The sequence below is a fragment of the Carcharodon carcharias genome, chromosome 13 (genome assembly GCF_017639515.1).
Source record: "Carcharodon carcharias isolate sCarCar2 chromosome 13, sCarCar2.pri, whole genome shotgun sequence".
NCBI lineage: Eukaryota > Metazoa > Chordata > Chondrichthyes > Lamniformes > Lamnidae > Carcharodon > Carcharodon carcharias.
In genome coordinates, this window is record NC_054479.1 from 97,551,260 (window position 1) to 97,673,155 (window position 121,896).

General features: G+C 41.0%; 1 protein-coding gene across 1 annotated transcript; it reads left to right on the forward strand.

The window, feature by feature from the left end:
• Positions 1–3,014: 3,014 nt before the first annotated feature.
• On the forward strand, positions 3,015–120,978 carry vwf (von Willebrand factor). Its single transcript, XM_041202224.1, has 52 exons — positions 3,015–3,139; positions 3,377–3,428; positions 3,699–3,872; positions 4,001–4,103; positions 4,684–4,892; positions 8,494–8,618; positions 9,345–9,558; positions 10,266–10,388; positions 10,483–10,594; positions 12,853–12,899; positions 17,630–17,766; positions 17,855–17,993; positions 22,526–22,626; positions 22,706–22,901; positions 34,018–34,233; positions 35,590–35,830; positions 37,841–37,935; positions 46,805–46,965; positions 47,046–47,149; positions 54,484–54,622; positions 55,295–55,429; positions 55,607–55,750; positions 56,910–57,050; positions 57,145–57,243; positions 60,010–60,166; positions 60,936–61,097; positions 63,075–63,207; positions 64,217–65,607; positions 68,597–68,716; positions 69,928–70,071; positions 70,191–70,334; positions 71,616–71,777; positions 71,917–71,963; positions 73,414–73,591; positions 79,543–79,763; positions 80,006–80,198; positions 81,318–81,665; positions 83,510–83,721; positions 85,731–85,833; positions 87,827–87,901; positions 89,678–89,782; positions 92,478–92,680; positions 93,203–93,352; positions 95,824–95,937; positions 98,357–98,540; positions 101,038–101,078; positions 107,264–107,383; positions 109,686–109,784; positions 111,660–111,788; positions 113,809–113,848; positions 115,073–115,176; positions 120,497–120,978. Exons 2-52 carry the CDS (start codon positions 3,377–3,379, stop codon positions 120,680–120,682), a joined length of 8,472 nt encoding a protein of 2,823 aa, XP_041058158.1. The 5' UTR covers positions 3,015–3,139; the 3' UTR covers positions 120,683–120,978.
• Positions 120,979–121,896: the final 918 nt, after the last annotated feature.

A 121,896-nucleotide genomic window follows, 5' to 3' on the forward strand; every position in this document is an offset into this window, starting at 1 on the left:
TCTACCTGGTTATGTGCAAAATTGCCCAGGTATGTCCTGTACACAAAAAGCAGGACAAATCTAACCCGGCCAACTATCGCCCCATCAGTCTATTCTCCATCATCAGTAAAGTAATGGAAGGTGTCATCAACAGTGCTATCAATGGCACTTGCTTAGCAATAACCTGCTCACTGATGCCCCGTTTGGGTTCCGCCAGGGCCACTCAGTTCCTGACCTCATTACAGCCTTGGTTCAAACATGGACAAAAGAGCTGAACTCCAGAGGTGAGGTGAGAGTGACTGCCCTTGAATCGAGGCTGCATTTGACCAAATGTGTCATCAAAGAGCCCGGGCAAAATGGAGTCAATGGGAATCAGGGGGAAAACTCTCCGCTGGTTGGGGTCATACCTAGCACAAAGGAAGATGGCTGTGGTTGTTGGAGATCAATCATTTCAGCTCCAGGACGTCACTGCAGGAGTTCCTCAGGGTAGTATCCTCGGCCCAACTATCTTCAGCTGCTTCATCAATGACGTTCCTTACATCATAAGGTCAGAAGTGGGTATGTTACCTGATGATTGCACAATGTTCAGCAGCATTTACGACTCCTCAGATACTAAAGCAGTCCATGTGCAAATGTAGCAATACCTGTACAATATCCAGGCTTGGACTGACAAGTGGCAAGTAACATTTTCACCACACAAGTGCCAGGCAATGACAACCTCCAACATGAGAGAATCTAACCATCACCCCTTGATGTTCAATGGCATTACCATCACTGCATCCCCCACTGTCAACACCCTGGGAGTTACCATTGGCCAGAAATTGAGCTGGACTAGCCATACAAATACTGTGGCTATAAGACCAGGTCAGAGGCTATTGATCCTGCATTGAGTAACTCACTTCCTGACTCTCCAAAGCCTGTCCACAATCTACAAGGCATAAGTCAGGAGTGTGATGGAGTACTCCTCACTTGCCTGGATGAGTGCAGCTCCCACAACACTCAAGAAGCTTGAAACCATCCAGGACAAAGCAGCCCGCTTGATTGACACCACATCCATAAACATTCACTCCCTCCATCGCCAACACTCATTAGCAGCAGTGTGTGCCATCTGCAAGATGCTCTGTAGAAATTCACCAAGGATCCTTAGATGCACCTTCCAAACCCATGACCACTACCATCTAGAAAGACAAGGGCAGCAGATACATGGGAAAACCACCACCTGGAAGTTCCCCTCCAAGTTACGCACCATCCTGACTTGAAAATATAATGCCGCTCCTACACTATCACTGGGTCAAAATCCTGGAACTCCCTCCATAACAGCACTGTGGGTGTACGCCACAGGGACTGCAGCAGTTCAAGAAGGCAGCTCACCACCACCTTCTCAAGGGCAACTAGGGATTGGCAATAAATGCTGGCCCAGCCAGCGAAGCCCACGTCCAGTGAATGAATAAAAAAATAGTTTTGATATTACTTGCCCTCTCGATAACAGTATTTTTATTTCTCACCATCTCTTCGTTTCTTTCTCCTCTGTTACTATTTGTTCCTTCAGCCAAGCTTTCAGCTTCTATTCCCCTTTTATTAATCGTCCACTCCCCCTCCTCGAGCTCAAATCTAGACTTTCCCCATTCCTAGTGATATTAGTTTAATTTCTCCACCCCTGATCTATTTACCTTCTCTGTAAGGACAAAGGGCTGGATTTTACAGTCCCCCCACTTCCGTATTTGAAGTTGCAGTGGCTCATTAAATGCAGCACATGGCCTACCGGCCGCCTTCCCATCCGCTCCCGACCTGTCCCCATTTTACAGGGAGTAGTGCAGGCATCAGATGGCTATCCCACCCTTGGGTCTATTGAGGCCAATTAATGGTCACTTAAAGGCCTCAGCTCACCCCTCCTGCTATTTTACCATGGTAGGAGGAGGCCCATGTCAAATGGGTAGCCTGGCAGCTTTTACTGGGTGACCTGGTATCTGGCAAGGGGGAGAACATTCTTTGAAGATTCCCTGCATCCATCAGGGGCACCCCCCACCAAGGTCATAACCCTGTCCTCTTTAACCCTCCTCCCTTGGTCTCCCAAAAGCAGTGTCCAACCCCCTTGCAGGGGTCTGCCAGCCAGACTCTGTCGATACACTAGATTTAAGTGAAGGCTGGCCTCCATTAGCTAGTCTTCTTTGGAGATTGCCTGTAGTCCCAGCAGTGGCCACTGCTTGAACTTGGAGCTGGTGGGAATCACAGAGCTGCCGGCCAACCGGATTGGCCAGCAGCTCTTTAAGGTGGGATGTCCTCCCCAGATGGGGGCAGTAGTCTCTCTCTGAGCCAATTAATGTCCCTCTGAGCCTAAAGCAGCTGTGGGGCAGCCGACATTTTGGTAGGTGGGCTCCTGACCAATTTTTTAGTTGAGATGAGGGGCAGGGGATGCAGCGTTCCATAAAATCCAGCTCAATTTTCCTTTGGGGAAACCTTCCCTTGCTTCCCTGCTCGTTCCAGTACCCAAAATCCCTGTTCTTCGGAGGTTCATTCCAATCTTGCAGATATGATCAAATTTATAAAGAATGATATATCTTCTCAATATTGTAGCCCTGTGAAGGGATCAGAGGATTATTTGTTGCACATTCTTTCTGTCCACATTATAATAAGCTCTATAAAAATTATGCTTCAAACAATAAAAAGTCAGACCCTCTGCGGAAGGCCAAAAGAAAGCCTCTCACAGGTAAAGGATCAAAGCACTTACCACAGTCCCTGACAAAAGTTATTCAGAGTGTGAAATACCTCACAGCTTCATTACAGAGTTTACGAGAAAAAAAACCTAGGCTTTAGAAGCTCGCTGATTCTTTAAATTCTGGTAAATCTGTCAGCATGTTTTATCCCATTTCCTTCCACTGTTTCCTTTTGGGCAATTAACACTGCACAGATTCTATTGAGTCTGAAACTGTGATCCTACTAACGGATGTAACGTGCAAAGATTTTTTCGCCCCCCCCTTCGATGTTGATTATTCCACAGTTCCTGCCTTGTATAAATTGGACTGTTTTTCTAAGAAGGCACTTAACAGGTCTTGGAGCTCGTCCTCCTGAAGTTCAGAGCATGTTGATTTAACATTGTTTTGAAGTCAGTATCGTTTTGGACCTTGTCTGTCTCCCCAAATAGTGCTCAGCAGGAGCCAAGGTAACTACTTCTTGTCTCTCAGTCCTGTGCAGGGCAGCAGGCAGCGTTCAATGAGGGGATATTTAAACATGACTCAAGGCAGCAACATTGAAGAAATAGAACAGACGAGCAAGTCAAAAAGGAAATGAATGAGATTACTTGTTAGAGTACTTTATTTTTGTAGGCTGGGAGAGAAATGGAAATCACAATGATTTTAACCGGAGCTTTGTTAATTGTCTTTCTCTGTGGTTCATACAGATGGTGTCTCTGTCTCTGCTTCTTGTCTTCACTTTGATGTCCCATTCTCAAGGTACTGAGAGCCGTTCAGCTTTGAATGTTGCAGATTATTGATCTTAAGAAATGTAAATCATCATATTGATACTAATTGCCTAATTCTTTAAATCAGGCCTTTACCATCGCAGCGCTGAACTAAGTGATTCTATTTTATTTTCAATTCCTTGGGTGCATTGGGCTAAGAATTTTTTATGTCTAACAATGAAAATCCTGAGTAGTTAATAGGTCACCAGTTTGCTAAGGTGAAACTGAATAACGAGTTGCTTTTATTGTGTCTGTGGTACAGGACAGGGAAAATCATCACCCACCGAGGTCAAGAACAAATCGAGCAAAGATGCCCGCTGCAGCTTTTTTGGTGAATATCGCATCCAGACTTTCGATGGGAACTTTTATGAGTTTCCAGGAAGTTGCAGCTACAAACTGGCCGGCGACTGCTTCAAAAATTCGTTCTCTCTTTTAGGTACCCTATCACAGTGTTCGCTTGAAAACATTAGATTTCAATTTATTCAAATTTGGTACGCGATTGACATTCAAATCAAACTTCCTGTGGTAATGTTTGATAAACGACAATGCTCCTGTACTTTTCAGGTAACTACCAGGCTGGAAAACGGAAAAGCATTTCTTTGTATCTGGGAGAATACTTTGAAGTCACTGTAACTTTAAAAGGAGAAGTGTCAGTGAGGAAAAAAAGGTAACACCTACAGAAAATCTGAAAACTGGTATAGTGCCTGCTTTGGATGTAGTGCTGTTGCTCTGGGTACTTTGTCCCAGCTCTGGGTACATTGACTTTGCTCTGGGTACAGTGCTCAGAACAGGGGAGTTTTCCTTGTCCTGGCCAATATTTATCCTTCAACCAACATCACGTAAACAGATTATCTGGCCAATATCACATCACAGTCTGTGGGAGCTTGCTGTGTGTAAATTGGCTGCAGCATTTTCTACTTTACAACAGGCACTACACTTCAAAAAGTACATCATTGGCTGTAAAGTATTTTGAGACATCTGATGGTCGTACAAGACAATATATAAACTTAAGTCTTCCTTGGACTTCAACAGAGAGTAAAACTGGGCTGTGTGTAAACCCAGTATTTCACCCATTCTAATTAGCTTCTGCGATGGGTGGGTTAAGTTAAAATTCCTCCCTTTGAGTATATGCTGACTGCATACCAATACAGGAGTTGTGCACTCCAGAGACCACTTCAAGTACAACTATAATGTTCATGCAATTCATGCAGCGTGTAGACTTAAGTCCATTTTTGCTGTTTTGCTAGGATCTTGCTGCCGTTTGCATCCCACGGGGTGTTTATAGGGACAGAAGCAGGTTTCTATATCATATCAAGCGATGAACATGGGTTCACAGTTAGGATCGACACAAGTGGAAATGTGGTCATCATGCTGTCGCAAAAATATTTTAGTCGAACATGCGGACTTTGTGGCAATTACAATAACTTTCCTCAAGATGATTACATAACTCAAGAAGGTAAAGTAGTTATCATTAATTGTTATGACTGATGCAGTTGGTAAAGCAGAGTTATTTAAAAATCCCAGAGGGAAACTTTAAACAACCATCATAACCTATAATTTAAGTGTATGTTTGAGATGTGACTCTAAATGCAGGAATCAGACCATCAGTTCTCGAGGCTTTACATTAAACTAAAGGAAACATTTTATTAATTTGCACAGGTTAAAATAGATATACAAAAGGCTACAAATTACTACTATCTTAACTTTTAACAAATTCCCAAACTAATCTCCATTAAGGCAACAGCAGCCCATAGACTTAACCAAACACCAGGCAAAGCATTTTCACATTAAGAATTCAAAATGAGGTTCTTTCACTTGGTTCCTGTGGAGCCAGTTGGATGCTTGCAGCTACCTTTTGATCTCATATTTCTTATGCTCTACACACCCAGAATGGTTGTCTTGTTATACCTACCACTGTCCATTGAATGTTAATTCTCATTGTATCAACAACCTCTGAACCAAACCTCTGTAACAATAAAACCCCTTTCACAGTACTAATTTTATTAGTAATATAAACATATTGCTTGGTAGCTGCTAGATAGGCGTCAAGTTTTCACCCTACTTCTCGAATGCTCTATTTAAAAAATGCAAATGTCCGCTACCTCTGTTACATATCAAAACTAGTACACATCAAAGCACCCAGACTAACTCATTTTAAACCAACCAAGACACACCTGCAGGCTAAACCTCTATTCTAAAAGAAAAATATTTTCCAAAATATCATATACATTAATAGCTTTATGATTTGTAAGTAGAAACCCATTGGAAGTAATAGCATTATCCTAGGGACCTGCTGTAAATTTTTATATTATGTGCATGCCTTGTAAATATTGACACACTCCTCAGTCACTCATTAAAGGTATTAGCATGCTTACAGCTTTCCCGTGTAAATATTGGAACATTCCCAGAGATTCTTGCAAGTATTGACAGATTCCCAGGATTTCCCCCAGATATTCACACGATCCTGGGGATCCCTTGAAAACATTGACGCTGCTCTCAGGTTCCCTGCAAATATTGATACACTTCTGGGGACCCTCGCCCACTGCAAATACTGGCATTCTATTGAGGCAATCATATTCCAGCTTGCAAAAGATAATGGCAGTCATCCAAAGTAAAACACAGTTTTTGTAACAGAAGACATATTTAATTTTTCAGTGAGTACCCAGGTACATGTGCAGCTACAGAAGCAATGTTAGTAAATCTACCAATACACAAATGTGGTGACTGGGAAAACAGTGGTGTAGTGGGAATATCAATAGGCTAGTAATCCAGAGACCCATGCTACTACTCTGGGTACTTGGGTTCAAATCTTGTCATGGCAGTTGGTGGAATTTAAATTCAGTTAATAAAGCTGCAATATAAAGCTAGTCTCAGTCATTAAAAACCCATCTGGTTTAGTAATGGCCTGATTTGGATTACATGTGACTCCAGACCCACAGCAATGTGGCTGACTCTTAACTGCCCTCAGTGGGCAAAGCCCACATCCTGTTTTTTTTAATTCATTCATGGGATGTGGGCTTCTCTGGCTGGTTCAGCATTTATTGTCCACTCCCATCCCTAGTTGCCCTCAAGAAGGTGATGGTGAGCTGCCTTCTTGAACCGCTGCAGTCCATGTCATGTAGGTACACCTGCAAGGGAGCCGTAGGAAGGGAATTCCAGGATTTTGACCCAGCGAGAGTGAAGGAACGGCGATATATTTCCAAGCCAGGATGGTGAGTGACTTGGAGGGAAACTTCCAGGTGGTGGTGTTCGCATCTATCTGCTGTCCTTGTCCTTCTAGGTGGTACTGTGAATTAATTTAAAAAAATTGTCTAGCAAGCCACTCAGTTCAAGGGCAATTAGGGATGGGTAACAAATTCTGGAGTGATCCCCAAATCCCACGAAAAAATAAAGGAAAAATAAATAGTCAGATAATGTTAGGGAGCAAGAGGAGAACCCTCAAAAAGCCTAGGAGCTCCTATTTTGAAAACCTGTGCTCTTAATAGCCTGCAGAATTAATTTGAAATAAGTGTAGTGCTTAAAACAAACTTGCAATCAATAGGTGTCACAGTGCTAAGCACTCACTAATTAGAGAACCAATTATCAGTAATTTGAAACCTACAGGGAAATGAGCATTATAAAGCTCATCTGCTCCCTGCTTTTCTTTCTATTTCTTCAGCATTATTAGCACTAACTGTAATTTGTCTCTAAACATACTCACATTTTCTGGTGGTAGTATTATAATAAAAAATGGCTTTTAACAACACTTGTAGTGTTTGTTTCCTTAAATTTGCATGTGCTATGTGCAAATGTGGCAATTGCAAGTTTTCCTTTACTTTGTTCTATGACTCTTGCTCATTACATTGGTTTTTATTTAATGTACAACTCAGCTAAAGTTGTAAATTTGACCTGTAATAAAACAAGCATCCCCGAATCAGACTGAGCTCCGGTACTGGGTGGATTAAATTTAAATGGAGAGTATTTGTAAAGTATCGTGGAAGTTGAAACTACTTTCTCAATGATGTTATCAGGGTGTGTCAATGAATTATAATAATACAGGCTAGAGTTGCAGTTACGGTTGGAGCCAGTATTAATGATACTGTAAAAGGAAGAAATTACATTTGTATAGCACCTTATCACACCTCAGAGCACTTAATTTAATAATGGGCAAAATTTTACGGCCCCGTTTCGGCGGGGACAGGGCTGTAAAATGCTGCGGGCCATTATAAATGTCATTGACCACAGCGGGAACGTAAAACCCCGCTGTTGTAAAATTCTGCACAATAAGTTGCTTTGAAATTGTTATGTGGCTAATTTAGACTCAAAGATCATCAAATAATAAATGAGATAGTGACCTGTTAATCTGAAATAAAAACAGATAATGCCATTAAACCAGTTAATCTGTTATTTGGTAGTGTTGACTGAATAGGAGTTGTTGGCCAAAACCTGAAGAAGCTCCTTGCGTTCCTTTGTATAATACCATGGTGTCACTTACATTCACATAAACTTACATTCACATTAATGTCCCATCCGTAAGATGGCAACATTAATGGTGTACCTTCTTTCAACATTGCACTGGCGTATAAACCAAATATATTTTCAAGTCTTTGATTGGAGTTTAAACCCACAATCTTCAGATCAGCAGGAAAGAATGCTGCAAATGAGCAAAGTTAAAATAATGTTGGACAAGGTTACATCACTTTGTTGCCAAAAGACAGTTTCAGAAAGAATGCACAGTTAGGACTTGCAATAACAATAGAGAAACTTAAACTGAGTGGAAATGAATCATTAAGAGATTAATGAAGACCATATTCACTTTGTAATTAGCTTTATTTGTGTGGATTGCCCAGGGTAAATTGTCTCATTTGCACTGTTCAAGAATTAAAGTGAGATGACTTTTTTTGGAAGAGTCAAACATTGAATGGGTGACATGTTTGACCAGAAATAGTAATCAGATTCTTAGGTTTAACTCTTTAATAGAAAGGTTCAATTGCCTATGTGTCATAACAGGACTGAAGTGATAAACCTCAGGAAGTTCTTTTTCAAATTATGATAAAAACCATTGCATTTTCTTACAGGTTTTCAGGTGGAGAACAGTTATGATTTTGCCAACTCTTGGGCAATGCATGATGCTGAGGAACTATGCAACAGAGTGTCTCCTCCGAGCAAAACCTGCAACATGTCTTCTGAGGCAATACAGAATGTGAGTTCAGCATTTCAATAAAGATATAGAATTTCCAAACCTTTCAAGCACAAAAGGAGACCATTCGGTCCATTGTGCCAGTGCCAGCTCTTTGAAAGGATGATCTGATGATACCCACTCCCCTGCTCTCTCCTGTCCTTTACCTGTTCTGTGCAAACAAGACTGGGAAGTGACAGAGACCATAATGCAAGAGTCAGCTTGATTATTAATTGCCAGTAAAGGATTATATCTTCTTAGATATATATTAATTTACACATATACATTTTTTACATTTTGAACAGAACTTACTTTAATTAGCTGTTTTTTCATTAGTTAATATACCCATGATTCTATAGAAGGCTGTTTTCTAATCTAAGTCTAATTCCCCTAAAATTGACTTTTTCAGCCTATGGAATTATTACTACTGAAAAAGTTAATGCGACGCTCAGAAATACTGACCTAAACACACTGATGTAAAAACATTACAGGGTTCCTTCTGATCCAGAAAATTTGTCCCTAATATTTATAATTTTCACAGTATTTTGGAAGTATACAGTTAAAATGACAGTGATAAAGCTTCTAACTTAATAGAGTGTTAGTTTATGTCACAGTATTGCAGTGTCTGCATTCAAAATTGGTTAATTGCTGAGGAAAAGGAAGAGAAAGAATCAGTGTGTGTGGGTGTGTTCTTGAGAGAGAATGAGAAAGTAGAATTTTCTAATAAAATTAACTTTTATTTGGACATAGAACATTATGGAAAAGTGCAGAATGCTCAAAACAAGCCAAATATTTGGAAAATGTAATGATCACGTGGATCCAGATCCATTCATCGCTAGTTGTGAGGATGATACATGCCACTGTGAAGGAAGGAATTGTCACTGTCAAGCATTTCTGGAATATGCAAGGTCCTGTGCTCAGAAAGGTTTAATCCTCAATGACTGGTTTACAGCAAGTGATTGTGGTAAGTACAGAATTAATATTTTCTTTGTAAATGTCTTATGATTTTATCAAATTATTGTGATGCCATTATTAAATATTCTCCTTTTATTATTAAATATTCCCCTTTTGAGATGTGAAATGCTTTAGATTTCACATTGCTATCCCTATTTGCCTTTACTTGGTTCCATTCAATTAAGTTAGTTTCTAGGGCCAATATACAGGCACACATTGTCACTATTACTAATAAATTGGAAAACTAAATCAGCCTTGAAATAGATCTGAAAACTGAAGCCATTCTAATTCAGCCACTCAAATCAAATACAGGTTAGATTGTTAGTTTATGTGAGTCTCTATAATGATGGTATTTCTGCTAAAAAATACATAAGTGCACCAAGGAACACCGTTTTCCAACAGTTAGTTTTAGTCCCAAATGGCAGATTTTACAAGCAAATATCCTATCCAAATAGAAACGGTCGCAGTGGCGGTGGGGCCGTAAAATGCAACGAGCCGTTCAAAAGTACTTTGTCTCTGATGGGACTGTAAAATCCCACTGGCATAATATCCCTCCTGAGATCTTTAGCCTTAATTCTAATGATCTCATGGAAACTTAGTAAAATACGCTAATGTATCAGCTCACCATACTTCATTTAGTTGAGTAGCGGTGGTGATTTTCCAAAATTTTTTAAAAACTTATTTTGTCTGATGTAAATGCACCTTTTGTTTTAAAAGTCCTGAAATGTCCGACTAGGATGGAATATCAAGCGTGTGTGCCAGCCTGTGAACAAACATGCAGGAGTTTGAATATTAATCAGTTATGTCACGAACAATGCATGGATGGCTGCACTTGTGAAGGTGATTGTTTTTACCTATTACATTTCAGACATTTATCAGGAGTGCTGTATTCCATGAGTATTCTATGCATTATGATACAATGTTTGGATTTCAGATGGGAAAATACTGGATGGGGACACTTGCGTAGCTTCTTCAGAATGTTCCTGCATGCACATGGGTAAACAGTACCCTCCAGGTTCAAGTATCTCCCAGGACTGCCATGCATGGTTAGTATTGAAACTAAAGTCTGTAATGATATCTAATGAAAAGTTAGCTGTGGGAAGCATCAAACGAGCTGTTATGAGTACCAAACAAGCATTGCTCACTATTCACTGAGTGAAGCTTGGAAAAGTACCCCAAGCTTTGAAAAACACCCCCCCACCTTCTTCTCCCACCCACTATACATTTTTTGCTTTGCTACCAGTCATTATATGCCTTTTTTGAACCAGATTGCAAAGGGGTGATGAATTAGGGATTTCTTCCATGCACAGGATTTGGAAGAGAATTAAATTTAAATGATGCATTTTTAAAAAGGTGTAAAAAAAAATCACACTGAGATGAAAAGTGGTCATACTGCTAATGTGTTGGGCATTGAAGATATTTTACCAAAACTGAGATAATGTACAATACCAGTAGTTAGTCTGTCTTGGCAGTCAATAAATAGCTCACACCCAATGAGCAGAAATTTGCGCTAAGCAGGCAGGCACTGCCTGACGAGGGGAAAATCCTGCCCATTGAGTTGGAAGGTCCCTGGCCCCAGGTGTTCAACAGGGTTAGCTTTTTTACTGGTTGTGAACACCGAACAATAAAGTAAGGACAAACATTCACATTTACAGGTAGGTTTTTAAAACAGAAAGCTGCTAGGACAGGATTTTATCTAGCCTGAGAAGATCAGGATGCAGGAAAGGTTTGTAAAAGCTTTTCTAGTCAAGTAAGATGAGCCACTGAAGTGGGGAAGCATAGCATGTTTGTTATCTCGTGTTATTGCATCAATACAAGATGTAGTGATTGAATTAAAACAGAAAATGCTAGATAAACTCAGCAGGTCTGGGAGCATCTGTGGAGAGAGAAACAGAGTTGAGCCCGTTTGACCCTTCTTCAGAGCAATTGAATGTTTACATGTTGGCTAGTCTTGTCTTGCCAACACATGCATAGATAATCTACTGAATGTTTAGATGAGCATACAACAGCACACGTGAAGCCACGATATCCAATTTGTATGTCAAGGGAGCTACATTGTTAAATCTGCTGAGTTACTCTATTGTATCAATAGATGTTGGGCAGTGTAAGTCACCTCCATTTTGTAAGGGATATGGGAGCTGCTTTTTCAGGGAGCAATTGACCCCACTGAACTTGAGAAGGTACCTATAGCAAAATTTCATTTGGAGCAGGTAGTTTTGCACTGTAAGGCCTTGTTCACTAAAGGCTGGATTGAGACTGTACAAGTCAATTTCATAAAGGACATTTGCAGAATAAAGAAAATAGATTTTTCACTCAATCGGGATTGAATGTAAATGCAGAAACCCAGAATTAGGGATTTCTTCCATGCACAGAATGACTGGTAGGGAAGCAAAAATGCAGAAATGCAATATATAAGGTGAGTGTCCAACTCAATCCATTCCCCCTGCCGTTTCCTATCCCAGCCTCTGCCCTAGACTGTTGCAATGTATGACTAGCTATAGATCCACATGTTATATTGTTTCGTACCTATCCTCCCTATATCAATGCCTATATGCCAAGTACTATGCTTACAATAATTTAGGTACCCATGTTCTCTTTTGTAATCAGCTAGTTATAACTGGACAATAGTGATTACGAAGAAACCAGGTATAATACAAACCTGTGCAAAGATAACTTATTTTAGAGATGGACGGCAGATTTAAGAACAGTCTAATTGGTCTTAGTGCCTCAGAGTTATGGAGTGGAAAGATCAGCCAGATTTCCCATTCCTGATATGTGAAACTATGCCCCAGATAGGAAAGAAGGATGGGAGAAAATTGGCAAAGAAAAGGAAAAAGCCCCACCTAATTGATTTAGAATTGTTGGGATTGCAAGAAAGATAATTTAAAAAGAAATACTGTAGATACTAATTTATTATATCATCCTAATGACTCACACTGGATTTTAGTGCTTTGATTATTAAAGCAGCGTGCGTGAATATTTCTGTCAGACGTATTTTGCTATTGGACACCTCCTATGCTTTAATTCTTTGTAAGATGCATGAAGTTTTAGGTCCCAAAATTCCTCTATTTTTATGTTCAATGTTTGGATGTAAATGAGGGCAAATGGGTGCAGAGACACAAGGCCCATCTTGAGGCTATATTGCGTTACCCGATTATTTTTCTTTGATCTCCAAGTTGCACCATGCCTGAATCAGACTTTTCAATTCAACTTTATTGGAAATTCCAATTTTATAATGTTATCATCAACTTTCATCCCCTTACACCAATTCTGTATTTTCCTAAGGTCATACTTCTTTTTACAGCATTTGCAGCCACGGAAAATGGGAGTGCACCAATGAGGAGTGTCCAGGTGTGTACCTTATTATACAATGAAAACAGTAACAATAAGAATCAGATCAATTTACAAGGGTCAGATTTTCTTGAAAATTCCCTGTAACCTAGGTCCCAAATAGGAAAGAAGGATGGGAAGAAATTGGTAAAGTAAAGGAAAAATCCATACTTAATTGTTTTAGAATTGTTAGAATTGCTAGAAAGGTCATTTAAAAAGAAACACTACATTAGGTGTGGCTAATAACCTGAAGTTTGAACACAGTTAGTTTGTTCATTTGATCCTCTCCCACCACCACCACTGCACCCCCCACCCACCCTCACCTCCAGATTCCAGTTGAAGATGTCTCAATGTCTCATTTGTAGGCACCAATATATGTGCTGAATTCTGTTGTCTGAACAGCATTAAAAACACACATCAGTGGTTGGGAATGTTCTTAATCCCTTCATCTGACTTCTTCCTAATTGTGGTGCTAAAATAGATTTTCACAAAATTACATACTTTGCATAGATCTACCTACACCTGTATTATGACAAGCACATGTACAAACATAAACTGAAAAGCTATCTGAAGAGCGAAAGCCTTAATGTAAGGCATCACCAAGAAATTAGTTCCGTGCCTTAACTGCGCCCAAGATTACCTCAATCAACATCACTGCAACAGATTATGTTTGTAGGAATTTGCTGTGTGCAAATTGGCAGCCACACTTTCCTATGTTACAACAGTGACCTCACTTCAAAAGCACCTCACTGACTCTAAAGTATTTTAGTTTTTCCTGAGGCTGGGAAAGGCACTATATAAATGCAGATCTGTCTCTTCCTTTCTTCTCTCTCTCTCTCTGTCTATCTCTTTCTCTATCTCTCTCTCTCTCTCTGTGTCTCTCCCTCTGTTATAGAGTTTATCTTCCAGGCAACTTTCCTTGGTGGACACATTTAACTTTTATTTACAAGACAGCAGCAGCAGCTATATGCGTTCATCAAACTCCATAACTAAAAAAGAACTCTCCTGTAGAGGTTCCCCGTACTGCTAACACACTGGTTCACACAGGACATGTGATCTTACAGCACATGATTATTCTTAAAGCTACAGTCCTACCTTTCCCAAAACTATAATTACTACACTCTTCCCCTCTAAGTTTTCTGTACATTTTGTATTTACAAGGATATTTATCTCATGACATTACAATATTTACACAGGTCATGAAATTACAAGTTCAGTCTTTCAGGTGGTTTCCTGATCCATGTGGAACGTTGTAGCTCCATGTCTTCCGATTCTTTGTAGGAAATACATTCTCTGGAACTGCATTAACATCAGGTACCTCATTAGGTACAGGCAGTTCAGTGTCTTCCACTCTGACAGAGACATCGGGCATGTCTGTCCTTGGCTGAGCAACTTCAACTGGAACCATTGGTTCAGTAATGGTTACAGGTAGAAACTCATTTTGTTGGGGTATCTCTCTTTTTCTTAAATAATCCGTATGCTTACGGGTGATCCAGACACGACAATGGTCTGGTCATAGAACTTACTTTACCAGGTAACTACTTCAGTCCGCCACCAAAATTCTTTACATGGACTGCTTCACCAACAGTAAACTGTCGCTCACGACTATGCAAATCACGAGTCACTTTTTGGTTCTCTTGACTTTTCTCCACCTTCCCCTCCAAATTGGGAAGTATGAGGCTTAGTCTTGTCCAAAGATGGTGCCTTGGTAAAAAGATAGAAGCATTTTTGGAACTCCTGGGTAAGCAAATGGTGCAAACTGGTACTTGTATCACTGGATTGACTTGTGTTTGACTAGTGTTCATGTATGGTAATTCCGGTGGTGCAAGTGAACGAATGGCACAGTCATGGGTCACCTCTGATCCAGAGTTCTCGAATGATTACAAAATCAGGATGTTGAGCAATGCTGAATCCCACACTTTCTTTTAAAGTTGGTGCCTTATCAATAATTCCGCATCCTCTTTCTATGGGTCTTCTTCTTTCTACCACAGAATTAAGTCTCGGCCTTCTTTTTGACTTCACTGTCGGCCAGACGTCTCTCAGTCACAATCTCAACTTGTCTTAGTTCAGTAGTTGAGCTACCTATGACTTGCATCTTGGAAAGTTCTATGACTTTTGCTTTTAAAGCCTTTTTAGCTTCACTTAGCTAATTCTTCAGCTCTTCTGTCTCCTTCTTGTATCTCTTGGCTTCCTCCTGGAAACTTGAACATCGCTGCATCTTCTCTGCCAACTGGTTCTTCAGTTTGTTCAGACCGGCGTTCAATTCTTCTTGTTTCTCTTTATAATTTTTCAGATGCACAAACTTTGACCTGAGGGAATCTTGTAGTGTGTGAAGATCTTTCAACAGGTTTCCTTTTCTTTACGAAGCTCATTCGCTTCATCTTGAACTCTGTCATTCAGCAGTCTCTTTGGGTTTCTTTTGCTGTTCTTCCATGCTGTTGTTGAAGACAGTCTTCATTTCTTCAGGTTGCTGGATCCTTACACACTCGTTTTTTACGCTGTTGCGGTCCTTGGACTCTCCAAGCTCTTTTAGAAGTACATTGCCTTGTTCCTTTGTCAAGACAGGAACTCTTCCAGATTCCTTTTGAAATCTTACTGGCCAATCAAGGTTAATTTCCATCAAATAATTTCCACATAGAAGGCTTGGTCCTCTACCTTCTAATACCATAACGGGCAGATGTGCTGTTTGGTTTCTTTGATGAACCATTACTCTGGTGAGACCTTTTACTTGGAGTTCTTCGCCTGTGTACATTTTCAACTTGGCAGATGTTTGTCACAAATTTAATTGTTGATCAATTATTACAGTGGTAGAAGCACCTGTGTCTACTTCCATTTTTAATGGTTTACCATTCGTTTGCACTGTAACAAATATTGGCTCTGTCTTCCCAACTCTCACCTTGAATAATGAATAAGTGTCAGAATTGGTTGTTTCTGGCTCTTCTACACTATAGACTTCATTGGACTTGGTTTGTTGTTTGGAGGCTTGTTTAAATCTCACTTTGCACTGTCCCATTATGTGTCTATTTCTGCGACAAAAGTAATGTTCTACTTTTTAAAATTGCCAGTTGCTAGAAGACTAATTGTTTTCACATTGATGAAAATTATTTTTCGATTTAGTTGCTAGGCTGTTTCCTCTCATTTTCGGTTAGTGGGGGCTGTTGCCCATTTCATGGTGGAGTCCCGGCTTTTCACTCCACTTTTGGCTCACTGTTCCCACCCAACAAGGAGAATGGCGCCATTTTGCGCCCCTTGAATTTCTTGGGAATCCCTTGCAGTGGTTTCCATCACTGTAGCTATTTCTAATGATTTCTTAAAATCGAGAATCACTTCAGCCAGTAATCTTCACTGAATAGTGTCTTCCTACACATCACATAATAAATGATCTCTGAGCATGTCATTCAGAGTTTCACTGAAATCACAATATTCCATTAGTTGTTTTAATTTCACCACATAGGTAGCAATTGTCTCCCTTGGGGCTCTATTCTGTGAATCGAACCCGAACCTCTGCATTGTGACTGAGGGCTTGGGTTGAAAATGTCCCTTAACGAGGTTTACCAATTCACTGAAAGTCTTCAAATTTGGGTCACTGGGGACCTTCAAGCTTTGAATTAAACTGTAGGCCTTGCTCCCACAAATGCTCAGGAGAATCACTCTCCTTTTTTCCTCCCCCAAAATTTTGTTTGCTTGAAAGAAGAACTCAAGGCGTTCTATATATTGAGACCAATCATCTGTGGCTGGCTCAAAGGGATTGATTCTGACAAATTGTGGCATTTCAGATGAGTATCTTCTTTTATTTTTAACGAATGTAGATACTCACAGTCGCTGGGCGAGGTACAGCACCAAATCTAATTTATCCTCATTTCCAGTTTACTATAGAGTTTATCTTCCAGGCAACTTTTCTTGCTGGACACATTTAACTTCTGTTTATGTGACAGCAGCAGCATGCGTGCATCAAACTCCATAACTAAAGAAGAACTTTTCTGTAGATGTTCCCCACACTGTTAACACATTGGTTTGCACAAATCATTTGCTCGTACAACACAGGATTATTCTTAAAGCTACAGTCCTACAAATCCCAAAACTATAATTACTATACAATCTTTCTCTCTCTCTCTCTCTCTCTCCCCCTCCCTCACACTTGGACAAATACGCAATGGCTCACTTTTAAGTACAATCACTGATGTCAGGCAGGAAAATAATTTGTTCACAACAAAGCCCTATGCAGCAAATTAGATGAATGATCAGTGAATCTATTTTTGGTGGTGTGGGTTGAGGAAGAAAGGTTGACTAAGTCACTGGAAGAACACATGCTCATGGTGTCATGGGATCTTTTACACCCAATGAAACAGATAAAACATTGATTTAATCTCTCATCTAAAAGGAGAGCCCTTCTGGCATTGCAGCATTGTACCCGAATGCATGTTTAACTTATGCTTCTAAATCTTGGACTTGACTGTGAAATCACAATCTTCTGATTCAGAAGAGCCAGGCTGATGCACAGATGAAAAATTTGCCCAGGTAGATGAGATAAACCAAGAAGTCATGGTCAGGTAATGCCAATTTTGGACTATAGGAACCTACCAATTGTAGGAGGTGAATAAAAAGCTCCACCACTTTCAAATCATGAGTAACAATGCACTTGAGATAAATTAAGTAAATAAAATATAAACATTAATTTCAAATGAAACACAATCTGTATTATGTTGGTAAGCCAAACCAATGTTGTATAACATCTAATGTTTTTGCAATAGGGGAATGTTTTGTCATTGGACAATCACACTTTAAGAGTTTTGATGATAAGTATTTCACCTTCAGTGGGACATGCCAGTACTTACTAGCTAAGGACTGTGAAGAAAATACATTTTCAGTCTTCATTGAGAAAGTGCAGGTACCGAAGGCAGACATTTTACTCTATTTAATGTTAAACAATGCTCATGGTTAGCAACAATATTCAGTACTTTAACCTCTCTTTCCAGTGTGCAGATGACCCAGATGCAATTTGTGTAAGATCAGCTACACTGAAGTTCCAAGAGCTGGGCAACATGACTATAAAACTTAAACATGGCGGTAGAGTTTCAGTGAATGGCATGGATGTACAGCCACCGCTAATTCAAGGTTTACACTTAATTATTACCTATATTAATTATGCATTATAAGAGGTTACGTGTTCTGTATAATGAAGGATCCTTTTCAGTTACTATTCAAGTTTGTTAACTGGTTGAAAGAAAAATGAAGTAGTTAAAACAAAGAACAGACTTCTTCCTGCTTTACTCCCCTCTGCCTGTCTTGTTTTCTTTTGTCGTTTGAATCCTGAGAAATTCAGTTTTCATCTTCCAATAATAAGGGTTCCAACATCTATATGGGGTGTTCCTACTCCAATTCCCTTCACAGACCCTGCTCCATTATAGCCATCCATTGGATTCCCTAATCACTTCCAGCCCCACTCTCCTCTAGCCCCTCCCACTCCTTTACAGGCTGTAGCTTTAGGATAGGAGACGTGAGGGCCAATTAAAACTCCTGGCGGGAGTTTTGTGTACAGGGATGGAGGCTAACAGCTAATCCTCATATGCTCTGCAATGTGAGGCCAGGGAGAGTTTTACTCCGTGGTCTGATCTGTATCAGCTGCAGTCAGGTACCTGCCCAAGCCTGGTGTGATGCAATAGCTGGCCACCAGGCAGGCATGGGGGTTTCAAGTGGCTAGCACCAGCGACTCAAAGGAACAGCCACTTGGTTAAGAGGTTGGAAAGGGGGCACCAGGAAGGCCTGTGGTTGAAGAGGAAAGCTGGGAGCAGGGAATGCCCATGGTCTCCTTGTGGGATTCAGAGGAACACTCCTATTTTTCCTAACGCACCAAAGAAACTAAAAAGAAAAATCAGCTTAATTTATGAATCACACCTACTATCTGGCAGAAAACAACAACAGTTGCTCTGCGTAGGCCTTGGGTTAAAATTGCAGTCACGTCCCACTGATGTCATCAAACCCCGATCTGTATATCGGCTGGGTTCCCACTCACCTGCTCAAAGAAACTGGTTGAGACTGCAACCTGCAAAAAGGCACTGGAATCAAAGCCGGTAAATTGGGCTGATTACTTCAGGTTCGTTCCTGATTCCTGGTTGGATGGACAGAGTTAAAATTAGCCCCATTACGCGATTTCTGAGTTAGCAAGTTTACATGGGAAGGAATTACTGATATTTCAATATAGAGATGCCTTGAATGCTTTTCTTGTGGAGGTTGATACATATGAGATTGTCGATGAATCTAATAAGTAACAGAAACAGTCAAGTCATTGAGAGACAAATGAATCCAAGCTGTAATTGGTTTATTAACTGCACTGGTGCTGGCTGCAAATCCAAATGCCGAATAGTAGCAGTTATAAAGAACCTCTATTTGTACCTTCAACTGAAGTTCTGGGTTCTGCATCAGACCCAGGAGGCTCTTGCTGTGGCCACTTGGCTTCAGTGATTCCTGAGATGGCACTGACCAGCACCTACACAGAGAAGTTTCCAATATGAGTGCCAATTTCCTTCTATTGTGCTCTAGGCATGGTCACTGCTCACTGATTGGTATGAGAGTAGAACAATGTGCAGCTGTGAGATTTTGAAATGCTTCTGTCATTGTTGTCTGTAATTATTCCCCAGGTGAGATAAAGCCCCCATAGTAACAGTGGCACAATTCAAGAAAGGTACCATTGTTATGCGTGTAGCTTGAGTAAGCCTGCACATGGGAAACCATCGTAGTTGCTCCATAACCAACTGCAGTGTAGAATAATATTTCCCCATGATCTCACTTGCATATAACTGGGTTTCAAACTCTTCCAGATTTCCCCAATCACTTTCCAGTTTTATCTGTAGAGAGGCAATTTACTGCTGAGTACAATGCCTCTATATTAACCTCATTTCAAAGCAAGGGCTCTAATCTGTACCTAGAGCTCTATTTAAGTGAAGTCTCTTCAACCTATCACAGTTACCCATTGCCCACCCATGCTCAGTCTGTACCCTGTATGTGCACCAGTGCCTGCTTCAATTGCGGGGAGTATGTTTATTCTCGGATGCTTTCAATTCAGCTAGTATTCAATTCAATTTTCTTTGCCCTGTAACGATAGAAGATGGCATAACATGGATGTATAAGTGCATTCAGTTTGGGTTTCACCAGGCCACTCAGCTCTGACTTCATTACAGCTTTGATCCAAACATGGATAAACATGAACTCAAGATGTGAGGTGAGAGTGACTGCTCTTGACATCAAGGCAGCTTTTGGCCGAGTGTGGCATCAAGGATCCCAGGCAAAACTGGAGTCAAGGGAATCAGGAGGAGAACTCTCCACTGGTTGGATTCATACCTAATGTAAAAGTAGATGGTTGTGGTTGTTGGAAGGCAAGCATCTCAGTCCCAGGATATCACTGCAGGAGTTCCTCAGGGCAATGACCTATGCCAAACCATCTTCAGCTGCTTCATCAGTGACCTTCCCTCCATCATAAAGTCAGAAGTATGGAATTTTGCAGGTGATTGCACAATGTTCAGCACCCCTAGACACTGAAGCAGTCCATGTCCATATGCAGCTGGACCTGGTCAATATTCAGGTTTGGGCTCATAAGTGGCAAGTAACATTCACACAATACAAGTGCCAGGTAATGACCATCTCCAACAAGAGAGATTCTTACCATTGCCCCTTGACATTTAATAGCATTACCATCATTGAATCCCCCAATATCAACATCCTAGGGATTACCATTGACTAGAAGCTGAACTGGACTAGCCATGTAAATACCATGGCTACAAGAGCAGGTTAGAGGCTAGGAATTCTGTGGAGAGTAACTCACCTCCTGACTCCCCAAAGCCTGTCCACCGTTTACAAGGCACAAGTCAGGAGTGCAATGGAATACTCTCCACTTACCTGGATAAGTGCAGCTCCAACAACAATCAAGAATCTCATCACCATCCAGGACAAAGCAGCCCACTTGATTGGCACCACATCCACCACCTTCAACATTCACTCCCTCCACCATTGATGTACACTGGCAGCAGTGTGTACCATCTATAAGATGCATAACTCACCAAGGCTCTTTAGATAGCAACTTCCAAACCTGCAAACTCTATCACTTAGAAGGACAAGGGCAGCGGATGCATGGGAACATCATGACTTGCAAGTTACCCTCCAAGCCACATACCATCCTGACTTGGAACTATATTGTTATTCCTTCCCTGTTGCTGGGTCAAAATCTTGGAACACTCTCCCTAACAGCACATGGGTGTACCTACACCACATGGACTGCTGCAATTCAAGAAGGTGGCTCACCACCACCTTCTCAAAGGGATGGGCAATAAATAAATGCTGACATCCCATGAATAAATAAATAAATCAATAATTCACTCATTCATTTTAATACTATATTCAATTAATACAGTATTATGCTCTTTCATACATTTGCTGTACATCAAAACATTGATGTATCAACATGCTAAGCATATGTATATAAAGTCACAGAATGATACAACAGAGAGGAAAACCATTCAGCCATCATACCTGCACTGGCTCTTTGAAAGATCTATCCAATTAGTCCCCTCTCCTGCCCTTTCCTCATAACTCTGCAAATTTCACCCTTCAAGCTTTTATCTAATTTTCTTTGGTAAGTTATTATGAATTTACTTCCACCACTCTTTCAGGCTGCATACCCAGATCATAACAATTCATGTCATTTTCTTTTCTCATGTTGCCTCTGGTTAATTTTACCAATTACCTTAAAAATGCTTCCTTTAGTTGCTGACCCTTTCACCACTGGAAAGAGTTTATCCTTATTTATCCCATTGAAGCCATTCATGATTTTGAACATCTCTATCAAATCTCCCTTCAATCTTCTCAGTTCGGGATGAACCTCAACAAAGACCAAGCATTATCGTTGCCTTTTTATCAGCCTTCTCAACTTGTCTGGCCACTGTTACAGATGTCTGTATGCACATCCTGAAGGCTGTTTGTTGCTACACCCTTTTAAAATGTACACACAACATACATTATTAGTTCCATCTGCTCATTCAATTTTCACTGGGGTAAATTTTCTTCTTCAAAAGCATGAGAAGTAATCTGTTGGAATAGATCATGCACCCTTTGTAGAAGTTACCTGATTCTCATTCCAGTGATGTCAATGGAATGAAATTCCTCCGGGTTCTCTAATGGGCGACTGGGTGATCGGCTCTGCTAAGTCTTTCTGAAGTAGTAGCAAAATTGTAGAGGTCGCGACTGTGCAGCTGTGAGCATATAATTTTGTTAATAGCAGTGCAAAGGTGTCAGCAAATCACACACAATTGTGACGGTGCTCACGAGTCGTTCAGTTTATAAATATTGCAATATTTGGTAAACCGGCAATGAGACTGACATTAGATGTGTGGAAGGGGAAGAATTCTGTTTTCCTGCCATAATCTCTCTCATAAAAAATGACACAAAACATGGAAATAAAACAGTTAACCCCATTTGAAAACGCTAACTCGAATATAGGAACAGAGGGCTAAATGGCTATGTGAAATTTCTATGGCTATAATTCTCACTTAGAGACAAAAGGAAAGATGGTTGTTTTTCCACAGCAATACTTTGTTTAGAATTACATTGTTGCTTATCTAATTACATTCATTCTGATTTCTATGAATTTATTGTAGGTGTTCTTCGTATTCAGCACACTGTTCTGTTGTCGATTCGGGTGACCTATGATCAAGACTTTCAGTTTGACTGGGATGGATACGGAAAGGTTTATCTGAAGGTACACCCTGAAACCTGCAGATGTATATTAGATTTTGCGTTACTTTAGCACTGAATTAACTTTTGTCTTCTTTCTTTAGCTGGGAGTCATATACACAGGTACAACCTGTGGTTTGTGTGGAAATTTCAATGGAAATCAAGGTGACGACTTCCTCACGCCATCTGGACTTGTTGAAACTGAAACGGTCAATTTTGGGAACTCTTGGAAGGTGAATGGAGGCTGTGCTGACCTGAAGCGGATACATGCTGACCCATGCAATTTAAATCCCAAGAGAGGTAATTGGGTTTCAATACATTTTGGAAGTCTTGAATGCACCTTATTTAATTCAACACGGCTAGTTAACTATTCTCTGGGCTATTTTGGTTAAGTGCAGAATGAAAAATATGGATATGAAACCAATCTAAAAGATGAATTTAAAGATCCTGTGCCTTCAGTGGGGACTCATACTTGAAGGAGAAATTGGTGACCTCTGTTGTGCGCTCTCTTCAAATGTGGCTTCTTGCTCAGAGCACTGGCTGTACGCTTAGATTAGATATTTAATGTATTTAGCATGGGAAATCATGCAATCCATCCTGTATCACAATTTCTTATGTGGAAAACCTAAGAAGAACATTAGAAGCCTTCATTTTGGTTACCACACTAATAGCGTTACTTGAAGTATTACCAAACAATTATGGGGTTTCTAATACTTTTAACTCTTGGCATCTACTGGGATATTTAAGGTTCTTTCATTTCCAGTGGAGGTGTTTTCTAGCAAGGCAGAATTGTTAAAATTGGGTTTTCCTTCAATTTTTTTTAGTTGAGATATCCAACATTATAAATAAAACACTCCAAAATGTTACTGCAATAGACTATCTCTTCCCTCTAAGAATAAAAAAGTCAGAAAAATAACGTTAAAGGAAGAGCTCAGTCAAGCAGCACTCCCCTTGATCTGCTGCCAGTTGGGAGCTTGGCCAGTGGCTAATCTATGAGGAGATATGTAAACAAAGCCACATGATTTCCTGAAACAAGTGCTCTGTGAAAATAATGACGGTACTGTCACCATGACCAAGTGAAGGAAGAAGGAGTTAGAGATTCCAGATTTTAAACACCCCTAGCCCTCATTATTCAGATATAAGGTATCCAATCCACTTTATTCTCTTTAAGGAAATATTTTGCTTCACTTATCATTGTGAAGTTCATAATAATAGTAAGTGAAGTAGCAGTAATATTTTCATCCTGCTTGAGTGATGTAATGCTTGACTCATTTGATTAGCGTGGCAAGTATGTTAAGATATCAGCAAATGTCAAACTGCAGCCTCTGGTGCGACAGATAGTTGGATTGTCACATGCCTTGGTCATGTAAGCAAGGCACCAACTTGGATTTTGTCTTTTATCTTAAATATTGTTGCAGTGCGGCATAATAGATCTTGCATTATAATCTCATGGACAGCATAAGTATATTTAAATGTAGATAAATAAGTAGAGTTGATAGAATCAGATACTATTCTGGATTTAACTCCTTGCTTATTACGTCCTTTCTACCAGACAGACATTTGACTCAAAGAAGGGAAAATTAGAATCAGTAAACAGGAGCTCCAATTGGAGGGCCAAGAAATAAACTCTGAATATTACAGCTAGTGAAGCTGAGTATTTACTTCTTTCTCTTTCCTTGCTGGGCACAGTCCCCAACTAAAAGGCAGACAGCTCACCTGCTTCTAGGTCTCCACTCAAGGAGCACAAGGGCATCCTCATTCTGAAGTAACTTTGCTTCCAATTCCCTCCCCCAACAACCACCTTCCCCCCTCCTACTCTTCACACACACACACCCCGCACCATCCCCACTGGGTGCTTTGCCACTGCAATGTAGCTGAGTTTGGTAATTTAGCACATGGGATAATCATACACAAGACTATACACTATCACCTAACTGCACTGTGCCACGTAACTCATGTATTACCATTTACCAAACTGTGACAGTGCACCATGGTGCTCAAGGATTACATAGAATATATATATATCTTACAATTCTGGAGGACTATGCCATGAACTTGTAACTTGAGGTAGTTTTCTTTTTTGAATGCTTTAGCTAAGCACTAGATTTACATTAGCAAATAGTCTTCTATTGCATAAATTAAGAGGCCTAAGTTTGAAGTTATCACTTTTGAAGTTATATTGAGGTAAATGGTTTCTCCATTTGTAATCACATCCCTATAGCTTTGTTCCCCAAGTTCACTAGTTGTTCTCTATGTCAAATGAACACCACTTACTTTACTTTGTATATAAGAGACACAGGTCTCTACTTCTAGGGACACCTCTGTTACATTATCTTTAAACCCATCTGGTGCAGCAGTGTCATTTTGATTTAAAAGGAAACCAAGAGTTTCTTCATTTTCAAAAGATATCTGGAAGCAATTAGGAAGATTAGTCAGATCAGAATAAGCTGTGTATCCCGAAGTTGGTTAGTTCATCTCCTATTATCATGGCTTATCCACCTGAATGCAGATCAGAAAGTTCTTCCTGTTACCTTATACCCTAATTAATATCATATCTACTGGCAAGCTACTTCATTCTCCTACAATATGCACTGATGATCTATTTCACCCAAACAATAGCCTTATAGATATGCAGATAGTAGAAGCTACATTATCTTTATAAGGGTACATTCAGTAAATCTGTACTCCCAACAAGGAAGCCTTGATCAATTGGGTGGAAGTCAAAGAACAAGAGCTATAACAGCCCAGCCTTCAAACTGTGTCACAGTTGAGCAAGGCTCCCTATTGCAGATTGTTGAATTAGCCTTTGCCTATTCTTGCTCTTTCAATATGCAGTTGAATTAAAAAGAAAAGTTTCAAAAATGATCCTAAATGTCTAAAATAATATTTCTTCCATGTGAGATCCTAGTAAAACTATTGTAGTTCTCTGTAACCCTAACATTTGTAATTACAAACAGGTATTGTCATTCGCTCCAGATCAACTATAGGAAGTAACATATGTTATGATGTGGCAGGTGATATGTGTCAGGTGGACAAAATCCACAAGGGAAACTTGGCCATACTATCACGACTGTTTTGCAATTTGTACTTATTATGAGAAGATTTGTGCTCTGAATTCATAAGTAGTGAGCCCACTAACAACTTTAGTGGGTTTAAAATTAAATTAAAACATTTATTAACAAAATAAAAGAATTCAAACACATCCATGAGATTAGAGTTACTTAATACTATAACAAATACCCAAATTCCTAATTAACCTGACTCCCAACTACGCCCCCAAGGCAACAGTCCAAATTAGATTTTAAATTTACATAAGCAATCCAGCAAGGTTACCACATGCACCCACTCGATAGTGGAATTCCAAAGGTTCTTTTAACATAACTTTAGTTATTGGACATAGCAGACTTCTACAATAGCGGATAGAGGCTTTTCCCAAGGCTGCTTCACATGATGTCCTTTCATAACTTACCGTAGCCATCCCACGCATAACATTCCATCCTCCTTTATATATGTTTCTCTCTCTTTAATGTGTAAAATCCCATAGTTCAACATTTCTTTGGAAATTTACTTTTCCCATAATATAAAAATCTTTCATGTTGCCAATATGGTCAGTACCTTTGAGAAAAATAAACATACTGCTTGGCCTTGCTTACCTTGTTAGTTGTAAACATCCTACCATCCCTTTGAAAATGAAACAACCCGTTCACTTATCTAAAAATGCAAATGTCATTCACACCTTATCTGGGGAACCCTCATCCTCGCTTGTCTATTTTAATTTTAAAAGGTCTGCTTTACACCTAACTCGTTTGATAATTTCAACTTTGCAGTCTATTTGACTCTAATTCAATTAAACCAGTCACATAGACAGAACCATCCACACTCATGCCAACAAGACTACGATAATACAATGAAAGATATTACAGTTTTGTGACTAATTGTTAAGTCCCTTTCTTCTCTATAACTCCACATTCCAGAGTTGTCAACAAGAATGTCACTCTAAGGTAAAAAAGAAAAAATTGGAAACACACAAGTTAGTCAGCATCTCTAGAAAGAACAACCAGGGAGGGAAAACCCAGAAGCTTGATTCTTTGTCCCCCAAATGCTCACCGATTGGATTTGAGCTCCCAGCATTTTCTGTTTTTTATTTCAGATTTACAGCATTTACAGCATATTTTACTTGTTAAGCTATGGTAATTAGCTTAGTTTACCATGGACCTGGTGAAGTTAGAAATTATGTTTCATAATTATACATACTGAAATTGATCCATCAAACATATAGTAATGCAGTGATAATGTTATTGGAACAGTAATCCAGAATTCTGGACAATTCAAAGCCAGGATGAAATTGTTTGGGCGCTACTGACACCATTTAGTGACCAAGTAGCATCTGATGTGCATGCACACATTTCTGCCTCATATTGCACCAGGCACTGTCTTGCTAAGGAACAAGCAAGAGACATCCTTTACCCACATCGGAAGTAGACATTAGTTCATTTCATAGACAAATAAGGGAACCCAACACCTTTTTCTGGTCCCTGTTGCAATGTTGGTTTGCACTGAGGGAGTGCTTAACACTATATAAGTGAAAAAAACTAAGTACTTACTATATTATTGCTGCTCCAGGTCCCCAGATTTTGGATGCCATGCACAGCTGCAACATCGAAGCCCTTCGATCCCCCTCCAGCTCCAACCTGCTAGCCTTCCCCCCACCTCCAAAAGTACACCCTGACCCCCAACAGCACTCTCAATGTGTGCAATGTTCCCCAAAAGTATTCCCAAGATCTATGATCTTCCTACCCTATGTCCTACACCCAAACAGTACTCCTGAGGTTTGCAAATTTCTTTTATTCGTTCATGGGATGCGGGCGTCGCTGGCTAGGCCAGCATTTATTGCCCATCCCTAATTGCCTTTGTTCAGAGGGCATTTAAGTGTCAGCCTCATTGCTGTGGGTCTGGAGTCACATGTAGGCCACACCACCAGATTTCCTTCCCTAAAGGACATTATTGAGCCAGATAGGTTTTTACAACAATCGGCAATAGTTTCATGGTCATCATCAGATTTTTAATTCCTGATTTTTATTGAATTCAAATTCCACCATCTGCCATGGTGGGATTTGAACCCTGGTTTCCAGAGCATTACCAGGGTCTCTGGAATATTAGTCTAATGACAATACCACTGTACCACCGCCTCCCCCATCAAGCCCTGATTGCAGACCCCAAGGCCCACCCATTCCTCCTACAGAACCCCAATGATTGTGGGGCCCCTAACACAGCACTCCATAAGGCCCAAGGCCCAAAGTCTGGGGCTCCTCAAACCTTCCCTTTTGAATGTGGGCAGTTAACACTGTGCAGGTAAGTTTCCCAAAATTTGGGCCCATTATTAGTAAATTGACCCTGAAACTGTTGAATTGCCATAACAACCCAATTGAGGAAAGATCCTGATCTGGCCAATGGTAGACTACAGCTCCCCAGCAATGAGGTTGGGTCATAACTGCCCTCTGAAGCTATGCTGTTGTGTCAAACCTTTGCAAAGAATAGGAAGAATATAACCAGGTGAACCACTCTGCTGTGATCTAAGCACTGAATTAGGATATGATGAAGCCCACTTAACTCCACAAAGTCTTTCTCATTAACATATGGGAACTGGATTCAAAGTTGGGAGAACAGTCCCACTGACAGGCCAAGTGACAGTCTGGCTAAGTCGTACTCTAGAAACCAAATCCTGATGTCAAGCTGAGGGCTTTCTCCATCATGTCATGTGGCACTACTACCATGGTTGAATGTGATACATTATGAAGAGCTCATAACTGAGTATCACGTGGCACTACTGATCATCAGCAACAGCAGAATTTTATTCCACCACAACCTGTATCTGATGGCCCAGTATCCATCACCAGCAAATCAGAAAACCACTCCAGATTCAGCGAGGATTGTAGAAGAGCATTCTGAGAGCAGCACCAGGCATATTTAAAAATGAAATATAACCTGGCAAGGTTACAACACAAGACTACGTGCTTTTGAAACAGTAGAAGCAGCACGCTATAGAAAGAGATAAGTGAGCTCACAATTATTGGATCAGGCCAAAACTCTCCAGGCCTGCCAGATCCAGTAATGAATAATGGTGGAGGATTAAGCGACCAACTAGAGGGGGCGGGTCCAAGAACACCCTATTCTCGATAATGGTGAAGCTTAACTCATCAGTGTAAAAGAAAAGGTTGAAGCATTTGTAACAACCTTCAGCCAGAAGGAGCAAATGGACCAACCTTCTTCACCTCCTCCTGAGGGTCCCAAAATCACAGATGCTATTCTTCAGCCAATTCAATTCATTCTGTGTTATATTAAAAGACTATTGGATCCTGACAAAACTCCGGTGTAATGCTGAAGACCAGTGCTCCAGAGTTCGCTGCACCTCTAGCCGAGCTGTTCCTCAACAGCCACAGTGCTGGCATCTATCCGACAAAATGGAAAACTGCCCGGGCCTGCCTGGTCCTCAAAAAAATGGGACAAATCTAATCTGGCCAGTTAGCACCCTATCAGCCTACTCACAATCATCAGCAAAGTGATAGAAGCAATTGTCAACAGGCTGTTCAAGCACCACTTACTCACCACTAACCTGCTCATCAGTGTTCAGTTTGGGTTCTGCCAGGACTTAGCTCCAAACTCCATTACATTATTTGTCTGCACATGGGCACCAGAGATGAATTCCTTGGATGACTGCTCTTGCCAACAAGGCAAAATCTGACCAAGCGTGAAAACAAGTAAATCCAACGTCAATGTGATTTAGGAAAAGCTTTCCAGGGGCTAGAATTATATGTGGCACCCGTGGAAGGTGATTGTGGTTTTTGGAGACCAATCATCTCAGCCCCAGGATATTGCTGCAGGAGTTCCTCAGGGGAAATATCCTGGGTCAAATTATCTTCACACGTTTCATCAATGACCTTAATTTGATCGTAAAGTCGCAAGTGGGCCTTTTCGCTGATAACTGCACAGTATTCAGATAATGAAGCATGCGTGCATGCAGCAAGCATTGGACAACATCCAGATTTAGGCTGATAAGTGACAATTAACATTAATGCTACACCCCTTCCAGGTAATGTTAATTTTCAACAAGAGAGAATCAAGTCACCTGCACTTCACATTTAGTGGCATTACCATCACTGAATCACCCGCCATCAGCATCTTAGGGTCACCATCGACTAGAAACTTAACTGCACCAGCCACATAAATACAGTGGCTAAAAGAGCAAGTCAGAGGCTGGGAATTCTCTGGTGAGTGACTTGCCTCCTTACTTCCCAAAATCTTTCCATCACCTGCAAGGCACAAGTCAGGGTGGATGGAATACTCTCCACTTTCCTAGATGAGCGCAGTTGCGATAACATTCAAGATGTTCAAAACCATCCAGGGTAAAGAAATCTGCTTGATCACCATCTCTCCCATGAGCTTAAATATCCACTCCCACCACCATTGGTGTATCAGGGCTGCAGTATTATCTATGCTGAACTCCTGAAAGCCATCGTGTCTTCTTCAGCAGCTATCCCCAACTGGCAATCTCCACCACTGAGATAGACAAGGAAAATTGGTGCTTGGAAACACAATCCTTACTTAGACATATATCAACATTTAGCTATCATTGCCAGATCAAAAGTCTGGAACTATTTACCTAACTATTTACCCCTCATCACACAGTGTTCAGACGTTCAAAAAGAAGGCCCACCTACCCACTCAGGGGAAATTAGAGATGAACAATAAGTACTGGTGTTGCCAGTGACTCCCATATCTCAAGAAGGAATTATTTTTTAAGAACAAAGTGGAATAAATACAAAGCATTTTCCCTGTATTTAAATCAAATGTTATCCAGTTGCAAGGGATTATGATTCTATCTCAAATTTTTGACCTTGTTGAATCATTATCATACACATCTACCTTCCAATTACAACTATAAAATATCTGAAGTAAGTTTATTAAAAGCTTTGTACCTATGAATTATGTTGAGTGAATTAACCAGTGGTTAAATTGACTTAACTTAAACTGACCCAAACTGATAATTCTCAATGAAGGTCTTAAACATTCCTCCCTCACCAAATAGTTTAGTGTCTCATTTTGTTCTCTACAGAGAAATGGAAACTAGCATCTTCATCTTTTCTGAGGTACAGGGACTTGAAAGCACAAGGTATGGCACTCTAGCCTTGGGGGAACTGATATGAAAGAAAGTTTAAACATTAAATTTCTTTCCACCCATCTCCCTGATCTAAGCGTCTTCCAAAACACGTTTCCTTGTATTCTATCAGCCTTTTAATGGTGCGCTGAAGCAAACTCATAGTTAGTATTTGATTTAACTTACTGATTTTAATGGTGCAATTTTTAATGAAGCTTTTCTTCCCTCCTATATCAGATTCCATTCCCGTGCTTGTACAGTCTCACAATCTTCTGAGCATTAACCCTGGGTTATCACCGACAATTGCCTTCATCTTGCAGTGTTTGTCTTGCTGTTTCCACTGGGTGTCTGTGTTTTAAGGATGTCTTTATTTGTAGGCAATATGTCTGATATAGACACTTTGCTGACACTAAATATTTGAACTGGAAACACATATCACAGACTGGGTGGGTGGTGGGGTAGGGGGGTTACTAGGGTGTGTCAGTGGAGGGTACAGTTTTAGTCCAAGTCAGCTCAAATTTCCAACTTCAGTCACATTGACAGAGATTGGGTAGTAGCTATGACACTTTCACACGTTGGGCAGTCTGATTGAATCAATCAATGAAGAGATGGGGGACTTCTGATGATCTCACGGATCATTGAATGGCCATAACATAGGCTAATTATAACAGGAAAATGAGTTGAATTTTTGAGAAAATCTGATGAAGCTGCTCTGTCATGTCACCTTGGCGACATCACAGTCAATGAAAAATACAGGCGAATTCACCAATCAATAAGAAACCACATTTAAAGGTAGTGCAAGTTGGAGAACTCTCATGCAGCCTTATAGTCCTATCTTTGTGCATTCCCTTTTAATGGGATTATTATGAGTATGCAGGTTGGATGAATTTATTTTTATTTCCAGCAGTGATATGAAATTTCAGGAAATATATATTAATTTAAGACGTTAATATTAATTTACAGTAATGTTCCACTTCCTAATTCTAAATAGTATACACAAACACTATAATCAATGTGATATGCTGACCAACCATGATCCAACTGAATGATGGAACAGGCTCAAGCAACAGAATGGCCTTTTCCTGTTCCAATGTTCCTATCATAATACTGTGATGCATGTCTCTCAGGACCTACACTGCTGCTGCATGCCGAATAATTGAATCCAGTCCCAGATATATTGGGGTAAACTTTTGTCTTCTTGGGTAGTAATAGAACCTAATTGAAATCAATGGAATGATGATCTGACCAGTTCTATAATGAGTCGATTATCCGCTCTGCCAGATTGCTGTCCATGTGGTGAAGACAAGAATTTTACCCCATTGTTTTCTCAGTAACACTATCTCATCTCGTCACATAGGAAGCCGGTATCTATTATTTGGCTGTTAAACTCTCCCTTTTTGTCAAATGATATGAAGCTAAATGGCAAAAAATTCAATAACTGCAACGACCACGACAACAAAAAAATGATTGGTGGTGGTAACACAAGCTATAACCCGCATGGCTAAACTTCAAATCTTTTTGCACCCTTGGCCACTCAAACTATCCTGTAGGATCTATATATCCATTACAACAGTCTCTTAACCACTTCATGGTGAGTAAAGCATTTGTGCTAATAATTAACCAAAATGGAGGGGAGACTAGGTGGCACAGTGCATTTACATTTCTGGGATTTCGATTCAAATCTGACCCAGACTGATGGAATGACATTTCCCCCTTCAATTTAAATTTCCTTTATGAAATGAATTTGTGCAGTCCCAACCTAGTTTTCATTGGGCATGGTTTGACATTAGTCGAACCACAACTATTAACCTCATTTAGGGCTGTATGGATTTCTAGTGGAGACAGTGGAAAAATCCACACTGGGGCGTAGCTTGAGCTAAGACATCAATTTGGAACAGAGTAAAGGGAGCTTTGCAGTGTAGCTAGCAGTGCTGTATCTGGCTTAGAGTATGCCTGATACTGAACGACCAAGTCGAATAATTTCCACACTGATATCTTTGACTGAAGTGTATAAATGCCACTCCTCAAATTTTTAAGCACATAAGTGATGGGGAATTAACATTAAAAAGGATAAATAAATTGTTTGTTCCTTTGTTTGTTAGTGTTTCCTGTGATTCAGGTATTTTCTTAATACTGAGCTATAAATAACTAGAATTATATTTCATGCTTACGGGATATTCAAAGAAGGTTTTGACCAAACAGCTCATCAATCAAGGCAGAGCTTGTAAACAAACCTTACAACGACTGCATAAACCTTGGCTTCCTGCAGGCTTCATGGATGCTTTCTCATTTCAAAATAATTGGAGGATATCTGTAGCCTTTAGTCATTGAATCCTTCCATGGTATGCAGAAAAGGAAAATGTTTGATGGACTAATGTCACATTGTGTTACGTTGGTTAATACACAAGTCCAGTTCTTAAAACAAGGGCATGCACATGTTTAGTATAATGCAGGCAAAAAAATCTGGCTAGGGGATGCTCCCTGGGATGTTTACACACGTTGTGAAGTTGTGGGAGAAACGTCCTCATTTGTGCCATAGATCCTTTTATTATGTTAAAGGTGGTATATAAATGTGGGTTGTTGTTTGTTTTTAGGCTATGCAATGTCCATCAGGCACATGTTAAACTTCTCCGAGTAAAGTAAGGAATCAAGTCACGGCTTGTGCTATGAAAGCAGTTGTAATCAGATGGTCCAAGATGGAATCAGGTTTATAGTTGTATACATTCTTAATGTTGAATAAAAATCTAAAATTCCAGTCTTCCCCTTGGATTTCAAAGTACTGAACACTTAACATTTAGCATTAGTGACTGATATGTGTGCATTAGTGAGAATTACTTCTGGACTGCAGCCAAATGTGAAGTTTTCTCTAAGAATTTGTGGCATCCAGAAAAACTCCCTAGGTCCCAAGCACAACATTCATTTCATTGTTGAAATAATTTGTATGCTTTTTGTCTCTTTTTTTTTATATCATAATTGCATCACCACCACATATTTTCCCCCCTCCATTTATAATGGGGATAGTTTTAAGCTAACTCCCCATAAAGGAAACTGATGATCAGGTACAAAATTGGCTTTACACATTGTCCAATGAACTGAGTGAAGTGTAATAGTGGGAAGGGTATGAAGCCAGCACCCCACCTGATCATGTCAGTTTCTCACTTGGAGTGAGATTAAAATCGGCCCCAAATTTGTTTTTGAGTTGTTGCTTTAGAAACAACCCTTATGGGAAATTATCACTACGGTATAACATTTGTGTTTCAGTGACATATGCTGAGGAGGTTTGCTCTGTTCTCCTGTTAACTGAATTTGAGCCTTGCCACCATGAAGTGAATCCTGCACCATTCCTCAAGATCTGTCACTATGATGTGTGTTCCTGCTCCAATGGCAATGAATGCATGTGTTCTGCTGTTGCCAGTTATGCTGCAATGTGTGCCAAGAAAGGGGTACTTATTAACTGGAGGTCCCCAAACTTCTGTGGTAAGTGATTTTTGCTCTTGCTTTTACTTTTTTTTAAGTGAAGAACCAAATATTATCTAACTATTCAGTGCAGTGCTGAATGGAGCATTGTATTGTCATAGGCACTGTTCACTTGCCTGTTCAGGTGGAAGTTACAAAGTCCTGTGGAGAAGTGAGAATTCTCCAGGTGTCCTGGTCAAAATTCTCCCCCTAACCAACACCATCAAAAACAGAAATAAAAACAGGAAGTGCTCAAAAACCTCAGCAGGTCTGGCAGCATCTGTGGAGAGAGAATCAGAGTTAACATGTTAGGTCAATGACCTTTCATCAAGGCCTCCTCATTGATGCGCTCTCCTCCCCCAGAAGGAAAGTCAGCCGGCAGCCGACGCACCTAGAAGAAGTTTGCCCCACACACTGCCGGTAGGCTAAACCAACCCACACTGGGACTTCCACCCCTTGGGAGAAAATCCTGCCCTTTACAGCTGCTGGCCAATCAGATTGGCTGGCATCAATAGCAGTCATGGCAGCACTAGAGCCCAGTATTGGGCGCTGCTGGGACTGCAGAGGAGCAAGAAGAATAGCAATGGCTGCTGGAGACAGGTAAGTCCTGGGCTTTTAGGGCAGAGAGGGATCCAAGAACCCGATGGGGAGAGGGGTGTTGGGGGGCCAGACTTTGGAGGCCAGGTAGTAAGGAACAAAGGGAAGGGGGCGACACCTTGTGGGGGGGCGGTTCCCCCCATGTGCACAGGGCACACCCGAATGATGTACCCTACTTCCTTCCTGCCTTTTTTCAACTTCACCTCAAAAAAGGGCCTGCCCAGGCCAACCATATAATGGCATGGGTAGCATAATATCCTGGTCAATTGGCTTGTAACTGAGTGGAGCACTGCATTGTCAAAGGCACTGTTCACTTGCCTGTTCAGGTGGAAGTTCCAAGGTCCTGTTGTAAATATAGTCTTTCTGCTGTGTTATGGGGGACAGCTTGAGGTGGGTGTGAAGGTTGTGTGCTGGGCACCCCTTGTATTTTAGATTCCCCCTTCACCAAAAACATGCCTGGCGGGGTCAGGGGTGAGGTGTAAAATCTTCTCTTCTCAGATGCTGCCAGACCTGCTGAGCATTTCCAGCATTTTCTGTTTTTATTTCAGAATTCTAGCAACAGCAATATTTTTGCTTTTATGTCAACTTCAGAAACAAATGAACCAACCTTTCAAATCATTGCTAGCTGTAGGATCATGTTGACTGTAATTTTAGCTGCTGCATTTGCTTAAGCAAAAGCAGTGACTGTGATTCAATAATTTGTGAGAAATAATTTGTGATAAGAATTCTATATAAACATACCTGTGTTTTTCTCTCTTTACTTAAACTTTACTTTGACAGAAATGACTTGTCCTGAAGGTAAGATTTATAAACAGTGTGGCACCCCTTGTAACCAGACGTGTAGATCGATCTCTAACCCAGACTCGGATTGCACTGAATTTTGTCTCGAAGGATGCTATTGCCCATCCAATCTTTATGTTAATGAAGATGGTCAATGCGTGCCCAAATCAGAATGCTCCTGCTACTTCAACGATGAAATCTACAAACCAAAAGAGGACATAACATTTGATTTCACTATGTGGTAAGTCAAATGGAGCGGGTAGTTGTCAAACTACTTTTAAAAATTCATAACGTTAGCTTGAATTTCAAACATAATTCTATCACCACTGCACTTGACAAAATTTTGGGACACATGCAACTTACGATACTTCAAGTATACAGCTGGATGGACATAGCCATATTCCTGGTGCTGATAAGGAGAGGGACTATTGGGCTGGGACGCAGTGGGAACAATATCCAACATGGCACTTGGGAGGCCTGAACCACTTTAGGTTTGGCCTTTATTTACAGTTTTGTCTGGGTACACTGCAAGTGGAACTGGCATGCGCCACACATACTTTATCCAATTTCTCCTTGATGGTTGTAAACAGGTGTGGTGACTGGATTTGCATATTTTAACAGCCTCCCATCTGCTTTAGTCCAGAGTGGTGTGCAGCCATTTCAAGGCCGGCCTGATTTTTACAAATCTATTTGTTCGTGGGATGCAGGCATTGCTGGCTAGACCAGCATTTATTGCCCATCCCTAATTGCCCTTGAGAAGGTGGTGATGAGCTGCCTTCTTGAACTACTGCAGTCCCTGTGATGTAGGTACACCCGCAGTGGTGTTAGGATTTTGACCCAACAACAGTGAAGGAGTGGTGATGTAGCTCCAAGTCAGGATGATGTTTGGCTTGGAGGGGATCTTGCAGGTCATGATGTTCCTAAGCATCTGCTGCCCTTGTCCTTGTCGTGGATTTGGAAGGTGCAGTCGAAGGAGCCCTGGAGAGTTGCATCTTCTGGATGGTACCACAGATGCCACTATGCATCGGTGGTGGAAGAAATGAATGTTGAAGAAGGTGGATGGGGTGCCAGTCAAGTAGGCTGCTTTGTCCTGGTGTCACGCTTCTGGAGTGTTATTGGAGCTGCACTCATCCAGGCAAGTGGGCAGTATTCCATCACACTCCTGACTTGTGCCTTGTAGATTGTGAACAGGTTATGGGTAGTCAGGTGAGTTACTCACCACAGAATTCCCATCCTCTGACCCACTCTTGTAGCCACAGATTTATATGGCTGGTGCACAAAGTCCTCACAGCATTTTCAAAGTCAGTCATCCATTTTTCAGAAATGGGTGGCCAGCAGTTGAAAGCCTTCCCCAATTTGTCTGTACAATGCACTGGTACAGCCAGTAGTGGTCAGGCATTGGAGGCAGTGCAGTTAAGGGCAACCTAATTGATAATTGGTTTAATGCACCTGAGCAATATGAGAGACTGAAGAGTGCGGGATTGTCATGCTGGAGAATGAAAAGTTCAGGAGACATATGTTGAAGTACAGTATTTAATATTTTGAAGGGAACAGCTAAATTGCACCCTCATGACATGTTCAAGACTGTCTCAAACTCTGGAAGAAGACATGGGCTGAAATGGCAGAAGGAAGATACACAAATTGCTTAGAACAAACTCTGCTGTTGGACAATCCAACCCAATCCAATCCAATAAAACCATTGGATCAGATTAGACTTGGGTGCTAATGTTTTTGCCTATTTCAAGCATAAATGTGCCAAGAACCACATACAGAGGAAGGATCCCTCACAGCTTTATTTGTAGCACATCGAAGATTAATAATTTTTGGAAATTATTTGTAAGTGGAACGAATGTTTGTGCCACATTAAATATTTTGTTAATCAGACTAGGATTGAGTCAGGTTTGAATGAGTCCAGGTGTATAGTGTTTCGAGTTTGTAGTCAAGTTTGAGTAAAAATTCCCTGTTTGTGAATAGTACAATGAAATGTAGGAAATGATGTGTGAAGCAATCATCTCACAGAATCTGCTCAGATGAACAAGATTTGTTTGGATATTAATGTTCAGTTAGTAGAATTTGTTGTTAAAGCTGAGAGACAGTCGATGTGAAACCATCTCTGTTGTTTATGTTTCTTGTTCTGCCTCTCTTGCTCTTTCTAGTCTCCTCTTTCAAATATGGTAGACCAGACTGATGACATACCTGTGCTGGCTTGAGGTTTTTTTCAAATTTCAAACAACCTGTATTTTTTTTACAGCTATTGTGAAAATGGTGTGATGCATTGCAGTGCAAGTGAATTCATCCACAGTTATCAACAAAGCATTTTCTTGAACACAGAAGAAAGTGTCAGAGGTGAGAATCTAAGGATTCAAAAGACAAAAGACAAACTGTTGGAGGGGAGGGTGTGGGGTGCATTGGGGGCAGGGGTGGGGAGGAGTTACGGTCCAGAACCCGGAAGGCTGGGTTCCCCAATTGGCACAGAGTTTTAGACCTATAGATTTTCCAGGGGTTTTTTGATTGTTGCATATAAAAGAGATGTTGAAGCTTTTTGTCTTGCACTCAATAATTCGCAAGAATACCAATACAAGGGGAAAACAACAATTTATACTATATGTGAAGAGAGTGCTGAATGGTTAGCAAGTGGATCCTGATTGGTAGAGGCATTGCCATGGAGAATGCACCAAAATTATTGTGGCTGGCAGTTAACTGCCAAGCATTTAAAAAAAATTAAACAGAAAGCTTGCCCCTGATTGGTTAAGGCATTCCCCTGGGGAATGCGTCAGTGAATGGCCGTCATTTATTTTGTTTAGCTGAAACAGCTGCAATGTGTGTGCATGTTCTTTATGTCTGCAAAGAACAGTGCCTTGTGTATTAATATATGTAGCTTCCAGAACACGCAAATTGTGAGCCCAACTGACAATCTTAAATTGTTTGTTAACGAAATTGTTATCACACTGATTGGTCAGTAATCTGGCATGCATGGAAACCCATCAGCATGTTTAATAGTCTCCAAACTAAATTATTGACAAAGCCATTTAAGTATTGCTTCAACTACACAATATGGTGTGCATGTTCCCTCCCTTTTGTCTTGTGCCACAATAGATAGCGTCCCTGCCTCTGAACCAAAAGCTCCAGGATCAATTCTCACTCCAGGACTTGATGGCCAAGGAAGGGGCTTTCACTACGTTCCAAAACAGGTTGAGTATCAACTTGTAAGTGGCAGGCACTAAGAGTGGGAGAGAGTCCTAGTCAGCCATGCATTGGAAAAAAAATTGGAGCCTCTACCGTCACTGTCCATAGTTCAAGGCTACAACACGCATGTAAAAGTGTATGTTGCCATTGGAATTTGGACTCCTTGGGAGTGGGGTGACAGTTAGCTCAGTTAACTGGATGGCCTATCTGGATCAGATTGGTGCCAACAACATGGGGTTTGATCCCATGGGCAGAGAACTGAAGAAGATGAGGAGGATGATTAGCTTAAAGGAAATGTGACTGTTGCTGATTGCCAGGTATGTACCTCCACGATCTTGTGCTGCTGATTGATGACATATATTAATGGAATAAAAAAGCTTGTGACTCATGAAAGTCATGGATCATTTTGCTTAAATGCTTCAGTGCCCCAGGGATGCTGTCACTGATGCTTTATATTTTACTCTTTACTCTGAACTTAAGCCTACAAGGGAGCATTTCTTCTGATGGTCCAAGGGAGCTACATCTGGATCTGTAAACATGTATCAGTGGATTATGACTGTGCAGGCAGAGCCCCCCTTGGGTAGATAAACCTCCCTGGAGCCTTCTCCAAAATTCTTAGAGCTAAATGGACACAGAATTCAGTAGCTATTTAGATCATTTCAGTTACAGCAACCAAAAATGAAAGTTTACCTTTAAGAAATGACTTCATGAGAAGCCAACCTTATACACTTGGAATAAAGTAGCAGCAAGATCTGCATGGGCAGAGGTTTTCACTCAGCTTGTGGGCGTGTGCCTGACCCGCTCAAGCATGGAATAGCGCATGATGACATTGGATGAGTGCCCCGACGCCATCACACATTTGAGCGATATTTTGGTCAGTGAGTGGGTGTACGAGACGGTAGCGTGCCAGCCAACAATTAAGAAACCTAATTAAGGCCATTAACGTGGTAATCAAGTGATTTTTTTTGTTGCCTGACCAATGTTATGGTTTGCGGATGGGCAAACTGGCCAGGCGGCCTTTGCCTTTTTGAGGGAACCTCATCCAGGGGTGGGCTGACATTTCCAATATTAATTTTTTAAAAAGATAAAAATGCTTGGACCGAATTTACACCAGCCATACATTCAGGTGACTGATCCTGATGTGTGGACATTTTTTTTCAGCATTTGAAAATCTTTATTTATGTCTTTTGAATTCTTCAGCTCCCTGAGGCAACTCCCTGCCTTCAAGGAGCTTTCTGTGAGCACTCACCCACACCCTCACCCACGCTGACTCCAGCGCTTGCCCACCTCCTGCCCCCACCCCAGCAGCGCTGAGCATTTCAGCGCTCCCTTCACACTGGCTGGCAGTTAATTTTGTAGCCAGCGTGAAATCACGGTTGGGGGCCAATTACAGACGGCGGCCTGTTTCCCGGCTGCTCCCAGACCCGCCGACCAAATGCTGAACTCAAAATCCTGCCTCATGAGACATGGAAAATTTCACAGAAGTGCACTCTGTGAAATTGATTCTGCTAGTTAAACTCTGGTAAATATTGTGGGACTGCAGATATTCTGAGTGTAAAAGATCAGCTGGGAAATGCACAAGGACAGCAGGAATTTGGTAATACAGATTAGCATGCCAATTTCCAACCCCCATGTGTTTCAATCACACTAGTGCTGACCACACAGTGTGGTTAATACAGTACCCTGTTCATTCATTCATGAATGTGTGCTCTGCCTGAAGGCAGGTGCTTGGCTCTTCCCTTGCTGATATTCACTCTGAGTTGTTTCCTTGGCAGTTTTTGTCAGTACCTTCCTTTCTCAGGAGCAGGGTCAGGAGACAGGTCCCAAGCCTCCCTCAGCCAGAACAGGAATTAAACCTGTGCTGTTGCTGTTTTTCTGAACCACACGCTAGTCATCCAGTCAACTGAGCTAACCAGCCCCTAGCCTCCTATAGCACCACTTGAGTGCAGAGAGATGTCTCAGAGTACCTTTCAGCACAGAACACAAGGATTCAAAACTGAACAGGAGAGGGAAAAAAAAAGTGTTTGGAAGTAAAAGCAAAGAGAAGGACTAGGAGAATTCTGAAGGCAAATGAAGGAGATGGAGGTACTGGAGGAGAGAGTTACGGAGAGATGGAAGGAATATTGTGGCTGATGGAACAGCCCCCTGTGATGGAGCAAAGCAAGGGGGAACAGCAAGCAGGATGGCATTGGAAAATTGAAGAGTGTGTGAAAGCACTGAGACCAGGATTTTACGGCCCCTAACACCCAGAGAAAGAATGAAGCCACAAGGTTCCTTGGTTAAATCAAAATAATTTTGCTACACAAAAATCAAAAAACATAAATACTAATAATAGCCAAGTGGTTATGGTACTGGGTTTGTAACCCCAAGATCAAGAGTTCAAATCTCACAATGGCAAACTATGAAACAATGTAACTTCATCTGAAACAGATGGAAACGGGTTTGTACTCGAATGAGTTAAATAGTCAGTCATGTTAAATATACTAAAAGTACAATGAACTCAGTTGCTTATAGTTTAAACCAAACTCTCTAAATCACATGTCCTTCTACACCCATTAGACTTAATACCCTCAAGAAACTGATTCAGGTTTTTATCAAAAATTGGAAAATTAACAGCTTGGCCTGAGTACTGCTTCAAAGATTCATATAAAGGTTGAGATTTCTTGAGCCTTCTGCTTACTTCCAGCAAGGTTTTCCCTTCAAATCTCCTCCAATCATCCTACAGTTGCAAACTCCTTGTTCAATACAAGTACCTCTAGCATGTTAAGCATAGCCGCCTTGGGTCAGAACTCTCCTGGTTCTAATTTTTTAACTTTGGTGTTTTGCATCTCTCTCTCTAACTCTCTCTCTCTCTCTCTCACTCTCACTCTCTCCAGGAGTCCAATGTAGTATTAATAGTCCCTCAGTTAACAAGATTTTAAACTCTAGCATCGCTGAAAAATGAGACATTTTTTGTCAAAGCTTTCGTCTTGCATTCCTCAGGACAATTCTTTGTTCTTTGCAGAGAAAGAACATGTACACACATTACACCTGTTTCAGTTAAACAAAAATAAGTGACAGCCATTCGCTGGTTCATTCCTCAGGGTAATGCCTTGACCAATCAAAGTCAAGCTGACTAATTTAAATTTCAAACAATGCTTGGAAGTTAACTGTCAGTCACCATTAACTGGTGTATTCTCCATGGCAATCCACTCTTGTGAGTTGTCCTGATGATTGCAAGAAGAAAAGCTTCAAAAAAAAACTTTACTCAGCAGTACTCAAGTTTTATACTACTAAATGACTATTTTGAAATCTTTTAGCCAAAACACAAAATTTCAACTGAATTCTGTTTGAGAGCGTTTTCTCACCTGTAGCCAGCTTGTTCTCAAGCCTAAAACCTAAACTGCAAAACTATAGAATCACACCCCTATAATTAACTTACGGTGACTTTTTTCCGCTATCGTTTATCTACCAGTCAACCTGGTCACATGCTCATTTACTGGACCCCAAGTGCTTTACCAGAAATCATATCTTAGAGAAACCTGGTTCTTAATGGGACAATCACCCCAACACAAAATACCACTTTTTCCTCCAAAAGCAGTTGGGCCATCACAAGGGCCTTAAAATCAATTTGCTGCGGCACAGAGAGATGAAAATAGGGGAGATAGGAGCACCAGTCTTGGCGATCTAGTCTGCAGCATTTTGGATGAATTTTAGATGGTGGTGGGATTTAGTCAAAAAGACCAACATGGAAGAAGTGGACGGATGGATTGAGGTTTCTACAACAGAGAGGGGGAGATAGGGATGGAAGTAAATGATTTTTTGGAGATGAGCAAAGTGGAAAAAAAGCAAACAGTGCAGTGAACAATTCACAATTCCAGTACTTTCTGGGATTAGTCCAGATGTGGCAGCTGGGGAAAATGACTTAGTCAAAGCAAGTGGTATGTGGAGGTTTGTAGAAGTCAAACAGGATAGTTTCAGATCTTTCTGACGTTTAGCTGAAGTATTGGCTCTCCCTGGCCTTAATGTTGGAGTAGCAGTTAGAAAGCCTAGTGTCAGCCTGGGCATTGTTGGAGCAGGACAAGAGGCAGCAAATTATTGTTTTGCATGGGCAAACTGTCCCTGATAATGTTGTCAAGGGAAAGTTTGTGAATGATGAAGTGGAGGAAATCAAAAAAGGAGCCTTTGGGTACATCGGAGATGGCAATGCATTTGGATTTACTTTCATCTGCCCCCATATTTTGCTCAGTCAAATTATACAGATACTTCCTCACACCCAGTCTCTGCTTAGAACGATGACTTGTAAGGACTATATTTATAGAAGTTTTAGAAATGATACCCTATGTTTTTGTATTATATGCTTGAACAGCTTTGTGATCACAACATATATGTGGCGGGGAATGGAATGCATTTATATTTTTGTTACCTTGTTTCAGCATCAAGCATTCCTAGGTTATGCATAGCAAGCTTCAATATCTCATCTGCACAGTCAGAAAAAAAACTCTTCCTCCCATTCTGTGAGATTACCAATTCCTTACATTATAACAATATCAATTTTCAAAAAGTATTTAATTTTCTGTAAAGTGTTTGGGGTATCCTCAGGTCATGAAAGACACCGTATAAATGTCACAAAATGCAATATAAATACATTCAGGCCTGGGCTGATAAGTGGCAAGTAACAATTGCAACACACAAGTGCCAGCTAATGACCATCTGTAGTAAGAGAGAATCTAACTACCTCCCCTTGACGTTCAACGGCATCACCATCACTGAATGCCTCACCATCAACATCCTGAAGGTTACCATTGACCAGAAATTTAACTGGACCAGCCATTTGGATACTGTGGCTCCTAGAGTGAGTCAGGATTGGAAATCCTGCATTGCATAGTTCACCTCCTGACTCCCCAAAGCCTATCCACCATCTACAAGGCACAAGTCAGGAGTGTGACAAAATACTCTGCACTTGCCTGGATGACTGCAGCTCCAACAACACTCAAGAAGCTCAACATCATCCAGGACAAAACAGCCTGTTTGATTGGCACCCCACCCACCACCTTAAACGTTCACTCCCACTATCACCACTGCACAGTGGCAGCAGTGTAAGACGCACTGCAACAGCTCACCAAGGCTCCTTCAACAGCACATACCAAACCAGCGACCTTTACCACCTAGAAGACAGGGATAGCAAACACGTGGGAACATCATCACCTGCAAGGACCCCTTCTATTCAAGATATCCAGATGGTGAAGGATAGAACTGGAGCCTAATCTTTACACACTTGCAAGCATTTATTTACAGAGATACACAGTGCAAACAAGCATATCCTAACTCAGTAACCATAGTTTCAATCTGCTGTTTTTTAGCGGTGCACAAGTGAATTCCCAATTTATGCCCATGATCTGAATAGAATTAAATTCTCAATTACTAAACAATTGACACCCTTCAAATCATACAACATACTGATTTAGAACTATATCACTGTCACTGAGTAAAACCTTAGAACTCTGTAACAGCGCTATGTGTGCACCTGCACCACAAGGACTGCAACAGTTCAAGAAGGCTGGTCATCATCGCCTTCTCAAGGGCAATTTGGGATGGGCAATAAATGCAGATGTTGCTAGAAATGCCCACAATAGATGAACAAACTAAAATGTTATTTTGTCTTTAGTCTCAGTTCTGAGCAGTTCTCTGTGAATCATTTGGGATCTTCAAACTAAGGTTTCTGAGATGAACTGCCTATTTATTAGCTAACCAATTATGCCCTCAATCCCTTATAAATTCATTCAAAAAATCTGTTTAAGACCCTAAGTAGTAATCCATCATGGTTTTTAGTCCATAAAGATCCACACAGCAAAGCTGAGAGGTGAGTTGGAGACAGTGGACTGGATACAGCTATTAGGAGGAAAAACTGTCAAGTTAGTGGGTGGCATTCAAATTTGAGATTCTGCAGGCACAATGTAGTGCCAAATCTAGAGCCCCTTGGTTATCCAGAAGCATACAAGCCAAGATAAAGCAGAAAAAGAAAGCTTAAAACAGTCATAAAAGACTTAATACAGTAGAAAGCCTAAAGGAGTATAGAAAGCACAGGGGTGAAGTAAAAATAGAAATTAAGAAAGCAAAGAGAGGATACGAAAAAATTTTGGCAAGTAAAATCAATGACAATCCTAAGATGTTTTACCAGTGTATTAAGAGCAAGAGAATAACTGAGGAAAGAGTTGGGATGATCAAAGATGTACATGGTAACTTGTGCTCTGATGCTGAAGGTACAGGCAGCGTTCTCAATGAGTACTTTGTCTCTATCTTCACTAAGGAGAGGGATGATGCAGACATTCTAGTTAAAGAGGAGGAATGTGAAATATTAGATACAATAAGCATAGTGAGAGAGGATGTGCTGGAGGGACTTGCATTCTTGAAGGTGGATAAATCACCAGAGCCAGATGGATTGCATCCTAGGCTGTTGAAGGAAGCCAGGGAAGAAATAGTGGATATCCTGAGAATCATTTTACAATCCTCACCAGATACAAGTGAGGTCCCAGAGGATTGGAGGTCTGTGAATGTTGTACCATTATTTAAAAAAGGTGCAAGAGATAGGCCAAAAAATGATAGGCCGGTCAGCTTGACTTCGGTGATGGGCAACATTTTGGAAACAATTCTGGGAGACAGGATAAGCTATCACTTAGAAAGGAACACATTGATCAGAGATAGTCAGTGTGGTTTTGTTAGGGGAAGATCATGCCTTACTAACAATAGAATTTTTTGAGGAAGTAACAAAGAGGATTGATGAGGCTGGATGTTTTCTGCATGGGTTTTAGTAAGGTATTTGACAAGGCCAGGAATGACAGACTGGCCAGGAAAGTGAGATCTCTTGGGATACAGGGGAAGGTGGCAGGTTGGATCCAAAACTGGCTCAGTGACAGGAAACAAAAGGTAATGGTTAATGGATGTCTTTGCAAATGGAAAACGGTTTCCAGTGGTGTTCCACAGGGCTCAGTGTTGGGGCCCTTGCTGTTTGTTGTATATATTAATGATTTATACTCAAATGTGGGAGGCATGATTGGGAAATTTGCAGATGACACAAAAATTGGTCATGTACTTGATAGTGAAGAGAATGGTTATCGGCTCAAGAATAATATCAATGGTTTGATTGAGTGGGCAGAGAAGTGTGAAGTGGAATTCAATATGGAAAAGTGTGATTTGGGGAGGGCAAACAAATCAATGGAATACTCAATAAATGAGAAGTTATTGAGAGGGGTTGAGGAAATAAGAGACCTTGGAGTGCATGCTCACATGTCCTTGAAGGTGGCAGGACAGGTGGACAATGTGGTAAAGAAAGCATATTGAATGCTTTCCTTTATTGAGTGAGCCATTGAATACAAAATCAGTGATGTAATGCTGGAACTGTATAAAACTCTGGTTAGGCCACAGCTGGAATTTTGTGTACAGCTCTAGTCACTACCTTACAGGAATAACATAATTGGTCTGGAGAGAGTGCAGATGAGATTTACAAGAATGTTGCCAGCGCTTGAAAATTACAGCTATGAGGAGAGATTGGATAGGCTAAGGTTGTTTTCCTCAGAACAGAGGAGGCTAAGTGGTGACCTACTGAGGTGTACAAAATTATGAGGGGCCTAGATAGGGTAGACAGGAAAGGCTTGTTTGAGGGGTAAATTACCAGGAGGCATAGATTTAAGGTGATTGGTGGGAGGATTGGAGGGGACATTGAGGAAAAACTTCCTAAACTGCCTAAGTTGGTGGTTGAGGCTGAAATGCTCAACTAATTTAAAAGGTGCCTGCATCTGCATCTGAAGTGTTGTAACCTGCAAGGCTATGGACCAGGTGCTGGAAAATGGGATTAAAATGAGCGGCTAGTTTCTTTTTTCTCTCTTTGGCCAGCACAGGCACGATGGGCTGAATGGTCTCTTTCTGCTCTGTGACTGTTCTATGGTTCAGAAATGCTGTACAATTGATGTTACAAAAATGACATATATCATCACAGCTTTATTTTTAAATGCACCCGATAGATACTGAATTCCAAACTCCTTTCTTTCAGCCAAACGAGAGATAAGCTGCAGCCCACCAATGAGAAGAGTTGTTTGCTCTGAAGATGATCCTACAGCACAAGGTATTGAGTGTATGCAGACATGTCAAAACTATGACTTGGATTGCGTGAGCTCAAAATGCACATCAGGCTGCATGTGTCCTCACGGGAAGGTAAGAACTCTGAACATACAATGAAATAAGGCACTGTATCGAACTCTTAATGCATACTTTATGTATGATCTGTGCTTTAGGTACAACTAGCGAACACATGCATTTCTCCAGAAATGTGTCCATGTCTACACAATGGCAAGGAATATGCTCCTGGTGAATCTATCGGGCAGGACTGCAATACCTGGTAATGTAACTTACTTGCTGTAATTAATACAGGCATGTTTGGAACTCACTAAAATTCATTGCAAATTTAGTATCAGAAAATCGTTGGATATAAAATTTGTTGGACATACTTATGTCACTGGTAGTTTTTTTTGATTTTGCATGCCTGGTGTGAAGTTTCACTCATGGAGAATACAGATAGTAAATCAGGTCACATACGCTGCTCACAGCTTTCTGACCATTGGAAATTTATGATCAATGCTTGCCCAAGTTTCCATTATTTAGTAAGGACCCTGGCCAGGCACCTGTCAGAACATCAACTCTCATAGCTAGTTTATGCGGAATGCAGCTAAACTGTACAAAGTAGGAAGATCCCAAGTTTGATCCTGGATTTGTGTTTTCAGCCAGATATGTGGAAGGGCTGTCAAATTAATACCTCAGGAGTAGGAGGGGGTTAGGTCTTGTACCATCCTGTTGGAAGTATTCCTAGTTTAACATTGGGTGAGAGCAGGATTAATCTCAGCCTTGATGGCCAGTTTGAGCACTGACACTCAGATCAGGGACAGGCATGGACTGTGTGCCCCCCTGGGCAGGTCTCCTAACTTTTCTTGCTGACCCATCAGCTTGCAGCCTCATGAACTGTCGGACATTCATGCGGGAGTGGGAATTCGGCAGGAGGCCACAGTCAGAGATCCAGTTGTAGGGGGTGTCTGATTGCACTTAGGGACAGTGAGGATGGATTTCCCAGGGTAAGGGAAGCTTGGGAGATGCTTGGACGAGCACTCCAGCCTCCCATGTCCCACAAAGATACCTAAAATTAAATGTAACTACTTAACTTTGCAGGCCTCTTCTGACCAATGATCCACCTCCCAATAGGCCTGGCTTCTCTGCTCAGATCTCCAGCTGATATCATAGTCAGGTCCCAGTTACTATATTGGGACCCAATTCTCTGATTTAAAGAAGGCCCATGCTCTTTCTCTACTAGTGCCCTACCCGCCTGCTCAGGTTAACATTGGGATACATAAGGAAGGCTCAGGGTCAGAGGGAGTAGGTGACTATCTTTATTTTAACTGTTCCTCTGCTTGGTTCCTACCAGGAGGCAGGAGTTAAAATTGAGGCCTTACTCTCAATGCTTCTCCTGATGGGTATAGGGACATGCATTCAAAAGGCCTTTGGCTAAACTATGTTCAAACTGAGGGGATCACAAATGCACACATCTACACACATGAAGTTCTATTATTTTTTAATGGGAAAAGGTGTGGCATCAATAAACAGAAACTATATCACAGAGAGCTAATGCAAACAATTGTAAAGGAAAAGGCATGCCATTATCTTGTGCACATTGACTGTCACCGTGTTTTGTAAATCTGTGAGATTGTTTTGTCACATTTAAAGGGCTCATTCTGATAGTTCCAGCCAATTGTTTGTTGCATTACAATGATTAAATGGTCAGACAATTGTAATGAACTTTATTTAACAAGTTGGCATTAAATACAATGTACAAACTAGAGATGGCCCTAAAGCAGTGTGTAGTTTTCATAAGATAATCAGATAACCTCAAAATGACAATAAATAGATGCATACTAGGTTGAATCAGCATGGAATTAAACCAACGTTCATGCATTTATTGTGCAAACTTCTCTGGAAAGTTAAGTCCACTCAGGGAGCCGTCTGCCAGATTAGTTCCTGTCTCCACATTACTTCTGTTTAATAAACACAGCATTCTTCCAGCACCACCTCCCTGACATAAATTCCTTTCTATTATTTAATCTACACTGTAAACACATGTTTCAATATGTATGCTTCCACTGACTGAGACCAACCACTGACTGCTTTTACTTGACTGCTAGTGCATTTTGTTGTCCGATAGAAATGACTCATGTCTAACAGCCTGTCAGAACAAGAACCTGGAAATCCCTTTCGAGTGGTTGTCAGTACACGAACATTTAACAGACTTGTTTTCAAATCTTGTCTCTGCTATTTTAATGCAGGCGTTAACCTACTTAACATAAATGGATTCATACTGTAATTCTATTAAAATGCCTGACATGGATCATTGCACATTTGGAAATAACATTGAGTGTGGTTATCATTGTGAACCCCAGAGGAGATTTTTTTAATTGGGAGTTTTCTAAAGCATGGAGCTCTGCTCATGATTTCATGTTTGTTCTTCTAGCAGAGAGAAAAAGAATTAATTCAAGAAACATTTTAACCAACGTAGTGAATATAAGGAATTGATTTGTTAGTTTACTTCTGCTATGTAGTCCAAGGATTAAAAAAATACTGATAAGAAACAGGACAGTAGAAAAATCTTCATTTGAAATCTTGTATTCTTGCCAAGAAAAGAAAATAATCTTCCCGGAAAATTTTATGAAATCACTCATGGGAAATGCTCTTCCCATAATTTCTTGTGCTAACAGATGGAAAATTGCAGAGATTCTGTGCCAGACTTCCTAATTTGTGTTCCCAATGGATGAGCTTCCCTTTGCCGAGAGTGCAATGTCGGAAAATTACCCTGTTATTATTTTCTGCTGCTTAGTTAATCACATAAGTTTGCAGTAAATGGTGCAACCTTCATACTTGCTCAGCTTGAACACACATGGTCATTTCTTCCCAGTACATTTTGTCTGTTGAGTGTGAGCATGAATGTTGGGCTGCCTGGTAGAATATTTGCATCTGAACTTGAATTAAAGATCTCAAATAGGCTGCAAACCTGCCTGGAACAATAGAGAATGTGTTTTCAAACTGCAAAATTCCTGGACATTATAGGAGGATTCTCAGCACCACAGGACACATTGATATTTAAGCAATTTATCCAATAAAATGTCTCTTGACAGATACTTGGTTGGGTGAATTATGTTGCAGTGTGTAAGGGGCTTTAATTCAAATGTGCAAAGGAGATAAGCCTGAAGAATTCTGCTCCTGAGACAACATTTCCGCCCCCCCCCTTCAAGGGGGGGTTGTGCGGATGTGGGCGCGGGTGGGCGGATTCCTGATCGGCACTCCCAGTCGGGGGCGCGCCACCATTTTATGTGGGTGGGCCAATTAAGGCCTAATCAGTTTGGGATGTTGTTTTTGATATCTGGTGAATTTGTGCCCAGAAACCCCTCTGCATTTCCATGTCACCTATCTTTCCATCATTCCACTTTCATTTATTTTTACTGAAGTGTGCCACCTCACCTTGACAGATATTGAATTCTATCTTTTTTAAGTTCATTTATAGAATGTGGCTTTCACTGGCTGGGCCAGCATTTTTATCCCTCTACTGTGTCCAGCCCATCTCCCGCGCATCCGCCCTCACGCCTTCTCCTCTCTCCCAGAAACATGATAGGGTCCCCCTTGTCCTCACTTATCACCCCACCAGCCTCCGCATTCAAAGGACCATCCTCCGCCATTTCCGCCAACTCCAGCATGATGCCACTACCAAACACATCTTCCCTTCACCCCCCCCCACCATTGGCATTCCATAGGGATCATTCCCTCCAGGGCACTCTGGTCCACACCTCCATCACCCCCTACTCCTCAACCCCCACCTATGGCACCTCCCCATGACCACTCAAAAGATGTAACACCTACCCCTTCACTTCCTCTCTCCTCACCGTCCAAGGGCCCAAGCACTCCTTTCAAGTGAAGCAGCATTTCACTTGCATTTCCCCCAACTTAGTCTGCTGTATTCGTTGCTCCCAATGCGGTCTCCTCTACACTGGAGAGACCAAACGTAAACTGAGCGGCCGCTTTGCAGAACACCTGCTGTCTGTCCACAAGAAAGACCCAAACCTCCCTGTTGCTTGCCATTTTAACACTCCACCCTGCTCTCTTGCCCACATGTCTGTCCTTGGCTTGCTGCATTGTTCCAGTAAAGCCCAACGCAAACTGGAGGAACAGCACCTCATCTTCCGACTAGGCACTTTACAGCCTTCCGGACTGAATATCGAATTCAACAACTTTAGGTCTTGAACTCTCTCCTCCATCCCCACCCCCTTTCTGTTTCCCCCTTCCTTTTGTTTTTTTCCAATAAATTATATAGATTTTTCTTTTCCCACCTATTTCCATTATTTTTAAATATTTTTAAATCTTTTATGCTCCCCCACCCCCACTAGAGCTATACCTTGAGTGCCCTATCATCCATTCTTAATTAGCACATTTGTTTAGATAATATCACCAACTTCAACACCTATGTGTTCTTTTGTTCTTTTGTCTGTGACATCTTTTGATGATCTGCTTCTATCACTGCTTGCTTGTCCCTACAACCACACCACCCCCCTCCACTTCTCTCCCCCCACCCAACCTCCCCCCCACTGAAAACACACACACACCTTAAACCAGCTTATATTTCACCCCTTCCTTGGATTCAACTAGTTCTGTTGAAGGGTCATGAGGACTCGAAACGTCAACTCTTTTCTTCTCCGCCAATGCTGCCAGACCTGCTGAGTTTTTCCAGGTAATTCTGTTTTTGTCCAGCATTTGTATTGCCCATCCCTAATTGCTCTTCAGAAGCTGGTGGTGAGCTGCCTTCTTGAACTGCTGCAGTCCATGTGATGTAGGTGCGCCACACATTCTATCTGGCACAAACCGTTTGAAAGTTGGGGCCGAGAAAAGCAGGAGCCCAGCCCCAGTGATTTGCAAAATAACCTGGGCTCTTCTGCTCACTAGCTTCCCGCCACTCTCCCAAGAACTGACCCCTACCATTTTGTGGGGCTGGCAGTCTCTCATGTTCTGCCTGCAGCATGCTGGCCTTCTGGTAATGAAGCCGAGTTCACTTCAATGGAAGGGCTGATCCTCCCATTGGGACTATTTAGCCATTGGCTAACTTGCTCTGACAAGAGGATGAACCAACATCTGCCATTCATCTTTTGGTGACATTATTCTGGAATATGTTCCTCTTGGGTTCCTGTAGGCTTGCCAGCATTACCATTGGTCTAGAGCAAGCAGCCAAAATCTCACTACACTCAGAAAACTTGTCACCAACTGTTGCACAAACCAGCGCGACTGCACACCATTTCAGCTTTAGATATAGCCATACAAAATGGGCAGGCAGGTAAAGATCATTCGTCTCATCAAGACTGTTCCACAGTCATGACTAAACAATTCATCCCTCCATCTCCTCAGCCTTGTAATCTCCGGGGAGATGCAAAAAAAATTGGGGGAAACTCCAGGGCCAATTAAGAGAAAAGTACACTTGAAAATTCCTCTCTATCCTCTGAAGGTATTTCAAACCAGTGCAAGACACCACATGGATAGTGAGCTTGAGGTGACAGTGCCAGGTGAATCACAGTGTACTGGTGAGAAGGAACAAGTGCTGGCAGAGCAAGAAGCTGCTGCCATGAGAGTCAATCTATTGGCACTAAGGGAAAATGGCACTAATGTCATGACATCTGACACAAAGTAGGTGAATAAATTATTTTTCTGGAACCCACTTCCAGATGGAGTGAAATACTTTTTTGTTCATGTCAGCTCATTACATTATCACAAGGGCCATATGGGTGCAATCAATATACTTTGGAAAAAGTGTTTTCTTCACTCTCTTCCATTAAATACAGTGAGCTCCAAGAACTGAAAACAAATTCCTGAGCTCCAAGAGCACAAGAGATAGGAGTAGGCATAGACCATATGGCCCACTGAGCCTGCTCCGCCAGTCAATATGTTCGTGGCTGATCTTAGGCTTCAACTCCACTTTCCTGCCCACTCCCCATATCCCTTAATTCCCTGAGAAACCAAAAATCTTTCTATCCCTGCCTTAAATGTATTCAATGATGGAGCATCCACAACCTTCTGGGGTAAGGAATTCCAAGGATTCACAATTAATTAATTAATTTCTCCTCATCTCAGTCCTAAATGGTCGGCCCCTTTTCCTGAGGCTGTGCACTCGTGTGTGGCATCAAAATGGGATCAAGAGTCTAAGGGATTGATTCCTAATCTATGGGTGTGATTAGTGCACTGCACGTGTTATGTGTGAAAGAGCGAAAATTACAGGCTTCACCATTAATCAGTATTGATAATGAGATTTTCATCATTACAGATAGTCTTGCAGATTCAGAATCACTACTGGCAGGGAAGCAGGACATGGATTTTATACACAGTGCCGGCCTGGCAGAAAGCAAATGGAGGAACTGCCCATTTTCTGACCCAAGCTCAATCAATTTCTAATGGCATAAACATTTACTCAGATTTTTCTGAAATTCGATAATTTGAATTCAGACCTTGTAGGAATCTGACATTTTACACTGGAAAATGTGCTTGTGCTGCATCAGAGATATATGGGCACATCTGGATCAAGCTGGAAAGTTACAACTGCATACTTTTTTAGATGGGAATCCTAGGCCTGAATTTTTCCTGCCTTGGGCGGGCTTGGCGGCAGTGGACGGGTCTAGTCGCGGAGCCGATGAGCTCCGCATCGCCCTTTTAAGCAGGTGGGCCAATTAAAGCCCACCCAGCATAATACATGAGCGCTCAGTGCTACCTGTGCGGGCAGTGGGGAGGAGAGAGAGTCAGGCCAGAGCTCTTTTGCGCATGCGCGTGTAAGAGTGCTTCAATCTCCCTGAGGCCTCAGGGAGTTTGAAGTGCTTTTGAAAGCAATAAATACAATCAATAAAAATTTAATGAAACATGTCCCCCATGCGACTGTCTCACATGAGATGGGCCATGTTTTTATTTTTCAGAAAAACTTTTTATTTAATCCATAAAAGCTTTAGGAAACCTCCCCTGCTTGTGGATGATCTTTCCTAAAAAAACGTAAAGGCCGCTTGGCCTTTTTGCCTGCCTACCAACCGTAAGGTTGGATGGGCAACATAAACTTGACATTAATTACTTCATTAATGGCCTTAATCGGCCTATCAATTATCGGCGGGCACGCAGCAAACTCCGGTACATGCCCGCCGAACGAAACATTGCGAGACAGCACGATGACATCGGGATGAACGCCCAACGCCATCATTTTATATGTCTCCGCATGCCGACTGTAAAATCCTGGCCCTAGCTTCGTTAAAAGGTTAAAAGATTCAATTGAGAATTACTTGTGCAAATGGCATTAGATCAAATTCAATATGTGAGAGTTTGCTGCTATTAGGAAAGTGTTTTCTTTACAACATTCCCATGATTGAGAGGATAAGTGGAACTGAGCCATGATAGGAAGGTCACCACTCATCTTTGGGGTGTGTTGAATTATTTGATACAACTGAGGCGGTGGTGGAACACAACAGATAACTTCAGCGATCCATGACTTGGGGGGGTTAGGAACATGTTTACTGACTCCTTTTGTCCCAGCCTCAAAATTGAGTGCAAATTGTTTATTCTGGACTGAATAGCTGACACTGTTCAGTGAAATTAGAAGCTAATTTTTGTTGTTTGTTTTTGCAGCAAATGCCTTAATCGCAAATGGCACTGCACTGACAAGGTCTGTGATGGCACCTGCATCGGGGTCGGTGAGGCCCACTACATAACTTTTGATGGTCTGAAGTATACATTTCCAGGCAAATGTCAGTATGTCCTGGTTCAGGTAAGAATTACATCCCCATGTTGTGGCTTTTTACATCATTTCACAATGGATAGATAATTATGGGGATTTCTCAACATGTGCTCCCGCAGGTAACACTCCACACTAGCAGTGTACCTTTATACAGTGTACCTGTATGTCCTTATCTTTGTAAAGTAGATAACTGAGATTTGAAATAACATAGTAGCATAGCAATGTTTTGGGCAAGAGAAACCATTGGTGCATCTAGCCATAAATAAGAACAGAAAATGCTGGAAATGGTCAGCAGGTCAGGTAGCAAGCATCTGTGGAGAGAAAGACAGATTTAAAGTTTCAGGTCCATGACCTCTCAATGAGCCTGCTCCAGGCTACTCAATTGATTATTTACTGTGATTCTAGAGTTAATGCCTCTGTATCCCTTTCCCTGACAGGAATTAAACCTTCCCATGAGTATTAGTCCATAATCCTACTGGTACTCTCTTTACTAAATCAATCCCTTATGTAAAGAAAAACATGCTAATTTTCTTATTTTCTTTCAATACTTTTAACTGTGCCACCTAATCCTTGAATCTTGTTCCTGACTAAAGAATCTTTCTCAACTCAACACTCCATACTTATGGGAACCTCAAAGAAGTATACTTATATACAGTTGACCAATTTATTTGCTTCCTTCACCTTTTGAATTTTTTTTTTTAGGATAGTTGTGATGGAACTGAAGGGACATTTCGCATAATAGTGGAACACACTGGCTGTGGCTTGCCAGGAGAAGAATGTTCAAAAGACATCACTGTGTTCTATGAAGGAGGAGAGTTGGAGCTGTTTGGAAATGAGGTATGTAATGGGAACACCAGATGGGAATGTTTGTCCATATCATTTTGATCCATGCTAGCTTTTGGAGTTGCGTAGTAAATCATTATTTGTGCATTTGTTAAAAGTGGCTTCCTAGCACAACGTTTTAAAATGTCACTTATTTGCATATGGTTTTAACTTATGTTCTTCTTTGGTCAGGTGACCATCAAAAATCCGGTTAAGAATGGAGATATTCAGATATTCACGTCTGGTCTTTACTACATAATTGTATTGGGTAAAAAGATTACTGTACTGTGGGACAAGGGCACTCGAATTTCTGTTCAACTTCAGGGCCAGTACAAGGTGAGTTGATTTTACTGATTTACTTCTTCCTGGCTTCTTCCTCCCTCCCTTTTTTCTTTCATCCCTCCCTTCCCTCCTTAAATCCATCCACCCATCCATCCATATTCTCGATCCTTTCTCCCTCCAATCCTTTCTGCCTTCTTTCTTTTCTGTAGATTTGTTATTGGAACCAGGCTGTGTCAAGCAGGAAAATATTTAAGTATTGAAAGAAAAAGGATTGTTTAATTATCTATGTACAATTGCCAACCATACAGTAAACTTTCAAATTGGACTGAAAAATCAGGAAACTCCTGATACTTTTTACGGATGCAGTTACATCAGTTACATCAAAAATGCTCTTTTCTCTAGAAAATAGAAGGCTAAGAGGTGGGCTGACTGAGGTCATGTAGGCTATGGAATGGTTTGATAGGGTAGACATGAAGAAAATATTTCCAATTGTGAGGGAGTCCAAAACCAGGAGCCGTAAATATAAGATAGTCGCTAATAAATCTAATAGGAAAATCAGAGATTGGTTACACATCACTGTTCTACACCATACCATGATTAGCATAGAAGTGCTGAAGGGGAAGCTAGATAAGTATATGAAGGAGAAAGGAATAGAAGGGGTAAAATGAAATAGGGTGGGTGAGGTTTGTGTGAAGCATAAACACCAGCATTGACCACTTGGGCCAAATGGCCTGTTTCTATATGGTATCAATTGCAATTCTGTGTAATAAAGTCAAAAGTAAGATGATATAAACAAGAATAAAATAGTACAATTCATTTTTTTGCAGCTCTTATTGTTTCAGCTCATTAAACCTGGTGGTTCTGAAGGAGTCACCTGCAAAATCTATGAAATGTTGAGTTATTTTAATCAGGTCCCATCTTTGACTATTACAATTTTTTTTCACTTTTTCAAATAATTCTAGAATTGGCATTGTCTTTACCTTTTGATGTTTCTTGTAAATGATCTACCAAGAAGCATTTAAGAATTAGAATGAGTTATCTTCATAACACTATGATATACAACAATGTATGAGTTGGAAGAAATATTTATGTACTGTTGTGTTTCAGCTGAAATGTTTATGCTAAGGCAGTTTCATTTAAAGAAATTGAATCTATAATTTGCCTTCTTCAAATCCACCCCCCTCCCCCCCACCCCCCACCTCCCATGATACAGGGTAAAGTCTGTGGATTGTGTGGTAATTTTGATGGAAATGAAAATAACGATTTAGTGGGCAGTGGCAATCAACTTGAGGTTGAGCCCATTGACTTTGGGAATTCATGGATGGTGAAACATCTGTGTGCAGATGCCTACCAGGTAACTTCTTGAGTTATGTTAGTCTGTTAACATTTTCTTCCAAAGACTGTTTGCTTGAGGTAAACATTTGTTCTGATTTTATTCCATTTCCCAGACACCTTCTCCATGCAGTGGAAACAGCTTGAAGCAAGCGTTGGTTGAAAATTCATGTGATATCATAAAAAGTGGCCTGTTCAGTGAATGTGCACAGTTGGTAAGTTTCCTTTCCAAAAAGCTATAATAGACTGAATTAGCATAATCAATTTCATATGTCCAGCCAAGATTAATCCTACAAGCAGGGGCTCCAGAATTGTTTCTTCATGAGGTTGTCTACTCCAAGCATGTGTCGCATTATTTGCCTATCCATGTTTTCCATGGGTATGGAAAGTGACAGTTTTATTGTACAGGTGTAATGCATTTACACTATGGTATCGATATTAAGCCATGTATTTACAGTTTCAGCTGGAGGTTGTCTTCCTCATCCAGTGGTAAATCCACCCATTGAAAGCTTATGTTAAAGGCAAGCAGCATTTTCACATATGCAGCAGGGAACATTTAAGTTAAGAAGAACCAGTTTTCATAAGGGCAATTTAAGGTTAAGTATTTTACATTAAAATAGGGCTTGTTTTTGTGGCACCCCTCCCACATGTTAGAAGAGGGTCAATACCTGGGTTGCTTGCACTCTTCATAATGCCACCAACCTTTTGTGACTTGGGGCACCTCAACTGGCAATGGCAAGGGAATCTGCCTCCCCAGGCTTTGGGTTAGCATAAGGGCAATTTGTAGAGCAAAGCCATCTACCATCTGCTTCAGGGAAATTGGCTACAGAGAGGAGCGCTGTCAATAGCCCCTCACTCAATGTTTATGCTTCCTGCTCTTTACCATGGCAAAATTACACAAATGTCCAATTTCATTGTGCTAATGGACTTCCCAAAGTCTGAGGAGCCATTCATGGCACCCCTGTGGCCAGCCAAACCCCTGGATGCAATGTCATGGCATACAAGATGTACAAACATAATCACTCTATTAATGTTTACCTGATTAGTGCGCAAAGCTCCAGCTTATACACACAAATACATATTACTTTTGAAGATTTTCACTTATGCTGTCAAGCATAATACAATGGCATACAGTATTTTGCCAAGTAGTGCTGTTTAAATGAAGAGTCATTTTTAAATGTCCTTCATTGAAATGCATTGTCCTTTCTCTGTTTTTATAAACTTGCTACAGGAGCAGCCTAACAGTACCAGTGTCACAGAACCCAGCAACATCTTACAATACCATGTATCACTTACATCACCCATTACATGCATGAGCACATCTCTGCATACTCTGAAAAGTGTAGATAATGAAGAAGAAAGATATAAACTATAGGGAGAGTCTGATCTTATGTGGAATGCTGTTAGAAAAATTAGAGTGTTCATGATTGATTCAATATTGACAGTAAGCAAGTTAGTCTGCTGGGGGAGCAGATAAAGCACACATAATCAGATAAGAAGTGTAAATTATATATGACAGATTTGATAAAACTGTAAAGAGGCCAAAATAAAAGCAAAAAACTGCGGATGCTGGAAATCCAAAACAAAAACAAAAATAGCTGGAAAAACTCAGCAGGTCTGACAGCATCTGCGGAGGGGAACACAGTTAACATTTTGAGTCCGTATGACTCTTCAACAAAACTAAGGAAAAAGAGAAAAGAGGTGAAATACAAGCTGGTTTAAGGGGGGTGGGACAGGTAGAGCTGGATAGAGGGCCAGTAATAGGTGAAAATAACCAAAAGATGTGAAAGACAAAAGGACAAAGAGGTGTTGAAGGTGGTGATATTATCTAAGGAATGTGATAATAGGTGACATTAAGGGTAGAAAGCAAGATGAGCAAGGTACAGATAGCCCTAGTGGGGGTGGGCTGGGGGTAAGGGCTCGAAATAGGCTAAAAGATAGAGATAAAACAATGGATAGAAATACATTTAAAAATAATGGAAATAGGTGGGAAAAGAAAAATCTATATAAATTATTGGAAAAAAGGGGGATCAGAAAGGGGGTGGGGATGGAGGAGAGAGTTCATAATCTAAAATTGTTGAACTCAATATTCAGTCCGGAAGGCTGGGTCGGTATGTCTGCAAGCATGACCCAGACCTCCCTGTCGCTTGCCATTTCAACACTCCACCATGCTCTCATGCCCACATGTCTGTCCTTGGCCTGCTGCATTGTTCCAGTGAAGCTCAACGCAAACTAGAGGAACAGCACCTCATCTTCCAACTAGGCACTCTACAGCTTTCCGGACTGAATATTGAGTTCAACAATTTGAGATCATGAACTCTCTCCTCCATCCCCACCCCCTTTCTGATCCCCCTTTTTTCCAATAACTTATACAGATTTTTCTTTTCCCACCTATTTCCATTATTTTTTTAATGTATTTCCATCCATTGTTTTATCTCTACCTTTTAGCCTATTTCGAGCCCTTCTCCCCTCCCCACCTAGGGCTATCTGTACCTTGCTTGTCATGCTTTCTACCCTTAATGTCACCTATTATCACATTCCTTAGATAATATCACCACCTTCAACACCTCTTTGTCCTTTCGTCTATCACAACTTTTGGTTATCTCCACCTATCACTGGCCCTCTATCCAGCTCTACCTGTCCCACCCTCCCCCCCCACCCCCCCTTAAACCAGCTTATAATTCACCTCTTTTCTATTTTTCCTTAGTTCTGTTGAAGAGTCATACGGACTCGAAACGTTAACTGTGTTTCTCCCACAGATGCTGTCAGACCTGCTGAGTTTTTCCAGGTATTTTTGTTTTTGTAAAGAGGCCAACTCTGTACACCAAAGATCAGAAACAGGTTGAGTGATATGTGTTCCCCTTGTTCTATATTACCCAATGTTTTCTTAGAGAGATTCATTCAATATATTTGAAACAGTAAATCGTGAAAGAAGAACAAAGGAAGTCGGATAAGGATAAATACGTGCCACTTTTTTTTAGATCAACCCTCAGCCTTTCTGGGAGATTTGTGTGTATGACACCTGCTCATGTGACTCCACTGGAGAGTGCCTTTGTCTCTGCAATGCTATTGCTGCCTATGCACATGAATGTGCACAACTTGGTATTCTTGTCCAGTGGAGGGCAGCCAATCTATGCCGTAAGTAAACTAGACAGGAATTAACTTTTGGCTTAGAAAAGTTCAGAAAATTAGAGTTGTTCATTATTCAAAAGTATGCTTTATGTTATTCTGCTGTGGGCTGATGTAAGCAGAGAAGAATAACTTCCAACTGTAAAGTTGTGGGTAAAACCAGTTGTAAAATGTGTTCTTGCTGAGCATTCTTAGAAGTGATTAAAAAAAAATAGTGGCTTATGATGCACCTGTAAAAGCGACCCTATGAATGGGAGCTAGTGAATTGTTCGAATTAATGTACATGTCAAATGATCGATTAATCCAGTTGTGGAGTGGGTAATTTTGTGATAAATGTTTCAATGCAACTTCTGTTAACTCTAATTTATCCAGAAAGTGTTAAAGGAGAATATTTTTGCCTCAGTCATATCCATCCGACCCAAACTGGGACTGCTGGATTACAAAGTCACGCATCTCAGAAGCAGAGTTTATTTAAAACAAATAAGATTTAATGTATGAGTCTGTGTTCTTGTAGTGAGTCTCCTTCATGAGGTATGCAGGCCAGGAATTCATGGACTCCCATGAACAGGAAGTCTCAAGGAATAATACTGTGATTTCTCTACACTCTGGGAATAGAGATTTACCAAATTTACCCTTGGTTGCAAATTGCGTTTATGTGGACACATATGACAGACGATACTTACTGTAAACTCTGACAACTGAGTGAAAATATTGGTATATTCTTGAGTTTCCCTACAACTCTTTGGACTAAAGTGTTCTTTTATTTTGCACACTGAAGCAATGAGCTGTGAAGAACTGAACAGTGGACAACCAGAATACGTGTGTGAGTGGAGGTACAATGTGTGTGCGCCTGCCTGCCCTAGGACTTGCCAACATCATCTTCAACAGGAAGACTGCCCTGTGAAGTGTGTGGAAGGATGTCATGCACATTGTCCTTCAGGTTAGTTTGAAAAAAAACTATGGCCCTGTTGGCGTCGGATGGAAGTGGGTGAGGGGGTGAGGTGGGATAATATGGCAAGAAGGCCAAAAATCAGTTTCACGCCATTGTGAACCTAGTTTGCGATCGTCTGCTCTACCCGTCAGTGATGGGCCGCATTTCCCACCGCCGCCCATCGGGAACCTAATTTCAATACTTTGGCATCTCATTATAAGCCCTGCTCACCGGAATCATCATCCCCTGGCCCCCAACGCTGGATACTCTGGGCAATCACGCCGACGTGTTTCACAACTGTACATAAGCAATGTGCTCCGGGAGAGCTGCACTTCACTCGGGACTCTGTGGTTTGTTTGCCTATCTTGCTTCGGGCAACACTCATGGTAATCAACCCCAGGCTTCACAGGCACCGCCCACATCCCTTTTAGGGGGTCTCACGGGCAGGTCTCTACCTGCCAGATCAGCCATAAGGCGGGGGAGGGGGGGTGGCTTTTCAACTGCTGCAGGGCTAGGGCTTGCTTGGGAAAGAGGAGAAGTGCCTTCAGGCAAGGGAAGAGGTGCAGGGCAAGAGCTGTACTGGGGAGTGGGGGTATCCCAGGGTGTGTGTGGGATCTGTGCAAGTGGCCTCAAGATGGTGAGGGCTGAGGAGGCAGTCTCCAGAGGAGATGAGGCCAAATGGAGATGTGAGGAATTGTGTGAGAGAGTGAGTGGTGATGTCCCTTGAGCTGGCAGTGAGTGAGATGCCAGTGAATGTGTGATGGCCTTGTGAGTGTGTAAGTTTAGAGTGATTTTTCTTTTAAAATAAAGGTTTAGTTTGTGGCTGTGTCTGAAGTGGATTAAAGCCAGCTAGTCTGGGTGCTTAGATGCATACTAGTTTTGAGATATGAGAGGTAGAGTTCATTTGCATTTTGTTGAATAGAGCATTCAAGAAGGGAAGTGAAATCTGGCATCTAGCTAGCAGAGACCAAGCAATGTTTATACTACGAATAAAATTGGTACTATGAAATGGGTTTTATTGTTAGAAGAGGTGGATTCAAAGGGCTGGTGATACAATAAGAATTTACATTCGGTGAGATGTGCTAGTATAACCGATGGCAGTTTTGTGTGTGCAGGGCAGAGGCCTGTAACATCAAAGCCTGTAAGCTTACTGTTGTGTCTGCACAGGAACTAAAGTGAAAGGAACCTTATTTTGAATTTGTAAGATGAAAATACTTTGCCTGGTGTCTCCTTAAAGTTTATGAGCTGCTGTTGCCTTAGTGGAGAATAGTTTGGGAATTTGTTAAAGGTTATGATAGTAATTTGTAACCATGTGTATATGTTTAACTTGTGTAAATTAATAAATGTCTCATGTAATTTGCTATAAAAACCTCTCAAGAACTGGTGGTTTGATTCCTGAATTTAGAACTGCATCTCAAACATACCACTTAAAAATATGGGTTATGACAGTTGTTTAAAGTTTCCCTCTGGGGTTTTTAAATAACTCCGCCTTTACCAACTGTTGTGTTATAACAATCACTGAACCGGTGGGGCTGCGCTCTACTTGGCTTTTGCGGCCATGTCTTCGCTGGAGCAGTCCTGGGCTGCAAGCATTAAGATGTTTGTTTGCGGCTGCAGTTTAAATATGACACCTGCATGAGGAAGCAGCGAGGTAATGGTATGGCGGGCAAATCGGAGGCCACCCGCCAGTGAGATGGTGTGCCTCCTGTGGCTGCATAATTAATGAGGTGCTGGCGGGTATAATGACTTTTTTCCTGCCCGCTACCACACTTTGTGCAAATCTGGGATGATTCTGCCCATAGTCTATTGAAGTTCTGAAATAAACAAAAGGATATTGAACTCAATAATAGCTTTTATAGCTGTTTAGTTATTGGGTAAACAGTACTGGCTTTGAGGATGCATCTTTAAGCCTTTAAAAGGAATAATTTCACAAGCCATTGGCAGCAAACTTTTTCATCACTTTTTTGTTGTTGCAATAACATATAGGAACCATACTGGATGAGAGTTCACAGAAATGCATTGATCCTGCATTGTGCCCTGTCTGTGTCCATGAGGATAAGCGTATTCCAGATGGACAGGCAATCACTATCAATGAAGGAACCGAAGAATGTCAGACCTGGTATGCTCTTATCCTTTGTAATACATCATACATTATGTTGCAATATCCCTTCCAGACTTCCACATGCATTTAAAAATGTGTTAGGGGTTAGGACTACTATCGCAGAATGAAAAGTAATTCTGTTAAACTAACTGCTTTAAGTCTTTGGGTCTTGCGAGTGCCAAGTAGCTGCTATTGCATCTAAATATTTGCTCTATGGTGATAGAAAATGGTTTAATCACTTTCAAACCTACTTTGCATCACATGGTAGTTTTGTAAAATGCGCTTTTCAGAAAAGATGTAAGTACAGTGAAGAATAACCTGCATTGTAAAATCTGTTCCATTTTGTGTACCCCCATGTGTATTTGTGTATGTGGAGCGTGGAAGGTACACACCTGCAAATTCCTGAGATATACTCCTTCAGAGTGTTGTTCACCGCTGGGATTGCAGAGTCTCACACCCTACCTTGTCCCCACGCCCTAATCCCTGCCAACCCACTAAGCCATTTACAATAATTCAACCTTTGCACGGTTGGTGTGGGTCACTACAGATCTGAGCTCTAGACAGGAGCAGAAATCAGCTGCAAATATTTAACAATTGAGATAGGTCTTTCTTAATAGTGACTGAAGCGTTTTTTTAAAGGTTTATGCCATACCAATAAAATAAAGGCATTGGAAAATATTTCTTCAGTCATCTATTTAGTGATTATCACTGAGGCACATACTCACCTGAAAATGACCTGAGCCCCTCAAAAAGAGAAGGTATTTGATATTGTGTTCCATGCGGGGATATTAAATAAGATGGAAGAAAGTCACTGACACTAGAAAGAAGCTGTGTGATTCTGATGAATAATCCTCAACCTGTACGCATCATAGCCCTGTATTTAGTGTTGTACAATGGTGCAGTTGACTGCGTGCTAATGTTCAAAGGTATGAGATGTTGATGAATTTTTATTCAAGTCTATGTGATGAAGCACACTAATAATGATAGGATCTATTATTTACTCTCTTTTTCATGGATGCTCCCTCAGCCTATGTACCGGAACTTTCTTGCATTGCCAAGTTTGCCCTCTGCCGATACCAAAGATAACAACGACACTGACACCAGAAGTCACTCCTATGGTTGGTGGCTGCCACAAAGTAATGGAGTTGGCTTTCTTGATTGATGGCAGTAAGTCATTTTCAAAGAGACAGTTTGAAGATGTGAAGAGGTTTGTGTTGGCAATGATGGAACAGATGCAGATTGGCCAGTCGAACATCCGGGTTTCTGTCCTGCAGTTTCATTCACGCATCAACAAACAGTTTGACCTGTGGGAAAAGAAGAGTGTAAGACAACTTAAAACATTAGTGAGAACAATGGAATACATTGGGGGTTCTAAATCAAACACATATGAAGCTTTGAAACACACATCAGTTCTTGTGTTTGGAAAGGATGCAAGGAAAAAGGTTCCCAGAATAGCCATACTTGTGACAGCGAGTACCTCATCCAATGATGTTAAAAGGGCCTTACCATTCGTCATCAGGAGGAAAGTCACGGTGATCACAGTCGGCATTGGGTCAGGTATAAATCCAAAGGAAATAGGCTTGATAACAGCCAAATCACCTGGAGGCAAGTCATTTATTTTGAAAAATGTTGATGATCTTAAAGAATATGAAAGGGCAATCTTAGATTATGTGTGTAGTCGTGGAGCTACCCCCCCAACTCCTTCAACCATGGGAACACTGCTGCCAGAAACAACCACTTCAAGCACGACTTCACCATCAGCTGCCCATTTAGCGATCACCACCCTAGCGCCGAATAAAGTAAAGAAACATGATGTTGTGTTCCTAGTGGAAGCATCTGACAGGGTGGGGGAAGGTAACTTTAACAAGACAAAGGAATTCATGATTAAAACTGTTGAAAAGTTCCATGAAACAGAGCAAACCACACATGTATCTGTTGTCCAGTACTCAGATAAAGTAAATGATGAATTTAGTTTTATAAGCGTTCAGCGAAGCCAGGAAGTGATCGAAAGAATAAGACAAATGCGGTATCATGGAGGAGAGCACACCAATACAGGCAATGCTCTAATGCACATCATTGAAGCAACCTTAACAACGCAGAATGGTGCGAGGGAAGAAGCACCTGACTTGGTGTTTATGATAACCAGCAACCCCCCATCAGACAGTATCACAAATCCTATAAACAATGTCAAAGAAAGTGATGTCGCATTAATATCAATTGTTGTTGGTACTGACATTGATATAGCCGAGTTCCCACTTCCAGTTGTACCAACTAACTATGACAATATTACTAATATAATTGATGAGGTTTACAAAACTTGCTGCCAACCAGCCATTACTGAAACCACAGCTGCCACCACAATGACAACTACCACTGCTACCACAGCAACTACGATAAGTTCAACAGTGCTGTCATCAGGTGAGAATCCTTTTATTGCTTGAATTGTGAATAAGTTTGGGATTTTACATGAAATTACATTGAATTTATAGCACAGAGACAGGCCATTCAGCTCAACTGAATAATGCTGGTGATTTCATGCTTCACATGAGCCTCCTCCCAGCCACCTAACCCAATTAGCATAATGGAGGACTTTCCAGAGTGCACCATGTACAAGCAGTGCATTAGCTCACTAATTTTACTATGTTTCCTGCAATGAGTTAATCTATTTTGTGAATTAATTATTTTATTTATTAAATCATTGTAGATCAGATGAACAGTTGTTGCTAGGTCCAGGTATCCGTAATGAGGAAATCCTTGTCTAGTAACTCCTGTCATTTAACTAGGACAAATCGGCATAGAAAAAATTGAAATATCATGATATGAAAACGTATCAAAATACTAACAAATTAAACCTTCATCAGTATATTTCAAACTATTGACCCACACTCATTTTAAGAGTGGATTCACACTAATACTAATGAACAATGCCTTTCCTTCTGCATGTTATGTAAATGAAACTTAACCCAGACTCAACACCAAACCCAACTTCGGGCAAAATGCAATGAGAATCCCTGGAGAATGGAGTCTCAGTCCACTTTGGTTTGGATTCAATTCAGGTTCTCATGCCCAATTTATACTGTAGCTGAAATGAAAACAGAAATGTTGGAAACACTCAGTCTGTCAGGCACCATTGGGGGAGAGAGAAACAATCAACATTTCAGATTGATGATCTTTCATCAGAACTGGAAGATACTGGAGGTTTAAACAAGTGCAGAGCCAGGGAAAAGGTGGCAGGAGGGGAAAAGGCAGGAGAAGGCTGATGGGGTGGAGGGCAGGTAGCTTTAACGACAAAAGTGATGATGATGTAAGGAAAGGGAAGATGATAACGAGACGTATCTAGGTAGAAAATATTGGTCCGAAGGAGATGAAAAATGATTAAAGAGGGGGAAGGAAGCGTAGAAAACATGGCAAAGGGAAGAAGGCTTCTGTCATCTGGGAACATTTGCATTTGTACATAAAGTTTGTATTGTAAATCCAGCCTTTTATATTATGATTTAATACTCTAATGGCAAATGGGGCCTATATTGCAAGTTAGAAAGTATTGCTGCAGGGCAGGATTTTTCAGATGACAGAATTTCTCAACATCCCATCAAAAAGTCATCGGGGAACGCCCGAACATCCACCAATGCCGGCTGCCCCACAAATATTTAGATAGGACTTCGACCCCTCACGAGGGAGGAAGGCTGGGTGAGAAATGGCCCTTAAGTGGTTATTAATTGCCCACTTAATGGCCCCAACTGGGGCAAGGATGGGCTGTCCGGCCGAGGCTGAGGTCCCTATAAAATGCAGAGAGGCCAGGGTTAGGGAGAGGGCAATGGAATGGCCATCTAGATAATTTTACAGGAAAACCACCCCCGCCCCCCCCCCACCCCCTGGCCACCGCCTGCAAACCCATTGGTGGGAGACAATAAAATTCTGCCCACAGGGTGCATATTTTCATGGTCAATAAACTTTGGGGGGAATTTTCTCCCCATAGGGTGGCCCGCCTGTTTGGGAGTGGCTGCGGGCGGGTGCAGAGCTGATTGCCGCCCGTGATCAGCTGCGTGCTACCTTTTTACGTGGGTGGGCCAATTAAGGCCCATCCAGCATGACATGCACCCAGTAGCGCTCAGCGCTACCTGTGCGGGCGGGGGGAGGAGGGAGAGTCAGGACCTGTACTTTTTCATGCATGCGTGTAAAGCAGCACAGAAATCTCCCTGAGGCACGGAGTTGTCTCAGGGAGATTATGTTCAATGTGAAACATCAAAATAAAAAAAGTTAAAAATCATTTATACATGTCCCCTCATGTGACTTCATCACATGAGCTAGGACATGTTTAGCAAATGTTTAAAAAATCTTCATTAATTTAATGAGCCCTTCATGAAATCTCATCTCGCCCGTGGATGAGATTTCATGAAAAATGCGAAGGCTGCCTGGGCTCTTTGCCTGCCTGCCAACCTTAAGGTTGGATGGGCAGCCCTGACAATTAGGTTAGTTAGTATATTAATAGCCTTAACAGGCCTTTCATAGTTTGACAGCTGCATAGCTGACTCCGGTGTGCACCCGCTGAACGAAAGATTGGAATGATGCGCGGTGACATTGGGATGCGCGGTGATGTCGGGATGCATGTTCAACCTCACTGTGGGTCATTTTATGTGTTGGTGTGCGGGGCCCACCCACGCATGTCAAACAGAAGATTCTGCCTTTTGTTCCCAGGAACAGCACAATAACTATGGCAGATTACATTAGAATTAAGAGTTGAAACGTTAAATCAGCTGTCAGGAAAACTTGAATTCAGAGGTTAAAAGCATCTTGTTCTTGTCTGGCATATAGTGCTTGGGAGTGGGACATCAGTACGCTGTGCAATGGAGCTATAAGATATAATTTGGGCCCATAATGCCCCACGTTAATATTTAGGAACTGGTTAATGCATTTGGAAGAAATTTATCTAGTTTACTGGTTGTTTACTTGTTTATTAAATGAGTTCACGATTTTTTATAATTTTAAGCAGTGACATTTTGTCCAAACATTTTAATCAATTTATTAAAAATAGCCCATTGAGAAATTTCTAATCCACAAATTTCTCCCACTGCTGCTGCAACTATTTACTCTTGCCAGTGCCTTCCAGCATTCAAGTAACTTAACATTTCTTCAATATCATTAGACATGTTCTCTTACCACTTGATTTCAATATACTACCTGCATTGTTATGCTTAGGAATTTAACATTGAGGAGACAGACTGTAAGTTTTATTGAGGTGTGGAGTACAGTCAGTTCATCAAAATTCTGTTACACCTTTAGAGTGAAAGCTTTTAGGCAGAGTAGCTTTTTTTCCTGAGAAACGTGTTCTAAAATTATGTGACTGCAAAAAAAGAATTGCATATGGACAGTTGCAAAATGTAAGCACAATTCTATCTCTTCCTTGTAGTTCCGTGCACTGAACCAATGGATGTTGCCATACTCCTCGATGGCAGTGACAATGTTGGAGAGGCACAATTTGAAGAAATGAAAACATTTGTGAAATCCTTTATTGGGAGAATCCAAACAGGTTAGTGAAACGACCGTCAACACGATGGATAACAACAAATTACCACACAAGGCCGGTAACAGCTCAAACATGTTCCCTTAATCGAACCAAGCAAAAGTGGCAGTTCAAAGCGGTGATGGAGAGGTTTGGGGAGTGATCGAAAGCAGAGGTGGGGGTTTGGGGAGAGTTCAGAGGTGGACATGGCAGGGAATTGGGGAGCCATCAGGGAAGAGATGCATTGTCAGAAAGAAATCAGAGGCACAGGTTGGAGGTCAGGGAGAGATTGGCAGGAAAAAATGGGGATGGGATGTTTGGGAGAAATTGGAGGGTGAGTCAAAGAGTGGAGGGAGTAATAGGGAATCAGGTGAAGAGTCAGAGTTTATATGGGTTGATGATGTTCTGGAGGCATGTTGGAAATCAGAGGTTTGTGATCACTGGGCTGGCAGGCAGAAATCATGAAGGCATGTTGGTAGGTTTACAGGTTAGCTTAAAAGCAAAAAACTGCGGATGCTGAAAATCCGAAACAAAAACAAAAATAAGAATAACTGGAAAAACTCAGCAGGTCTGACAGCATCTGCGGAGAAGAATACAGTTAACATTTCAAGTCATGCGGACTCGAAATGTCAACTGTATTCCTCTCCGCAGATGCTGTCAGACCTGCTGAGCTTTTCCAGGTATTTTTATTTTTGTTTTTGTACAGGTTGGCTTGTTGGTCCTGGATTAACCCAAAGCTCTTTCTCTTCCTGGTCTGCAAGTAGCATTATAGAGGCACTTACCTTATGGATTTAGCCGGTCTTGCTTCAGTTTTACCTGATGGTTTCCTGGGGCCCAGGATGCCCAGCCAACAGTGGTTAGAAATAGAATGACTGTTAAAATGAAGATACACAGCCTCCAAAAAAGATTTCAATGACCAACCTTTCTCCTGGGAGTGAAATAGTCTCATGGCTCTCATCCCATTTCTGTTAAAAGATGAAGTGGGCAGGTTGGGCTTCTGCTTCAGACTTACAGCATTTTCAAAATTATGACTTCCCACTTGATTGAAAGCCACCTGTTTTTCGGAGGGTAAAATTACCCCCACTATTTTTAGTTAGAAGTTTGAACATCCTCTATTATTCCCGCTACACTGCTTCATCCCATCTGTTCAGCTGGTCCTGAGGAGCTTTGTTTCTAGTATGTCAGATGAAGAGTTACCTTTTTTTTAATTCTACTAAAATAGAATTTTCCTATTGTAGGGGTAGATGCCACTCATATCTCCATCCTGCAGTATGGGAAGATCAACACACTGGAAATTGCTTTTGATGAAAATCAAGAGAAGGAAAATCTTCTACTTCTGATTGACAATATCCAGCAAAGGGAGCCAGGGCCAAGTCAAATAGGTATTAATTTTGTTGTTGAATTTTTCAGAAATATGATTTCTGAATTTTTTGAATGACTTGGAATAACTGTAAGCAAATATAAAGATGTATTCCTGAAGTGCCTTTGTGATCTGCCACAGGAAAAGCACTCTCCTTTACTGTGCAGAATGGAGTTACGGAGGCGAAAGGAGCCCGAGTTGGTGTACCGAAGATTGCTGTAGTGATAGCTACTGACATCTCTAAGGACAGTGTTGATTGGGCAGCACAGGAAGCAATCGTAACAGGTATGTCACTGTAACTGATAATAGCGACATCAAAACTAGACTGCTCTTTCAAAATGTGCAGTACTGACGGACAGCTGCACTTTTGGGGGAGCTAACTTTTGGCTTAACTGAGAAGCTGCCTGCCCTCTCAGATGGATGTAAAGTATTCCATGACACTGTTTTGCAGAAGAGCAAGGAAGTACTCCTGTGTTCTGGCCAATAAATACCCCTCAACCAACATCACTAAAATATAGGGTGGAATTTTATGCCAGAGGGATTTTGCGATCCCGCCAAAGTCAATGGACTTTTGAACAGCTCGCCGCATTTTACGGCCCCGCCCCCCCACTGTGACAGGGCTATAAAATTCCACCCATAATACCTGGTCATTATCATATTGCTGTTTGTGTGAGTTTGCTACACTCAAATTGCTATTTTCTGCATTACAACAGTGACTATACGTCTACAATACTTCATTGGCTGTAAAGTGCTTTGGGCTGTTCTGAGCTTGTGAAATGTGCTGTGTGAATTCTTCTTTTATCCCTGATTAAAGTTGTTTCATGAGCTACTGGAAATGTTCGTTATTTATCTGCAGCTATCTGGTGCTGATACTATTTAGTTTAATTCATCCTAGCTACTTTGCAACCTAACCAAAAACAATGCCAAATGGAATTATCACCCTGAGCCATGTTGAAAGATTATTCTTTGATTTTACCTGGTATCTGTTTGTTTCTATTGAACATATAATGAAATAGGTAGCAGTTTAGTGTTGAATGCCCAATCAAACTTAGGCACAATTTTATTATTTTTTAAAAATTTGTTCATGGGATGTGGGCGTTGCGGGCTAGGCTAGCATTTATTGTCCATCCCTAACTGCCCTTGTTCAGAGGGCATTTACGAGCCCGTCACATTGATGTGGGTCTGGAGTCACATGTAGGCCAGACCAATTACTGACTGCAGATTTCCTTCCCTTAAGGACATTAAAGAACCAGATGGGTTTTTATGACAATCAATAATGGTTTCATGGTCATCATTTAATTACAGATTTTTATTGAATTCAAATTCCACCATCTGCCATGGTGGGATTCAAGCCCAGATCCCCAGAGTATTGCCTTGGGTCTCTGGATTTCCAGTCCAGTGACAATACCTCTATCCCACCACCTCCTTTTGTAGAGTTGTAGCTATCACAATTTTGACTTAAGATTTTTATACAAACAAGACAAGCATAATGCAGTAAGTCTTAGTTTTAACAACATTCAGATGAACTATATAATAATTCATGTTATTGTCACTCTTTTCTGTTAGGTGTTACAGTGATCCCAATAAGAATAGGGCAAAAATATGACGAGCAACAACTTTTAACCTTAGCGGGGCAAAATCCAAATAACATCATTCACCTGGGTGAATTGGAAGATCTTGCCATGAAGGTGACACTTAGTGATGAGTTTATAGAAAAAGTCTGTGCAGGTGAGGCTGATAAATCAATATTATGAAGCAATTTCGGGGTGAAAAAAATTTCTTTCTGAAAGAAAACACTTAATTTCTTTATGAATTATTTACAGCAATGCAGACAGAATTTATTCCAGTTCCCATTTCTCTTTCACAGCGACTATACCTCAGGAATGCATTGATGACAAGGGGAATCGGCGACAGGTATACTTGACCATATGGAAGAACGTGTCAATGCTAACATTGTAGACTCCTGTCTAATGAAGCTCCATTTGCTCTAATGCACTGTTTAAACACACATAGGATCCAGAATTTCCACAGAATTGTTTCCACTCCACCCACATAACTTAGCCAGAAGTGCAGAAGAAGCTATTTATAAATGACCTTTCCACTAGGCCTCCGTGGAGTGGGAGTAGTTGTGAAGAAAATCTGCGCTCGGATGAAGAATATAGTGAAGTACTAGACTTTTGAAACACTCTTGAGCCCATCTGATCGGTCATCAAAAATGATTACAACTCATTCATCCACTCCCTCAAATGTCTACCCAGTTGACCCTTAGATATTTTCCACGCTTTCTGTTCTTTCCATAAGCAGTTAAATCTACATTACCTTCCCTCTTCTAAGCTTAAACCTGTGTCCCCTAGTTCTCCCTTAGAGTTGTAGCAATCATGACCTTATAATTGGAGTTCAATTTATCTATTCCCTTATGCTGAATAGTGTTTTTATATTTGCTGCTAACATGAAATTAATTTACAACTCAATGTCTACATAGAATCAACAGCTAATATTTTATTTGATTATTATGGCTCCCACTTTTTAAAAAAAATTAGTGTTTTATTCTGTCCGCATTGATTGGAGAGATGTTGCAATTTGGGATTTGAAGAGAAATAATAGGCTAGGTTTTGTGAAAAGACATACAGCCCTGCTGCCAGGACCAAAATCAGGTCCTGAGCCTGTGAGGGCAGAGAGTGGGACACTGGGAGTGGATTTTATCAGTGGCCTATTAAGAGCCTGCCACAGGACTGCCTTTCAATTAAGGATGGCAGCCTGCTTCTCCAATCCACTGGCCAAATCAAATGCCTGATAGAAATGGCTGCTGCTGAGGCTTCAAGGAGCAGAAAAGGGTGCCTCCATGTCGAGGCGCCCTCAAAAGGCAGATGAGATTTTTTATTTAATGTACCGGGATCAGGCAGGCAGGCACTAGTGATCAGAGGGGTGAACCCTGGCCGCCATTGCCATCGGAAGTTTGGGATTGGTGGGGGGGGTCACTCTGTGCGCCATGGAGCAGACATAATGGAAAGCTCCTCCAACTCCTGGGAACCTTTTGTGTGGCTACCTTGATACATCAGATGATCTCACCATATGGCAGAGTCCCTATCCCAAAGCCGGCAAAATGATGGCAGGGTGGAAAATGGCCATTAATTAGCCAATTAATTGTAGTGATTGGCCGCCCAGCTTTGGTCAATGGGCGGCTACTGATCCTGCCATTGACAATATCCCCGTGGCAGTGGGAAGATGTTCAGCTACCCTCCCGATACCATCTGCCTTTCGAGGCCTCTTGCCTCCCAGCCCATCTCCAGAGAGCTGGTAAAATTCAGCCCAATTTGTTTGTGGTAATTGATATTTGATGCTGATTTAACTACATTCGTTCCAGGCTGGAGAGAGGTGGATGTTGCCTGATAAGTGTCACAGCTTCATGTGCAAACCAAATGGAGAAGTTCTTTCCGTGAATCATAAAGTAAACTGTGAGAAGCTACATAAACCGACCTGCAGCAACAACCTTCCCAGCATCAAGGTTGAGGAAACGTGTGGCTGTCGGTTTGAATGCCCCTGTAAGTAGCATGATAAAAATGATCATCCTAAAATATTTTTTGGGAAGATGGAACAGAGGCTGACTTGTACCCAGTTGAACAGTCTTCTTTTCGTTCTGGATCCGAGATTCAAGTCAGCCTTTGACAGTACTGGTTGGCATTTCACCCCAGCAGGATGTCAGGAAAGAATATTCACTAACATTTTGTGAAGCTGCTATTTTTGTTTATATCTGGCTCTCTCTCTTTTGTGTTACTTATATGTCGGTCTTTAGATTTGGATTTTTGGAGCTGTGTCCGTGCTGTTAAATCCATCCCCTGTACTTGGTGGCAAGTTTGATAGACTGAGGTAAAACTGCTCCCGCAGACCATAGAGAGCAGATGCAGCAGCCAACATTCCTGGGGTCGACTCTGAGCACAAGATCTTGGATGACTAGATAAAAGATGAATATCAAATGTTACTGTTGTGCATGCAGGCCAAGAGACACAGAGAGTTAAATATTCCAAATATAGTAGAATCGGTTTTCATTCCATTGGTTTTAATGGGATGAAAATTATGACCAGAATTTTGTACTACCCCACAGGTGGGTTTTTGGGCGGGGTGGGGAGAGCGCGAAATTGAAGGGACAGGATTCTCTCCGGGTTCCCAATTGACCCAAGCAGACAGCAATTTTACACAGGGGTGGGCAAGGCCTCAGACAAGGAGCCCACCCTTGTCCCAATTGAGGCCTTTAAGTGGCCATTGAAAGGCAGTTTCCAGCCCAGCCTCAATTTTTAGGCTGGTGGGAGGATTGAATTTCCGTGGGGAAAGCCCAAAAGAGAACAAAGTTACATCTCAAGCGGGAGTGGCAGGAGGGTGGCGCCTCCATCAGAAGCCCCCTTCTGAAGTCACTTAAGGTCAGGTGGCATCTGGACCTCCCTCCCACCCCGGTCTCTCCCCCAATCTCGCTCCCTACGTGCCCACCCCACCCAGCCTACAACCCCTCACCCCCCAACCAGGCCTTTGCTACCGTCCCTGCCCTTGGACTCCTTGAACTTACCGGGGTCACCAGTGCCCGGACTTAAGCTTCAACATCCTCCCGCATATATTCTTCTGTCCACAGCAGCACTGCCACTGCAGGGACTGGAGAGCTGCTGGCCAATCTAAGGCCGGAATTCCTCCCGAGTGAGGGGGCAGGAGTTCCACTTGCAGCTGCCTAACGCTCACTTGAGTGTGAAATTGCTGCAGGGCACTCAGAGTCAGCTGGGAAGCGAGTCCCCACCATCCAAAAAAATCAGGCCTATGAGATAAAGATGAAAATTTACCCTATTAAATTTCAGGTCTTCTGAGGTCCATATGCCTCGGGGGAATTGATGGGGGGATGTGGTAAATAGGCCACAGTCGCAACAGGGCATGACTACAATAACTACTACATCAAGTAATATAAAAAGAAATGAATAGCTAAGCAGAAAACAAATCGACATATTAAGGAAAAGATTGTTGGAACTCTTTTGTATTATAGCTCAATATTAATTTGAACCTTTCTCTTTAAATGACAAGATACTTCCAAGTCAGAAGATTGTCTGTTCATGGCCTGCAACAAATACTGAGCAGATAGTCCAAGCAGATAGTACTATGCTATGTCATATAAGGCGCTGTCTTTCAGCTGAAATGCTGAACTAAAGGCCTGTCTGTCTGTGCAAGTAGATGTTAAAGATCCCATCATACTTTCCTCGAAAAGGAGCATGGAACATTAGCCCTCACTCCGCACACCCCCTCGTCTCCACCGCCCACTCCCCATGCCCCATCCATGGTAACTCATGCTGACTCATGCCCCCCTTCACCCACCCCACACGGTTGTCATAGCCTCCATCCCAACCATACCCTGCATCTACCCCCATGGCCACTTATAGCCCCAAAGCCAACTCAATTCCAACTCATGTCACCTACGTACCATCCCTTACACCTTCCATGCCAACTCGCCCAGTATCCACCTTGGGCAGACTCCAGAGCCACGTTGAGGTGAAGTAAAATAAAGTTCTAAGTATCTATTAAAGACTTTACTATATTTTTTTAAAATTCCCATTCAAGAAAGTCCATTCAAAACTTTTAAATCCCCTCAATATCAAATCCTTTGCAAAAACAAATAGCCTTCTTTTAATAATCCCATGTCTAAGACAGCTAATCTTTTCATAACCCCTTTCAGTTGTCAATCAAACTTTGAACTTAGGAACTCCTGCTGAGATAATTATAGGTTGGTGAACAACCAAGCATTAATAATGTGTTACGACCAACACCCAGGTTGGTCAGGCGAGACTCCTCAATTTATCATCGTGTGGCTGGGATACCCTCAAATTATGGAGGAGGGATGAACTGGCTCCCTTTCTTTATTCAGCACTCCCACCCCTGCTGCTGGTCGCAACCAGGGGAAGAATTTTCGCCCCATCAGGTGGTTTGTGCGGGGGCAGGCACAGAAGGGAGTACAGCTGATCAGTGCCCCCAATTGGCTGGGTGCCGCCATTTCGGTCCGCCGAGCGTGGTGTGCGCCCAGAAGCTTTGTGCACTCCCTGTGTGGAAGGGCTGAGTTGCCTGAGGAGTGCGCTCATGCATGTTTTAAGTTTAAACAGCCTAATGAAGTGTTGAAAAAGATTTTATGACATGCCCCCTCAAGTGAAACTGTCACATGAGCTGGGACACGTGCATTAATTTTAATAAAAATTTTTCTGAAAATTTTAAATCATTCATGAAACCTCATCCCACCCATGGATGAGGTTCCATGAAAAATGTGAAGGCCACCTGGGCTCTTTGCCTGCCCGCCAACCTTATGGTTGAACGGGCAGCTCAGCTGATTGCCTTAATTGCTTTTTAACAAGCCTTAATAGACCTTTGACAGTTCAGCAGGCACGTAGCTGACTTGGCTACACGCCCACCAAATTGAAAATCTAAATGACATGCAGTGACTTCGGGATGCACACCCAGCATCACCCCGCATCATTTTACGTCTCAGTGAGCGTGCCCCGCCACACTCGCTGAGCCAAAGATCCTGCCCAACATTTAATCAAAAAGGATCCCTTTCACGGATACCTTTTTCTCAGACCCAATCATTCTGGTTTTGAAGGAGCCAATTTGATCAGACTTTCTTGAGTTAAAGGTAAGAGTAAGTTTATTAACTACTAAAGGCAAGAAAAGATATAATACATGCATATATGGTCAAACAGATTAAAAGTAAAATTTAGCTTGAGGTAAGTGAATATTTATATATATATATATATATATATATATATACGGCCATTGTGATTCAAGATTCCAATAGCACTGACTTTACTAGGCGAATGGTCGATTTCAAGGTTCCAGTAGAATTGACTCTGGTAGATGAATAGTTGGTTTCCAAGTGGGAAGTGAATTTGCAAATCAGTCTAGGCATTGCTCACAGGGTTTCTTGATGAGACAATAGGGAGCAATTAGTTTCTGGATATCTTTAGAAGTACTGGCAACAGGCTAGTATTCCATTACCTGTTGGGGAGTCACCCTGCAGCATTCCAGCCAGTGGCTTGTGTGCATTTAAAAAAAAACCCAGGCCTTATTTTTAAAGTCCAATATTTCCGGATGCAATTCAGTGCTTTTGCCTTCATTATCATGACAAATGATACAATGATAACCCTTATGGAAATGACAATAAGGAGCTATGGTAACTGCTGGAAAAGGTTTTTTTTTCACCTTACTGACATAGACAGGCTGTTTTTTTATTTTTAAAGGGATGGGTATTTATATAACTTCACAGCATGACAGTTCCACAGACCTTCTCTGCCCTTCAAGAGCATTTATGTCTATTCTAAAAACTTGTAACTCACACACTGTGGATTAAGACCATTGCTACAGCGAAGATGGGATCTATTTCAACTTAACACTGAGTTTAAATGGCCCTGCTGAGTTGGGTTTCTCTCATGTTTGAATCATATCCCACCTTTTTTCTCCTAACAACAAAAATGTGATCTGCCAGAAATGGAAGTGGGATTTCCAGCTCTGGGTCCCTTGGAAGGTCTGCAGAGTCTCTGTGATTCTGCAAAAATGCGGGTCGATGACTGTGCTTCAAAAATATTTAAATGGTCATGAAGCACTTTGGGATGCATTGAAGACATAAAAGGCACTTTAGAAAATTGTCTGAGAATACAGCATTGAGCAATCAGCCTACATTATGTGCTTTAGTCTTTGTTGCAGGCCCTGAGCCACCAATCTTGTCACTCAGATCTATACTGCTGCTTCAAATGAAAAAAATAACATTTTAAAAGCAGTTCATGTTGAGAGATTTCAAACTGATGTTAAACTGAAGCACAAAAAGCCCAGACGATCTCTTCTTTACCATGTCATGTTCTTTAAAATTATGATGGAGTTAGATCGGGTAGGTGTAGAGAAAAGGTTTCCCATTTGGGGGGAATCCAAAACTAGTGGCCATAAACATAAGATAATCACTAATAATCCAACAAGGATCTGATGATGCTACCTTCGAAAACAGTTCCTCTGACATGTTCTCCTTCTTCCTTAACTGAGGTTTTCCACTCACGGTCGTTGACAGGGCCCTCAACCGTGTCCGGCCCATCTCCCGCGCATCCACTCTCACGCCTTCTCCTCCCTCCCAGAAACATGATAAGGTCCCCCTTGTCCTCACTTATCACCCCACCAGCCTCAGCATTCAAAGGATCATCCTCCGCCATTTCCGCCAACTCCAGCATGATACCACCACCAAACACATCCTCCCTTCACCCCCCTGGGAGCATTCCATAGGGATCGTTCCCTCTGGGACACCCTGGTCCACTCCTCCATCACCCCCTACTCCTCAACCCCTACCTATGGCACATCCCCATGCCCACGCAAAAGATGCAACACCTGCCCCTTCACTTCCTCTCTCCTCACCGTCCAAGGGCCCAAACACTCTTTCAAGTGAAGCAGCATTTCACTTGCATTTCCCTCAACTTAGTCTACTGCATTCGTTGCTCTCAATGCGGTCTCCTCTACATTGGAGAGACCAACTGTAAACTGGGCGACCGCTTTGCAGAACACCTGCGGCCTGTCCGCAAGAAAGACCCAAACCTCCCTGTCACTTGCCATTTTAACACTCCACCTTGCTCTCTTGCCCACATTGGCTTGCTGCATTGTTCCAGTGAAGCCCAACACAAACTGGAGGAACAGCACCTCATCTGCTGACTAGGCACTTTACAGCCTTCTGGACTGAATATTGAATTCAACAACTTTAGATCTTGAACTCCATCCCCACCCCCTTTCCGTTTCTTCCCCCTTTTGTTTTTTCCAATAATTCATATAGATTTTTCTTTTCCCACCTATTTCGATTATTTTTAAATCTTGTATGCCCTCCTAGTCTTTCCACCCCACCCCCACTAGAGCTGTACCTTGAGTGCCCTGCCATCCATTCTTAATTAGCACATTTGTTTAGGTAATATCATCACCTTCAACACTTTTTTGTTCCTTTGTCTGTGACATCTTTTGATGATCTGCTCCGATTACTGCTTGCTTGTCCCCACAACCACCACCCCCCCCCAACTTCTCTCCCCCCCACACCTTAAACCAGCTTATATTTCATCCCTTTCCTAATATTCAATCAGTTCTGTTGAAGGGTCATGAGGACTTGAAACGTCAACTCTTTTCTTCTCCGCCGATGCTGCCAGACCTGCTGAGTTTTTCTGTTTTTGTAAGGAATTTAAGTCTCACTTCTTTACCCAGAGAGTGCGTAAAATGTGAAACTAACTACAACATGGAGCAATTAAAATATTTAGCATAGATGCATTTCAAGGGAACCTGGATAAGTACACATGGTAGAAAGGAACAGAAGGATATGCTGATAGAATTAGATGAAATAGGGTGGGAGGAAGCTTGTATGGAGCTTAAACATTGGTATAGACCAGTGGGGCCAAATGGCCTATTTCTGAGCTGTATGTGCCATATAATATGAATTACATTCCTTTTCTTCTTCTATTAACAGGTGTATGCACAGTGACTGCAAAAACACTGATTTCTACTTTTGATGGGCGCGAGTTCTCATTAACTGGAAGCTGCTCTTACATGTTACTACAAGTTGAAAGTCAAGATACAAAAATAATCATTCATAAGGGCCCATGTCACTTGGTTGCCAATGAAAACTGTATCAAATCAATTGAAATAAAGCAGTTCAATACTGTGACTCTGTTACATGATAATATGACAGTGAGTACATTCAAATCTTTTCCATTTGACTAGCAGGTCAAAATTATCCATTTTATGTGCAGCAATTTTGGGAGATTTGAATTCTGTGATAGGGTACTATGTAAATAGTTTTTATTTACCAATTAAAGAAAATGTTACTGAGCTTAGAAAAATATTATTAAAATCAGGGTGAGAGTAGGATCTGGCACATCTTGTTCATGAATAAGAATTTTAATCAATTCCCTATTCTTTCTTTCCGTTAGGTTTCAGTCAATGGAAAATTAGCCTTTCTACCTCTAATTGTTGGGAACATGGATATCATTGACCATGGGTCCAGCAGCTTTGTAGCAAATATCCCAGATTTGGGGTTAATTCTTGTCTACAGTCCATTGAACAATCTTTTTGGCCTTTGGATTTCTCCTACCTTGTTCTTTGCCAAAGTATCTGGACTTTGTGGTGAGTGGTGAAAAGCTGTGTGATGTACAATGTTCTGCCAAGTCATTTGTAGATATTATTGACCTGTAAACAGTGTCTTTTTCTAAAAAAATACAATCAATTCCCAAGTATCAAAACACAAGGGATGACTTGTTTTTAAAAAGCACACCCCAGATACGTTGGAGCCTGTAGGAGCACAGATCAGACCTGTCGGGAACACATAACAGACTGTTGGGAGTATGTAACTGTTGGGCTGGGAGCTGGGAAAATATATCAGACTGTCAACAGCGCATACCATAGGTCTTTTTCTTTGTTACTTTGACCTCTCCCAGGAGACTGCATTAATTAGAGGTGACAGCATTATTCACAAGGTTACACCATCTATTCAATAGAGTGAGCTTAATGGGTCTGAAATGGGTCTGATGAACTTTTCTTTCCCTTATGTATGTTTCTTTGTTTTTTCTAACAATAGCAAGTTAACTGAAGTTCCTATCCTTGTCCACATTTCATAGATTTTTTTTCAATTTATTTTTTATGTACCTCTGGCTATAGCCACCTGTTTTCACTGTCCCAGGCCTTTGCAAGTTTCATTCTGTTACCCAGTTAAAAGGGTATATGTGAGATCAGCCTTCCTATTCTCTCACATGAACTAAATGTTGCTTTCAAATGAAATATCCTGAAATCAGAGATCCCAGTCAACTCCACAGTTTACCATCCTGCCAAGATTTTACAGCTGAGATGAAATTTAGATGTGCTGAATGCTTTTTTTGAACCATGTATTGGATTTAAATGAATGTATCATTTTGCTTTGATAATTGGGAAAGCAAAGTGGTTGGAAAATCGCATCCCCAATTTTCACTGTTCTACCATTAGTGGCTTTGCCTTCAGCTGCCTAGGCCTAAGCACTGGAATTCTCTCTGTAAACCTCTTCACTTCCCTACCTCACTCTCTCCTCCTTTAAGACCATCTTTCAAAACTACCCCTTTGACTAAATATTTGGTCACCTATATTAATATCTCCTGATGTGTCAAATTTTGTCTGATAACTTGCCTGTGAAATGAATGTGTTATTATGTTAAAGGTGGGGCAAGTTGTTGTTAACATTCTCATTGGTCACTTTTTTTTATTTGTTTGTACCCAGGAACATGTGACAATGAACAGTTAAATGACTTTGAACTCCGGGATGGTTCTGTAGCTGAAGAAAGCCTCACCTTTATAAATGATTGGACTCTGAAAGAATCGATATCACAGAGTTGTGTCGAACAAGTGCCAAAGGAACTGGAATGTGTAAGGCCAGGGGACGAGTGCAGCATTCTGCACTCTTCAGTATTTGATGAATGCCACAAAGTAGTTGATCCACAGCCATACCTCAGACTGTGCCAACAGAAGGTCTGTAATGGCAGTGACATCTGTGACTCCATCTCAGCGTACAGCTTCAGGTGCAAACTTCTGGGCATCTGCGTCAAGTGGAGGTCGAATGATTTTTGCCGTAAGCACATTTTTATAGATCTTTGCCCTATTTGGACAAACAGCCAGCAGCAATGTGAGAAAGTCTCAATGCACGTGATGCATGGACTTACTTCTCACAAAATGATCCATCCCTGCCATTAGATGTATGATTAAAATATTAAGAGGAATCCAGAGGATAGATAAGGTGGATTTCCTCAGCTGGTGGAATCCAGAATGAGGGGGCATAATTTAAGATTAAAGCCAAGCCATTCAGAACTGAAATCAGGAAACATTACTTCGCTCAAAGGGTCATAATAATATGGAACACTCCCCTCCAAAAGACTGTAGATGCTGAGACAGTTGGAGATTTCAGGATTGAGAGTGTTAGTTTTTTTTTTGGGTAAAGGTATAAAGGAATTAGGAAGGGTGGATAAATGGAGATCAGCCATTATCTAATTGCACGGTGGTGCAGACTTGAAAGAATGAATGGCTAATTCCTCCTCCTATGCCAAGATTTTATCTTGAATCTTTTCTGCATACCATTTTATTATGCCCTGGTGAGCTGAAATGCAATGTGTCTATTGCACGTATGCAGTTCCTTCGGCTATACAGCCACCCTGACTTTGTGAGATGTGTTGGCAATGTAGAGTCTCACTGGGGTTGAACACAGTTCTGAATTTGATCACCTCATTTCAGGACAAAAGTCAACAGGGTGCCCACAAATGCACTAAGCAAGTGATTAATTATCATTAGCAAGTAGAATTGCAGTCACCACATTGCCTGTGGACAGGAGGGATCTAGCCGACAGAGGCACAGAGCTATATCCCAGTTCCAAAATTCCCAAAGTGTAGATGGCATCCCTGTACTACTCCAACCATGGAGCTTGGCTGATGAACATGTTGCACACAGGATATATTTTCCTGTCCCACTTAACTACGTGCACACGGGTATTTCTTGCACATTAATATTGCTGCTTTTTTGGATTGTATTGACATTAAGTTTTGGTTGCAGGTATGTATGTATGTATGTAGAGATGACCAAACCTATCCTGCAAATGCTGGACACTCTTAATACATGTTGAACGAAATACAGAAGGACATTTTGCAAAACCCTTTATCACAGAAGGGCATTTCCCATCGTTCTCTGAAATCTTGCTCCATGCCAACCCACCCCACAGCAATGAAGTGCTGCAGGGCTGATTAACAAGGGCCAAGTTGGACTTCCACCCCAATGACCTGCCCTCTGGAGCTGCCGACCAATCAGATTGGCCAGCAGCTCCATCATTGGTTGCTGCTGGGACTGCTGGTGAAGACGGGAGCCCAAGGCCTTGGATCCCTGGAGCAGATAAGTCTGGGATCTTGGGCCGGAAGTGTTTGGGTAGGTTAGGGAGAGAGGTGGTGAGGGGGATGGGGGGGTGGTGGAGGGGCTGGGTTTAAGGGAGGGTGCAGATAGGAAGTTAAGGGGGTGGCCACCCCGCAATCGGCACAGGGAAGCCCCTGAAGCATGATTTCCATTTCTTCCCTCCCTTTAGCAACTTGATGTGAAAAATTGGCCTTCCTGCTCCCATTCTGCTGCTCACACCAAACAATTTATGGTGTAGGCAGCATATTATCAGGGTCATATGGTTTGATAACAAGCCTAATTGACGCTTAATTGTTCATTTAAAAATAGTGGGCAGGCTGCCGATTCCAGCACCCCTCCCTCCCCCCCCCGCAAATTATTATGAGGCTGAGCTCGAGGTTGGGTGGGAAGGTGGTGGGATGGGTGGCTACCTATCTTACATGTGGAAACATGCCCATTGGGGGCACATAAAATTCAGCACAAACTTTTACAATTTGCATTTATCCATAGCTGCTTGCCTAAAATATTATTCCTTACTTTTAGCTATCCATTGCCCCAACTCGCTCGTATATGAACCTTGTGGGGTAGATTGCATCCGCCATTGTGATAGCATTATGCAAAAGAACACCACGCATTGTCTGACTTCTCCAACTGAAGGCTGCTTCTGTCCGGAAGGGAAGGTGCTATTGAAAGGAAAATGTGTCACTGTTGACGTGTGCACTCAATGTACTGATGATCAGCAAACCCCTCATCAGGTACAGATATAGACTCAAGATGTAAAACTAGGAAACTTGAAACCAACCAAAAACAAAACCAAAATGCTGCAGATGCTAAAATCTGAAATAAAAAAATAAAATGCTAGGAATTCTGAGCTGGTCACACAGTAGCTTGGTGAGAGAGACTGTTAGCTGGGGACAGTTTTAACCTAAACCCAGTTAGGAAACTGATGGGATTGGTGCAAACTAGTTTTACACTCAACCTGGTTTTTCTCTCCATGAATGTCAGTGCATTGTAATATTGGGATGGTTGTAAAACCAATCCCATGGGCATCCCATTCAGCAAGATAGGTTAAAATTAGCTTCAGCATTTCAAGTTGATCCTTTTTGCCATCATTAAGTGAATGTTGGCTATGAATTTTTCAATGATTTAATCAAATTCGTTAGCACCAATTTGCTACAAGGGAAAAGGTAGGGAAGTGGATCCATTGGTAAAATATCCTGTATGATGACTGGGCCTGATAAAGGGACTTAAAGAGTTTGGTCAGAACACTAGTTGTGGTTCCTTTAGTAATTAAAATGCCTGCAATCAATAAAAGGCAGACGGATTAAGAATTTTTCCCTTTGTTATAAATATAGTGGGATCTGTGTATACTCATGTGAGACACAACTGTGTGCGCGTTCAAACAAGCTTTTCTAAGTCAACTCTGAAACTTGTCTGATGTAAAATGTGACATTTTCAAAAGCTTTAATGAACTCTCCTCTATAATCATGCTATTCTAATGTACAAGTTCCATTTCTGATGTTCTGAGTTCTTAGAAGTTTCAACTGAGTCCCTGAAATGTGAAGACTACTTGATGCTTGGCATTTGGAATTACCTGAAGACTGACCACACTTCACATATGATCCTTGGCAGTAGACTCTTATTTTGGTAGTGCCTCCGAAGATAGTGGGGAAAGACAAAGTGATGTTACATACTGCAGCACCGTAATAGGCTTTGGAAATAAAAAGACAAATGCCACATAATTAATTGGACTTCAAAATATATGCTAATTAGACAAACCAAGAAATGCAAACAAAAAAAAAACTTGAACTATGTACAGATCTGTCTGGAGAATAATCAACAATTTATAGCAGAAGTTCAGAGAGGGGAAGAGAATATGAAGGGAATATAGTGATTGTGGGGTTGCTGCACTGTAGAAGGAGCCAGTTTAATGGGCTAAATGGCTTTTATTACAAACTTTATGGGCTGAATTTTTCCCCCTGTCAGGGTTGTGTGCGGGCATGGTTCCGATCGGAGGCGCGGCGCCATTTTATGTGGGCGGGCCAATTAAGGTCCGCCCAGCGTGACGTCCGCACGGAAGCGCTATGCGCTCCCTGTGCTGGGTTGGGCGGGGGGGGGGGGGTTGGGTGTGGGATTCCTAAAATCAAGAGTGCGCTCTTTCACGCATGTGCATGAAAGAGAACACTAATCTGCCTGAGGCTAAGTGCAGCCTCAGGGAGATTGGCTCTAAATGTGAAAAAGCTCAAAATAGAAAAATAAAATTACCGTAACATGTCCCCTCATGTGACAATATCACATGAGTTGGGACATGTTCATAGTTTCCAAAAAAACTTTATTAAAATTTTTAAAACCCTACATGAAACCTCATTCATGGGTGGGATGAGTTTTTTCCTACTTCCTGCCAGGGCTCTGGGCCTGCCCACCAACCTTAAGGTTGGACGGGCAGGTCCACTAATTACTTTAATTGCTCTGTCAATGGCTTCAATTGGCCATTGACAGGTTGGCGGGTGCGCAGCTGATTTTGCTGAGCCACCACCTTCCTGAAAATTTAAATGGGGCGTGGTGACGTCAGGAGTTCATTTTGTAATTAATTTGAAGATAGAAGGCAAGAGTATTTGATGAAAGAGACAAGAAAACTAAATCAAAGTGAAATGATAACATTGTGTTTTCAACAATGTAACAACAGGATGAACAATGCCTCCAGCATAAAATGTAGTAATATTGGGCAGGGCAGGGTTTTTAATATCTTGCTTTTCTTTTTCAGCATTTGGATACTTGGATACCACATGACAAACCTTGCCAGTTGTGCATGTGTTTAGACAACAGGCAGATCAACTGCACGAACAGACCATGTCCCACTGTGACAGGTAAAATATAATTCACATCATCAGAAATTCCTCTTGGCATTTAACTGGGTTATTTCGATTGTGTGGCCTTTTTCTGGGTTTTTTCTAGTCCTTCAAAATATGCACCTACTCTTGGACTTCAGTTTCTTAAGAAGATTCAACTTTGATGTTTGGATATTGTTAAGACCAGTCCCTGGGTGAGGTTCCCCCAATTTGTTATGATAATGGATGAGCTACCCCAGCTGAGGTGGAATGAACGGGCTCCCTTTCTTTATTCAACTGCCTCGGTTGGTTGCAACAAGGTTAATTTATAAAGGATCCCTTCTCTCATGGATACCTTTTCTGAGTCCAAATGTATTTATTTTTAAAAGGAGCCAATTGAACCAGGCTATCTTGAGTCAAAGAAAGAGTGAGTTTATTAGATACAAAACGTGAGGAAAAATAATAAAAATGCAATACACATAAACACAGATTAGAAATGAGATATTGAGTCCAAAAACAAAAGTTTAAAAATATATACCAATCAATCCTTTGGCTTGTCCATGAGGAGTAGATGGCGAAATGTTGTGGCCGTTATGTTGTGTTGATTCGGGTAGCGCTGACTTTGGCAGTTGAGCACTTGGGTTGGAGATTTTTGGTTCTACAGGTTAGCTGAAAGGAGTTGTCCTGTTTCCTTTTCAACTGTGGCTTTGCTGACTTGTGCCTTGCTTCCAACAATCAGAGAGAAATAGTTTTTTTTAACTTGCAAGTGCAGAGATGCCCAGTTAGTATTCTTCACCTGTGACCTTCACAACACACATAGATACTGGAACAGAACACCAGTCTACACAACTAGGATTGCAGCTGGCTGTTTTAAACTCCTTTCCTTGTGTATTCCTGGAAGGGAAAAACAAACATGTCTTTTGCCCAGATCTGTTTTCTTTTCAACTCATCTCATGTACACAGTCTGGGATATAACTCAACAGGATGTGGTTCCAGCTGAGATGATAATCATTTTCCATTACCTCTGCAACCACGGGAGATTACCATTCAGTTTGCATTGTACCTTTTTCTTTGAAGAGCCTCCTTCTGAATTAGGCCACATCACACCTTTAAAGTGTGACATTCCATTCTCTCTGAACTAGTTGGTGAAGTAATCCACGTAAGAATTTTCCAGCAAGTGGTTACCTCAGAGTCTCAGCCAGCTTTGCTTGTATGTCCATGGTCATGACAATATCCAATTATTTCACTAACTTATTTAAAAAGTAGTTATATGCGACACTTTGATAAAATGGCCAAACAACACATACTGAACTTGGAATCATGTTGGCTTTAATCTCAACACCCCAACCTCACATTCTCATTAACCTCACACCCTCTTTAACCTCACACCCTCATTAACTTCACACCCTTATTAACTTCACACCCTCATTAACCTCACATTCTCATTAACCTCACACCCTCATTAACTGCACACCCTTATTAACTTCACACCCTCATTAACCTCACATTCTCATTAACCTCACACCCTCTTTAACCTCACACCTTCATTAACCTCACTCTCTTATTAACTTTACACCCTCATTAACCTCACACTGTCATTACCTCACACTCTCATTAACCTCACACCCTCATTAACCTCACCCCCTCATTAACTTCACACCCTCATTGACCTCACACCCTGATGGACCTTACACACTCATTAATCTCACCCCCTCATTAACTTCACACCCTCATTGACCTTACACCCTCATAGACCTCACACCCTCATTAACCTCACACTCTTGTTAAACTCACACTCTCATTAACCTCACCATCATTAACCTCATTATCATTAGCCTCACATTCTCATTAATCTCATACTCTCATTAACCTCAACACGCCAAATTTCTGCTTCAATGAACTGACAGGTGTTCCTACATCTTACTAATATTGCAGTCCACAAAGTTCAATCTATATGTCTAAAAAGCAGAAGCTTGTTTTGATTGTTGCTTTTGATATTGATACTTCCTGCTGTTTTCCTCCTTATTTGCAGTCCCAGTGTGTGGGCCGTGTGAAAAACCAATATTACAGCGGAACGCTGATGAGTGCTGTCCACAGTATGTGTGTGGTATGTATGGAAATTTCCAGCATTCAGCTGCAGTGTTCAAAGTACATTAATGCTTTTTGATATCTGAGCAATAATAGACCACTGCAGTTTGTGTCTTAACATTACACTAGAAAGAGATGGTCAGTATTTGTTTAATGCATGGATTCTTTTTCTTCCTCATTAATTAAGGTAAATTTAGATAATTGTTTCAAAAAGGTGCTTAATTTTGAAGTTATAATTTGGATTCAAACATTGAAATGCATTAGCAAGATATATTGCCTGCACGCAACAACTTCTTAGTAATCTTATACAAACAACGATGGTTTACAGAATGATGGAAAGTGCAACATTCAGACTATTTTTTTTGGCAAGCTTAGATTCATTAGTAGTGTTATTTTGAAGTCATCCCTCATTGCACATGTAAAGTTTTGTCTTTTTCCACATTATTGTTCCCTATCTTTGTAATCTCCAATCCTACAAGCCTCTGAGATCTCTGCTCCCTCAATTCTGCCTCTTATGCATTGCCCATTTTCATTTTTGCACCTTTGGAGTTAGCTCCTTCAGTTGCCTTGGCCTAAACTCTGGAATTCCCTCTCTCAACTGCACCATCACTTTACCTCTCTGTTCTTTAAGATGCTACTTAACACCTATCTCTTTGACCAACCTTTAGGTCATAATACCTCCTTATATGGCTTGGGGTCAAATTTTGTTTGATAATGCTCCTGTGAAGCTCTCTAGGGTGTTTTACTATGCTAAATGTGTTGTATCAATGGAAGATGTTGTTGTAAAGGGTGTATACTTGAGGCATTGGTAACACAGATGTTAAATCTTTGGTATGATGATCATAGTTTATTAAAAATCGCTGGTTTCTGAACAGTTATGAACTGACAGCAGCACTCCTTCTAAGAAAGGACAAAGACCATGAGAGTATTTAAGCCTCCCTAAAATCTCAACAGAATTTGCAAGTTGTCCAATCCAAATTTAAAATAAATGATCCTCACTGCAATATGCTTTCCAAGAACTTGGCCACATCCTTGACATATGATTCATTCTGCAAATCTTTGACAGAGAAAGGACAAGCACAACATTTCTAATACAAAAGCAAAATGCTATGGATGCTTGAGGTCTGAAATAAAAACAGGAAATTCCAGAAAACACTCAGCAGGTCAGCAACATCTGTGGGGAGAGAAACAGAGTTTCAGAACATTTCAGGTCAATGACTTTACATAAGAATTGGAAGATATCAAAGATTAACCAGAGTTTATATATGGACAAGGGAATGGGATAATTTTTAATTACACTACTAAGTGCGAATATATGAACCTTTGATATTCATTCCTTACTAAAGTAGTGCAGAGAGAAGTCTATGATAAGTGTGTTATGCAATGATATGTCATTGTCCTATGATGTGATCTTAAGGACAAAATATTTTTGGAGAACTTTGTTGTTGAGGCTGTTGTGCTATTTGTTCATGCAATGCTTTCGTTTAATTAAAGTTTAATAGAATAAATTATAGTTCTAAAACAAAAAAAACAGAAAATGCTGGAAAATCTCAGCATGTCTGACAGTATCTGTGGACAGAAAGACAGAGTTAATGTTTCAAGTCCATATGACTCTTGAAAGCTCTAACGAAGAGTCTTACGGACTCAAAACGTTAACTCTCTTTCTCTCCACAGATGCTGTCAGACCTGTTGAGTTTTTCCAGCATTTTCTGTTTTTGTTTCAGATTTCCAGCATCTGTGCTATTTTGCTTTTAAATTATAGTTCTGTACTAATGGATGTTCCACATTTCTGTAGTTTGTGATTTGCTAGACTGTGACCTGAAACATCCCCCAATATGTGAGGATGGAAGTTCTCAATCACTGAAAAATCCAGGCGAATGCAGGCCAATTTATGAATGTGGTGAGTTTTCCGATACGTTTATTGTTTAACTTTTTTCATACTATATGTCAGGATTGCAGCTGCACTGGGTGTCACGTGAAAGGAAATTGTAAACACCTTTGCAAAGTTTTCTTCTGTTTGTTTTGTGATTTCACCAGAAATGTTACACAGAGGAAATCTTCACAAATGCTCTATTGATGTTACTCCATGTAGTGACCAGAGGAATTATAAGTTTGCAAGTCAGTGCGATGTATTACATCTGTCATTTAACCCTTGCTTTAATTTAAACTTCCTTGCATTGGCAATATATATGGCATGGATTTTAAAATGAGTTCAGATTTCAGGGGTCATTTTTCACATGTTTGCTATCTTTTGTATGTAGAAATGAGGCTCAGAGCTAGGACTATAACATAAAGTTTTTGAATGTGTGCATGCCATACAGAGCCTCACCCAGCTGGAGAGCAGAGTGGGCTGGAGTGGGAAATTGTGGGCAGTATGCCCACAATTTCCCAATATGCACTGTTGGAAGGTGAGACTACAATGAACACACATCCATATCAGATGGTTGCTAGCAGTGCATGGTAGATGGTTGACTGTAGATGTTTATGAAGTAGATGGAACACTCCAGTTAGAACTTACGTGGTGAGCCTACCCTCCCCATAATTGGTCTTCCGTTATGTCTGAGTAGTTAACAGTAGTGAGATTATTTTACTGAAAGGGTGAAAACAGACGCTAATAAAGCATGCCAAAGTCTGGATTTAACACACAGTTTTGGCCCTGGTTACGGGTTACCATAATTTGAATTTGCCTAGAGGTGCTAAACCAGAAACTTGCAGGTTTGACACTCAAATGCTGATCAGATACACTTTTTGTGGAGCCGTATATGAAGGCTCTTCACACTCGCTTCCACTGAAGGGGTGGAGTGTGCAGGGTGGATAGAGAGAGAGGACAGTTTCTTGGTTATGGCGCTGATGGAGAAGGTCCAGAGAAAGGGGGATTTCCTGTGCCTGCAAGGGGGAAGGAGTCCACCTCACTCTCCTGTCCGTCTCTCCTTCTTTGCTTGGCCTCATGCGCTCCTCCCATTCCTCACCCAGATCAAGGGGCACTGCTAGCATGATGCTCATGTCCAAGCACTCCCTATCTCCTGGTGATTCCTATAAGGTGTCCAGTACTTAACTCTTTTTCGGTGAAGCCTTCAGAGTCTTTGTGGAATGAATATTATTCAAATGTTGGTGAAACTCTGATAAAGTGTCCCAGAAAACCATGTTTTTCAGAGGTTCTCTTCATAGCTTCAGCAGCAATGAATATGAAATGGTAAATATCCCTCTAAGTAGTGAAATGGACATCAAAGCCTTGCTTCCGCCCCCAGTCAGATTATCGCAGTTAGGAATGGCAGCTCAAAGCTTAAGCCAACAAAATGCTATGTAGCCTCCTGACTGAGCACTAGCCAGTATTTTAAGTGGCAACCAAGCCCTCAACAAACTTACAGATTGCCAATCCTAGTGCAGGCTTCAACATCTTTATCAAGATAGGGTCTTGCCCTAAAAGTGGGCTAAACCAATCTTTCAGCTCAGGATCTCATCCTGGCCATTTCAGAGGATCCATAGCTTCTGAACAGACTGCTGAAAAATGCACCCTACAAAGGAAGACTAACTCAAAAAAAACAAGTTAAAGACCATTCAGGTCATTCTATTTTTGAGTTTTAAAGTGGTTTTGATGAAAGTTAATATTATTCAACATGTGATTGTGCTCTGGGATTTTATTAACATGGAAAGCAGGCAGGGGTGCTGATCAGAATGTTCATGTGACATTGAAACTGCTGAACTCCCTCTCTCTCGCCCCTTTTTTCTTTCTCTCTAAGGCACTTTGGTTTCCTTTACCTGTTCCCTGGAGTATACAATGTTAGTACACAAGGTCAATAAACTCAATAAGCCTCAGTTAGGGAAAATCAGCTTGGTTGTGAGAAACAAAGTGAATTTCCTTTTGATATTGGCTTTTCTAGCTACTAAAAAAAGCTTCAATCGCCACAGTGATGATAACAATAATTTCAAGTTGCTCTTAATATTGCACCCCTTTTTCTTCACAATTGTCTCTCCAACCCCCTCTTTTCCTGAACCCTGAAGCTAGAGTATGTCTCTATCTGTACCTTTAAGCAAGCGGTCATTATTCATGTATGCACAGTGACTGTGAGAATTCATGTCCTCTCCATTCAGTGGAGACCACAACCACTACCAATTCTGTCATCAGCGTATTATCAAATGCATGCACTTCTAGTGAAGTGGTAATGGGATAACAGATTAGAAACTCTGACTAATTTTTTCCTGTCTAGCACAGGGCACTGAAACCAACTGTAGTGCCCCTTCCACTGCACTAGAGCAAGGTCAGATAACTTAGCGTAGACTGGGAAGCAAACCTGGAGGTCCACCACTTGCTGGATAAACTTGAATGAACCACACACTGTGGTGGCAGATTGGATAATTGGGAGAAATGTTGATTACTGCTAAGTCAATGTTGCTGTTTATTGCACCAGTTGGTACATGACAGAAAGCCATTTGCCAAATTTAGTCCTGGAGCATGACTGTACAATTAAGGCTGTGGGGAAACTCTCACCTAAAAGTTCTATCTGTTCTGTTTGAACATCTTCAAGAAAAATTCATGCTAAAATGATTGAAATAGCAGCTTATAAAGACTAATGCAAGTGTTCTACTGCTTTCAGTCTGCAATAGGAACCAATGCGGAGGCAAGCCTGTAAAATGCCCACCTCACCGATCACTGTCTGTTATAAAGACTCAGTGTTGTGACAAATATGAATGTGTTTGCAGTTGTAACAATGAAATAGCAAGCTGCCGTACTGGATACTCAGTCAAGTCAGTAATAAATGACTGCAACTGCACCACATCCTATTGTGAACCTAATGAGGTAACTGAAGTTATGTATGTTACTGTCTTGAACCTGGTTTTGTATGTGTCTGGAAGTGTATGGGTCTGTGAGGAAATGTTACGGATGAGGGTGAGGGTATGTCACTGCAAGGATATGGTACTGTAAAGGCATATTGATGTGGGGAAAATGTTACTGACTGCATGTTATTGTGATGTTAAATTACTGAGTGTACATTACTAGTATGTAACCAGTGGTGATATATTACCTTGACCTAAGTCACTCTAAGGGGGATCATCCTTTGCACAGTGGTAGCACTTTGCTCCTGAATCCGAAGGCTGTAGGTTCACTCTGCTACAAGACCTGAACACAAAATCTAGGCTGACACTTCAATCATGGATAAGATGTTGGTTTAAATGGAGTTTGTTTGTTACTGCGATGTGTGTTAGTGTGTGGGTGTGTTACTGTGAGAAATATTACTGTATCAACACAATATGTGCTATGTGGTACATTAACATGTTACAATGTTTTGTGTGCATGACATTTCATAATTTCCATGAACAGGTTTGCATTCACAATGGTGTTGTCCATATGACTGGAAGGACCTGGGAGGAGTCTTGCCAGGAATGTTCTTGCACTGACAGGAAGGACATCATCACAGGGCTTTATGAGGTGCAGTGTCATACTAAAACCTGCAACAAAGATTGTCCAACTGTAAGTAAAAGTACATTTGGTTTATTTTTAATTACATAGAAGTGGAGGGAAAACTCAAATCTCAATTGTGTTCAGAATTGCTAAAAATGTTTCATGGAATGTGCAAGGTATTTGTGGTTTGCAATGTGACAGTCAGGTAAAATACAGTCCAATGCTTAATTTAAGCAAATACAAAGCTATCAATATTGGGCCAGTGTCAGGACTGAGATTTACAACCAGTATGTATGATACAACCAGTATGTATGACACAGGTTGAAGTGCCAGTCCATAATATTTATCTTATTTCATCTAAATAACGGTGACTGCAGCTCAGAAAGTAATTCATTGATTGTGAAGCACACTGGGACATCCTGAAGATGTGATGAGGTGCTAAGTTCTTCACGTAAGGTTATTTTCCTTGGAAAGGCACATGGAGCATGTGACAGAGAATCACCTGCATTGGCTTCCCTTCCTGCTCCTTCACCGTTCTCTCTTGGGTCCCCCAAGACTTGTCCTTGTCCCTTTTTATTTCTCACCTACATTTTCCAAAAGCACAACATCAGGTTCCACATGTATGCTGACAATGCCCAGCTTTATCTCACAACTGTCTTTCATTTGTCAGACTACTTGTCTGATATCGAGTACTGAATGAGCAGAAAATTCCTCTAACTAAATATTGGAAAGACCAAAGTCATTGTCTTTGATCTCTGCCTCAAGCTCAGTTCCCCAGCCATTGGCTCCATCCCTCTCCCTGGCTACTGTCTCAAGCTGAACTAGACTATCAACAAACATAGCATCCTATTTCACCCCGAGAAGAGCTTCTGACTCCCTATCTGCTCGATCACCTGCTTCCACCTCTGTAACATCCCCATCTCCAGCCTGTCTCAGATCATCTGCTGCTGAAACCCTCGTCCATTCCTTTGTTACCTCTAGATTTGACTATTCCAGTGCTCACCTGGCAGGCCTCCTATCTTCCACTATCAATAAACAAGAACTCATCCAAAACTCTGCAGCCATATCCAAACTCACACCAAGCTCAATTCACTGCTGGTCTTGCAGACTCACCTTGTCTCTTTGTCTGGCAACTTCTCAATTTTAAAGCCATTCTTGTTTTCAAATTGCCCCATGGCCTAGCCTCTCCCCATCACTATCACTATCCCTATCATTATCATTATCACAATCACTATCTCTATCATTATCGCTATCATTATCACTCTCACTATCTCTATCATTATCACTATCACTATCTCTATCACTATCTCTATCACTATCTCTATCACTATCACTATCACTATTACCTTCTCTAGCCTTACAACCCTTGAGGTTTCTGTGCTTCTTCAATTTTGGTCTCTTGTGCACCAACATCCTGGGGCTTACATCAACCAGAATGTTAATTGGATGAGTCTTATAAATGCTGTGGCTACAAGAGCAGGTCAGAGGCTGGGTATTTTGCGGTGAGTAACCCACCTCCTAACTCTCTAAAGCCTATCCAGTAACCACAAAGCAAAAATCAGGAGTGTGGTGGAATACTCTCCACTTGCCTGGAATGTGTGCAGCTCCAATAATAGTCAAGAAACTTGACACAATTCTAGACAAAGCAACCTGCTTGATTGACACCCCATCCACCACCTTAAACATTCACTCCCTCCATTGACACACAGTGGCAGCAATGTGTACCATCAATAAGATGCACTGCAGGAACTCACCAAAACTCCTTACATAGCAGTTTCCAAATCCGCAACCCCTACCACTTAGAGGAACAAGGGCAGCAGATGCAAGAGAACACCACCAGTTGTAAGCTCTGCTCCATGCTACACACCATCCTGACTTGGAACTATATCCTTCAGTGTTGCTGGGTCACAATCCTGGATCTCCCATCCTAATAGCACTGGGGTTATACCTACACCAGATGGACTGCAGCGGTTCAAGAGAATGGCTCACCACCATTCTTGAGGGCAACTCGGGATAGGCAACAAATGCTGCCCTTGTCTGTGACACTTACATATCATGAACAAGTAAAACTTTTAAAAGACCTAATTTTAATTGCTCTTCCATGAGGTAGTTTAGTACTGTTGCAACAAGGAAATGGTTGTGTTTGAACAAGCTTTTTCCACATTGGATCTTAAGGACAGGAGACTGGACCTCCATACCATCAGTTTGAGGTATTGGAACATTAGTATCAGAGTTACTCATACTATAACTTACCATGGATTGCTGACAGTTAACAATATGCAAACATCAAGCAGCAAGTAGGAAGTGGAAAGTGAAGAGCTGCCTGCAGCTTTTATTGGCCATTCCCAAGCATGGCTTCAAATTTTTGTCCCTTCCTACTCATCTGGAGGATGAATCTAACAGATACATTCAGTTTTCTAACCAGCATTTAGGTTGTCATCCAAAAAGAAGTGTTGTATTTGAGTCAACACCAACTGTGTTTGCTACAAACATGAGCAGAGCTCGGAATGATATCATTAAAAGTACCTTTTCTTCTAAAGGGATACGTCTACAGAGAAGTGGAAGGTGCATGCTGTGGAAAATGCAAGCGCTCAGTCTGTGAAGTAAATGTTTTTGGAAGAGGTGATGCAAATCCACAGAAAGTTGTACATCGAGTGAGTAGATACAGTCCTTTCAGCTAAAAAAATAACAAGGTAGTTCACTATTCATGTCTGTATACTATTTTGTGTGAGAATTTTACTAAGTTATATTTAAGAGAAGTAAATCCTTAAAACCTGAAATATAAAATAGGAGGAAATACCAAAGCAAGTCACCCAAAATTGGAAAGAGGAAATACATTTAGAAAGTTCTGACATATGGGGATGGAGTTTGTGGTTTTGGTCGGGAGCCTGATGTTGAGGTCAAATGCAGGTTTGACCCCTCACTGGTCGGAAATAATCACCCAACAGTGATTTTGCCTTAATTGGCCAATTAGTAGCCAGAGAGTGTGCCCGCTGTCAAATTAAGAACAGTAGACATAGTTTTGAAACTGGAGGGCTGATTGAAAGCCCATGAGCATGTAGAGAGCTGCAGCCTGCTGTTGCAGGTAAGGGAAAGAGAGTGCACCTCCATTTTGAGACAGCCTCTCTCTAACCTGCAACAGCAGGCTTTTGAGTTAAAAATAATCACAGCTATTGGGCACTGTTGTGGAGTGTAATCCCCTGCACAGGATGACCTGAATCCGCAGCTGTGGCCAAGTAGGTGGAGGGGGAAACCCTCAAAGGGTGCCTGGAATGCTTGTCACCCGTCTGTCACTGGAAGGCTGCCTCTAGACAGCTGCTATGTTGCCAATGTTGTGAGGGGGCCCACAGGCTGACTGGAAAATTTCAGTTGAATTCTGACCCATGGCCTTAATTAGCCTTTCTCACTGCTTGGGGTGGCTAGCCATACTGCTCCTGATCCAGCCTCCAGGAAAATAGCTTGGATGTGGGATGGTGCCAACAATCTGGCATGCTAGCTGTCAGCACAAAATTACACACTTGCCTGCCTTTGTTTTCACCCCCATACTGAGGCAAAAAATTTGCCCTTTCGTTTGCAATTCCAGCTCTTTTCCATCACTTGCGACTCATATTCCCAACAAAATCATAACTTTTATAAGCATGCCCACATCGACTATGACTTAAAATTGGCAGCATAATGCATAATACTACCCGGACAATGAGCTGACAATTGTCCTTTTATCAGAGTGTTTTGCATGAGTTTACATGGGTTGTAAACCTCCCTTCCATTTCAAGCAATGGTAAATATCACATTGGCCTGGAGTTTGCAGTCAACAGTGAAGGAAAGATGCAGGCTGCCAAATTAGAAAAAAGCTGCTCACCAAGTATTTGTGAAGCCTAGAATGTAGATTTCCTCTCCTCTGTCATTTGTTTGAATTCAGTACCTTCTACAGGAGATCTGTGGATCTGAGCATGCAGAATGATGTGCCAATCAGATTGAAGAATTCTCATTGCAAGGCACGAAGTAAAGGCAGGGGATATAAATCTCATTTAAATTATTGTACAAGAAGCAAAATAAAGATTGTGAAATATACCAGAGGTTAAGGGACAAACATAAGTATCAGAACAAAAACTAGTAGAAGTATTTTTTTTAAAATATGCTTTTTTAAAATATACTTCTGAGAGAATGACTCATTAAACTTGTAAAATTAGTTGCTTCAAAACGAAAGAGTTTATCCTGCAGAATTTATGACTCATTATGCCATTGAAAAATCTGCTACTCCTTATTGAACAAAGCTTCGCTAATAGTGGATAAATTGATGACGTTCATGACAAATCAGTGATTTTTAAATGATTCCATATTTGAAGACTGCAACAGCACACCCTCTAGAGGAGCAGGTTATTGCTGACAGCAACTTCTAGATTTCTGTGTTTAATTGTACAGGTGCTAGAAGTTTCCGTCAATATTATACTGTGCTAATGGTGAGCACTGGCAACCTCATTGTTCCTACAGCTGCAAATTCTGGGTCATTACATAGTTCCGATGAAAACAAAGTCAAATTTAAATGCAAATTAAATGATTGCAGAGAAGTAGTGGATGCACACATGAAACTAGCAATACTACCTAAGTTGCTTCAAAACAATAAAGAGGATTGAATTTTTAATGCCTATTCCAATAATTTTTCCATTTAATCAATGATAAATTGGTTTAGCATTTGCACCTAAAGGACAGCCTACAAACAATGCAGTACTTATTTTAGTGGAGTGTCAGCCCACATTATGTGCTTAGGCCAAGGATTTGGAACCTCATCTGCACCTTCCAACTCAGAGGTCAGAATGCCACTAACTGAACCCAAGCCAATGCCTTCACATTTCAGGGTGCAATGATCAAATGATTAAACAACCTAATGAAAGTAATTGTTTGCTGCAACAGAAACTTAAAAATCAGCCTATGATCAAACTGATCATTGTTAATAGATGGGAAGGCCAAGTGTGTTAGCAGCATGAAAATTCCAAACTTAACAATCAGGGAAATATCTTTTGGCAGCATGCATCATATGTTTGTGAAGTGTAACTTCCTGCTGTTACCTTGTAGGCTGGAGAGCAATGGACATCCCCGGACAATCCATGTATCACACTGGAATGCATGGAGCTCAATGGAGAAGTGATTCTGCATAAAAAGAATAAGTCCTGTACCCATATTGATGTACCGAAATGTCCTCTTGGCTATGAGCTGAAGTGTGACAGAGTCATAAATTGTTGCCCAATGTGCCAATGTGGTGAGTTTTTCAAATAGCAGCTCATTACCCTCTGTATAAATTTTGACTGCTCTTGGCCTTCATGATAAACGCATGATAGTGTTGTTGCTTCATTTCCAGTGGGAACCACAACAATAGCAATTTGCATTTAAAAAGCAACTTTACCATAGTAAAAGATCCTTGGGTGCTTATTGCAGGACACAATGGCCCAACAGCCCATGTTTTCCCTGCCCATTTAAAGAAGTAGATGGAATTCACAAGCTGCACCTCCTTGAAGGGCTTTCTGTAAGCACATCTACCTGTTAGGAATTCCAGATTGCAAAATTGGCCCTGCCGTCTAACAGAATGGGTGTTACTATGACCATTATTCCAGCTCTGCCGGTAGCTGGCATCATCGCAGGTATGATTGGAAAACTTGGAGAGTGGTTGGCTGCTCCACAAATTTTCCTGTCCTTCCCATGTCAATGTCTGTCGCTGGCAGGGCCGGAAAATCCCGCACTATGTGTATATCTATAAAATCAAAATTGCTACAAAGAACTGGTCCTGGTACTAACTCCTCTTTTTTAGATGCCTTTTGGTTATTTGCTTGAACCATGATGGCTACTAGCATCAGTGGACAAAGTTAACTGTATCAAATTATCAAGGATCATACTGTCAGGGGAGGAATTGAGATTTAAAGTTGAAGCTGAGGCACGTCAGGTTAATGATTGGAAGTTTATTTTCCAGTTTTCTACAAGGTGATATGAAAACATAACCCCTTTGTCTCCTTGGAGCTATCTTCCCACTCCCATTCTGCCTCCTTTTTCAATTAACCCATGCACTTTTGCCTGGGAAGTGGGAATTCACCTGTCTTATCCTTTGTCACTGGTCATGAGAACATAAACTCTTATGGTTTATGAAGACCATGGGCAGAATTTTTCCTTCCTTGGGTAGGCACACGCCCGACCCAAACTGGAGCTTCCCGACGTCATCGCGCACTCTCGTGATATTTCACTCAGCGGGTGCACACGAAAGGTGGCACCATGCCAGCTGACGAATAAGAGGCCTATTAAAGTCCCTAATCAATTAATTAAGTCAGATTTTTCGCTGCCCGTCCAACCATTCGGTTGGCGGGCGGATGAATAGGCCAAGCGGCCTTTGCATTTTTTTGCAAAACCTCATCCACGGGAGGAATGAGGTTTCAACCAGTGATTTTAAAAAAAGCTTTTAAAACTCATTTTAACATGTCCCCTGCTCCTGTGACAGAGCCACATTAAGGGGACATGTTTCCCTTGTTTTTCCATTCTTTATTTTTCATGTTAAAAATCTTCAGCTTCCTGAAGCAGCTCTGTGCTTTCAGGGAGCTTTCACTGAGTGCACCTGCACGTATGTGCTGACTTCTGCGCTCACCCTCCCCCACCCACCCCCAGGCAGAACTGAGCGTTTCAGCGCGCGATTCACACTGGCTGGCCGTTAACTGGACAACCAGTGTGAAATCGCGGTCGGGACCCAATTGCGGGCAGCGGTGGGTCTTGCGGCCACCCTTGGGCCCATCCCCCGCGCCCACCCGACGAGGTAAAAATCCTGCCCCATATAATTCTGCATAGGAGCCTTGAGAGCCATTTGGCTACCATTATTAATGCTTTGGACTCTGGGGAAGGAATGTTCTATCATTTTACTGCTGCCTTCCCCTAGGGGAAACAATGGAAGTGATTGCCTGGGTGACCTACACATCTGTGACTGGTTTGATGCATCTGCACACTTCAGGTTGACTTGTGTTTCTGATGTTCTCTGAGGCAATATGGAAGGAGTTGGAGTCATAAGTGTTCAGTTTTGTGATCACATTCCCAGCTAGTGACAAGGCATCCCTATTGTCAATGTTGTCTATAGGTCAGATTCCAACAGATAATAATACTGTGAAGTGGAGGCTGTTCTCAAAACATTTCCAGTAGGTGTGCCTGGATTTAAATGGGTAAAAGTGAACTTAACATCTTGCCCCAGTACAAGTAAACCTGCCTTGCATCCATCAGTTTGCCTTCTTCTTTAATGCCCAATGCTCTTCCAATGCCTGTTTTATGAATTACAATGTGACAATAGAAAAATATATCACTGTAAGTGCTCACTTATTTTGAAGGTCAGTGGGTGCACTCTCATTATTGCCCATTTAATACCCGTGGGCTGAATGAATATTGCATTCTTGGCAAGAAAATTGGCATGTTGCTCCATCAAATGACCTGGTCTTTATTGAATCTCTCAGCCACACTATTGCATCACCATTCTTGCCAATTGAAAACCCCGCTCTTGGCTCTGGGACCTGTGTTTATATCAGTATTGTAGAAACAAAAATAATCATCAAAGTAGAAATCAAAACAAATTGTATGAATGTAATATTTTCTCACAAACGTTTAATGTTTGAATTGGGCTCTGAACAACAAGGCATGCTTTATAACTCACAAAAGTAGATGAACATCATGGTAAATATAGATTTTATTTTACCCTTTAATAATACAAAAAATAATAGTCAACATTTATTTTGTAGTTCCAGGCAATGTTTGCATCCTGAATGGAACCAGCATTGGGGTAAGAATATGGATGGTTTTAATGTTTTATTACATTGCACTGCATATGTTATGCAACGATATAGTACAGCCATAGTACAGAGCGCCATCTAGATGGAAAGAGTAGAAGGAGAGGTAAACCAGGAAGTGATATCAAGTCTGGGTTTTAAAAGCATGCAAACTGTAGGAGGAAAGAAAGGCTGAGGGAGGTGAAGAAGTCTATAGTTTTGAGATGATGGAAATAGAATAATTTGAAAGGAAAATTGTGCAAATGATTTCAACACTGCAAAGGTATGCAGAGAAGAACATTTTGTAGAGAGGAGAAGAATTGTCTTCTTAGGAGAGAAGAAGCAGTGACAGGTCAGTTGACAGTTACCATTCAGATGGCGACTATAAGGATCCAGTCCAGAATGACCTGAACAATGAAAAAGAAAGCAAAGCTATTATGTTACGAGCATTTCCCTCACCTATGACAAAGGATGATATTCAAACTTTTTTGCAAAAGGAACAAACTATCAAGACAAAGTCAAGAACGAGATAGAACACATGTTACAACAAGGAGTCATCTCTCCAGTAACCTTACCAACAAAGCAGTGTTCTGGAATGGTCACAGTACCAAAGCCTAATAGTTCAATTAGAATTTGTGTGGACTTGCCTCAATTAAACAATTTGGTGGAGCATTAGATCTACCTGATGGCATCTGTGGATGCAAATCTCGCCGAAGTGGCAAAAAGCACCCTCTTCACAAAATTGGATGCTGGCTACAGCTTTTGGCAGCTGCCTTTAGACAATGAATCCATATTGTTAAATACTTTCATCACCCCATTTGGCCATTATTGTTTTAACCATTCAGAATTGCTTCTGCTCCTGAGATATTCCAAAGAATGATGTCTTAGACCGTGGAAGGCATGAAATGAGTAAAATGCCACATGGATGACATTCTTCTACATGGTTCATCAAGGGAACAACATGACCATCATGTGAGAGCAGTCCTCAAAGTTCTACAAGAAGCTGGTTTGCCATTAAATAACAAATGTGAATGTGCAAAGCCTATGATAAAATTATTACGGTTCATTGTTCAAGCTTCAGGAATTACAGCCAACCCAATGAAGGCCAAAGTGATTTGAGCGTTCCTACAGCCTAGAATCATCACAGAATTTCAAATATTCCTTGGCAGGCTAAATCAAGTAGGCAAATTCTTCCCTAACCTGGTGGAAATCAACAAGCCATTTCAGCAGCCACTGAGACATGGTCAGGTGGAACATGGACAGCAAAATGCTTTTGACAAAATCAGCAGTCTCCTTATATTGCCAGAGAGTCTAGTGCACTACAACCCAGACTTGCCAACATTTGTAGCCGTAGATGGATCATCTATAGGCTTAGGCACAGTGTTATTTCAAGTTCAAAAAGATGGACAAAGAAGGCTAGTATATTATGCCTTGAGATCTCTCACAGACTCAGGGAAGAGGTATGCAACCTTTGAAGAGAAGCCACAGGGGCTGCTAAAATTTTCTGATTATGTCATAACTTTAAGATTCAAAGTTGGAAAAGACCATAAGCCTTTGGTTACTCTCCTTAATCCTAAGGAAGTTGCAAAAATGCCACCGAGAATTCAAAGTTTTAGACTGAGACTCATGAGATGTGATTCTGTTACTGAGTATGTTCAGGGAAAGTACTAGACAATAGCAGATGCATTGCTAAGAATTCTAGTGCAAGGAATAAAAATGGGAAGGTTTCAATTTTATTGAGGAAGTGGAAGCATGTACACCACTCATTGCCAGCACCTGAGAAAAGACTGCAAGAGATTAAGCAAGCACAACAGCAGGATGATTAGTGCATCAAAATAAAGGAACATTGCCAGATGGCCAGATTACACTCCTAACTAAGCAGTACCTTGCCAATACTTTGAGCAGAGAAAATATCCTTTCACCATTGATGATTTCTTGGTTTTTAATGACTAGTCATGCCAAAATCACTTTGACTAGACATTCTCCAGAAAATCCACCAAAGTTAATTGGGAGTAGTGAAGTGCAGAGTAAGAGCCCTGCAACCAGTCTGGTGGCCAAGTATCAGTCGTTCCACTGAAGAGTTAATCATGAATTTCCTTATGTGCGCAGTGCATAGCCAGCAGCAGAGCGAACCATTTGCACCATCTCCCTTTCTTCTGAGGCCATAGCTGTCCCTGGGAATGGATTCATTTGTGTTTAAAGGCAGAGATTTCATCGTCGTCATTGATTACTACTTCAGATGGTTTGAAGTGATTGCATTACACAACGTCAATATGGAAACAGTCATTACATCACTGGAAAGAACATTTTTGGCATATGGCATCCCAGACATTATGATGTCAGACAACAGTCCTCAGTTTGCAAACAAACTTTTCCACAATATAGTTTCATGCGTGTGACTCATTTGCCTAGATATCCTCAGTCGAACAGAGAACCAAAAAAATGAGTTCGAACAACAAGGTATTAATGAAAAAGAACAAAGATATTAACTTAGCTCTTCTTAACCGCATAACCTCACCGTTGAAAAACAGGCTTTCACCATCAGAACTGTTGATGGGAAGAAGCTGCAAATATAATTTGCAGCTCCGCAACAAAAACTACAACCTAACATTGCCTCAGATGATTTTGAGAGAGTTAGGAAGCGTGAGGAGCAACAAAGACAGTCAAATTCAGACTTGAAAGTACTACAGCCCGGGGAGAGAGTGTGGATACGAGATCAACAGAAAGAAGGCATTGTAACAGCTTCACAACTGAGATTTTATAGAATTAAAATACATGGGATTGGGGGTAATATATTGGCATGAATTGAGAATTGGTTAACAGACAGGAAGCAGAGAGTTGGAGTAAATGGGTCTTTTTCAGAGTGGCAGACAGTGACTAGTGGGGTACTGCAGGAATCAATGCTTTTGCCCCAGCTATTCACAATACATATCAAATACATTTGGGTGAGGGAAACAAATGTAACATTTCCAAGTTTACTGACCACACAAAACTTGATGGGAATGTGAGTGGTGAGGAGGGTGTTAAGAGGCTTCAAGGTGATTTGGACAGGTCGAGTGAGTGAGCAAATACATGGCAAATGCTGTATAATGTCAATAAGTGTGAAGTTATCCACTTCAGTAGGAATAAACAAAATGGCAGAGTATTATTTAAATGGTGATAGATTGGGAAATGTTGATGTACAAAGGGACCTGAGTGTCCTTGTGCACCAGTCACTGAAAGCAAACATGCAGGTGCAGCAAGCGGTTAATAAGGCAAATGATATGTTGGCCTTCATTGCGAGAGGACCTGAATACAGGAGCAAGGATGTCTTACTGCAGCTGTGTGAGGGCTTTGGTAAGAACACACCTGGAGCATTGTGCGCAGTTTTGGTCTCCTGACCTAAGAAAGTATATATTTGCCATAGAGGGAGTGCAGCAGAGGTTCACCGGACTGATTCCAGGGATGGCAGGATTGTCGTATGAGGAGAGATTGGGCCGACTAGGCCTGTATTCGCTGAAGTTTAGAAGAATGAGAGGGAATCTCATTGAAACGTATAAAATCCTGACAAGGATGGACAAACTGGATGCAAAGATGATGTTTCCTCTGGCTAGGGGGGTGGTCTAGAACAAGCGATCACAGTCTCAGGATACATGTTAGGCCATTTAGGACTGAGATGAAGAGAAACCTCTTCACTCAGAGGGTGGTGAGCCTGTGGAATTCTCTACAATAGAATGCTGTGGAGGACAAGTCACTGAATATATGTAAGTGGTACGGGGAGAGAGCAGGAGTAAGGCGTTGAGATAAAGGATCAGCCATGATCATATTGAATGGCAGAGCAGGCTCGAGTACTGAATGACCTACTCCTGCTCCTATTTTTACCTTTCTATGGTCTAATTGAGGTGAACCAGGGAAATATCAGAAGGAACCGAAGAGCTTTTATATCATTGGGAAGGAAACCAATGGATCCTTGGACATGCTATTTAGACCCAGATGGAGACAAGGAACCAGAAACAAGTAGAAACTCTACAACCACCCAGGTGGAAGCTATTGAATGTTGAGAGAGTTCATTTCATTCTCAACCTCAACATGAAATCAGGACCCGAACAGGGAGATTGGTCAAGGCAGAGACTAACCCTGTGAAGTCTGAGACATTGGAAGGAGATGTAGGAGGATGTATACAGTTGGGTTAACAGTTGAGGGGGGGAGGTGAAGAGTAAAGGGTTAACATCAGGAGCAACTGGTACTGATGTAACTAATGATGTAACTCTGGCATAATATTACCTGGTTCAGTAACTGAGATCTTGTGGGAAGCAGATGTAAAGCACTGAGATGTACATATCTATCTGTAAGTAAACAGAATTTTTAAAAATGAAAATAGCTTACAGTATTATTCTTAGGGAAACTAGCAAACCTTAGAGAAGCCCCAACCAAGGCCCGAACCCTAGACAAAACAATGACCTAAGTTCTGATAAAAGGCCACTACAGCACCCATGTCTGGGAGCAAGTAGTCTAAGCAGGATCCTTGAAATCAGTATAAAATCCTTCCGCACCTGCCACCCCACTTCCTGTAGACTTTAGCGACTTTAAAGAACTCTTGAAGCCACCAATTGCACGACAGCCAGAAATCAATTAGCAGTTAGTTTGAAAGTAGTTGATGATCTCTTTCAAAGGCGCTGCTGGTGTGTCTTGTATGCTGCTAAACATGCGTTCAGCTGTGTGTTTAAAAATCAACATTAGGTACACCATTGAGGTCCAAAATGATATAGTTGGCATTTAATCAGTTATACAGACTGATTGGTGTCATAATCTGCTTATTCTGCATACTTCCTATGGACGCTCCCTGTGCATGCACTAATGGCCTCACGAAAATGACATCCAGCATAGCTTGCATCAGAAATGTGTGCACATGCTGTAGGTACCATTTTGCAGCAAAAATGGTACTCATAGCATTAAAAAATTGGGCACTATGGAGCCAAATTTTCATTCATCAGTCTTCCAAGTTCTTTGGTTACTGCTAGCTCCACCTTGTGGGAGCTGCCGATAGTGCAATAATTTAGAATCTACAAGACACTGCTATCTCTGCTTGGCATTCAGGGTGATATAACAGGCTCTCCAGAATCTGTAATCTTATAAATGGGTAGAAATCATTTTTTATGAGGCTCTTTGTATTGGGACCTTGCTTCATTCACATCTGCATCAGTTTTTGTCATTTATAGTGTTACAGTTAAAATGTTAGCGTAAAAATGTCTAACTAGCTCTAGTGACATTATCTGCTAGGTTAATGAAGGCGTTATTCCCAGTTAAAATAAAGATCTGCTAAAATCATCCTTTGCTGAAAAAAGAGATATTTTTGTCAAAGCTTTTCATCTTGCACTCACCAGGACAATTCGCAAGAATGCAATGAAAGAGAAAACAACACATTTATACTGTATGAGAAGAGAAGTGTGAGAAGATGAATGCAAGATGAAAAGCTTTGACAAAAATGTCTCTTTTTCAGTACTACCAAATGGCTATTAATATCACCCATAATCACTTCTAGTTTCCCATTTCTTGCTTTAAGATTCATGGATACTTTGGGGTGTTTACACAGCGGTATTTAATTTAATGGAGGAATTCAGATGACAGCAAAGACTACAGTGGAAAAGCTTTGTGAGCTTTATAATCATGATCAGAAGCTGAGAGGAAACTGTGCCCTTGGAATCACCAGGAGTGTTCATTTTATATTCAGATCATTGATGGTTTGCCTTTGATCAATTTTCCTGCTGACAGAGACTATTAGTCATCACATTAATTGCGGTCAGAAATACAGGAAGACATTCATATTGAAAAATTAATGATTCCGATTTTATCACTGCAAGGTTAAAAATAATTTGCAGCTAATTTTCCATCTAGTAAATCCCCACCACATTGCACTCTCCTTAGTTATTATGTGTTTTAGTGTAGGGCTTCTATTTTTTCTTCAGTAGCCAAATTGGCTACTGTAGCTGGTACCAACAAACGACTAACTATAAAGGTTATGGAAGCCTGCAGCTGGATTAGGAAGCCATTATTAAATAAGGTATGACCATACATACATAAATCAACCATCCTGATTAGGTTTGGAAGCAAAATCAGTGAGGCACCTTGATCTACCAGTATGACATGCACCTATGTCTCAATACACTATGGGATATTCATTGAATATTGAAAATGAATTCATTTCTTTTGTTTTTCCTAGGCAGGAGACTCTGTGAAGATAGATGACTGCACCAATTGTCATTGCTTAGAAGAAGCAGACAAATTGACAAATGCACATTCACTCCAGTGTAGAACAGTGCGTTGCAAAGCTTGCCCTGATGTAAGATACCTCGTCAGCTGTTAATTTTCATTAACTGTGTCATGACATCACTCAACTTTGACACAGTTTTACATTGCCTAAGGGAGTGGTTGTGGGGATGTAGAAACCTACCATAGATATCGGCATATAAATTGAACTTCGAAGCTTTGAAAAATCCACTTGAAAACAGGGGTCAATGTATATGCCAAATATAAGAGTGAAACACCGACATGGGCATGGGCATTACATTTTGAAATGTAATTTGCCTCTAGTACAAAGAGTGGGGGTATTTTAAATTCCCATGCACTTTCACAACTCAGCTGTATTGCCTGCTTGATCCCTTATACCTAGAAATAAGGTAATGGTAAGTTAAATATGCATTTGTGGTGAGAAAAAAATGAGGCTCACTACTAATGCAAGCAAAGTATGGTGTGGCTGAAAAGTGGGTTGACTTATATGCTGAGTACATGCAAAACATGATTTTTGGGGTTGGAAAAATTGTGTAATCTTATATGCCGCATTGACTTATACACCGTAATTTATGGTAGTTCAAAATTTTCAGTTAGTTAAACAGTTATCAAATAATTATTGATATCAGATAGGTTAGTCTAACTCTTCAGTGCAGCAGCACATGAATGTCTGACCCCTTTAGTTTCTCACTTCTGTGAAAGTGCATTTATTTTTTTAAAATACTTCATATTTGGTGTTCAAGTTATTAGCAAACATATTGAAACTGTCAAGGAGATTGCTACTTATCTTCAAATGTGCTTTAAACAATCCTGATTATGTGAAACACTTCCTGTTGAGAGAAATGCTGTGCTATGGAATGAACAATTTTCTTCAAGCATTATTCTCACTTGTTGGACGGTTTATTAATCTTCTAACTTTGATGCTCGTTTAGATCGTTATCAATAAATAAGAGAAAAGTTTACAACTGCCACTTTTGATATGGTTTTGAGGTATTCATTACAGATGATCTCCCAGAAGCAAATTCAAAGCTACTTATCAGTTTAATACTGAACTCATGCTAAACGACCTCTAAGAACAGATGCCCTTTAGAACAGATCTTGCTATACAGTGAGATGAATGGGAGACTAACCAAAGTGTCAAAAGAACATTGAAACATGATACATGTTGAAAGAGTGACTACAAATATATTTGAATAACTTTTAGGAGGTCACATCTCAATGGAACACATTGTGACAAATCTGAATAAATCTGTTTCAATCCTCACCTTGGTTACATTGCAAAAGTCCAGAAAAATCTTTCTGACAGTTTTACTCCAAATCGTACTTACACCCTTACAATAGCAACAATATGAAGACTTTTCCATATCAGTAACTGAGCAAGTTGATACAAACAAATGATTTCAGGGGCTTATTTTGTGGGGGAAATGGTGCTATAGTGGTAATGTCACTGGACTGCTGAGCCAGAAGCCCAACTAATGCTTTGGGGGCTTGAGTTCAAACGGCAGCTAGTGGAATTTAAATTTAATTAATAAATCTGGAATATATAGCTCGTCTCAGTAATGGTAATCATGACAGCTATTATCAATTGTTGTAAAAATTCATTTGGTTCACTACCGTCCTTTTAGGGAAGGAAATCTGCCGTCCTTACCTTGTCTGGCCTACATGTGACTCTAAACCCACTGCAATGTGGTTGACTCTTAACTGCCCTCAGTTCAACGGCGATCAGGGTTGGGCAGCAAATACTGGCTTTGCTGATGACACCCACATTCCATGAAAGAATGAAGAAAAAAAATTGAGTTAATACTCCATTGTGCTTTGTGCAATAGGAGCATACATTGGCAATTAAGGCCATTGTGCTCAATTCACAGCCCAAATGATAGTTTTATCCTTTAAAACAGTGAAATGTTAAAGGATTATCATTACAGATATTTTATGATTAGCTGCTTTGGTTTGATTCATGCCAGCAAAATCACATTTGCATTAAGTACAGATTTGAAAACCATGCAGCCATTTAGCACATCCTAATGTGTACAGAAAATCAGACATTTTATCTATTTTCAAGCTGAGATAAATACAGACCCTGTTACGCTTTAAAATGTTTAGGTGCTATTCCAGTTTTACATCAATACTACTTTATTCACAAAGATTTGTCCTTTCACTTTACCTTTGTAGCTTAAACTAAATATAGTATAAGGCATAAGCTGAAATATGGCAATTAATGAGAACAATGGCCACGGCTTCAATCAGTAATATTGGTAAATATGACATGCAATATGGCCTTGAACTTCAGCAGTGACATTCCAAAGAAAAATTCTCTAATGTGTTCAGAGCCTGTATTTTGCTCTTTGTTGCAGGGGTACAAAGTGAAGAAAGAGAAAGGTTCTTGTTGTGGAATATGTCTGGCTACAAGGTGCATTATCAGTCTGGCGAATGGGACACTGGTTATGTTAAAGGTTAGTATCTGTGAATGTGATTTAGATATTTAGTGCAGCAAACTTCTCACCGTAAGTCTACGATACCATCTTTGGCTCAGTGGTAGCACGTACAGCAATGAGTCAGTAGACTGTGGGAGATTTGAGCTATCATTCTTAAGTTCAATAACTTAGGCAATGATGCTATCTTTCAAATTAGATGGTAAGTCAAGTTTTTACTTGGTCTACTCTCTCTTGTGGATGTAAAGAAATCCCATGACACCATTTGAAGAAGACTGGAATGTTCACGATGTCCTAGCCAATATTTATCTCCCTGCCAACTTCACTAAAAACAAACACACTACTCATTTACCTCATTGCTACTTGTGGGACCTTAGGCTTTTATGTTTCTTATGAGTTGCAAAGAAACGATGGAATTAATATATTGAATTAATATACTTGTCATTTTGACTGCTGCAGGCATTTTATGTTTAAGGAACATAGAGCACCAAAAACAAACATTTTGATATTAGTGTTGTGGACTATATTTTGTAAACTGCTTAGTTACTTTGGGACATCTATAAAATTATAAGATCTTTATTCCTCTATTTCTCTCTTTCTGCTTTTCTTTCTTTTTTATACCATAGTAATTCATTTAAGATAGGACCACATGATCACAAACAGACAAATTAGGACAATGGGAAAGCCCTTATTTTTATGTGTCCCCTAGTTCTGGTCCCTTCCACAGGGGGAAAACATCCTTTCAGTAACCATCCTGCCAAGTCCCCTCAGGATCTTAAATGTTTTAATCAGATCACATCTCAATCTTTTAGGTCTTGAAATTTTCAGTTGGCGGGCAGGCTCAGAGGGAATGGGTGGGACAGTCAAAGAGCCAACCCCACCCAGCGTAAGATGCAAGCCCTAGTGCTTACCTGTGCGGGCAGGGGGAGGAGGGAGGATCGGGGCCGGTGCTCTTTCGCGCATGTACACGAAAGAGCGCTTCAATCTCCCTGAGGCAGGGAGATTGAATCACTATTGAAATAAATAAATAAATGGAAAAAGAATTCAATTGAACATGTACCTTCGTGTGACTGTGTCACATGAGATGGGACGTGTTCTTATATTTCAGAAAACTTTTTTATTTGATTCTTGAAAGCTTTAGGAAACCTCATCCCGCTCTTGGATGGGGTTTCCTAAAAAACGCGAAGGCCGCTTGGCCTTTTCGCCTGCCGCCAACCTTAAGGCTGGACGGGCAGTGTAAACAATTACATTAATTACTTCCTTAATGGCTTTAATAGGCTGTTTAAATATTGGCGGGCGTGTAGCCGACTCCGGTGTGCCCGCTGAACAAAACATCGCGAGAGAGCACGGTGACGTCAGGATGCACACCCGACATCATCACGCGTCATTTTACACGCTGGCGTGTCAGGCCTGCCCCTGCATGCCAACTGAAAAATTCAGGCCTTAAATTCTAATGGATAGAGGCCCAGCCTGTCCAACCTTTCTTCATAAGATAACCCCGCATCCCCCACATCCCAGGCATCAGTCGAGTGAACCTTCTCTGAACTGTTACTAATGCAATTATGTCCTTTCTTGAATAAGGAGACTAAAACTATACACAGTCCTCCAGATGTTGTCTCATCAATGCTCTGCAGAACTGCAACAAAACATCGCTACTTATATATTCTATTCCCCTTGCAATAAACAATAACATTCCCTTTGCCTTCCTAATCACCTCCTGTACCTTTAGCCTTATTAATATTATCATTAACATTCAATGATTAAATTAAATTATTTGTAAAACAAATTATTATTTACAGTAACACATCCTTGTGACGTATTATTTGTAAGCCTCAGTAGTTTTATTAGCAGGTTTTAAATAAATATGTATAATAAAAGGAGCATTTGTTTGAACAGGCAGATGAAAGTATGCAAGATAACTGTGACTCATACAGATGTAAAGTAAATGAAGGAGGAGAGTTTTCCACAGAAAAGCGAACCACACTGTGTACTCCGTTTGACAAGGAAGAATGTAAATCTGGAGGGGTAAGAGCTCAATTTCTTCAAATGATAGGCTTCTGTTAAGTTAAACTGGAATACTTCAGGCTGAAAATTGTTTAACGGTAAGTGTTGTTGATAGCTCACAAGGCCACCAAATAAGCACAACTGAAAAAGGTTATTTTGACCATCTTAGCTCATTCATCCAGAGCAATGCCACAGTCTCTTCCAATGGTTTGTCACATGATCCTATGGTTTTGATCTCCAGTATCCTGTCTGAAAGTTGATTCCACACTGCGACATTGTCAACACTTAGGCCGAGATTTTCCGGCTGTGTCACGGGTGGGACCCGCCGTGGGCGAAGGCGGTGCCCCCTCCAGAACTCCATTGACTTGTGGCGAGACCGGAAGATTGTGGTGACGGGCGGGTGCAGAAAATCCCGCCCCTAGTGTGAAGAACAGCTTCCCAACATCAGCTTTAATCCTTCCACATTTATTAATTTGGCCTCCTAGCAAAACATTCTATTTATATTCAAAATAAAAACAAAAATAAAAATACCTGGAAAAACCCAGCAGGTCTGACAGCATCTGGGGAGAGCAACACAATTAACGTTTCGAGTCCATATGACCCTTCATCAGAACTAAGGAAAAAAAGAAGAGCCAAACTCTAGAGGTGAGGTGAGAGTGACTGCCCTTGACATCAAGACAGCATATGACAAGTGTGGCACCAAGGAGACCTAGCAAAACTGGAATCAGTGGGAATCGGGGAAAAATCTCCACTGGTTGGAGTCATGCCTAACGCAAAGGAAGATGGTTGTGGTTGTTGGAGGTCAATCATCTCAGTCCCAGGATATCACTGCAGGAGTTCTTCAGGGTAGTGTCCTAGACCCAACCATCTTCAACTGGTTAAGTGGGGATGTTCGCTGATGATTGCACAATGCTCAGCACCATTTGTGACTCCTCAGATATTGAAGCAGTCCATGTCCAAATGCAGCAGGGCTTGGATAACATTCAGTCTTGGGCTGACAAATAGCAAGCAACAATCATGCCACACAAGTGCCAGACAGTGATAATCTCCAACAAGAGAGAATCTAACCATCTCCCCTTGACATTCAATGGCATCACCATTGCTGAATCCCCCACTATCAACATCCTGGCAGTTACCATTGACCAAAAACTGAACTGGACTAGCCATATAAATACTGTGGCTACAAGATCAGGTCAGAGGCTAGGAATCCTATGGTGAATAACTCGCCTTCTGCCTCCACAAAGCCTGTCCACCATCTACAAGGCACAAGTCAGGAGTGTGATGGAATACTCTCCCTTTGCCTGGATGAGTACAGCTCCAACAACACTCAAGAAGTTTGACACCATCCAGGACAAAGCAGCCCGTTTGATTGGCACCCCATCCAACACCTCCACCACAGACACACAGTAGCAGCAATGTGTACCATCTACAAGGTGCACTGCAGCAACTCACCAAGGCTCCTTTGACAGCACCTTCCAAACCCGCATTCTCTACCACTTAGCAGCAGATGCATGGGAACACCACCACCTGCAAGCTCCCTTCCAAGCCACACACTATCCTGATTTGGATCTATATCACCGATCCTTCACTGTCACTGGGTCAAAATTTCCTCACAGTGCTGTGGGCGCCCTACAACACATGGACCGCAGCGGCTCAAGAAGGCAGCTCACCACCACTTCCTCAAGGCCAATTAGGGATGGGCAGTAAGGGTTGGCCTAGCCAATGATGCCCACTTCCTATGAACGAGTAAAAAAAAGTACCTTTCAGCAGTGAAAGCATCTAACGCCAGGATCTCTGTACCTAATGTTGTTTCTTTCCAATATAAGCAGTGCACTGTGCATAAGGACATCAATTAATTGTACTTGTGATGTGATTTAAGTGTGTGTGCAGAGAGCATTTTTGATTATGTTACAAGAGCAGCGGCAATACTCTCCAGATAAAGTTAGTTGACTTAATTTTGCAACTTGTAAATGAGCAAAAGTTTGTTTGAATATTAAAATGAACATTAACTCACACATTTCTCCCTTCTCTTGAGCTGCAGGGTGAAATTATACGTGTGGATAATTCCTGCTGCTTCACCTGTGAGTGACCGTACACTGTATCTGTACCAATGATGCCATGTTGTTTTAAGTTTTGCACTTCAAGATATTAAACAGGCAGTGCAATTCAGGAATAAAAATCCAATCCAATTTATGGGCGGATTAAGGAATGGGTTAGTCATTGTTATGAAAAGAGAAGTGAAAAGTTAGAGCTTTACACACTAGAATGGAGAAAGTTAAAGGTTGAACTTATTGTGGTCTTCAAAATTATGAAGAGTTATATTAAGGCAAATATTGCTGGTTTGTTTTTGCTACATAGCAACTTAACAAAAAGTGGGCACAAAGTCAAGAAAATCATGAAAAGAATTAAACAGGAGATTAGAAAAGATCTCTTTTACGTAGGAGGCGGTTAGAATATAATGTTTTCTGCCCCAAACTATAGTTTAAGCTGGATCAATAAATATTTTTAACATAAAGCCAGCTGTAAAAGAGAATTATTCAAGGGTATGGGACAGCAAACAAGAAAGTGGGATTGCCCATGATGTGCATGTGGAGTAAGTCTCTAATTCAAACTTCATGGACTGATAGACCTGTTTCTTTTCTGCACCATTCTGGGAAGGTAGAAAAGAAGCACTGTGTACTTCCCAGTGCACAGAGCACACAACTGTCAGTCATGGGAAAATGACAAGTTTTCCACCCCTCCAGCACTAAGCAGAAGTGCCTGGGGGGGTTCCTGGGATACATCAGATTTTCCACTCAAAAAGCTCAGTTAAGGTCTCTTCAGAACTCTTGTCAACTGAGAGCTGACGTGAGTGTCTTAAGAGTCTTGCTACTGCTGCAAAAAGCACTGTAGGCAAGCTTATTCCATCCCAGGTGGAACTGCTTGCCTTTCCACGATGGCCACATGCTCCCTTCGACACATTTAAAACAACTTTTGCTGCTCTTTCTCTTTAGCTGTTCCTGGGCCTGTGATTCACCATGGCAGTGGTATGACAATACTCCAATCTTCCTGATCATTGTTGTAGTGGGCACTTGTGATGTGCCTTTACAGGCATGGGCTGCCCACCTCGAACATAATAATAACCTTGCGCCAAATATTTGAAATACTTTCAGTGAGGACAGGCTGGAGTTGAGCCATGTTTCCACTGGTGCAGTGGGTTTCCTCAAATTTTCACCCCATGACTTGGCAAATATGAAACAACTTTATTTAACTAATAAACTCTGTGACATGAACATTTCTAAACTGTCTAATGTTTTTCCTTTCAGGCAAGTCCACGTCACAGCAGTGTAAAAAGATAACTGGAATAATTAAACACATTAGGATTGATGACTGTATGACTGAGGGAGAAGTTAACATGCATTATTGTGAGGTACTATTTACACTTCAAGATCATTTACTAGTGTTTTTATTAATTATTTTCCTCTGTATTACATCTTTTCATATCCCAGTGGAATATCAGACAATGGGAATGGGTAGGCAGCATTGCTATATTCTTAACTAAGGTGAGACACAGTTGCCCAACAAATGTCAGCCTCCATCCAACCCTCTGGGGAACGGCTTGACCTCTCATACCTTCTCCCACAATAAACATGTTATCGAAATGCAAAGCCAACAACTTTATAGAGACTTTTCTTGTGTCAGTCAAGTCTATCATCTATGTTAAGATCATTGGGTCAAACCTCCTGTCTATGTTGAGAAGTCAAATTTTCTTCCTTCTTTGTTAAGTGTTTAACCCTATTTTTTTCTTCTTCTTAATTGGATTTCTATAATTTATTTTACACAGTGTTACACCTCACTTTTCATTTTAATATGAATCACATTACAGAAATAAATAGTTCTGAGATACAATCATTCCATTAAAAATAAAGGTTGTCAGGTAATAGATGCATACAATAATATACAATGAAAAATCGCCAGTTTATGCACAAACATGGTTGTAACAACTTTTCTGCAAACTGTATGACATATCTCGCTGAACCCCTGGCTATTTTGGCCTTTAGGTAAACATCGACCCCCCTTTCCCTATGTTTAATACGTTGAATTGCTCAGCTGATTTCGTCTGCCTGGAGGCCTCCCAACATGATCTGATGTGCAATGCTCAGCGATTTCCTGGCTAATACATGTTTAAACTGATGTCCATTGTTTAAAGACCTAGAACTGGCTTCCAAACATGAACAAACAAAATGATTGACTTTCTCCCTTTGCATGCACAAAATAGCCAGGCCTTCCAGCTTTCAGAGGCTGCCAGAGCAATGAGGGCAGTTTACTCCTAATGGGACTGCCATTTCAGGAGCCCTTGAATGGCACATCATTCTATGGAGGAGTTTGGGCACAAAAGTCAGAAAATTATTCTCATTATGATGATGTAACCCACAAGTGAAAGAGTGATGTGATGAAACTTCCATAGTACTCAGATTGGAAGTGATCTCTGTTTAAATTTCCACTCTTGATAAATGTACAGATAAAGCCAGCTGCAGAGGTAACAATAAGATGAAGCCAATGTCAGTGAGATAAAATTGTATACTCTGTGGATAATAGTTTGGTGAAAGAGGATTTCCATTTACTTGGTGTCTTTCAGATTTTCAGAGCTAGTCACTGTTTTTGTAGACAAACACAGCAGCCCAGCCATACACAAGATCCCACAAACAACATTGAGATACATACTCAGTTAATATGTTTTTGATAGTAATGGCTGAGGGATGAATGTTAGCCAAGATTCCAGGAGCATTCTTTGCTCATCATAGATATTTTATGCCCACCTTAGTTTAACAGCTCACCCGAAAGATGATACCTCCAACAATACAGAACCCCCTTCCCACTGCCCTAAGGTGTCAGCCCAGATCATGAGTTCAAGTCTGTATTGAGACTCAAATGCACAACCATTTGGCTTAGAGGCAAATGCGCTACCATTCAGCTAAGGATGTAAAATGAAGTTGCAGCTTATACCTTTGGACCCTAATTGTTAAAGAAAAGTTTCTTTATTCACAGTCAATAAGTACATCCCAGGATGAACAGTCTGAGCTTTTCAAATTTCTCCTCATAACTGAAGTCCCTCACTCCTGCTAGCAACCTGGTAATCCTCCTCCATACCCTTTCTAATGCCTTAACATCTTTCCTGAAGCCCAAGAATGTCCACAATTTTCCAGGCCTAACCAGTGAATTATAAAGTTCTAGCATGATCCCGTTTGTTTTTATATTCTATTCCTCTACGTATACACTCAAGTAACCTATATGCTTTTTTAACTACCTTATCAACTTTCCCTGCCACCTTTGAGGATTCATGTTTATGGATGCTAAGGTCTCTCTGCTCATCTACAATTTTCAAAATAGTACCATTTATGGTATACTATCCTTCCATATTACTCCTCCCAAAGTACATCACTTTACATTTATCCACACTGAATTCCATCAGCCATGCTTGAAAGTATATGCAGTATGTATAGTGACAAAGAACATGCAATACATATGAAAGTAAGGTGCATGCAATGCATGAGGTATTGTGCATATAGTGACAAAGTGCATGCAATGTATTTAGTAGAATGCATGCAGCAGTAAAGTATAGGCAGTGCATATAGTAAGAAAGTGGTTGCTGTGCAGATAGTATTAAATAGAAACCATCATGAAGCACATGTAAAGCATGTAATGACAAAAGTGCATCTACTTAATAGTGGCAAGCTAGATGAAAAAGTTGGAGTTGGGATGAAGTGGAGGAATCATCCTAATTTGCACAGACACAGTTGAACAAAGTGAACACCAAGAGAAATCTCACGAACTGGGACTATCCCAGGAAAGTTGGAAACAACTATTGATCATGAAAAAAGATTACAGTAAATGAATTATCAATTGACCCAGCTGATCTCCTAAGTTCCATCCCCCCTGTTATTGTAAATCCTTTAAAATGGGTTTTGCTTTTGTAGGCAATTTTTTTTCTGTTCCTGACAATAATTTTGTTGGTATGCATGAAGTAAACTTAACCATTTAAAATAAACGTTTCTCCAGCATTATAAATGGGCAGAGCATTTGAATTATAAATGAATGTCCTTTTTCCCGTAAATTGAATGCATCAGTAATTAACTTTGAATACTTGAACTTTTTGTTCATTTTCCGCTAGTGATGGTTTAATTGAAAGGGATTGAAAAGTTATTAAGTCCATTTGTTTATACATGTTCTTTTAGCTTTAGTGCTATATGATTATATATATATATTCCTATATGATTAGTTAGTGTCCAGTTCTTTTTCATTTCCACACACTAATTGGAACTGGAGGATTAGATGAACTGATTCTTCTGCAAATGCTACCCCAAGCCAGCCATTGGTCCTTGTCCACTTTCTGTGGCTTTGCAGTTGGAGACCTCAGCCTGTCCTCACAGTAACGAGGCTAAGGCTATTAGTTCCTTTGAATCAGGGTTGCAAACCACGTCCCTCTGCACTAGGACACTGTGTATTTCGCTTCAGTGCACTGTAACACCTTCAGGATGGTTTGTGCTTCAGTGCACTGTAACACCTTCAGGATGAATTAATCAATTGCGAAAGTTCCGACTGTGGAGATGACCCATATATCAGGAATGGATTTATGGCATCATAATTATCATCAAAAAAAAAGTTAGATGCTATTTAGGATGTCGCTCCTGACCAGAGTGGGTGTTGCGATCTGTCATCATGGCTATCTGTTACTGCTTTTGAAACATTGCACCATTACTAATGTCAGCCCAGGCAGTAAAACCTCTTTTCGACATTAATCCAGGTGACTGGGCAAAATTCAACCCTTTGAAACATTGTATTAACTATTATGGGTAGTTGTCAGTTACTTTACAGTGGACCTCATAGAGCAAACGAACAGTTGAAATATATTCATTAGAATCACACAGGGTAAATTTATCCATCCTGGCCTCCCAGTGGAAAACCACATGTTCGAAGGAAGTGTGTGTCAGTGAATTGCATGCCAGTATTATAGCCCCATTTCAGATAGAATTGACAGTTGTGAACGCAATCCTAGAGGTTTCATTACATGATCTCTCACCTCCAAATGCCCCACCAAGTTCAACAGCATTTCCACCCACCTGCCACCCCATCTCCAGTCCTTTAATAAAAAAATAAATAAAAGCGTTCAAAAGAACTGAAAAGGAACACATGATATTTTTTCAATGGCCCTATGATTTTTCTCCTAAATCATGTGCAGCATTGTCCTGGAGAATAATCATTAATTCTTGGATAACCCTGGAGTTAAGGTTTGGCAACCTTAATTTCAGTGCTCCCTTCAAACATATCCCTACAAACGGTGCCTGGGATGAATTCATTTACCTACATACATTAGCACTATATGCGAATATTTTCAGTAACTTTATATACACTTCTTTGCACTTCATGGATATATTATAAATTTAAATCTGTTAGTGTGCAACCAAACAGTCTTGCTACTTTTTAAAATTAATTTGAATTAAAACATAAGTGGAAAGTCACTGCAGTTATTTAAGCCTCATTAATACAATTCAGAACATGTACACCTGAAAGTCACAGAAGAAAGACTTATTGCACAGCACCGAGGCCTGGATTCTTAAAAGTCCCTCAAAGTCGTATCATAAGCACCACTTAACCTTGTAATATGACTTTATTTTTAATGAAAACTCTCTCAAGTGTGCTATTCTCAGCAGACTTGTGACTATGCTGCATATTTTACTTGGTGATTATTCAGGCCCGTAAAGGTGACATGGTACGGCTACAGAAGTATGACATTTACAGCATTACCAGACCTTGCCACAGAGAGATGCTGCACAAGGTCGATGAGATGGGAAAATTGGATCTATTCAGCGCTCGATCAAATTATTTGAAAAATCTTCTGTTCTCACTCACTTTCATACACACAAACATGTACCAGAAATCCAGCACAGTAGAATACATAGTCCTGACTGGCATTGATGGAGGTGCTGCCTTTTGGTTGAGATGTTAGACCAAGTGTTCCCTCTCAAATGGACATAAAAGATCCCATGATACAATTCAATGTAGAACAGAAGATTTCTCCAATGTCCAGATTTATATTTATCCTACAGCCAGCATTACTAAAAGAAATTATCTAATCATCTGTCTCATTGTCATTGTGGAACCTTGCTCTGTGCAAATAGGCTGTTGTGTTCCCAACATTAAAACAGTGATTACATTCTAAATATATTTAATTGGCTGTGAAATTATAAGGGGATAGGCCAACCTGAACACAAAGGGCTATTTGGAATTAGTTGCCCTGTTTTAGAGAGACATGATACTCATAAGTATTGTCACAAGCCCTGTAGAGAGAGATTGCTTTAAAAAATGCAAACTTGCAGTTAATAGCTGAGAGAATGACATGTCAAGATTTCACGTTTTAAAACTTTTACTGTAACAAATGACTAAAAACACTATTGATTAAATACTATTTTCTTTTTGAAGACAACTCATACTTTAAATTACATAAAGGAATGTTCCTTTTTTATACTCACCATACATCTCACTCTCCACAGAATTGTAGTCCTTATAGCAAACAGTCCACAGTTGCCTATACCTGCATTTCCCATGCACTCTACCACAGTAGCTACTTAGATAATTTTAAAATATCATCTCAAGAAAAAGAAAAAGTACACTGTTTATGGAACTGGATGCTATGGATATGAAAGTACTCACTTTGTCACTATTGAATTGCTGACTCATTCTATTTTCAGGGGCACTGTCTAAGTAAAACTGCCTACTCCATAGAGAAGGATGACATGCAGAATGAATGCACCTGTTGTTCAGCAACAGCATCGACACCCATGCTAGTGCCGCTGAGATGTCAGAATGGGACTGTGATACAACACAAAGTAATTGACATGCAAGAATGTGCATGTGTTGCTCATAACTGTGAGTGAATGCAGTAAACATGTAAAAGGCAGTCACTGGATTTACTGTTTGATCCAGAACTGTATTATTTCAAGTTCAGTGTTGAGCTTAGTGGTCTTGCCATTTCGCAAATAAAAGTTCTCCACCTAATGTTATTTCTTACTATGAAAATGTTCCTTGGTACATATGATTAATTGCAAAATCTTGATTTATTGCTGTATTAACAATTCTGAATTAATGTCTTACTGATCATATAAAATGTAATGGTTTTGAATTTACTCAAAAGAAGACAATAAATCTTTATCAGTTGTGTAGAACCATAAAATTTGTCCGTGTTTGTATTATTCAGGTCTAAAGGAAGCTTCTGATAGCTTTGCAGTATACTCAAACATGGAACCATGCATCAAGGAGAGGGCTCATTAAAAGAGCTATCAATTAGTCCCACTCCCCTGCTTTCCATATAGCTCTGCAGTTTTTTTCCTTTTTAAGTAGAGATCCAATTCTCTTTTGAAAGTTACAATTGAATCTGCTTCCCCAACACTCTCAGGTAGTCCATTCCAGATCAACATTTAGGTTTTATTCAGAGAAAGATAAATGGGTTAGCCAACATCAGCTGCTGTGAATAATGACAGATTGGCTGGTTTTTGCAACTTTTTTTTTAAACCCAAACCCCAATCTTCCTTTAGCATCTGTTTATCCCAAACTGTGGCTTTAAAGGCACTTTAAAGAATTAAACTATAACAAGTCAAGGTTGTTCTGGTAGAAGTTAGTTGTTTTATTGATGGGGCTTGTCATACTCACAAGTCTGTAACAAGTTAATTTACTGTATTTGAACTCCATGCGGTGTGGATTTCATTCCATAGATCACAGCCTAATTGGAAAATACATGTGCTTCCACTTTCATCGCACTGGTTGTGTCTGGCAGACATGAGTAAAATACAAAAAGTTATGAATTAATAAACCCATTTAGTAATTTTTTTTGTTCCCGACAATTGGAAGGGTGACACACACCAATGGGCTATGTGCTGGCCCAGTGAGTGAGACAGATTAGACTTTGAGATTTTTGGGATGTCGCTGACAAGGCTTATACGTGTCCAGCATTTCTATAAAGAAGCAATCTGCGAACTAAGATTTTTTTTGTTGGTGAGCAAGCTTTGGCATATTCATACTGTGGACAGGGAGAAAGAAAAAAGACAGAGAAGAAAAACGCAAAGGCCTTGTTAGGAATTTTATCCGAATGCAT

Excerpts from the sequence above, each read along its gene's own strand:
- vwf (XM_041202224.1), top strand. The coding sequence starts at position 3,377 with ATGGTGTCTCTGTCTCTGCTTCTTGTCTTCACTTTGATGTCCCATTCT. Across the intron at positions 22,902-34,017 it reads CAATTTAAATCCCAAGAGAG|TGACATATGCTGAGGAGGTT; the intron begins GTAATTGGGTTT and ends TTTGTGTTTCAG. Across the intron at positions 68,717-69,927 it reads TATTGGGAGAATCCAAACAG|GGGTAGATGCCACTCATATC; the intron begins GTTAGTGAAACG and ends TTCCTATTGTAG.